This window comes from Cupressus sempervirens, chromosome 11 (assembly GCF_028749045.1).
Source record: "Cupressus sempervirens isolate cs-2001-9-10 chromosome 11, ASM2874904v1, whole genome shotgun sequence".
Taxonomy (NCBI): Eukaryota; Viridiplantae; Streptophyta; class Pinopsida; order Cupressales; family Cupressaceae; genus Cupressus; species Cupressus sempervirens.
In genome coordinates this window covers 224,462,217-224,606,395 of record NC_143128.1, presented here as the reverse complement: position 1 = coordinate 224,606,395, position 144,179 = coordinate 224,462,217, and the positions used below count along the sequence as shown (strand labels likewise).

General features: G+C 35.9%; 3 protein-coding genes across 4 annotated transcripts; 2 read left to right on the top strand and 1 right to left on the bottom strand.

Moving 5' to 3' along the window:
• Positions 1-28,861: 28,861 nt before the first annotated feature.
• Positions 28,862-137,630, bottom strand: CCC1 (cation-chloride co-transporter 1). 2 transcript variants are annotated; one of them, XM_089811526.1, is made up of 13 exons: positions 137,099-137,630; positions 127,617-127,769; positions 127,413-127,491; positions 87,109-87,200; positions 78,723-78,837; positions 67,208-67,308; positions 49,015-49,076; positions 48,458-48,709; positions 48,249-48,363; positions 32,190-32,384; positions 31,532-31,932; positions 31,082-31,243; positions 28,862-30,130 (listed from the first exon to the last, which is right to left on the bottom strand). In XM_089811526.1, exons 1-13 carry the CDS (start codon positions 137,254-137,256, stop codon positions 29,052-29,054), a joined length of 2,964 nt encoding a protein of 987 aa, XP_089667652.1. In that variant the 5' UTR covers positions 137,257-137,630; the 3' UTR covers positions 28,862-29,051. The 2 variants fall into 2 exon arrangements, with proteins under 2 accessions (XP_089667652.1, XP_089667651.1); XM_089811525.1 differs by having other exon boundaries at positions 127,617-127,772; positions 137,099-137,614.
• Positions 98,285-99,976, top strand: LOC149528973 (uncharacterized). Its single transcript, XM_089810961.1, has 3 exons — positions 98,285-98,471; positions 98,727-99,489; positions 99,635-99,976. The coding sequence occupies exons 2-3, from the start codon at positions 98,750-98,752 to the stop codon at positions 99,972-99,974; spliced, it is 1,080 nt and encodes a 359-aa protein (XP_089667087.1). The 5' UTR covers positions 98,285-98,471; positions 98,727-98,749; the 3' UTR covers positions 99,975-99,976.
• On the top strand, positions 100,047-102,640 carry LOC149528972 (uncharacterized). The gene is made up of 5 exons (XM_089811136.1): positions 100,047-100,473; positions 100,571-100,794; positions 100,905-101,092; positions 101,189-101,516; positions 102,478-102,640. The coding sequence occupies exons 1-5, from the start codon at positions 100,246-100,248 to the stop codon at positions 102,638-102,640; spliced, it is 1,131 nt and encodes a 376-aa protein (XP_089667262.1). The 5' UTR covers positions 100,047-100,245.
• Positions 137,631-144,179: the final 6,549 nt, after the last annotated feature.

Below are 144,179 nucleotides of genomic sequence, written 5' to 3'. Positions count from 1 at the left end.
ATCTAAAGGATATTTGTCGCTCTCACTTAATAGGTGTTGTATACTTGTCGCACTTGTGACAGCTTGTTCAGATAGATAATCGCTACTCCCATGGCATAGTTGTCACATAACCATTGCACTTTCAATGCAAGACTAGAAGTTAAGGTCATCGTAAGTGTGACAGTCTACTATCATAGTTGGGACGACGTGAAGATGAACTCTTTCCCTTGACTTCTTCAAAGTTATGATAGTTCTATCCATCACAATTACAATGGAAGCCCTTGCCATTGCAATTTGCAACAACAAAAGCCCTAACCAATTTGTGGTATTATCACTTGGGCAATGGATGGCCATCGCAATTTGGGCCCAAATGTAGTAGTGAAAGATTATCAATGAAACTCATACTAAGTGTTTTATCATTAGGTTAAATAGTCATATCATCATCCTCTTGTACAAAATGATTCTTGTCAAGAAGAGACATTGTAGATAAGATAAGATAAGATAATTTTATTAATGTCCAACAAAAGACCACAATGTGGGTCTATGGGACTGGAAGCTTACACCAAGAAGAAAGAAGACAAACGGAGCACCAAACAGTGTCCAAAAAAATAACAAGTACAACAAAAGAAGAAGAAATTAGGAGACATCACAAAAAAGATTAGGTATCTGTCCTCATAGGGAAAAAGTTCAACGAGACTAATCTGTGTGGCTACCAAAGGCCCTATGATGAAGTTAAGTGCTACGAGAGGAGTGTCTCTTGTGAAGAGATCCCCTATGGGGTCTCACAGATCTAGAATAGAATGTGTTAGAGAAATTGTATGGTCTCTTCACACCCTAAACCAAAGCTAAGGGCAAGAAGAAGGTTGTAATAAGATGTGCCTACATTTGACTCTTGGGAAATGATAGCTATAAAGTATGGTCATGAAGCTGTAAGGACTCATGAAGATAGAGCACAATGCAATGCTAATTTGTGTACCTAAAAAAATTCGAGAGGGATCTACAATCTCTAAATAGACAATAAAATCTCCCTCTAATCTTGTAGTATATGGGGAATCTAAAAAGGAAATGGATCTCAGATTCTACCTCTGCTAAGGTACAAAGTCTACACACCCAATCCTATCTAGCAATATGGTGATTGACTTGTATCCGAAGTTTGTGCAAGCCCACCTTGAAGGAGCCAAGGGAGATATGCAAGGCGTGTGTCCAGTATCTGTGTTAGAAGAAAGATTATTAATTTTTTTGAAGGCCTCTTTGGTAAGAGAGATACAAGGAAAAGTCATATTTGTACAATTAGAGCTATGTAAAGAAACAAAGTCTTCAAGGTTGGGATCAATTTAGGGAGGGTGAACATTATGATAGGTAATAAAAGAAAGAACTAAATCATCATCATATTATAAAATGGAACATCTTGACGATCTTGAAGAAAAAATGAAATTTAACAAGATAAAGAAGATAATATTTGATTAAAAATGAAATGCAACAAATATGGATCAATGTTTTTTTTTCTTGATTATATAAACAAAATGCAATGTAATGCAACATTAAAATAAACTAGATTTATGAAACAAGATGTTATTTTTTTCTTGCGAAAATGCAATATTATTGAATGCAACAATACAATTGATGTAAAGAGAATCTAAACACCAAATGGGATACAACATATAGATTTATATGCATATAATGTAACAAAATAGTGATCAACACAATACATTCAAAATAGATCTAAATACAAAAGGGGTTCTAACACCAAAATCAAAATAGAAATTTTATCAGTCAGGTTCACTAAGATGTTATATAGACAATGGTGATCAATCGCAGATCACCATATTCTTCATACATTGAGAAATACAAAAATCTCAACAAGGTGAACCTAATTAGCACAACCTAAGAGAATAAGGGTGCAAATTCATGACTAGCACAATGTGTGGTTTTGTGGCTTCCTTTCACTTATGGAAGGAGAATGAGAATGATATGTAAATCCAAGCTATGAGAGTAAGTAAAAGATAATAGTGGAAAGAAAAAGATCATCTTGAAGCTAGGAAAGGAGATATGCACGTTAGATATGGATTTGATTGTTACAAAATTGTCAAAAATAAAAATAGTTCTAGATCTAAAACTCTGACACTTGTAGTTCTCTAGATGCAATTTTTCATATTATCAAGATAATGTAGACCAAAGTTGGCCTTGTACAAGAAAGTTCACCTTATCTTGAGACCTAAAAGCTAGTGAAATTTGTAGAGGATCAATCACTAGTTCTAAAAATGTGAAAATGTGAATCCAAAACTTCATCACTTATTCTTGCACACAGAAAGAAGGGGAAATTATTGTAGGGAGGGGCTTTCCTTGGTTAATACCTTATACAAAAATGAACCTTGAGTTTAAATAAATGAAATTATGACAAGTTTTTCATGCAGTAGAGATTAGATCTAAAAAAATAAAGTATATCAATACCTTTTGACGCAATTTTACTATGAGTGTGATCAAATATGTTGATGCAATAACCTTGATTCAACATGAAAACCAAAAGGTAGTTATGTAAGACAAAACGTTATGTAGTAGATAATGTAAATTCGCCGAAATGTTGAATTCAGGAAAATGAAGAAGACTTAAATGGATGAATGTAGATATACTTCCTTGATTTCTTTTCCTAACATCTAATATCGTGAAAAGAGCTATATTTGTGGAAGGAAATGTCTTGCATGCATGATGGAATGTAGCCCTGAAATGCTTGGATGGGTTCCTTCAATGAATGCTTTCATACTTTTTTTGAATGCACAATAGATTGCTTTCATGTGGAATGTGGATAATGGATGTGAAAATAAGAGGAAGAGGTTTCATTTTATACACATTTCAAGGCTCAAATTTTGCAATCTCGGCCTCATTTAAGCACCTAGGAGAAGGAACTTTACATCAGACCTAAAGTCAACTTATAATTAAACTCCTAGGAGAAGGTTGACCTAGGTCAGCCTAGTCTAGGACAAGGTCAACCTAAGTCAGCCTTCTACAAGAAAACTTTTTGAAAGCTAGACCAAAACTCGAAGTTGTGTGCTTGGAAATGAACTAGTCTGTCAAGAAATCAGGACAAATTCTATAATTTGAAAGTGTATGTAATTGCTCTAAATAGGAAACGAGTTTATGTAAATAAGTGAAAATTTGGAAAATTTTGCATAAAAATTAGAGCCAACCTTTATGTTTAACAAGATTAAAAGACAAAGCATATGTTTTCTGATAACATGTCATCTCATCTATATTTGTGCATGCTAGGCTAGGGAAGGACATGTTTTCTAATAAGTTTAAATGGGTTGATGCCCCACAACATAATAGAAGAAAGCATTTTTGGGTTCAAAGCTTTTGGATCTTCCAAAAAAATTAGAACCCTCCAATGGAATAGATGAGACAAGGAGAGATATGCTCTCTAGTATTGTGACTATCACGACTCAAGATGATCAGATTCCATTTGACCATGTGGATCTTACCATTCCTCGTACTACCATTCCTCGTATTGATCCCACATATTCCCATATTGATCCTTACATATGAGCAAAGATATCATCTCTTTTTGTGATTGCACAATTACATGAGAATCATTTGTATGTCGTGAACACATGTTTATCGACTGGTCTCCTAGATGCATATCAGTACATAAAAATACTACATGGGTTCCTTCTCCATGACATATAAACATTTATTGGGTGACTTCTTTTTTGACCATACACTCCTAATAGCCATGGTGGAGTTTGAGATACTCAAGAAACATCAAGATTGAAGGATACTTTTTTTACCATCCTAAAACTCCATAGTGCACTACAATTCACCATAGTACATCTCCTAGTCAAACATATGTTGATCCTACACCTCAGCTAATAGGATTTTGGAGAGCTTATTCTAATCTACTTATGGATGTTGTTGCTCTAGGTACAATATCCTCACATTCTTTAGACTTCAGTATGACTGAACAAGCATTAGATGTTGCAAAAACGGTAAAATTTCAATTTTTTTATTTTAATTTAAGAGCATAGCTTGTTATAATTTTTAAATTTGGATTGTTATATAAATTTAACTTGTACATATTTTTTGAATTTTATATATTTTAAGGTATTATGATGGGTATGGCACATGGAAATTTGAAGACAGGTGATAATCCTTTTCATTACAATACACAAGTAAATTTAAAAATATTAGACTAAATATTATACATGTATTAATTTTTCTTAAGTACTTCAATAATTACATACACATGTATCCATATACAATTATTTTAACACTATTTATTTACAATATAGGATCCCTCAAGTAGGTTATAAACTAGGATTTGGTCATGGATCAATAAGGGCAAAAGCTCACCTAGAGATATTTGCATATATCTTTGATATTTTATACATACATTACAAACTTATTTTATGCATACATGCATACATATTTTCTAGAGTTATTCTATGCATTCTATGCATTTCATGTGTTGCACATATTTATAGACATTTTATGTGTTACATGTATATTTTAGATATTTTCTATGTTACATACATATATTTTAGAAATTTCACATGTTTGTTATGTGTGTTTTACAATAGATCTCATTTATGTTATTTATGATTGCTTTTTGCTTATGTTTGTGTATGCAGGATATTTATATATTATTTGCACTTGTGTATCTTTTATAAAACTTTAAACACAAAAAGTTTAGTTAGGATTTGTTGAATCCAATTATTAAGCTTACAAAATAAATTTAAATGAGATGAATTTAACTTTTAGAATCTAATTTGAAGAACGATGTTAATGTTGTCTACTATTGACTCATCAATATATAAAAATGATGCCATATGTGTGGTATATATATATATATATATATATATATATATATATATATATATGAACATGAATGAACTACTAACATGAGCAATTTTAATCCAATGATATCATTAACCCTTGAATGTAAATTAAAATATACATTGTAAATAAAGTAGGATTAAATGTACAATATAAACGACATCTCCAATAAATCTAACAAATGAGATGAAAAAATAGTTTAATTTTCCTATTTACATATATTTCATGTTGTGTGTAGAGTTATGATTAGTGTGAAGATGCAATAATGTCCTCATATTATACTAGTCAAATCTATTTCTATTTAAGTATTATTTTATGCAAGCTTCATTCTTGCATTTAATGACAATTATGAATTAGAAAGGTGTGTTGTGAGAGGGTTTTTTCATTGGCACAAATTTTATCTATGTGCAAGGTCCAATGAGGCCAATATGTAGAAGACAATGCCACCTAGGAGGGATTATGACAAGTTTTGTCATTTGTACAATATCTTTATTAACTAAAAACTATTCTAAATTTTGTGCTTCAAAACTTATAGTTTTTAGCATTTATGTTGATACTCTAATAATCTAGGATGATGATTCTTATGGGAGATGTATTAAACCCTCCTAATGACATTATCAAAACTTCTACTTGCATAGAAATATTATGATGAATTTTCATATATGGATATGGTTTATAATCTATGAATGACTTTCACAACCTTCTATGAATGAAATTTCATCTATAAATGATCATTGTTATGTTCTCATTATTACATTTTTAATGTATTAACAGTGATCCTATGTTACGAACTATAGTTTTCTAAGGATCATTGTAAATGTACTAAGCATTGTCATTGTATCTGGTACGTGTTTTTCAAATGGTAACGACCTCTTATTTAAATTGAGAATAAGACATGAAGAGGCATGTCCCATGAATGGGACATGTCTATTCGTTTATTAGATAATTAATATATTAAATATTTAATCATTGTTGTGTGTGTGTGTGTGTGTGTGTGTGTGTGTGTGTGTGTGTGTGTGTGTGTGTGTGTGTGTGTGTGTGTGTGTGTGTGTTTGTGTTTTCTCTCATATAACAATATATATATATATATATATATATATATATATATATATATATATATATATATATATATATATATATATATATATATATATATATATATATATATATATATATATATATATATATATATATATATATATTATATCTCATAAATAATTATATATATGTTTATCCGAAAGAAGCTACCAAGCATCAACACTCCCTCTTAGCTAGGAAGGATAAACACACATATTCCAATATCAAGTTAGCAAGATTAATAATATTTAATCTAAAGATATCCATCATTTTGATATCAAGAGTATTGGTCTCCTACTAGAATATCAACATATAATATTCACCAAATACTCAATAAGGTTTGATATCACATCTGATATCATGAGTATTAGTCTCCCAAAATAATTGATCTTCACCAATTACTCAAAAATGTTTGATATCACATCTGATATCATGATTATTGGCCTCCCAGAATATTAATGATATTCACCAAATACTCTTTGAACAATGGCCTTGTAAAATGTTGAGATGCAAGATATTCACCAAATACTATGAGTAATGGTCTTCCAGAACATCAAGACGCGTGATATTCACCAAGTACACTATGCAATGGCCTTCTAGAATATCAATATGCATAACATTCACCATGTACTCAAAAAAAATTTATAAGGTATGTGCATACACATTCTCATATAAGCATTTGTCATGCAAAGTATAATGTATTATGATCTACATAGACATCGTAAGATATCCATCATAATAGAAAATTAAGTTATTGTAAGATCATCACATTTGAATAACTTTTGCAAATATAAGTGACATCATTTGAAAGTTGTTACTTCCTCATGATGTACACAAGGGGTAGGCCCATTAAAATCACATAGTCATGAGGTATATTCCTTAACCACAGTCCTCATGTCTGCTACAATATATTGATTACCGAAGAACCCATCACAACATGGTTTACTCCCTCTAAATCAATATGATCGAGATTACTGAAGGTTGATTGAAACATATCCTCTATATGCTCCCTCTCTTTCAAGGTTGCCTGAAATGTTAGCCTCCCTCTGAATTTCAATCTGCATCTTTTATTCTACAAGAAAATTCTTGAAGGAAAAGATCAAGGTATATAGTTCATATAGAAATAAGAAAGATGCTACTATAATACCCAAGGATAATAATTCCATAATCTTGCTAACTTGATATTACTTTGAGGTAATGTGTCTTTAACCTTCCTAGCTAAGAGGGAGTGTTGATGTTTGGTAGCTTCTGTTAGATAAACTTATATAAATTATATATGAGATATAATTTATATGTATAAGTATATTCGACAGAAGCTACCAAACATCAACACGAACTAACTACAAACATGTTATAAGATGGATGTAGGACGAACACCTTGCCCTACGAAGAAAGAGAGGAAGAGAACAATTCAACACGTGATCAATTAGGTTAAGTGGTCTTTGTCATGTTTGGATTGTCCATTGATGCACTCTTACGGGTAAGTATGTCATTAGATTATGCCTATGTCTAGCTCATTACTCTGTGGTCAAGATCAAAATTATAATATATGAACTAGAAGCAAGACTAATAACTAAAATCAATTTAAACAAAGAGGAGGACAATTAGGACACTTGAGTCTCGTAGTTTCAATGAATAGAAAAATATAATAAACATTAGATGTTAACCACAATCACGTTAATTAACACCATTGTTTTTCTTTCCTTCTTTGCATTGAATTTTGTTAATCCCTTGTAAAAGCTTGGTGGCATATTAATAAGCCAACTTTAACACTTATATTCTTGGCAAGCTTTGGACTATAGCATTGGCATTTAACATTTGAACTAGTTAGAGGAATGGACTTAGAGAAATGTATCAAGTTGGGTTCAAAAACATTAATATAACAGGACCATGTCATTACCTTTTCTATAGATATTTTAGGATGGATGGCTGGATATAAATCTACATTTATTTTTCTGTAGCATCACATAAATGGTGTACAAAGTTCATAAACTTCAGCCACCAAAAGACAACATGGGATTAAATTCTCTAGTTTTTTTCAGCATAGATCCTCAAAGTTAGCATTTGATCTGTTAGCCTAAAGTGTCTACTCCATTCTCAATGCACTTTTGATCCTGGAATCTCAAGCAAATTAAATGTTTAGAACTCCCTAGTAACTTTCAATCAGAATGGCATAATTTAAGTCGACATGAAATGATATAGACTGCCTAGCATTCATTATTAGCACAAATATATGGTCTATTTTAGTATAGGCATCAATCCAATATTACAAGAAAGAGAACCTAGAAAATTGGTCACAGTGGGCTAAAAGAGATAGAAGACAACACATCATGATGAGCAATAATTTTGGTCTTAGAAAATTAAATGAAATTCATTTCATCTATCCATACCATCAAAGGGTAGCATGTACACACTAAAGCTAACACACATAATTTTAAGTTTTATATATGAATTCAATTTCATTCATTCCAGCCTATTGGATCTTACCTTTAACAAGGTTTACCAAACATCTCACAATTATACAAATTATCATTTGCATTTAAAAAACCATTCCCAAAGAGACATGCATATAATAGGTTAATAACAATTTGGCAACTTCCAGATGGCCAAAACTCATATTCCATTTAAATGTATGGTAAAGTTTTATTGTAAATACCATGGGTTAAGCCTCGTGTCTGCTAATAAAATGTTAATACTTTATACATTTGACAATAGTTTTGTCAAAGGGACTTTAATCTCCTATAATGTCCCCATCTTTGGAGTTCTTAGCCTTTACATTTCCCAAAGGCTAAGTGGAGAAATAATCAAAAATTGATTAAATTAATTTCTTATAAAGTTATTAAATAAATTAAAATTAAAAGATGACTTTATATTTAATTAATTTAATTTTTTAGAAGTGCGACTAATTATTGCCTTGAAAAGGGGGAAGCTTCTAGAGAGTGAAATTAAATAATATTTTATTCTCTTCTAGAAGGGTGAAGGAAAAGAATAAATAGACGGAACAGCTTCATTGTTAAGCATTTGATTATTGTGAATTGCATTTGATATAAACTTGGGAGAAGAAACTAAGGGTTTCTGATTTCAGCTAGCCATTAGAGAGTGTCAACTCTTCAATGTTGCAACCATTTGAGGAGGTGAAATATCCACTGAATTTGGCATTCAGGAGAGCTTCATTCCAGAGTTCTATTTGTGCTTAAAGTAAGAAATAACTTAAGGGTATGAACAATATTGAAGGACTATCGAGTGAAAATCTGAAGATTCATCTTTGGCAGCCATTAGTAATTGTTTTTTCCCTTGTTGCTATAGTGTGCATGAACAGTGCCATGCTACAATACCCGTGCTACAATAATTATGCTTGATTCCAATTGCAACTTTCATCTCCATCCATTGGGCATCACTATTATTAGGTTCTGCTTACAACCATTAGTAGTTAGCATTGTAATCTTAGGCATACAATTTTACTTTGTTGTAAGTGATAACTTAGAATCAGATTTGGCGTTGCCATAGTCATTATTGTAAGCCCATTTTTCTTGGCAAATTCATAGCAAGATTGTACACGGTAATGAATTCAATAAAGGAGATATATGTTGCATATTATTTGTTTGACGAAATGTCCATCTAATAGCATATATGATCAGCATAATAGGTGTATCCCAATTGTTTGTCAAAATGTTAGTTGGTTGTAGGTATGCATTTCATATCTAATTTCCATGTATATGGATTGAAAATACTAAAAAGTACTGCACTTGCATGTTAGTTCATTGTAAGAGGTATTGTAATATTATTTGTGAACATTTTGAATTTCTTAGTATCATTCAAACTATATCAAACAATCTGAAACACAAAAAATTAGAAAAGAGAAAGGCATCATACAAGTGTTAGACAATATTCATTGAGCTAAAATCAATCAATTTGGTCATGAGATATTATATTGGTATTAGAGCTTGCTTGCAAAGTGTTTGACAAAATGTCAAACAAATAAATTTGAGAAGGATTGTGTTTGACAAAGTTAAAACTGGTTGGGGTTATTACATTGGTATTAGAGCTTTGATCATGCCATCTTGGACGGTTGAAGTTTCATATGCAGCCACAACAGCGAGGTCACCTTAGGGTTTTCACTCGTAGGAGATCAGAACAAAAGCATAATTAGTTTGAGAATATACTCGTAGAAGAAATGGGTGATAAGGGAGAAGAGATGGCAAGAAACAAAGGAAAAGATGGTGGAGACAATGAAGAAAGAGAAGAACGAGAGTTCTTTAGAAATTTGGCAGCGAAGCAGCAACAGAAAGTTGAAGCTTTACGAAAATTTATTACAACAATACAGGAAATGAACCCATGGATCAAACAAAACCAAGTCCTAGATGTCGGCAAGAGTATAGTACAAAGAGCTTCCTCTTGGGCCATTCATAGGCCTATACACCCTACCTTTCTCATAAATAAAGATGGATATGATAATGTTGAAGGAGAGGCAACATTTTCATATCATCTTATGGTAGCGAAAGTTGAATAGGTATTGTTGACACCACAAGTTAGGGAACACCTAAGTTTTGGCAGATTTCTAAGTCAAAGGATATATCATTACAAGGCAAGGCAAGATTGAAGGCCAAGAGACCAAAACAAAGATCAGAAGCATGTAACCAATAGTATCACATTATCTATGCTTGATGGAAGTGGGAAAGTTAGAGCTCAGTCTTGGATTCATAAGAACCTTCGACCCATGATAAAGGGGAATGACTTTATGTCTACTAGTTCCAATAAGGTATGTAAAAATTTGTATGATGAATTTGATAGACATGCAAATTTGAATCAAGAAAATAGTCTGATAGCCTTGGGCAATGATTTTTCATTGTCCTTACAAGGGGTTTCATAAGAGGTTATGGAAGTGATTGTGGGTGTTGACACTCAAGATACTGGTACCAGGAATGGAGATTTCATAAACACTTCTAATTTTTATGACATCAATTATGAAACCTTGCATCCACAAGGGTCAAATGTTATCCTTGAGATGTCACTTGGTAGTACTCAAGAAAGGGGTATTAATGACACAATGTATGATGTAGATTCATGCACTGATGAGTCTAATTCTTCAAATCAGACCTTAGCAAATGAGTTTGAAGATTCAGTTGTTGGCATGGAGCCCCAGGATTGTAAGCTAGAGGAACATGTAGTTAAGTTATCTCTTGAAGGACATAGCAGCAGTACCTTGGATATTGATGTGTGCATGGACGATAGCACACAACATAATGCATCTAAGTCAGATTTATTTCAGTTAGGGAGCTTAATGGGTAGTTAGAAAGACCTCATCATTTGATTGAGCCACTTAAGGTGGATATGAAAGTTGATCCTCTACATAATGGAGCAGCCTCTAGTATTTTGATTACACATGCTAAAGCTAAATCTTTACAATGGCATGATATCATTAATGATTTGTTTGAGGAAAATTGTGCTATGCACCACCATTCTCCATATAATGAAAATGTCAACATTATGATAACATCCATTGATGGAAGCCTTATACCTATTGGTAAACTGAAAGATATCAATTATACAAGAGCTAGTTTAATATGCTTTGGCATTAAAGAGGTGAAGAAGTTTTTTAAAATGAATGATGAATGGTTGCAAAAAGCTAAAAATGCCAAATCGTTGGCTACCAATGAGAGACAACATCTTCAAGAAGCCAAAGGAAAGGTCAATCTCCTCAACATAGCAAGGAAACAGAGGATGGATAACATTAGAAGACTCTTATTTCAAACAGAGAATGAATCTAAAAATGTACTTGGATCCGATGACAATGAGGTTGATGAGTCTGGTCAATTAAAGGATTTGGTAAAGATTCCAAACATGAAGGAACAAGAATAGTTTGAGGGTTCTTCATGTGCGGTTGAGTTTCTTATAGCTTAAAGACTCAGTTGAAGGTGAAGAAGGATGAGATTATTGTAGCATTATCTCATCATGACATGATGCACAAAAAAATTGAGGATCATATTTGGGCAGTTCAAAAAAAGTCAGATCAAAAGGGGGAATCAGCAACACCCCTAGATAGAGAAACGCTTAATGATTTGAGTAGAAAATGGTTTAGTTTTTATTGCAAAGGGGCGCATGATGAAAACCATGATTTTCCATTAAGGCGTAAGGGGAAGATTGACTATGTTATGTGGGCATATAATGAGAATTCTGAATTTGAAAATTTAGATCATAAATTTTATCAAGAAGGGTCTGAGCTAGCAGGATCAGAACATGAGGAAGAAAGGGCTTAAAGGGAAGAGTCAGTTCAGCTATAGGAAGCATGTCTCGCTAACATACATCGTGAGGGATCCTTTAGGATGCATGGAGTTTTAGTTGGGCAGAAGATCATTACCTTTCTTTATACAGGAGTCACACATAACTTTATTGATGCTTGGTTGGTTGAAAGACACAACATACAGACACAGGTCTTTGAGGGTATAAGAGTAAAGGTTACAAATGGCTACAGTCTTAGGTGTGACAGGAATATTTTAGATCTGTCCATGCATTTGAATAACTTTGAGTTTAATGCAAATTATTATGTTTTAAACATGAGAGATTCTGATATGCTATTGTTGATGACATGGCTCCATGACATAGAATGTCCTTTGATGCCAATACATGAGAAGCAAAAAAAACATGTTTATTATCTTGACACACAACAGTTGAGGCGATTTGTGTTAGTTTTTGTGTACAACAAATTGTGGAGGGATTATATTCTACATCTTGATACAAGTTTGGGTATTCTTGGCAAAGAGACCTTGCATGTCAAGGAATTCAAGTGTAAGTTAGGCTCTAGAGAGCTGTTGTACTTAGGAGACATCATTAGCACACTGGGAGTATGCATGGATCTAAACAAGGCCAAGACAATCATTAAGTGGCCTACACCTGAAAGTCTCATACAACTTAGAGGAATTTTGGACTCATGTGGTTTTTACTGCAAATTTGTTAATGGATATTCACAACATTCAACACCACTTTCTGATTAACCAAGAAGGGATATCTCAGGAATTATATTGCAGGGCAACAAAAGGGATGGGTTAAGTGGATATGTCTTTGTGAATATTGCTATAATACTACCTACCATCTTTCTATTCAGATGACACCATGTATGGTCTTGTATGGTTATGAGGCACCCAACTTTCTTGATTTATTGTTTAGTGATAGTAGAGTGCTTAGTGTTGGAGCTTTGCTGCAGGAAAATCAAGATATCATGAGGGCTCTTAAGGAGAATATTCAGAGAGCACAAATCTAGTAGAAGCAATATGCAGATCAAGAAAGAGTTGAAGATTCATTGTAGGTACGATATATGGTGAACTTGATGCTACAACCTTATAAACATTCTACACTAAAGAAGAATGGTACAGTGAAGCTCAAACCATGATACTATGGACCCTTCAGAATCATTAGGTGTGTGGGTGAGGTAGCTTATGAATTAAAGTTACCAGCTAACAGTAAGGTCCATAATGTTTTTAATGTGTCACGTCTCAAGAAGGCGTTAAGACATAGTGTGGTGATGCAAAAAAAGGATGAATAACTAGGGCCAAAGGCTCAGCCAGCTATCCAAACCACCCTACAAGAGTTAACACAATAGAAGAAAACACAAGGAACAGCAACCAAAGGAGGAGGAAGAGTGAAATACTTTTATTGATTCATCAAAATATCTTCATACATGCCCAGCTGTAAAGCCTTATGGGTTATAGCCAAATACAAATATATTCAGATTCAAAAATCCAACTGCAAATTCGCACTTTCAGTTCTGCTCTCCAAACTCTAAGCCTAAACACTATATTTATACTTTCAAAAATGGCGTATAGATCATTCTAGAACATTACATAAGAGCATGGCCGACCCAACAACGGTTTGGACTCATCCCAAAAAAAGATCTTAACATAAATGTCGCGAATGAAATAAATCTCGCAAGTCGGCCCACAGAAATCACGTCCAATTACTAGAACTCGGCATACACTGGATGACTCAGCACATGAAGGAATACTACAGTAACTCGACACATGAAGAGTGCTACAATAACTCAACACATGAAGGAATGCTACAGTAACTCGGCACATGAAGAGTACTACAGTAACTCGGCACCAACTAAGTGCTACAGTAACTCGGCACATGAAGAGTGCTATAGTAAATCAGCACCAACTTGTAAAATGCACAAAATTGAGCAGGATAACAAGACAACCCAGGATGCTCCTGCATCAAACAACCAGGGTTGAAAGAAATGATTCTCCTGAATCATTGAGATGTCCCAACCTGAGCTGAATCCGAATCAATTTGAGAAATTCATGAAGCATGTTCAATAGGTCTATTCTTCCACTTTACCAAATATTCATAGTATTCTTTTCCTCTTGTGCTCTTGCCAACTCTCTGATCTAATATCTGTTCAACTTCTTCAATCTACTTCTTAGGATAATCATCTGATACAACAACTTCATCCTCTGACTCATGATACTTATACAAATCAACAATACTGAATATAGGAGATATATCCATGTCATCAGGTAACTCAACTTCATAAGCATTACCATTGTCAAACTTCTTCAAAATTGTACAAGGTCCAAAAATTTTCATCTTCAACTTACTGTATGTTCCAATTGGGAATCTTCCTTTCTTCAAATGAACCGTCACCTCATCACCAACTTGAAAATCATGGTGTCTTCTAGACTAATCAGCATTCTCCTTATACTTATGATTACTTTGTTCCAACCTCAACTTCACTTCCTTATGCATAGACTCCATAAAATCAGCAAATTCTTCTCCTGCAGTGCTTTTCTTTTCTTCACCAGCAACATCTCTCAAATCTGATATACCTCTAGGATGCATTCCAGTAACAATCTCAAAAGGTGTCTTCCCTGTACTCCTATTCACAGAATTATTATATGCAAATTCAGCTTGTGCCAATACCATCTCCCAATTACTTGGCTTATTCCCAACTAAACATCTTAGCAAATTTCCTAAGCTTCTATTCACCACCTCTGTTTTTCCATCTTTTTGTGGATGGAATGTAGAACTAAACTTCAATTCAGTACACATCTTCTTCCACAAAGTCTTCCAAAAGTAACCAAAAAACTTAGCGTCTTTGTCTAAAATAATACTTCTTGGTAATCTATGCAATCTCACAATCTCTTCAAAGAAAATTTCACCTCAGCATCTGATGTCTTCTTACATGGTACAAAATGAGCCATCTTAAAAAATCTATCCACTACAACAAATATGGAATCATACCCTTTCACTGTCTTAGGAAATCCAAGAACAAAATCCATACTAATGTCAGTCCAAGGTTTCTCAAGAACAGCAATAGGTGTATACAAACTAGTATTTTGACTCGCCCCTTTTGCAACTTGAAAAACTCCACAACTCTTTATAAATTTCTGAACATCCTTATACATTTGTGGCCAATAATACTTCTCTTTCAGTAAACTCAATATCTTATCAATTCCAAAATGTCTAGCTAATCCACCACTATGTTTTTCCTTAATCAGATTCAACCTCATAGGACTTCTAGGAATACACAACTGAATACCTTTGAACAAAATACCTTCTTGAACGAAATAGTCATCGTACTTACTTATGTGATATGTCATGGTACTCTGCACTCTCTCCACGCCTCAGAAAAATTAGGATCAACATCATATAACTCTTTCATCTAATCAAAACCAAGAACTTCAACCTTCATTTCAGTCAACAAAGAATGTCTTATACTCAATGCATCAGCAACTCTGTTAATAGCTCCACTCTTATGCTTGATCACAAATGTAAAACTCTGCAAGTACTCAACCCACTTCATATGTCTCTGATTCAATTTATGTTGACTTTCCAATTATTGTAAAGCTTTATGATCAATATACAGCACAAACTCATTAGGTAACAAAATAATGTCTCCACTTCTTCAGTGCTTGAATAATAGCATAAAACTCTTGATCATACATAGAATATTTCCTTTTACCATCATTCAACTTTTCACAAAAGAAAGCAACAGGCTTACCTTCTTGACTTAATATAGCTCCTATTGCATTACCACTTGCATCTCATTCAACTTGAAATACTTTGTTGAAATTAGGCAAAGCCAATATAGGTAATTTAGCAACCTTTTGTTTCAAAGTCTCAAAACTCTTATCAGCTCCATGTGTCCACTTGAATTCTTTTTTATCTCCCCTCATTGTTTTAGTCATAGTATTACAAACAGCACTGAAATTCTTTATAAACTTTCTGTAAAAACTAGCCAAACCATGAAATGATCTTACCTCACTCACATTCTCAAGTGTAGGCCATTCCAAAATTGTTTTAACCTTTTCAAGATCCATCTTCAAACCATCAGCTGAAATCACAAATCCCAGATACACAATCTCCTCTTGCATAAAAGAACACTTTTTTAGATTAATCAACAACTTTTCCTCTTTCAACCTTTGTAATACTTGTCTAATATGCTCAAGGTGTTCTTCCTTAGTTTTACTGAATATCATAATATCATTCAAATAAACAATCACAAACTTACCCAAGATCTTTTCAAAACTTCATTCATCAACCTCATGAAAGTACTAGGTGCATTAGTCAAACCAAAAGGCATAACAGCCCATTCATACAAACCATCTTTTGTCTTAAAAGCAATCTTCCATTCATCACCTTCTCTAATTTTGATCTAATGATAGCCAGTCTTAAAATCAATCTTGGTAAAATACTTTGCTCCACTCAAACAATCCATTATGTCATCCATCCTCGACATAGGAAACCTATATTTCACTGTTATCTTGTTAATGGCTCTGAAATCAATACACATTCTTCATTCTCCATTATTTTTGGGCACTAATACAGCAAGTACAGCACATGGACTCAAACTTTCTCTGATCAAACCTTTCTGCAACAACTCATGTACTTGTCTATTAAGGTCTTCATTCTCTGTAGGTGTCAATCTATATGGTGCTTTGTTTGGCAAACTAGCTCCAGGAATCAGATCCATATAATGACTTATACTTCTTACTGGAGGTAAACCATCAGGAATATCATCAGCAATAATGACTTTATACTCATTCAACAATTCTGTAATTTTTACTGGTACTTTGCTATCACTATTTGTTGTCACTCGATCATTACTAGCTTCTGCTACTCATCCATTACTACCAACACTCGGTCCTCTAGGAACTATGGCAAAACATACTTGATTCTTTTTCATTTCCTTTTCAAATTGTTTCCCATTAACCATGCAAATTTTTACAACAGTACAATTAACCTCATCTGGACTTTCAATCAAAGGCAGCAATGTTTGTTTCTTCCCATTTACTCAAAGAGTATATTGATTCAATCTTCCATCATGTACAACATGTCTATCATATTGCCAAGGTCTACCCAACAAAATATGACAACAATCCATGGGCATAATATCACACAAAACTTCATCAAAGTAATGTCCAATTTTGAACTTCACAAGGCATTGCTCACTTACCAATATCTTATGCTCATCTTTGATCCATGAAACATGATAGGGTTTGGGATGTTTCAGCCTCTGCAACTGCAACTTTGTAACCAACTCCTCTGATGCCAGATTTGTAGAACTTCTACTATCAATGATCACTTTGCAGCATTTTCTAGCCATCTTACATCTTGTCTTGAAAAGACTTCTCCTTAAAACAGGTTCCTCATCACTTCTTTTATTACATAAGATTCTTCTCACCATCAAATTTTCTCCAGCCTCAGGTCCATTTTGGTGAACTCTCAATGTCTTCTTGAATCACAACATTTCTATTATTCTACCTGCTTTCAAAGGACCTACATTCAAAAGATCTATGCTCTTCTCTACCACATCTAAAACAATTACCATGAAATCCACCTCTAGAGTAAGAATTACCTCTTCCTCGGTAAGAATTAGTGCCTCCTCGATAAGAATTACCACTTTTCCATTCGGTCTTGCCTTTTTCATCATTCTTCCATTCGAATTTGTCTTTATCCTACACAGAACTTTCAGATCTGCCACCTTCACCGTAAGATCTACCTCTACCTCTCTGGAGTCTGCCACCTCTACCTCTTTGTCTTTGTTCATGCTTCTTTGTCAAGATCTCCTCAACCTTAAATGCATATTGGTATGCTTCTTTCACACTCTCCAACTTCACAAAACTTATTTCATTTTGTGTTCCAAATCTCAATCCATTTATGTACCTTGCAATTTTCTCAACATCATCATCCACATGTCCAGATCTAATGTCCAGTCTATAGAATTCTTCAGTATACTCTTTCACAGTAATGTCTTTTAGCTTCAAATTTTGCATCTTTCTCAACAAACTAACTTGGTAATCAGCAGGAAGGAATTTGATCTTTACCTTGTTCACCATCTTTGGAAAAGTTCTGATCTTCTCCTTTCCTCTCCTTTATCTATCATTTTGCAAGTGCTCCCACCATAGTGATGCATGACCTTTCAGCCTAGTGACTGCAATCTTCACCTTTCTGTTATCAGGAGTGTTTTCATACTCAAAGAACTTCTCCATATCAGAGATCCAATCCAACACAGCATTGGTGTCCAATTTTCCATCATAAGGAACAACTTCTACAATGGGCTTTCAATTTTTCCTAGACAACAATCGCAACAATCTTTCCTCATCCTGATCTTCTTCAGGTTCTGGATTATGGTTTGTTGCTACTGCTTCATCATCACTTACATCATCAAGATGTGCTGCTCTCCTCTAGATTGTCTCCATAGCATATAATTTGGCTACAATTTGTCTCAACTGATCTATTATAGCATTATCAACATTATTTCCTCTACCATGAACCATCTTTATAAATCAAGTTCCTGCAAGATCGTAACCCTCTGCAAGTTATAGGTCAAATCTGCAGATCTTCCATCCTACAACCAAATCCAAATCAGGGTTCTACACAATCCAATCTCCACAAGGATGAATCTCAAGCTCTGATACCAACTGATGCAGGCAAAGAACGAATAACTAGGGCCAAAGGCTCACCCAGCTATCCAAACTACCCTACAAGAGTTAACACAATGGAAGCAAACACACGGAATAACAACCAAAGGAGGAAGAAGAGTGAAATATTTTTATTGATTCATCAAAATATCTTCATACATGCCCAGTTGTAAGGCCTTTTGGGTTACAACCAAATACAAATATATTCAGATTCAAAGATCCAACTGCAAATTCGCACTTTCAGTTCTGCTCTCCAATCTACTCTTCCAAAAACTTGTCTAACTGTAAGCCTAAACACTCTATTTATACTTGCCAAAACGGCTTACTAATCATTCTAGAACATTACATAAGAGGAAGGCTAACCCAAAAATGGTCTGGACTCATCCCAAGAAAAGATCTTGACATAAATGTTGCGAACGAAATAAATCTCGCAAGTCAACCTGCAGAAATCACGTCCAATTACTCGCACTCGACATACACTGGATAACTTGGCACATGGAGGAATGCTACAGGAACTCGACACATGAAGGAATGCTATAGTAACTCGACACATGAAGAGTGCTACAGTAACTCAGCACATGAAGGAATGATACAGTAACTCGGCACATGAAGAGTGCTACAGTAACTCGGCACCAACTAAGTGCTACAGTAACTCGGCACTAACTTGCAAAATGAACAAAATTGAGCAAGACAACAAGGTAACCCACGATGCTCCTGCATCATGTGGTCCATTTTACAATTTTACCACCCTTAGATGATGAGGGTAAGTTGATTCTGGTACCTGAGGCTATATTGGATGTTAGTGAGAAACAATTGAGGAGACAAGTTATCATGGAATATTTTCAAATGGAAGGACTTTCCGGCTGACGATACTACTTGAGAAGGTGAGACGAAGTTGACATTGCTTGAGGACAAGCAATTTTAGGAGGGGTGAACTGTAATGTCCCCATCTTTTTAGCCTCTCAATGGAGTTCTTAGCGTTTACATTCTCTGAAGGCTAAGTGGAGAAATAGGGAGAAATTGATTAAATTAATGTCTTATAAAGTCACAATGGATTAAATAAGGAGAAATTGATTAAATTAATGCCTACTGGTCACAATGGAGGTTTAATTTTATATTTTTTAGAACTTTATTGAAGTGTGCAAAATAGAGTCACTTTATGTTATAAAGTTATTTTCTTTATAAAGTGGCTTTAAATACAGGACGAAAATGGTGTTTTTATCCCACATTCCTTGTTCCTTGTGTTTTTCCCTCACTTCGAGGTTATAAAAGAAGAGCTTGCATTGGGATTTGAACATACAAGAATTTTATAAACTTAATATCCGGAATATTGGTTACTTAAATGTGACTGAGTTATCTCAAGGATGAAATCCCTTGGGAACTAGAAGCTAGACGTAGCCCCAATCTTCTTACTTGGAGCCTAAACATCTCGAGCTTTCAAAATTTATTTGGGAGCATCAAGTTTATGGTAAAATCTCAATCTTATCAGATAATAAAAGTTGGACGTTATACACACACACACACACACACACACACACACACACATATTACTGTTAATTCCCCAGCCATAGGAAGTGGTTCAGATTGGAAATCTGGGCATTGGGCCTAATAAGGCAATTACCATATTGTTCTTAGCTTTGGAGTTGGGATGTCCTCGACAGCACAGTGACTAAACAACAGTATAAGGAAGAACTTTAGTCGGGTTATGTAACAGTTGCAGGTTCGTTTGTTTATTAGCGTAGATTGTTCACACCTTGAGCAGACCGGGTGTAACTTATAGCTCTATCTCCCATTTTTGGGGGGCATGTTGCACGTGGAGGGCAAGGTATCAGACTAACCGAGCCACGCTAGATAGAAGCTTCAACATTGTTTATTGTCACCGCAAACTAGAAGAAGTTCGTGTAAGCAAAGGGCCACATGATTGGAATTAACACCCATTCAAACAGGCACCCAACCAGTTAAAGAGATCATTCATATATTTGGGTTCTTTAGACAAGCAGTAGGAAGATTATCCTAGTGAGCATATCATGGGAAGCTCCAGTAGTGGTATCGGGTTTGCTTTCCAGTCCACATTCTCCCTCTGTCTCTAGTGAACACAAGTTTGTAGGCTACTCTCCATGGATTTATGTGGCAAATATGAGGTCAAATTATAAATTACATTGTTTGCTGAATAATGTGAAGGCTGGAGGCTATGGTGTTTAATGTATTTTGCATTCGTAACGTTAAATCATAGTTGTTGTCATAGTGTTTGATTTAAATGTTAACCCATTCCCTTATTACTGTGATATATAGAGGAAAGTGAATTTAAATAGATTATTTAGTTTGTATTTATCTTCTGAGGCATTGGAAGTTGTATGACAATTATTTGACAAAATGCTACAGTGATAGTTCTGAATACAGTGACTGGAAAACTTATTGAGATTATTACAGTGGTATTAGAGCCACAAGACCTGCTATCTTGTAGGAAATAATAAAAATTTTGCAGAACATGATCGCCCAAAAATGATAGCCAGGAATGAGTAGAAGACAACATAAATTCAGTCACCTACAACTGGAACAAACAGACTCTTCAGAACATATTGACATTGAAGATAGTTTTTCTGTTGATGAGGAAATAACTTTTGGAACAGGTGAACAAGCTGATATTACTCAACAAGTTGATCATTTGGAACAGGCTGAACCAAAAAACAACATTCAAATGGCACTTAATGAAGATGAACAGGACAGGGAAGTCTGAGAAACATTACAGGCTATCAAAGATGGGCAGAACAACATTACAAATGCTCTTGAGCAATTAGCAGGTACTATGCAGCAATTGCTTCCGATCCATAGAAGGGCTCCTAGCCATCACAGTGGAGGTGGTAATGTAGTTGGATTTCCCTGAGCAGCTAGAGCTCCTACACATAACACGAACAGGCCCTTGATGTCAGTTTTTAATGTAGAAGAAGAAGTTGTACCACCAACAGCTCCGAACTTATTACCAGACAATGTTATGGCAACATTTGATGAGTGGGATTTGTTTATGGATCTAGTTAAACAAAATATGACCTTCGTCCAGTATCTAAATTAAAAAAGAGAGGCTAATAGGAAGCAGTAGGATCGAAGACTGAGAGCACCTAATAGGGGTCTAAAACATTTTATGAACAAACTTACTCTTCCCACCTTCAATGGCAGCGATCAGACATCCGCTAGAGCCTGGATTCACAAGCTAGATACCCATTTGACACTTAAGCCCATGGCTGAAGCAGAAGCCATTAGATTTGCGACCGTGCACCTAGAAGGAGCCACGTACGATAAGTGGCATCATGGATGAGTCACCCAGAATCATGGCTTCATAACTTCATACGAGATTTTCAGCTCCAAGTTGATTACCCGCTTTGACAGGAAAGATGTTGAAGTCTATTATAGGGATTTGGCTCAATTACGTCAAAGTGGATCTTTATATAAGTTCATTGATGAGTTTCAGCATATATTAGTTATGGTGTTAGATATGTCAGAGTAGTAGAAGGTGATGTTATTCACAGAGGGGTTACAAGATAGGTTTAGGGGTTTGGTTAAGGTCCTTAAACCAAACTCCTTGGATGACGTGATCAAGATAGCTCATGATTTGGATTCACCTTCATCAATATTATAGCCTCCAAAGAAACCTTACAGGGGATCTACATCGAGCCAAGGAAACAAAAACCAGCAAAAACTAAATTCTCCCAGATTGGATTTTGAAAAGCAGAATGAACTTAGGAGGAAGAAATTGTGTTTTACTTGCAGGGAGCCTTGGACTCCCGATCACAGATGCCTTGGAAAAGGAAAGATACATTATGTTGAGGTTCTCTCTGAGGATGAAGGGGAGCAACAGGAAGGTGAAGATGTTGAGGGCATCGTGGAAGAAGAAGTTGAAGAGCAGCCCCTTAAAGATAAGAAGAAGAAAAATGTCACGGAACAACCTCCAATTATAGCCACTCTTTCTAGTGACCCGGCATGTCATCCTTTTAGAGTGAGGAGTGCGGTTAAGGGGCAGCGCATTGTGTGCCTAGTGGATACGGGAGCCTCTCATAATTTCATTAGTACACGGATGGTATCTAGGAGAGGTTCGCAGATAGTTGACATTCCTGAGTTTGAGGTGAAGGTAACAGGTGGTGAAGTGTTGAGGTGTACAAAGAAAGTAGCAGGACTTCAGATACAGTTTGACAATTATCTTTTGTAGACTGATTTCTTCATTGTTGATTTGGATGGTTTGGATGCCATTCTGGGTAGACAGTGGTTAAGGACTCTTTGCAGGTACACTTTTGATCACGAGACCATGCAGTTGGAATTCTCACAAGATGATCGGTTAGTAGTCATAAATGTCATACCAGATAGTGGACCCAGATTGATTACAGCTCACAGGATGGAGGCCATTTTGAGACATGATGATATAGAGTGGGCAAGAAAGTGTTTCATCTCTTCAAAGACGGCATAGGATACAGGGCAGCAGTATCATTATGACATTCAAACAGTTGTAGATAAGCACATGAGAGTGTTTGAGGATATACCCCCGAGGATCCCACCAGATGGAGGGTTTGAGCATATTATTGAACTAGAAGAGGGTGCCAAACCTATCATTACTACCCCTTATCATCACCTCGGGCACTACAAGGAAGAGATAGAGAAGACTATCAAGGAGCTTTTAGATATGGTACATATTAGACCCAACTCTAGACCCTTCGCCTCTTCAGTGGTGTTGGTGAAGAAGAAGGACGACACCCTTTAGATGTATATAAACTACCACGCCCTGAACAAAAGAACCATTAAAAACAGGTATCTGATTCCTTGCATTGACGAGTTACTGGATGAGCTCCATGAGGCAGTTTATTTTTCGAAGATAGATCTTCGATTAGGATACCACCAAATTCGAGTCCAAGAGGAGGATGTGCATAAGACAATTTTTAGATGCCACTATGGACACTATGAGTTCTTGGTGATGCCATTTGGGCTCACTAATGCACCTACCACTTTCCAGTTGTGCATGAACCATATTTTCAAAAAACAACTAAGGAAGAGTGTATTGGTTTTCTTTAATGACATTTTAATCTTCAACAAGACTTGGGAAGAACATTTGCAGCATTTGGATGAGGTCCTTGGTCTCATGGAAAAACATTTCTTATTTGCAAAAGAGTCTAAGTGTGAATTTGGGCTAACCAAGATTCTCTACCTGGGGCATGTGATTGGTGTCGAGAGGGTTAAGGTGCATCAAGAGAAGATACAGGCAATTCTGGATTGGCCACCACTGAGAGATGTATCTGAGTTGCGCAATTTTCTTGGTCTTTGTTCCTATTATTGGCGGTTCGCCAAAGGTTTTTCCTAGGTAGCACCACCCTTTACCGATTTGACATCGAAAGGGGCATTTAGTTGGACGGAGGATTCTGAGGCAATGTTTGACAAACTGAAACAGGTGATGAGTACATGTCCAGTGCTAGCACTTCCTAATTTTTCTAAACGCTTCGTTTTAGAGTGTGATGCTTCAGGAAACAGAATAGGGGCAATATTGATGTAGGATCGTCATCCCATTGCTTTTGAGAGCAGAAAACTTAGGGGTAGTGAGTTACTATACTCCACTTATGATAAGGAGATGTTGGCTATAATGCATGCCTTAGCCAAATTTAGACAGTACTTGATGGAAAGCAAATTTATAGTAAAGACCGCTCATAATAGCTTACGCTACTTCCTAGAACAGGAGTTGAATGAAAGGCAACAGAAATGGGTTAGCAAGATACAAGCTTACGATTTTGACATTGAGTATGTCAAGGGAAAAAATAATATAATTGTTGATGCTCTTTCCCGAAGACCCCCAGCACTAGAATGTTACGCCATTTCTAAGATTTCAGTAGATTGGAGGTCCCAGCTATTAGTGGAGTATTCCAAAAATGTTCATGCTTGTTAGGTTATGGATGGTATACTTCAGGACGAGTAGTACAAGGTAATGAATGATGTCATATATTACAAAAATAGAATCTACCTAGTACCTGAATCTAAACTAAAAGGGGATATCATGCGCACCATACACGATGCACCATCAGCAGGGCACCCAGGGTTTTTTAAAACCTACAGGAAAATCAAGGAGAGATTTTCTTGGAAGGGGCTAAAGGAAGATGTATTGCAGCATGTTAGAGAGTGTCAGACTTGTAAGCAGAACAAGTCTGAATAGGGCTTTCCTGCAGGTTTACTATAGCCTCTCCCTATTCCAATTCAAAGGTGGGAGAGTATCTCCATGGATTTTATTACCGGGTTGCTTAGGGTCTAGGGCATGGACTGCATCTTTGTAGTGGTAGACAAATTGACCAAGTACGTGCACCTCTTCGCAATCACCGCAGATTGGTCAACCTCTCAAGTAGCAGAGTTGTTATTGCGAGAGGTTTTCTATCTCCATGGATTACCCAAGACTATTGTGAGTGACAGGGATAGTAAGTTTCTCAGCACCTTTTGGCAGGAGATTTTCACATTGACAGGTACAAAATTGACTCCCCGCACTAGCTATCACCCACAGACAGATGGTGAGACCGAAATAGTGAATAAGTGGGTGGAAGGGTACTTGAGGAACTATATTGCAGGTCAGCAGAGAGCTTGGGTTAAGTGGTTGTATTTGGAGGAGTATTGTTATAACACCACTTATCATATGTCCATTCGGATGACTCATTTCCGTGCCCTTTATGGTTACGAGTCCCTTTCTTTTATTGATTTGGTCTTACAGGATAGCAGGGCACCACTGGCCAAAGATTGGATTATGAACAATTAGGACATCCTCTGAGCTCTCAGGGATAATATTCAATAAGCACAGAACCAACAAAAGTTATACGCTAATTGACATCGTACTGAGTGGAGTTTTGAGGTGGGTGACAGAGTTTTTCTTCATCTATAGCCATATAGATAGAGCTTCTTGAAGAAAAGTGGGTCGGAGAAACTTAAGCCCAGATTTTACAAACCTTACTCTATCACCAAGAGGGTAGGAGAGGTTGCTTGTGAGCTAGATTTGCCAGGTGACAGACAAATCCACAATGTTTTTCATGTTTCATGCCTCAAGAAGGTTGTGGGCCAGCAGACTGTACCCTCAAGAGAGTTTGCCCCCGCTTGATGAAGTGGTTAAGCTTATTTTGGTGCCAGAGGAAGTGATTGAAACCCAAGAGAGGAAGTTGTGTAACAGAACGGTCAGGGAATATTTAGTCCGATGGAAAGACTTACCATATGAGGATGCCACTTGGGAAGGTGAGTCTATACTACAACATCCAACATTGAAACTGCTTGAGGGAAAGCAATCCCAGGAGGGGAGGACTGTCATGTCCCCTTCTCAGTGCTACTGTTTTGGTGCCAGGTTAATCTATCTCCACATCCGGATAGATTAACGACATTATCTAACAACATGCCTACCGGTCACAATGGAGGTTTAATTTTATATTTTTCGAAACTTTATTAAAGTGTGCGGAATAAAGTCACTTTATGTTATAAAGTTATTTGCTTTATAAAGTGGTTTTAAATTACTACAGGACGAAAATGGTGTTTTTATCCCACATTCCTTGCTCCTTGTGTTTTTCCCTCACTTTGAGGTTATAAACAAAGAACTTGCATTGGGATTTGAACACACAAGAATTTTATAAACTTAATATCTAGAATATTGGTTGCTTAAATGTGACTAAGTTATCTCAAGGACGAAACCCCTTAGGAACTAGAAGTCGGATGTAGCCCCAGTCTTCTTACTTGGAGCCTAAACATCTCAAGCTTTCAAAAGTTGTTTGGGAGCATCAGGTTGGGGGATTTATACACACACACACACAGATTACTGTTAATTCCCCAGCTTTAGGAAGTGGTTCTGATTGGAAATCTAGGCGTTGGGCCTGATAAGGCAATTACCAAATTGTTCTTAGCTTTGGAGTTGGGATGTCCTCCATAGCACAATGACTAAACAGCAGTATAAGGAAGGACTTCAGTCGAGTTACATAATAGTTGCGGGCTGGTTTGTATATAGGCATAGATTGTTCTCACCTTGAGCAGACTGGACGTAACTTATAGCTTCATATCCCATTTTCGAGCCAGCATGTTGCATGTGGAGGGCAAGGTATCAGACAAACCGAGCCACGTTAGATAGAAGCTTCAACATTGTTTATTGTCACCGCAAACTAGAAGAAGTACGTGGGAGGAAAGGGCCACGCAATTGGAATTAGCACCCATCCAAACAAGCACCCAACCAATTAAAGAGGTCATTCATATTTTCGGGTTCTTTAGACAAGCAATAGGAAGATCATCCTAGTGAGCATATCATGGGAAGCTCCAATAGTGGTATCGGGTTTGCTTTCCAATCCACATTCTCCCTCTATCTCCAACGAACATGGGTTTGTAGGCTACTTTCCACGGATTTACGTGGCAAATACGAGGTCAAATTATAAGTTACACTGTTTGCTGAATATGTAGGTTGGATGCTATGGTGTTTAATGTATTTTGCATACATAACTTTAAATCATAGTTGTTGTCTTAGTGTTTGTTTTAAATGTTAAACCATTCCCTTATTGCTGCGATATATAGAGGAAAGCGAATTTAAATAGATTATTTGGTTTGTATTTATGTTCTGAGGCATTGGAAGTTGTATGACAATTATTTGATGAAATGCTACAGCAATAAATCTGAATACAGTGACTGGAAAACTTATTGAGATTATTACAGATATAAACTTGGGAGAAGAGACTAAAGGTTTCTGATTTCAATTAGTCATTGGAGAGCATCAGTTCTTCAGTGTTGCAACCATTTGAGGTGGTGAAATATCCACTGAATTTGGCATTTTTGGCATTCAAGAGAGCTTCATTTTGAAGTTCTATTTGTGCTTAAAGTAAGGAATAACCAAAGGGTTTGAAGAATACTGAAGGACTATCGAGTTAAAATCTGAAGATTCATTTTTGGTAGCCATTAGTAATTGTTTTTTCCCTTGCTACTATAGTATGCGTGAACAATGTCACGCTACAATATTTATGCTTAATTCTAATTGCAACTTTCATCTCCATCCATTGGGCATCACTATTATCAGGTTCCTTTGCAACTATTAGTAGTTAGCATTGTAATCTTAGGCATAGAATTTTGTTGTTGTGAGTGATAACTCAGAATCAGATTTGGCATTGTTGTAGTCATTATTGTAAGCCCATTTGTCTTGGCAAATTCATAGCAAGATCGTACATGGGAATGAATTCAATAAAGGAGATATATGTTGCATACTATTTGTTTGACGAAATGTCCATTTATTAGCATATATGATCAGCATACTAGTTGTATGTCAATTGTTTGTCAAAATGTCAGTTGTAGGTATGCATTCCATATCTAGTTTCTATTTATATGCATTGAAAACACTCAAAAGTAAAACACTTGCATGTTAGTTCATTGTAAGAGGTATTGTAATATCATTTGCGAACATTCTGAATTTCTTAATATTATTCAAACTATATCAAACAATCTGAAACACAAAAAATCAAAAAAGAGAAAAGCAGCATACAAATGTTTGACAATATTCCTTGAGCTAAAATCAGTCAGTTTGGGCAAGGGATATTATATTGGTATCAGAGCTTGCTTGCAAAGTGTTTGACAAAATGTCAAACAAATGAATTTGAGAAGGATTTCATATTTAACAAAGTTATAACTGGTTGGGGTTATTACATCCCCAACTATCTAATAACATGTTTTATTGTGATAAGATAGGGTGTCAGCAAGGAGATTCCTTAAGTATTGCAAAGTTACAGTAACTTATTCTAAACTGTTAAAATATGAGATGGCTCTTTTGGCCATATGTGTAGAATTTCTTGTCTCTTCCTCTAATGAACCACATTAGATGGATTTACTACAAGGTGAGGTACAGATAATTCCATTCCCAGTCTTTGCCACATACGACTTGTCATGGGGAAGAAAATACATACAGATGATTTCTACAGTAGCAATACATAAGCAACCAGAAATATTTATAATTACATCAGTCTATACTAGTCAACATGGCTAAAAGAAAATAATAGTAATGTTGGAAAGAATTCCAAAACATCATATGATTATGGACACAATGGCTCAAAACACAAAATCCTTAATTTGACTATGGAACTCTGCATGATTACACCTCTCCATTTGAGCATTCTTCCAATATTACACTCTATTAATAACAACTATTTTCCCTTGCCAAAAGAATTGACACATACCAGTAAAAGAATGGATGACATGAAAAACTCAAATCATGGATCAGTATGAGACAAAGTTCTATGTAAAAAGAGTAACAACATCTTTCCGATATCCACGGACCATAAGGAGCCTAGGGATGTTCTCCACCAAAAGATCCATGTACTCCATGTAAAAGTATGGAGGATGGTTTGGCGGTGGGGGTGGCAAACTAACAAGCACAACTGCTGCCATTCTTGAATATCGCAAGATAGTGGCATTTAGCTTCAAAGTAGTATAGAGAAATTTATTCACTTGTTGCTCAGTTACAGATTCTGAAACACCTCCATCTTTCATTTTCCTCTTAATGTCCTCTGCCTGTAAAGCTATTCGTTTCCGTGCTTTTGAAAACGACTCCATGGCATCTTCACGTTCAGTTTCTAGGCCTTGATCCTCTCTGTGTTCTTCCCATGATTTCATTGTAATGACAATTACTTCAGCTTGCATACGGAGTTCATATATAAATTTTTTGACATCTGCTTTCAACTCTTCTGCTTCAGTGTCCTCTTCAGCTATGCAATAGAGCTGAATCTTGCAACTCTCAAAGCTTTCCTTTGTGAGTAAAAGCTGAGAGAGAAGTAGCATGAGGCCACCATCACGTACAATCCAGTAAAGGTCAATTGTTCCATACTGCTTCTGGTATTCTCCGGGCCATTCGTCCAAACCCTTCACTATGACGACTGCTTTATTAGCAACAATACAGTCATTTATTATGCTGACAAATGTCCCTGTTATTTCTTTCAAATTTTCTTGCCTCCATATTTCTGGGTATCGCATGACAACAATGTTCGGTTTTAGATTTCCAAGGCCCATCGTTTGGACAATGCCACGAAAGCCTTGTTGCATGTTCTCAGCGACAATGATTTCTGCAACTCCCTCACAATTTTTGTAATCAATATATGCATCCAATTGTCGCCTCGCAGCAATTGCTTCTTCAGCCTTTTCATTGTAGTCACCATCCAGAATTGAAACAAAGATTGACATTCCTCGACCCTTTTTCTTCATGCAATTTGCAAAATCAGCAAGCTTTGGATGGCATGGTACGTTCTCAGGTAGCTTGCCCCATGGCCTGCAGAAGATCAGGGGTATTGGGTACCAATTCTTTGGATGGACTTGATTGGCTGCATTCAAAAAAGGTATATAAGACAGTCTACTAATGAAAGAAACTAAAAAGTAAGTGTCCATCATTGAACTAAAATATTATGGGGTAAAGAAAAAACAGAACAGCTCTGAGAAGGGAATGCCAAATAGCATTAGGTCATGCATTTATAAAATCTGATGTTTTCTGCATGGAAATTTAAACAATTTTAACTACCCAGTAAATACAGAACCAATTTTTAATTAGTCTGCAATGATAAATTGCCCCCACTTGTTTTTTCATTTTTGAAGATTTTTTGGTGCTTGGAGTTTTTTACTTCTTTCAAAACTTGAGCTCAGCTGATTGGGAGGGAAAGGCGAATTCCCAAACATCCTTCAGAGGTTTTACCAATTAAACTATCTCCTAAATAAATATAAAATCCATCACTTACGTTTCCCATCCAACTTCCTGCAATTGACTTAAATATTTGCTGAATGAATGGTCTTCCAGGTGATTTTAGACTACAATTGAAAATATAGAACAAAACTAAAATATGGGACAAAACAAGGACAGAATCATTACAAGGCATCTAATATGACAGGGCACACAAGTTATGTCTTAACTCACAAGACTGAATACTTTAAGGATGTAGCTCAAGCAAGCTATCTGTAAATTTGTAATTATATTATTATATGGAAAAGTTGCTGTAAAACAAAAAACTCTAATGAAAACAAGTCTTTTAAGTATTTCTCCTGATTTGATGATCTTTAACTACTAACATAAATTGTTGAGTCCTATACACATACTAAAATATACATTATGGCTTTAAATTAAACCTGAATCAATTTACTACTTGTGAGAAATCAAGATGAGGAGATCAAACCTAATTAGTTAACTGTTTGCTAAGGACTGTGGAAAACATGCACTACTGTAGATGATGACAAAAGCAAATGCAAACAGTTGTATTTTGAAGATTAAAATATAGGAATATCACCTCCCAAGGAGCGAAGACTTCGTAAAGCCAATTGAAAATATGCACTTTTGAAGCCATCTCCCCAGTCACCAGCCTTCCCCTTGATACTCACATAGTAGTATAATAGGCTTGCAAGTGCTAATGAAATAATGGTGAATGGCCAAGATATCAAGAACATGATAACTGCAGAACAGAAGCCATCATCAAAACAGTGATAAGACAGAATATGCCCTGCTCAAATGCATAAAATTCCAATAATTCAACAGAATTCACTATTGAAATCCAATTAATAGACATTTGATACCAATAATTCATTTCCTCAAAAACATAGGACTTGGGCTTTCCAGATAGTTAAATTAGAAAGTCTAATAGCACTGATTTATTCCATTTTCCACCAGTAAGCAATCATGGAAATTGCATCTATGACATTCTGCAACTGTATTGAAATCAAAGGAGAGATGGAAGATGTACCGATACAGAGCGCAGCACCAACAAGGGAAACACTCCAGTGGTGGAATTTCCATCTGGGACGCCAGCTTGGTGCATCCAGAAGGTCCAAGAGGAAACATGATAAGTTCACACCAGCATAACATAGAAGATAGAACATGGTTATCACTGGTGTGATGAGATCAAGATTCCCAAGCACAACACAGAAAATACAGATAAATGCGGTAAACAGCGTTGCAAGATGTGGTTCAATGCTGTCAGCAGCCTTGAAATACTTCAAAACTGGAATAATGTCATCATTAGCAATTGCTGCAAGCAAACGTGGAGCACCTGAGAGAGACTGAAGAGCTGCTCCAAGAGTAGATAATATAATACCAATATAGATAATTGCTGGTACTGGCCAAGCTACTGTTGCTGTCAAAAGCCTGAACAAGCATATAAATGCACAAATTACTGTCTTGCGTAGGCATAATTTATTAAATTTTTTATTTTTTATTTTCAAGGCACTTTATATGCAATATAGGCAGTTTTCAAAATGCATTGCAACTGGCATGCCAATCTTCCTTTCAAATAAGGCCTAGGAGAACATTACAATTACATTAATTTTATAAAATATGCAAATGAACTATAGAAAAAATAAACTCTGATTATCAGAAAGTGACAGAATATTAGGAGTGAATACCTGTCCGTTAGAAGTCCCTCTCTTGTGGCTATAGCTCCAAACAACAATACAGAGATCAAATACATAACAGTAGTAGTAGCAATCGCCCATAATGTTCCAACTGGTATTGAGCGCTGAGTATCTCTCAAAGATGCAGACCGATTTGAACCAGCCATAATTCCAGTCACAGCAGGAAAAAAAAGTCCTAGTAACGCTCTGAGGAAAACAAAGACTTTAGGAAAAAAGTTCACGTTTACTAGAGGGAGCATCCAAATTTAGATATTAGTCATGCATTAAATCATTAGCACTAACGCCCTCAACACCAGACATTTTTTTCACAAATTCAAGAAATGGAGTAAAGAATCTCCGATCAGAAAAATATTTGTGAGGGGGTTAAAGGGGAAGACAATTTTGGACTCTTGCAAAACCTGGTCTGCCAAGCCCTGGCCTTAGCAACCCACATGGTACCCAAAATGGTTTGTAAGGTTCCCCTTGCAAGCAGGTTGCTGTAGTTCTAAAGTAGATAACAAATCAAGTGGATATCGCCACGAATATGTGTGGCTTGAGTTAATCATCACCTAAACTAAGACTTAAGTTGCTGGTTCTAATTCAGAGCCTGGGTCAAATTTTGGGATCTAGCAATTGTTTTGAGAGATTGGGTGCATATCAGGTTCATTCATATAAAAAAACGTGTAAAAATAATAAATATATACATATATTTGCAGCCTTGAAGTAAGAAAATTAAGTTTAGAATACTACAGCATAATCTAACAAACAAAACCACCATAGAGTCCAAGGAAAACTGGAGATGCACCCCAAGCTTTTTTTGATGCGTCCCCATTTCCAGCACATTTTGAGGATGGGGGGGCATGTCAGGAACATCCCCAAAGAACCACAAATCTCCAGAAACCTCTCCAAAACACAGAGATGGGGATGAAACGTAAAGGGGAAGGCCTGTCGTCCCCTTTGTTTTCTAAAAGAAACAAAACACTTTAAAAAGACATTAATTTTTATTCATTTTTGGTGGACCCCAACACCCCAAGTCAATCTAAATGGGAAAAAAATCTTTCATTTGAATGCATTTTGATTTCATTTTATGATTGTCAAAACGCTTGTGGGCTGTAATAAAGTTTAGAGTTTAAGGAGAAATAGTTTTTTTCTTTTTGATTGGTAAGAAATATTTTATTTTTTAGCATGGATTGAAGCAGTTGTAGATTTATTTTGACATTTTTTTGAACAGTATGAAATGTCTGATTTTGTTTTTTTAATTTTTCAGTTCTGACTTTAAAGTTTAATTAAACCTCACAAAACTAACATGGGCAGAAGTGATAATGAAGTAGAAGAAACTCAAAAATGATGCAAGAGTTTAAGCCTCCTCGGATTGTGGAAGCGTTGAGGGTGGATGTGAACAAATTCCAAATCAGTTTGAATGCCCTTCAGTGTCATCTTGCAACCTTATGCAAATGGACCTTTAAACCGAAAATACCTTTTTCTACAACTTGTAACAGCCCTAAATGCTGAAAATAAAAATAAAAATTCAATGGAGAGTAAGGTGTGGTTGTCATTTGCAAGAAAGAATTTAGAGGGAGCTACACAAGGGTGTAGTCTCATTTCTTGGCTGTCATAGACTGTAGAGGCAACGATTGTAAAAACATAAAAGAGAATGATAAGGTAGAGGCTCATAGATTGGCATGGAAGCAGAAATGAGGTCTAAAGTTGTCACATTGCCAACACATTCTTCTAGAAGTGGACAAATCATCTATGCCCATGCCATCCCTAGTTAGTAGTAGTAGTGATATTGCCACAAGGGAAGAGGAAGCAAGTTTTAATAGAATAGTATAATGTTCTTTTGATGGTCATCTTAGTTAGTCTTTAGTTTACTAGGTAGTTTCTATTAATGTGTTTAATTCACAACTGTTTCTTTAAGAAACATCATTTTGGTAAAATCTAAACAAGGAGCTTTTGTCTCCTCTATTTAATAACAACATTGATTTACCATAACATTGTATCAGAGTGGGTCGATGGGATTTCATAAAATTTGGCGACTTTTAAAAGAAAATTTTGAACCTCGTTTGTTATGGAATTTTTTCTAGAAATTTGTTTTTCAATTTTTTGAAATAAAAAATGTTGGAGGTGTTTTATGAAACTTTTGCAGTGCGTATTCGGAGATTGTTGTTGAAAATCACAAGCATGGTTGAGGGTTCTTGGTCATTAATATTTTGCAAATCCAAGGAGGGTCTCGACAGCAGCAAAATGTTTTGCAGAATTTCTAAGCAAAGGACAACAATTAGACAATGACCATTAAGGGAGGATATTAAAAAATTACAATGTTTCATTAATAGCCATCTTACTTAGTCTTTAGTTTAATAGGTAGTTTCTATTAATGTCTTTAGTTCGCGATTGTTTCTTTTAGAAACATTGTATTTGTAAATCTATATAAGGAGCTTTTGTCTCCTTTGTTAAATAATAAAAACATCGATTTACCATAACATGTTTAATGCACAATCACAAGATGCAAAAAAAGTCTTCCATAGCCAAATTTTGTTATGCCAGTGACATCTCATTTCATGTGGCTCATATGAGAGTTAAATCTCTCTATTTTTTTTCCTCTCTTTCGTATATTTAATTCTATTTCTAAGGGTCAATCCTCTTCTATATTTTCATATTCTCTCTCTGTTCAATATGGAAACTTTCTCTCTCTTCAAAATGTTAATATTTCTCTCTGTTCATTATAGAAACATTCTTCTGTACCTCTATTTAATAACACATTCATTACTTTACCCTAATATTATCAAAGCTTTTTTTTTGAAAAATAATAGTTTCATTATTAAAATTCCCTGAGTTATTTTTTGAAATTGGTTTTGAAAATCTTTAGTTTCTTCATGAAAATTTAGACTCGAGATTTTCGACATCCTTTGCTTGGATGTGTTCAAATTTGTTTTTTTTTAGCAGGAATCACCTGTTTTTCTTCAAACCCGTCTAGGGTTTCTGTATTTTTTTTGGAGGCCAATTTCTCTACAAATCGTGTTTGTTTTCCTTTGTAGTGGGTTTCTCAGCATTTTTTGTTTTTTGCAGATTTGTTTGATGCAAATCACGTAGCTTCTATAGCCCACATTTTTTTGCTCTCTACTATCCACATACACCCATTTTTTGGTAACTTGCATTCATTTTCTTGGCAAGATCATGGCCAATTTCATGTGACCTTCAACTCTATTTTGAACGTGTTTTTCCCAGATGTGATTTTGATTTTTTTTGGCCTGTTTTCTGCCATTTTTCCTTCCTATAGTGGTCAATTTCTTCTACTCCAGCATCATCTAGTTTACAACCAAAAGGTGCTGATTCCACTATTTTTTTCAGTCAAACCTGCAATTTTTTTAGTTTTCTCAAAAATGGCATAGAGTTTGTGCCTTTTCAGATATTCATATTTTTTGCATCAAAAATGTGTCATGGCATCTCTCACCAATCTTCTCTTGCATGGCAATCTGCTACAACACCTGGAAGTAGAGAATGATGACAATCTTCAAGTACTGTCGCCTTGAGGCACTTGTTATGGGTACCGAGACTCATCCTACCATAGTCAATGCTACTCGAGAGAAGTTTGATGAGCATAATCGTGAAGTGGTTATGCTCATTAAGCTTTCAGTTAGTGATGATCATCTGCCTCAAGTGTCGTCCGACAAGATTGCTACAGAGATCTAGTATTATAAATGAGCACGTGTCCTTATAGGAACATCTTCTAAAGATTAAGGACATCAGAGATCAACTTGAAGGCATTCATCGTACAATGGAGGAAGAGGATATGGTGGTCATTACTTTGAAAAGCCTATCACCATCCTATGAGCACTTTATTGAGACACTCAACATAACTGCAACTAATTTTGACCTCAAATTTCTAGATTTGTGCACCAAACTTCTACCCTACAGCAAGACTATTGGAAACAACAGTTTGGTAGCAGTGCTCCTTCATCCTCCTTTGAACAAGCATTTTCAGCCCAATGCTTTCACAAGGATAAAGGCCCGTCTCAATCATCTTCTTGGTCTCAAGATAGCTCCAACAAGAAGCAAATCCAGTGCAACTATTGCCACAAATTTGGTCATGTGGTCCAAGAATGTAGGACTCGCATTGCTTTTGAACAACAGAAGTAGGGAGGGTCTCAACCACAGGCCAATATTGCATAACATGCAGAGGTCACAGATCAAGCTAAGTCTGCCTTTTACGCCTTTTGAGGATTCGCCATCAAATTTTTTGTTTCAAAGTTAAATTGATCATTAAGGGAGGGTATTAGAGTTAAATCTCTTTTTTTTTGTTTCGAGGGTATTAGAGTTAAATCTCTTTTTTTTTGTTTCTCTATCTTCCGTAGATTTACTTCTATTTCTAATGGTCACTCCTCTTCTACGTTTCCATATTCTCTCTCCGTTCAATATGGAAACTCTCTTTCTCTCTTCAGAATGTTTCTATTTCTCTCTCTTTGGTCATTATATCAACATTCTTGTGTATACTTGTATATATAGCTCATTTAAGATCTCTGTTTAATAACACATTCATTATTTTACCATAATAGCTCATTCCTCTTAATTAAAACAAACGCTCAAAGATCTAGCCTTTATTTGTTCCTTACTAGTACCCCATGCATATCATTAACTATGCACTGCTCTCCTAGACAAAGAGTACTCTAATGTTCACAATGTAAACCTTGGGGTTGCCTTATTTGACCACTCATTATCGCATTGTTTAGAATCTGAGGTTTCCTTGTTAAGAGAGGATAGAATACTTGGTATTTGATTTTGTGTTGAGAAGTGTTGCAAAACACACATCAACAATTACGATATCACCTTAGTAACTAATTAATCACTTAGGTCCTATTGTGATCTTTTCAAACATCATCCCATTACAAATGGGAACCCCTACATGTTTTGCCTACTTCGTCATTTTCTCTTGTCCTTGGTAGTTTTGGCTCAATTCCCCAAAGTTCCTTGTGTTTTGAGTAAGCATTGAATTGTTTGTGCTAATCTAGATTGAATTGTTTGTGCTAATCTAGAATAGAATACCATCTGTCTTTAGTTCTAAAAAGGGTAATTTTGTGAAAAATAGTAAATTCGCTAAAGTATGAAAAGGGAATTGATCTTTTGAAGGAAATGCTAATGAAATTTTGAGCATTTTGATGAAATTATTACTTTTGAAATTTTCTATTTTAGCAGGTCTAATTTTAGAAGTCCTAGATTGGCATAATTTTGAGTTTTGAATAGCTTACAATTTTTAGTATGTATGTTTTCTATAGGTCTATTTCTAGCAAATGATGAGCACTCACAAAGGAAGAAACAAAGAGGTTTCCACTTCTAAATCTCGAAAATGTGCAAATGAGCTAAATGATACAAAAAATGACCACGTTTAAGAACATTGAAAATGTCCAAAAGAGGAAGAAGCGGGGAAAATGTTGAGATTTCACTAGGTATGGAGGAAAGTCCTTGATTACATTCCAATGAATTCTCAAAGTGGAGAATCATGAAAGATGTTAAGTGTTGGAAAATTCCATGAATCCTCATATGCGCCTGTTTCGAGAAAGTGAGAAACAATCAAAATGGCTACTTGTTGATTAAAAGGGAGCAAAAATGACAAAAACTATGAAAAAGGTTCATTCACTAAGTCTAAAATGTGCTTATGGACACTAATCCTACGTATGCAAGCAATTATTTCCTCAACATTTGAATTTCCACTTCACATGATAAAACACGTTCAAGGGTGCTAATTTTCTAGTGTCATGTAATTTCTCCAAAAGTCTAAAATCTACAACCATGTCTAGAATGCACTCATGAGCACTAAGTTACTAAGTGCAAGGAATTCTCAGAAGGTGCAAAATCCTTAGTCATGCCTCAAGTGTGCTCTACAACACAAATCTCTATAGGAATGGAATCTTTTCAAAATCATAAAATCGGCATGGATTCACCTATGCCGAGGAACATATTTCAAATTTTCAAATCCACCACCCCATCTAATTAGGGGTGAAGGACATGGATTTCATATTGCTAAGGAATTTGTTTCAAATTTTAAACCCCTTACCTTGTCTACTGTGCATCTAAGGGAGGAGTTGCAAAGAATGGGTAAAATTGGCAACCCGTAGAAAATCTAGGATCAAGATCGCAATAGATGTTGGAATATTGGAATTCACCCTAGTTTTGGAAAATTCACATCCCTATCTAATATGTGGCCTTAATTGAACAAAGCATTGGAAATATTAAAATTTTCTGGTGTTAATTCACATCCATAACACCCATCAATTAAAGTGGTGTGAAGATGAAGTTAAATGCTAAAACATATTTTTTCAAAAAACAATTAAGATGGCATGACACATAGTATTAAATGCAAGAGATTTTTAGGCAACTTGCAAGATGACAAGAGAGAATCTCTCCCAAAATAGAAACTTGAAGTGTTTTTTGGAGAGTATTTAATGTAATAGCTAAAAAGAAAACATTGCCAACTTAGCAAGCTGGTGGGAGAATTTTCCATATAATAGAGGCTTCATTTCATTTCCACACATCAAGCTGAAGAATCAAACTCACAGGGGCGTGAGATTTGAGAAAGAAGAAGCAAGTTTGTGGTAAAAATAAAGAGCTTTTCTTCCTGAAAAAATTTCCAAGTCTAGAATGCAAAGTGTAGAAATGCTTTTTATATATTATTTTTATTACTGGATGCCATACTCACTTAGTCTCGTCTTGTAGGAGGAAGATGGCGGAATCTAGATGAGGCCTATCAAGGCAGGCTTTAATCAAGAATGAGCTGAAGGGATTTCTTCTAGGGTCAAAGAATATGTCAAAATGGAAGGAGGTTGGAGACACAAACCTAGGAGGCCTCAATATGAATGAGTTCAATAGAAGGATGTTCGATTGCAAGGAAAAAAACTCCAATGTTCCTAGACAAGAAAATAACTAGAACCAAAACTGTGGCAGCAGTTGGCTTCCTTCCTACCATCCAGTGTCCAAATCTTATTGTAGAATGTGTAAAGCATTTAAAGTCAAAGAAGAGGGTAATTTGAACTCTATATGGAAAGTAGTTGGAAAATCTAACTCAACCAATAATTGTTGAGGCTTTTAGAACCCCAACATATCAGTTCATGGAAGAATGAAAGAGAGGGCACTAAGGGTTTACAATTTTAGAACTGTCACTTGTTATGAAGTTATCAATCGTAACTGGTCGTAGAAGCCCAAGGCTCATCATTCCAAATTTCCCAAGTAGATTGTCTGGTTTAACTCAAGCGGGAGCATAGGGACCTGGTGATGTCACTCAACAAAATAAAGGTATACCCACAATCCTACATTTTCAAGCCATGGATGTAGTATTATATTTTGAAGTAACACATGGAATCAAGGCTTTGGGCTAGTCAAAGAGTGATCACTAACAATTTGGATAAGCAATTCAAGAATTTGAAGTAATCCAAGACTTTTTTTATGAACTCCTATGTTGTATACATGTTGGAAGAATAGCCAAATATGGATTAAGATATAGAGCACCCATGGGATGTGGTCCAAACCAATTGGAAGTGCACAAATGTTATCCTCAATTACACTTGTATAGCGTGTCTAATTACCTAAGAGTGAATGACACCTTTTCCATGCATATTGTCAAATCCCACCAAGGCTGCTTTCCCATGCAATTGTCATGGTAAATAATGAAGTTGCTGGAAAATAAGGCTCGTGGTTCATCCAATTCTCAAAATTCTCTTATATCTAGATTTAAGGATTCCCTTCCCATCCTTGCAGACTTCCGAATTACCCATAGATAAAATGGTGGTGTTGGATGTCACGAGGCAGTTGACGGCATGTGGCTAAATCTAGAAGAAGCATGGAGGAATTGCAATACTATCATATATCAATTCATACAGCAAAGCCGACTTTTGATCCTTAAAATAAAATTAGAGTGGTGTCTAGCAGAAAATATAGGCATAAAATGCATCTTGATAAGATGAGAGAAGATAAGATAATAATACTAATGTCCAACGAAAAAGCCACAAGGGTTTTTGAGACTGAGCATACAAACAAAAGAGTCAACCAAAGCAGGAGCACCAAACGGTGACTAAGAAGAAACAAAACAAGACACAAAACCATAGAAAAACCAAGGTAAGCATTAAGGATCCTTCCTTGGTACAAAGAAATCAGCTATAGAGGGATATAGCCGTGGACAATTCAGAGTCTTAGATCGTCACGGAGAACTGTTGTATCAGTGTCATTGCCTAGAAAGACTGGTGCAATGTCTGACCGATCTAGGATGAGTTATACTGCTAGGCCTTTTCAATCCCCGTAGAGGAGACAAGGGGGATAAAAGGGTGGTGATAAGTTGGTCTGAGATATGGCCCTAACGTATGAATGACTACAAGGTATGCTCACGAAGCTGGGTGGCCTCCCAAAGATAAAGTGTAAGACACTACTAGTCAATATAGTTGAAGAACGTTGAAAGAGAAAAACAATCACTAAATAGGGAGTGAAATCTCCCTTTGATCTCATAGTAGATAGGACAACGAAATAGAAAGTGAGTCTCAATACCGATCAAACCCAACAGAGAGGGCTTGGGCATACCAACAACGAGATCTAGTACAAGTGTTGGATCTCATAATCGCCATAGAAGAACAGTATGCTAGATGAGGGTATCTGTGTCGGTCAACCTCAGACTCCATAAAGCCACGAAAGAAATAGAGAGACCAAATCAAGTCAAAAATGGGTGCGAGTTTGAAAGGATGAGCTCCAAACTCGGCCAAGACAGTGTTGTGGGAGGTGAATCTGTGACATCTAATGATACGTCGTAAAAAGAATATGAAGTAGAGAAAAGAATGTGTTCCAAGTTACCACTCAAAATGATTTGAACATGTAGAATTCAACCAATGCCAAATCAGGGGGAAGGAACATTAAAATGTGATTCAGCCTAAGTTTGAGGAGAGAAACAAAACCATACAACCACCAAATGCGATTGGACCTAGAGAAATAGATATTGATATATTATCCAAGCTAGTCACAAAAAACCACAAGGTGGTGAATTGAACATCAAGGCAAATAAATAGAAGACAAAGGATGTCCCCTTGACCTATGACCTGATGGGAGATCTAAAGTTGCAAGATAGTAAAGATGGGCAATCATGAAAAGTTGGAGCAAATGAAGAAGAAAATCCACCACCAAAACAAGAGCATGGATAAGGGAAAAGCATCGTCTAAGATGAGTGGCCAAATAAAAAATCAGATGAGCCAAGTGAAAGGCCCCCACAAAAAAGGTGAAGGCCACAGATAAAACCATCATCACCCACCAATACTTCATCTATACGAGAGTTCGATATTTTCACACGAGAAGATTGTTGTCGGTAAAGTTATAAAATAGCCGAAGAGTAGATTATCATGTTGTCGGTAATTATTATGTAGCTGACGAGTAGAATTAATTATTTCTGAATGGGCGCGACGGTTGAGTCACCCCTTCGAAATGGTATATGTACACCATCCGAAATGGACTTTGGATGATTATTGTATTCATCATTGGAAGCACTATGTAATCTCTTCAGCATATATGTGAATAATAAAAGGAGTATTGTTGTGTTACATGGTCTTGTCTATTGTCTGTATGCATTAAACTATTTACCCCATATGGTAAACATTTGGCATCGTTGCCCCATGGACCTGAAACAAAGGCAGAGGAATGAAGACTAATGCCGAATCAGCTAAACAAAAATAAGAATAAGCTAAAGGAAAAAGATGAAATACGCACCGCACAAGGGAATTTAATTTTGGTACAACAGGCCGAACACAGACAAAGGTTTCAATAGATTGCCGAGAAACACCGAAGCACCAAAGAATTGTTGGAAGAGACTCGACAACGGTTGGATTTGGTGGAAGAAGCAAGGGGGGAATTTCTTAACCTGTGTACGCCAAGGGAAAAGAATCCAGACGGAAGGGAATTAACTCGCACGACTCGAAGTGCCGAGGAAGCACGAGCGTGGAGTGAACTCTTTGTCTGCAATACACTTCCAAAACGAACGACTTCGCTTAACGAAGACCCTTTCTCACCAAGTAATGTGGTTGTTGGAAATAAGACGATTGTTCGAAATAGCACATGTGTGCAGAACAGCGCGGCTGAGCAAAACAGCGTGGGTGTGCAGAACAGTGTGGGAGTGCGAAACAGCGCAACCACACAAGTACCTCCAACTTGAATAGTAATGGCTAGACCAAAGTAAAAATTGTCAAAGTTTGATGATGATGGAACGGCCGATCCAATCAGACACTCTAAGACATGTGAAACAATTTGGAAAGCGAATGGCATTACTGATACAAATGAATGGGTCCGACAATTTCCAGCAACCCTAAGGGGTGTAGCAATTGATTGGTTTGCAGATGCGGATCCCCAAAAATTAACTTCCTGGGCAACAGTTAAAAAGGAGTTTATCACCAAGTTTCAATTGTTACAAGACGACAATGAGATTGTAGCAGAAATCTACACCACAAAGCAAGGGAAAAATGAAACAGTCCATGTATATGCCAGAAAACTAAAAGAATTAATAAATAAAATGGAAAGTAAGAAGGCAGATGGGTTGAAAAAGAGATGGTTCATTGAAGGACTATGCCCAGAGTTAAGGAAGAAAATGAAGATTGTGTCGCCATCATCATATACCGAAGCATACAATCGGGCGATGGAGTTAGAGTGAACAGAACAAAGGGAAAATACAGTACATTGTACAGCAACTCCAGACACCAATGACCGGACTGTACAGACGCCCAGACTTCTTACATACATCGTACGGCAAGTCAGAGACACCAATTGTGGCCACCATACGGACACATAAGATAGTGTATGGTACAGGAGAAAGGAGGAGTGCATAAGAATCTAACATAGTGTGCAGACATCCTAGAAACCGTATAAGTTGGGCACCATACGTACAACAAGCACATTGTCGCCGTACAGTCACACAGAGCAGGAGATGAAAAGCAATACCGTGGTACGGGCAGGTGGTACCATGCAGAGTAGAGAAGAGTTATATGATTTTGGGCTACTTCAAACACTGTGTGGTATAGGAGAAAGGGGAAGTATATAATTTATTCTGCCAAACACAGATGCATTGCCGTCGTACGAGCATGAGGCAAAGGTCAATTCTGGGTTGGGTTTTGCAAACATTTTCTGAGTGATCAAAGAGAAAAGGAAGATGTAGTCGTACAACAGAAAGAAATAAAGGAGCAAAAAAAAAAAAAAACGACGACAAATAAAAAATGTTTAGAATAAATAACACATGATGCCCAAGGGAAGGGAAAGACATAAACAAGTAGTAAAACATAAGCAGTTGCCAAAAAGAGTGTGGGATCGGAAGAAAATCTCAAAAAATAGTGTGTTCCATGGACTTCTGTGTGAGTTTGAGGGTGTTGATTTGGTCTTGGCAGCGGGGGCGCTACCCCTCGACCCCGCCCTGTATCGCGACAAGGAATGCACTTGGGGCCCCAGGACCCCGCTGAGGCACTACCCCTCGACCCCGCTAGGGGCAATGCCCCCTAGACCCCTAGTCGGTGCAGTTATCAATTGTGGGAAGTGTGACCAATTGATGAGACCTGGAGCTGCTGCAGGCATAGAGTGTCTCTGTATCAAAGGTAGAGAGAGCACTAGAGCAAGCCTTTCAAGAAGGGTGATACGCTTTGAGGCACTTGGAGTAGGTGTTGGACGTGAAGCTGTCTTGGTGCATGCATAGAGAACTCGGGAGGTGCTGATCATCCAGTTGAAGGCAATTCAACGACACTTGGCTCAGTGTACCCAGGAGTTGGAAGCAGAGAAAGCGGCACATGTGAATATTTTGTAATTGTCGTCTGGAGACGACTTTTCTTTTTGGGGGGGATGATGTTGTCGGTAAAGTTATAAAATAGCCAATGGTTAGATTAGCATGTTGTCGGTAATTATTATTTAGCCGACGAGTAGAATTAATTATTTTTGAATGGGCGCGACGATTGAGTCACCCCTTCATAATGGTTTATGTACACCGTTTGAAATGGACTTTGGATGATTATTGTAATCATCATTGGAAGCACTATGTAATCTCTTTGGCATATATGCGAATAATAAAAGGAGTACTGCTGTGTTACATGATCTTGTCTATTGTCTGTATGCATTAAACTATTTACCCCATACGGTAAACAAAGATCGGAACTAACAAAAGATGGTCACAAGACCAAATAACTCTACCAGTGCATTATAGGCAAAGTATCAATGCTTTCCAAGAAGTTAGCCAATACAAGAATGAAGAACAAGGACCTCTTGCAAAATCAGATTTCTAATTTTAGGAATCTCTAGGCAATCATAGCTGAAGAGTTAGTAGAGCCAAAGATTCTCATCCCAGAGGAATGTTACAAAGAGACAATGCCAAAGCAAGGGCAGATACAAGCATATGATCAACATTCAACTGTTGCAAAATGGTTGAAGGAGAGGATACAAAAGGATCCTAAAAACTGATCCTGCATTAGAATTACATGAATTATTAAGCTAAATTAACAAACTAGTAGAGAAAGGCAAGGCAGAGAAATTCTCCAAGATCACCAGGGATGAGTCAAGATCCAGAACTCTACATGTATCAATGCCAAAGGTTGATAGGGCCAAAGATAAAATTACTCCAAAAGAGTATGGTGTGACAAAAATTGACTTAAAGCATGCAACCAAGGCATAGGTGATGAAGGAATCTAGTGATTCCGACTAGGTACTGAAGGAACAAATATAGAAGATGAAGGAGAAATTAAAGAAATAAAAAAGTGAGAACAAGTATTTGTGTGAGTATTAGCAGTGTCTAGTGAACCCTATTAGACAAGAAGATCAGGTGTTTGTTCCTCCAACTCTTCCAAAAGAATTAGTGGATGGCACTGAGAAATTGAGGAAAGACACCCAAGGCACCAAAAAAAGGATGAAGAATGTTAGCATGTTGCATATAAGTTTGTTGAAGATTTGATTCACATGTGTGGAAGAAACCTAGTTGTACTTGGTAGGATATGGTGCATAGATCAAGCATAGAAAGACACACATATCTACTAGAATGAGACTATCCCACACTTGGAGGCTTTAATGAAGCTTCTCAGGTAGGCATTGATGGATGAAGTTATCAGAGAAAATGAAGCATGTGATTTTTCCTGACGCTATGGTGCAATGGTCATAGGGAAGGAACTATTAGAAAAATCAAATAAGGAGTCAACTTGATTGATGAAGATGATTGGGAACATCCATGAAAGAATCCCCAATAGTTGAAGCATTCTTCGCAAAGAGGATGATTGATGAAGAGATGACCGCAGATAACCTTCTTTAGCATGAATGCCTTCTCAAAAGAAGACTTGGGGAAGAATTTTGGAATCTCAAACATTATTTACCAAATTTGGGAGTCAACACCAAAATGGGAGAACTTCGATGAGTGTGAAAAGACTATTGCCATTATGGAGTTCGAGCGTGAAATGTTGCCAAGCATTTGCCTAGATGAGCTAGAAATGACAATTTCCAAATTCTCATTGTTTAAAGAAACCAATCAAGCATAGTTTATTTTCGGTAAAGGGGCATTTAATGTTGAGCGGTAATCTTTTCCATTAAGGGTCAATTTGACCCACTCTCCTGCTAGTGGGTGACCTATCCTCCTATTGGCCCATATGCATCCACCACCATTTATGACAGAGAATCTCCTTGGTAGGACCCTAATTAGGGCTGTGTTTGCAAAACTTGAGGCCTTAATTCAGTTTTGATTTGGTTTGTTACTTGTACTATTTTGGAAGTTTTAATAGTTTCTTGTTCCTCACATAGATTAAATTAGTTTTCAAGTTGTTAGATGGAGATTCATAACATTGTTATGGTGAAATTGTTCGCTCATATCGCTTGCAATTAGATGATTTCTATGCACATTATAGGCTTGGTCTCATCTATTATGTAGATGCTTAGTTTCAATCACTGATTGTGCATTGTTCTATGATGATGTTCATTTTTTATATGAAAATTCCTTTTAACTTTTGAAGATTGGACCTCCTTTGTATAGTTGATTTAGCAAAGTGAAGTGTGGCAGATCTCACCTAGGCAATCGTTATACTTCAAGTTCTTAGGATTAGAATACAATATCTCAACCCTTATCTCTATTTACTTTTAGCATATCTTGTGAAATACTTTTAACATACTCTTCATTGCCCAATCATTCAAATAGCTCCCAAAACCAATATTTTCAAAGTCATCTTGAAATAAATTACATAAGTCCCCTTGGATTATAAACATACATCAAGCCAAACAAGCTCATATCCATCATAAAGTTGCATGTTGATAGTCGAAAACTTGGAGTCACCTCTTTAGTCTTTGCAATCTTAGCATACAAGAGGCTAGAGTGTCCATTAGCACTTTATTCTGTGTTGGTGTGTTCATAAATACCTATAAACAAGTCCCTTATTACTTCATTACCCTTAAGCTAAAATCAGGAATGCTCTTCTATTATTAGGTTAAGTGTAGGTTAAATTGTCTCTAAGTCATATGATTAAGACACTTGTCATGCTGTAATTAATCCTCTCCTAGGGTTTGCCTCTAGGGATTTATATTTATCCTTTTAAAAGCATTCATCATATTCATCGTAATTTTTTCAGATATAGGTTAATCTAGATATTAGATTCCTCTTTGGATCAATCTATCTTAAGGTTTCATATCAACAATCATGACTTTTTCTCTCTAGATGTGATATGCAAATTGTTTTTGGGAGTTGTGGTGTTAGCCATCAACTCCAAAACCTAACATTATCCCATTTTTTGAGTCTTTGACTGCCAATCTTGCAAAAAACAAAACAGCCATTATTCCAAACCACGTGTCCAACGACATATTATAAATAACCCCCAATAAACAATTTCTCTATATCATAGTATGTTATATATATTATTTGTAAGATTATATATTATATTTTACATGATATTATATTAATAGAATCTTTAAAAATTATATATTTATTAATATAAAATTTCTATTTAAATATTTTTATTGTTCAGAGATATCAGATTTCTGCAATCCATTGCCATTACAGTAATTGATGGTAAAAAATGTTAGCACAACCTACTCCAAAAGCTAAGCACTGTAATTTTTAATGTTTGTATATATTGTGCATCACTCCCAATTATACCATACATGAGGGAAAATGTTTGTTATACTAGTCAACAAAGCCCTTGCCTAACTCTCTACCTGAATTGGCAACATGGATATATAGCCATAACCAGATTCGTATATGAGCCTCTTTTATGCTTGCATGTATGAAAATCTTGAATTAGAATATCATCCATTACCCAAGTACTGGATTTATCCATTTGACAAAATAAAATAAAAACATTAATTAATTAATTAAAAGAGGCACAAACATGAGGTAAGTTTAATTATGAAGAAATGCTGTGTTTATACATGATATTAGGCATGTAAACTGTTGGTTATATTATACTAATTGAGCTTTCACTTGACTAGTAAAACTCACTTTATTAACAATCTCACCATTCTGAATATTATAAAGCTATAATATATTAAAAAGATATACGAGCACTAATATTCTGGTACACTACCTTACATGTCTATTTAAATAGCCTCACAATGCATATATTTTGAATCTAAAACAAAAAGAACACTGTGTCATGTCTTTCAAGAGCATGGATAGCCTGTTCATCCGTCTCACTGTGTCCAGATTTTAAAAAAGAAAAATTATTTCTCAGCCTTTTCAGAGTTGGGGGATATGGCCATGGAAAGAGACTTGTGTTGTTTGTTGTTTGATATTGTCTCGGGATTGTATCGAATACTTGGAAGGTTAAATAATTATGGTACTTTCCTTAAAGGGCGACTACCAGTTAGCTCACAGAAAGAAAGATTAAAAGGGAATACTTATTCAATTTCTCTGCAATGAAATGGAAATAAATATCATGGTCTAATCCATTATACTAGTGATGCAGGATGTGAACCATCATCCATAGCAAAAACAATAGATGTGATTCTTTCAAGAGTGAGGGATTAGCATTAGTTGTAGATAAATCCATTAATTTGAATTTCAAAAATGTGTATAGCTACACGTCTATCACAACATTTGATCTGAAGAAATTTACTCACTCAAAATCCCAATAGATTATTCCATCTGGAGCAGGAATACCAGCTCTGTTGGTACGCTGATACTCTGAATTCCAGTTATTTTTGAATGTGTGCCATCGCAATCCTGTAATTTTTGCTGTGAATAATATATGCATTAATTCATTAAAGAGTACAAAACTGTCCAAGAAGCAGTACAAAAGAACATAATGATGGTAATGTGTTATACTTACATTTATCATGATGCCTGGATGAGGCAAATACACCAATAAAAATGCAAAATAGCGACAACAGAACAGGAACAAGGAATGCTGGTGCAACCTTGTTGATTATTTTCACCCCACCAAATACAACAAAACACAGAAGTATAGTTACAACTATTCCATAAAGTTGTAAATCATGCAAGCTTGGGCTCAGAATAGTTGCTGCAGGAGCTCCAGTAGGTGCCCCTGCTATAGAACTCGTATTCAAGCTTGTTGCACTCTCTGCGTGAAGATTGAGAAACAAATCGTCTCAACTTTGACTTATAGCATACAAAAACAAAATTGTGTAAAGATTATGGAATAGAAACTAGTCAAGAATATGAGTGAAATTGTTTGCCATACACAATTGACCAAAGGAATAAAGGAAAATCCCTACTAAGACTGGGACCAGTGGTGCAATATAAAGAATTTGGCTTCTATTTGCATTGCTTCATTCCCGCCTACTATTATCTTGACACACCATAAACCCAATCAATGCTCTACTATCTACTGTGATAAAAAAAAAATGAAAAACTTTGCTACATTACCTTGAAAAATTCCAGCACCAGGTACAGCATCAAGAAAGGTCTCAACTGCTCCAAGAATATATCTGAAAATGATACCCAATATTTAAAAGCTCATAAAAACTGACTAAAATATACAGTACATAAAGCATTCCACTTTCCATACAAAAAAAAATATTGTTGAAAGAAGACTTATATTAATCAGAATAGATTGTTGACGAATGCCTCTAAATGTTTCTTAAAAAGGCAAAATGACTTCAAACAAACAACAAAAAATAAGTTGCTAATCCTAATGAGAACGGGTATGGGTTCAATATAAATTTATTTATAAAAGTTATATCATTATATTAATTATATATCAAAATTGACTAATTATAAAATTGATGAATTTACAATTGAAAATGACATTAAATTTAATTTTTTAAAGATTAAAAAAATATATAATCAATTATATATTACATTAAACAACTTTTTTTTAATGCAACTTTTAAACATTCATTTATATATAAATAAACAACAATTATATTTTATTAAAAACAATATAAAAATGTTTTGATTATTCAACAATAGATTTATTATATACATCATATTGTCACTATACATGTCTCGATTTTTTTATTTCACCACCAATGCATTTCGGATACTTGGCATGAACCACTGAAACTAGCACCTGTAATGTACCAAGGAACAAAAACACAAAAGAATAAGTGCCATCACAAATATAGGAGTGATCAATCTTTCCAAGGACTTGGGGACACGAGAGCAAATCTCAAAAACATCTTCCAACATTTCGATTTTGTTTCCTAGCAATACCTATCCAAAATGGAAGCATTCCTGCATTTGTATTTGGTCCGTCTTCTTCCCAAGGGGAAAATTGTTGTTTGTAGGCAGTGGACTATGTTTTGCCTTCAAGCACTTGCCATACTTGCAACACATTCGTCATTATAGGGGGGCTATGCTATCTCCTTTCTTCCTTCTTATGAGAAGATATTTGTTTGTAAATGCATGATGTATGTAGTCCTCAGGGGGAGCGATTGAGTCCTCCATCCATGCAACTTGTTTAGATTTTCCCTTCTGGAGAGGAGTTTTTTGCCATGTGGTTTTCTCCTTTTCTCCTCTTTATGAGAGGTTTTTGTTTCTCATTGCATTTGCTTTATACATGGGTACCTATATGGTTTTGTAGTCATGACCTGCTGATGCAAGTTTTCTTACCACTCCAACATGCAGGATAAAACGACCAGTATTCCAAGATAGAACACCGAATATCAAATCATGTCTCGAATAAGGAAGTTTAGATGCTAAACAATGTATATGATTGTGTAATCAACAAAGACAACCCAAAAGTTCCTTCTAGTCATGGGCATAGCTCAGTATTGTGATGTGAAATACTGTTGATGTGAGTTTTGTTCCACTACAACATACAAAACTGAATACTTAGTATTCCAAGATGAAATACCAAATCTTCAACTCTCTCCTCAATAGTGATGCCCATATACTAAACAATGTAGAGGAATTATGTATTCAAATGAGTTACTTGTTAGTTGTTGACTTTGACTCGGTTTATGATGTGATAAGTTGGTTATCACAAAGGGACTTACGTTGTCCATTCAATTGATGGCAACTTGACTTTAACTTTTTTTAATCTCTTCCACAACCAAACAACTTGCAAAGAGATATGGGTTTAGAAATTCTATGTAACTCTAAGAATGTAATATAATGTTGATGATGGTGTGAACCTCTACACAATCCTTGCTTCATAATGTCAACTAGGCATAGGAGGGTGTTATCTTCTACAAATGCAGGTTTAATTTTCACACAATCAATATTCATCCAAATACCCTATGAAGGTGCTATCTAACTGAAAATCTCCAATAAAAGCTAAACACTTGCAATTTAGGCCCAGATTAACCTTGCACTGTTACTCACAATTAGCAAGTACCAAAAGCTATGGACACTAGCTCTACCATTAATCACCCTTCAACAATATCTTTCATCCATCTACTTCTACTTGACATGAAATAAAATCCTAAATGACGAATTGAAGAAACCATACAATACTCCAAAGCAACACAAGTAATCCACCATGAAGACCAACAATTAATCAACAATTACTTTGATAACATTATGGAAACAATTGCTACAAGTCTCCTCCTACTCTACCCTAATCCTAATCTTCTCTCTAACAAATCTGATTTCTAATCCCTTACAAATGAGAAGGCCATGGCGTGCTCCATTACAATGAGGGGCCAAGATCAAGGGCCAGGATTTACCCATTACAAACCCTAATTAGGGTTGCCACACTATCATCCAATTACATTAAGGCACCACCACATGGTCTAATAAGAAAACTACAATGCTTTTAAGAGCCAATGAGGAAACTATACACTCGACAAAATATGATTGAATGTGTCTAAACACATGTAACTAGAATTTTCTGATTGGTAGAAGACAAGAGGGTATTATCTCAACAACCTTATCTTGCAAAGTTGATCAATTTCTTGATGCTAAGAAAATATCTCTTGATACTCAACATTATCAAGCCTTCAATTGTGATGGCATATTCCCAAATTGCTTCATCTTCTCATACTTTCTCCATCTTCCCTCTTGAAACTTTCACATTTCCATGATCTTGAACTTGTACTTGCAAACTTGAATCTTGAACTTTTTGAAGTGATGAAGTCTTGATGTAGCTGGGCTTTCAAAGTGAACTTGGATATCTAGTGGAAATTCAAGTTGGTGATAATTTTCTCTAATTTTTCTTTATCCTCCTCTGCTTTCTTGAACTCCATCTTGATCTTGCCTTGAATTTGCACTTTGATAATCTGATTTCGAACATCCTTCTCATTTGAAGTCCTTGAACATTGTCGTGTCACCTCCACTTGCTTTTCGAACATCTCCTTGCTCCATATTTACCTTGCAAAAGCAAAAGAGAGAAATGCATTAAGCTCATGAAATGGTGAAATGAAGGAAATATAAAACTTTTTCATGAAATAAAATTGCATCAACCCTCGCTTCTATATCAAAACCACAAGAGGCATTTGAGCATGGATTTTCTTTGGTTCAAGAGCAAATTTCTCTTTATTCAATTTTGATATTCTCTAGGTTTTGATTTGTTAAGGCTTGGTATTTGTATATCTGCCCAGATTTTATCTTTTCTCCAGCACTTTATTGTTTACCATATGGGGTAAATAGTTTAATGCATACAAACAACAGACAAGAATATGTAACACAACAGTACTCCTTTTATTATTCGCATATATGCCAAAGAGATTACATAGTGCTTCCAATGATGATTACAACAATGATCCAAAGTCCATTCCGGACAATGTACATATACCATTCCGAAGGGGTGACTCAACCGTCGCTCCCATTCGGATACTAATCTACCCGTTGGCTATTTTATAACTTCACCGACAACATGCTAATCTACCCGTCGGCTATTTTATAATTTTACCGACAACATTTATCTCTAATTACTTGGAAAATAGTGATGTTTCCTCCCCAACTCCCCAAGATTGTTCTCTAAATCATGAAATTGCTGCTAAGAAAGGGAGTCACTACATTTTGTTTGCCAATCTGCTGCTGAAAGTGGTAAGTCTTGTCTTCTTGTGGTGAGGAAATGTTTATCCTTCAGCATTCGTATATAGGTATCTTGATACTTGAAGAGATATGTCTATATTTGGGCCAACTTGCACTTTTATTGGCTAATAAAATCAATTTTAACTCAATCTTTTGCTCTCCCATACTGGCTGGCCTGATTGAAGGTGGTGAAGGCAAGTTTTGATCCTTAACTCATCATGTAATTGCACCCTTACTTCTGATTTAAAGGGAATTTACGAGTGGACAGAATTTGAAGGCCTGCTAGGATTGTGAATCCCAGCTAGGGGGCCAATTCTGCCCCTTACCCAGGATTGACTCTAACATTTCTAATTGAATTTCCATCTCCTTCATAACAATCTTATTTTGTTTTCTTTTTCATCACCTAGCTCGGTTGACGAGATCAGCCAATTTCGGAATATCTCAAGGCCAAACTGATTTGGTTTTCATCTCTTCTTCCCACAACATTACTCACACAAAATCCTTCGTATTCTCTTTTCCTCATGCAAGCTGAATGTTTAGTTATGTATTAAATAACATGAAGCCTATGGCATAAGACACTAATGGGCTAGCATTGAGCCTCAATTATGGGTGGAATTCTCAGCCTTCCTAGGATTAGGAATCCTAAGAGTGCAGCGGATTCCACCATCACTCTTAAGATTTTCTATTTTGTTCACTTTGTTTTCACTCTTGTGATTATGTTTCTCCCTTTTTCTTGCTTAATCTAGGCCTTGATTAGAGTCGACAACTGCATTGTTTGATTGCAATCATCTCAAGTCCATCCTTAACTTCCCATGCCCGTTGTCGGTAGATATTGTGTAGCCAACGGGTAGATTAGCATGTAGATGGTAATTATTTATTATGTAGCCGACAGAACCCTTCGGGAAGGTTCTTTGGAACAGTATATGTACACCGTGGGAAATTATTGTAAATCATCATAAGCTTTATGTAATCTCTTGGCATATGCAAATAATAAAAGGAGTTATGTGTTCTTGTTCATTGTCTTCGCATTCTTACCATAAGAAGGGTTGTTCATCATGTAACCCACACAAACTGCCCACTATCAACTGAAGAACCTTGTTCAATATGTTATCACTATAAGGTGGAGTAGGAGTTGTCATTTGGATGGATTCACTAAGACAAGAAGCAATCGTTAGTCTTATACCTTCACTTGGATGCTCCATCAACTTTGGTTGCACTAAGGAAAATGTGGAAGATTGTAAGGCCCAATTTAAGCCTCCAATCAGACTAATTTACTTTGGTTAAACAAGAATCCAGCTCTTCAATTTTAAGAGAAAACTATCCATACATTTTATAGACTCTAAATGCCACCCAATGATATACAATCCATTCCCTATCTCAATTTCTTTCTTCAAGTCCCTTGATCGCTCACCATTTAATGTCTCATTGAAATCTTTTAAATATACTGTGTTTCAGATTTTTCATTGTCTTATGTTGTCAGTATATAAATCCCCTATACTGAAAATTATTGTTGCCTTGTAAAATTTGCAGGATTTTCTAATTATAGCAATTCAAATGATTCTTTGTTTTCCACCAAACAAGAAGCTATAAATAACATGTTTTTGGGGTAGTTCCTCTATTTGTTGTCCCATTCTGGTATCAAGAAATAAGCACTGAAATCACCTCTTGATTAATCACTTCAAGTGTTGCAAGAAACATGCCACAACACCTGTAAGTAGCCTTTCTGTTGTTATGATAATTACAAACATTTAACTATAGCACATTACATACAATGATTATTTTACCTGCCCATGTTCGAACATTTGTTACTGCAGGCGTATTTAATGCAAAGAATTTTGTCTGGAAGCAGACTGGTAATGACTTTTTCTTCACAGAGACCTTCCAGTAATGTCAAAAGTTGGTTCAGGCACAAAAGGTGCTTCACCCAAGCAATTTGCTCTATGATTTGCAAGAAGGTGGTAGAGAATACCTTGGAGCTGGAGTCACAACAAGAAGGAAACTTTTCGTAAATTATCAAAGCAACTTCAGAATAAAGTTCTTTGGTTGGAATACAATCTGTTTCACATTGTCAAGAATGTTTATGGCGTTGAACACAATGATCACTGTTTCTATCCGCTGCCCCACTCATCCAACAGCTGAACCTTTTCAAAAGTTTACCACAATGGTAAATAAGTTCATTGACAACCCTCAACCCATACCAAAAATTGTCTTAGATAAATTGTTTGAATCTTTAATAATCAACCCAGACGGTTACTGTCGATAGTGAAAGTACCAAATGTTATGTCCAACCAAATGCTCTGCCAAAATAGCTCCAATCTTAGTAAGTCTTCACAATTGTTTTCTTAGCACAATATTTCCTGATGACATTTTACATTCCTCAGTTGTTGAGACTTACACAAATGTTGTCGCTTTAAATGTGCCAAAGATGTTACACTCCAAAGCGTTAAACCCAAAAACTCTAAAATGCTGAAGGAAATAACAATACTGCACTTTAAGATGTAAAATACAGCTTTGAATCCAACAACCTTAATAATATTAATGTCAAGTATTGTTCACACAGTTAAATCCTGATAGCAATATCACAATTTGACTTACTGTGGAAAATATCTCCTACTTATCTTGATGAGCTTAAGGGGCTTTCTAATGAATGGTTCATAAGGCACAACACTTTGTGAAGGTTTTGCAAATGGGGTTCCAAGCAGAGTGGATTTAACCATAGAGGAAACTCCATAGTTAAGCGTGCTCGAGCTGGAGTAGTACTAGGATGGGTGACCTCACCTCTGTGAGCATCACCTAGATCCAATACATGCTGAGTGTTCCATTCATTCTCATGAGAGATGGGTTCGATGAACCACTACTAATAAAAAAAGGGTCAATGAGTTTGACTCAAAAAACACAGTTAAATCCTGATAGCAATATCACGACAATAATCATGTCAAATATTTGGGCTCATTTTCTAATATTTTCCTTTGCAGATAATTTGTGGCAAGGAAAAACATTTTTTTTTTGTCGTTGACCCTTACATTGAGGATTAATATTTCTCAGCAGTACTCCACTAACTCTGACACCTAAATCTCTCATAGTGTGACAAATAGTTGACTCCTATTATTGCTCAAGGCATCACTTGATTGTTCAACAAACGTCTACTGATGAAAGGAATATGAAACAGCTACCATCGTGTCTTCCCCGTTGCATAGAAATGATAGTATCCACACCCAAGGTATTTGGCAGAATTAAATCACATTTGGAATGGTTCCACAACATTTATCCTTCCAATATAACTCTACATATAAAGGATTCGACTGCATGACACCTAGGAATAGACCAGGCACCCCTAACTTGTTAATTTATAGGATTGATTTAGTGGAGATAGAAACTAACTAATATTGAATGAAATACTGTCCCGATTTCTTTCTTGAAACTCTGATAATTACTTTCCTTTCAATTCAACAATGTGATCAAATGCTGAACATTAAACTTCTCTTGAGAGCAGATCAACTTCAGATGATTGAATATTTTGCAGAATTAAATCACATTTGGAATGGTTCCACAACATTTATCCTTCCAATATAACTCTGCGTATAAGGGATTCGACTGCATGACACCTAGGAATAGACCAGGCACCCCTAACTTGTTAATTTATAGGATTGATTTAGTGGAGATAGAAACTAACTAATATTGAATGAAATACTGTCCCGATTTCTTTCTTGAAACTCTGATAATTACTTTCCTTTCAATTCAACGATGTGATCAAATGCTGAACATTAAACTTCTCTTGAGAGCAGATCAACTTCAGATGATTGAATATATATGTATATGTATATATACATATACATATACATATACGTATACGTATATGTATATGTATACGTATATGTATATATACATATATGTATATGTATATATATGATTGAATAGATAGGTATATGTTTATGTATACATATATACATATACATATATATGTATATATATATACATATATATGTATATGTATACATATAATATATATATATATATATATATATATATATATATATATATATATATATATGTATATGTATACATATATACATACATACATACATATATATATATATATATATATATATATATATATATATATATATATATATATATCACTAATAAACTACTAAATAACATGAATCATATATACATCTTGTATACTAAGTCACAAGGTTCGAAATTGAGTTCGAGTTCGACATGCATGAAATTTGGATTAAGTTTGACAAGAGTAAAAATTCGGGAAAAAGTTTGAATTAAATTTGCTTTATATAATTTTATTTATTTTTCAACAAAAGTAATATCTTCAATATATTATCAAAATAGTTAACATTGCTAAATAAAATAAAATAGAAACAATAATTTGTAAACAATAATTTCATAAACATCTATTATTAAACATATTTTATATATGTTTATAATATTTAATTAATAAAATTATAATATAATATACATTTATTTAATTTAAATTAGTATGACAATTTTTTAAATCGACCATATCTGTAAATAACTAGATATAAGTTTTTTAGTTTATCTTATTATAATTTTAATATCAATATATTATCTGATTTTTTATATATAAATTTTATAAAAAATATTTATAAACTATATACAATTGTGAAAAATCTCAAATAAAAATAAATTAAAGCTCTCATTGCGGACTGCTCATAACTCACAACACAGTGCAGATAGACTTGGAAATGAATTAGTCAAGACAAAACGCAAAGAGATTTGTGACACAACTGCTGCAGATTCTTTCTCACTCCGTCACAGCATAGGCAAACGGAATCAATCTTCAGATCGGAAATGGCCATATCAACCTTCAAATTTTGCCTTCACTTGAGACTGACATGTGTGTTTTAAGGTTCAGAAATGGCTTCTTATAAATAAAAATGGATGGTAAACCCGAAAAAATAGAAGTTTCTTGAGTGTTTAGTTTGATAGAAATAAATTGCTAGTTTTCACATACGAACTTAAATCGAATTTTATCAAATTTTTAAAAGAAATTTGAAATTCGGCAAAATCCAAATTTCATGGCTGATATTCGCCGAATGTTGTGACTAAGCTTGTATATATATCAAAGAACCAAAAATCTGAATCGGATCGAAATCAGCAACATGTACTCAAATTGGTGAATTGCCTATAAATCGGCTATGAATTGGCAAGGCGAAAAAAGCCTTGAAATTCAAAGATTTTAAAATTGGTGATTTTTGGCGATATTTTACCAACTTGCCAATTTTTGAGGCCGATTTTTCCAATTTTTGGCAATTTTTAACAAAAAATTGCCAATTTGGGCGATTCAAGCAATTTTTGGCACAACAATCGGTGAGTCGATTCACCGACTCACCATGAATCACATGCCTTAAGTCAGATTGCAAAATTGCACAAATCACCTGAATCACGATGATTCACATTACTCTGATATATATATATGCACAAAACTTACTAATCAAATGGGAGCGGATGGCAGACTGAAATGTATTGATGGTTGTGTATTACATTGCCTTGTATTGATGTTTTTCATCAATCATTGAGAGGTATTACATAGAGTGGGAAACATGCCCACATAGGGTCATGACCCTACATTGGCACTATCCATTATATGATGGTCTATACTTGATTGATTCGTTAACAAACCGACTTGACAATAATTTAAATGATATATTAATATGTGTTGATAATAATTATTTATATATATAAACATATATATGTGTGTGTGTGTGTGTGTGTGTGTGTGTGTGTGTGTGTGTGTGTGTGTGTGTGTGTGTGTGTGCATATTATATCAAACTTTGATTTCTATCAACACACACACACACACACACACACACATATAATCATGTATTAATTATGGAATTTGCTTCAATTCACTATGAGGCTAATTTCTCAACACTCCCTCTTTAGCAAAGAGGGAATTGAAGCAGTTATAATACAAGAGTAAACACCACCTTAAGTGTGATCTATGATAGATTTATGTCATGGTGTCCGGAAAGACCCGGCCAAAAGAACCATATCATTTATACATTTTCATGGTATCTGACAAAATCCGGCCTGAAGAGCGCCATGATGAGTTGGTTATCAAGATGTCCAACAAAATCCGACCCGAAGAACCATGATAACACTTGCTCCAACACATTTTGGTGTTAGGAGATAGATCAACTATTGATAAGGTCATCACCTTACAATACTGACCTCACACATATGAAAGATTGTCGCCTTTCATAACACACAAATTGCAAACAATCTATTTTTCAATTATTCATGAATATATTAAATTACAAATATACTTACAAACTTGTCATCCCAAGACCTCTGAAGTACTCTATTTTCAACCTTGCAAGAGGCTTGGTGAAAATGTCAACATTTTGCTCATTAGTGCTGATATAAATTAGTTTGATGACATTTATGTCAACCATGTCTCTTATGTAATGGTATGGAGTCTCGATGTGCTTTGATCAATTGTAGAAGACGGGATTAGCAAAAAGTTTGATGCAGCTCTGGTTATCACAATGAATCACTATGGGACTTAGTTGCTTTCCAAAAAGTCCAAATAATAGCGTTCTCAACCATACTGCTTCGCGAGCTCCAGGCAACTGTTGGTTTTTTTTTACTGACCCAAGATATCATTGTTGATCCAAGACTGAGGCAACACCCTGCAGTACTCTTGCGGTTTAAGGAACAACAAGCCCAATCAGAATTAGAATATCCTTCAAATTTAATCTCAACATTTTTGTACTTCAAACCAAGACCAATAGTACATGTAGATATCTCAAGATACGTTTAGCAGCCATCAAATGAATCTTCTTTGGTTCACACATGAAATGACTTAAAAGTTAAAACATTGGTGGCATAGCAGATATCAAGCCTAGTGTTTACAAAATACATAAGTGATCCAATGATCTGTCAGTAGAGAGTAGGGTCAATAGATTCTGAATTCATAGCTTCTTCTTTTAGCTTATGTAGATTTGTTTCCATCAGAGTTGCTAGAGGTTTATAGTCTATCAAACCAAATCTAGTTAATATGTCATGGGTGTACTTCCCTTGATTTAAAAAAATATGATCTTTCTTTTGGCATACTTCTAGACCCAAAAAGTAGTGTAGTAGGCCTAAATCCTTCATTTCAAATTCAGCTACAAGATCTTGTTTGCATCTTTCAATTAAATGATCTTCACCTGTTATTAATAAGTCGTCAACATATAAAACAAGTATTAACATGTAACCATTAGATATTTTGAGATATATGTTAGGATCAGCTTCATTTTTAGAGTATCCTAGTTTAGAGAGGTAGTTATCTATCCTTTCATACCAAGCTCGTGGTGCTTGTTTGAGGCCATAAAGAGCTCTCTTTAGTTGACATACATATAGGTTCTTATCTTTTATAAAAAAACCTTTAGGTTGTTTGATATATACTTCATTAATGACATCATTCAGAAATGTGGTCTTGACATCCATTTGATGTATCTTCTATCCTTTGGATGTTGCAATTGCAATAATTGTTCTTACTGAAGTGTATCAAGCAACTGGAGCAAATGTTTTCTCATAATCAATACCTTCTTTTTGAGAGAAACCTCAAGCAACAAATCTTGCTTTATGTTTTTCAATACTACCATCTGAAGCATACTTGATTTTGTATAACCACTTTGATGAAACAACCAATTTGTCTTTTGGCCTAGGTAAAATATCCCAAACACCATTTTGTAATATGGATTGATATTCTTCAACCATAGCATCTTTCCATGCTTGGCAAGATAGGGCTTCTTCAACAGTTGATGATTCAAATTTTGTAAACTCAATTACTAGTGTAGTGTAACACGATTTATTTCTGGTCTTCTTGCTCTCTCTAGAGATTTCATCTAGTTCAACATTATTTTCTTCAATCATTTTCCTTGCCCATAATGGCCTTTTCTTGATATTAGAGATGGCTCTATTTTATGTGTCCGGTAATAGTTCATTCTCTTCTAATATGTTCTCCCTCTAATTTTTAATTTGTAGATTTTCATCTAATATTGTGATGGGCTCATCTTTTGTACTAGAGGATAGTTTTAAGGCAGTGTTTTCTTCAAATTTGACATCTTTGTTGATTTCAACTGATCATTGCTCAAGTATATAGACTCTATACCCTTTTCTATTTTCACTATACCCAACAAATATTCCTTTCTTCCTGGATGGTGCTAACTTGGTTCTCTTTTCTTTAGGTATGTTAATGTAAACAGGGCAACCAAATATTCTGAGATGAAGTAGGTCAGGTATAATTCCTGTAAAGGCTTCTTCAGGGGTTATGTTTTCTAGGATTCAGTGCAGGCATCTGTTTTGAATATATACAGTAGTATTAGTGACCTCAGCCCAGAATGAGAAGTGTAAATTTTGATCATGTTGCATGGCTTTTGCTGCTTCAACAATGGTTTTGTTTTTCCTTTCTGCCACCCCATTCTCTTGAGGATTATAAGGTAGAGTAAACTCCCTCTTAATCCCAACAGAGGTGCAGAAGTCTTTGAAATTTTCAAAGGTGTATTCACCCCCATTGTCTAATCTTAGAGTTTTTATTCTTTTTGACGAATGCTTTTCCACAATTGCTTTGAACTCTTTAAATTCTAATAGAACTCCATTTGATTCTTTGACCTTTAGAAAGTAAGTCGAGGTTTTCCTAGAGAAATCATCAATAAAGATTATGTAGGTATGAGCATCCTCCTAGAGAAAGTGTTGGCATAGGTCCACACAAATCTGTGTGGACTAGTTCTTGAATTGACTTAAATTTGTGTTCACTTGGAGGAAAAGATCTTTTTACATTCTTTCCTAGAGCACATCCTTTACAAATGCCTATATGGTTTGAATTTAAGTTAGGTGTTCCAGTGGTGATTTTTTGGTAGTGTACTGAATCCAATATGTCTGAGCCTTCTATGCCATATTTCATTAGGGTTTGTTCCTTCTAAGCCATTTTTGTTACTTAATTATTTAGAGCTTTCTTTTGGATGTTACACAATTTATAAAGGGTTTCATCTCTAGACCCTAGGTGATAGCATTCTTAAGGTTGAGTTTTTAGGCCAGTACAAAACTTTGTATTCATTAAAGGTGACTTGAGACCCTTCATCTGCAAGTCCAAAGATGGATACTAGATTCATTTTTATGCCAAGTATGAAAAGAACATCTTTTAATTTTAGAGTAATCCCAGTTCTTAGTTGTGTAGAACAGGTCCCAATTTCTTTTACTGAATAGGTGGAGTTATCTCCAATGGTGACTCCTTTAGTGAGATAATTTCTAAAAGTTTCAAACTTGTCTCTGAATCATAATATGTGACAAAAAATTCCGTTGGATTTCATCTTACTTGATAGAGCTGAGTAGAATAATAGATTTTCTTCCTTTTCTGTTTTGACTAAGGAGGCTAGAAATTTTTCCCTTTTTGGACAAAGTCTGAAGATATGTCCAAATTTCTCACACTTGTAACATTGAACTTTGGAGAAGTCTTTTCTATTGTGATTATTGTTTCCTTTTCATTGATCATTTTTCTTCCTTTTATGTTTAAATTTTCTCTTCTTCCCTATGTTATAAGAGATTGAGAAAAGACCTTGATTTTCTCCCTCTTGATTTGAAATTATCCCTCTAGAAATTAGTCTTGATTCTTCTAAGGTGCAATCATTTTTAAGCTGATCAAAAGCTGGTATTGAAGGTCTACTGACGACTTGGATGAATGCTTCCCAAGATATAGGTAGTCCTCTAAGTACTATTATGGACATTTCTTGCTCTTCTACTTTGTTTCCAATAGAAGATAGTTAATTCTTTATTTCAGAAGTTCTTCCAAAGTAGGATGAGATTGACTCTCCTTTATTCATTTTTATATTCATAAGTTGATTTTTTTATGTAAGCAATCTACTTGAGTTGTTGACCTCAAATGTATCCTTAATTGTTTTAAATACTTCAAATGCTTTCTTGAGATTTGATATGTAAGGAAGAATATGATCTTTTATTGAATCAACAATGATTTTCCTGGCTTTATTATTTCACCTTTCAAAGTGGCCTTTTCTGCCTCGTCTTCAAGTATTGAATTGTTTGTTTCAATGAATGATTCTAATTCCAATTCTTCGAGGATTGTTGTAATTTGAATTTTCCATGAAAAGAAATTTGTTGCTCCTGCAAGCCTATCCTCGACTCTTCGCCATGATGTTTATTTTAAAAAATTAGTTTAGCAATCTCTCTACCAATTTGGCTCTGATACCATGTTAATTTATAAGATCGATTTGGTGGAGATAGAAACTAATTAATATTGTCCTGATTTCTTTCTTGAAACTTTGATAATTACGTTCCTTTCAATTCAATGATGTGATCGAATGGTGAACATTAAATTTCTCTTGAGAGCAGATCAACTTCAGATGATCGAATATGTATGGCACTGATAAACTACTGAATAATATGAATCATATATGTGTGTGTGTGCACAAAACTTATTGATCGAATGGGAGCGGATGGCAAACTGAAATGTATCGATCGTTGTGTATTATTACATTGCCTTGTATTGATGTTTTCCATCAGTCGTCAAGAGGTATTAAATAGAGTGGGAAACATGCCCATTATATGATAGTCGATACTTGATCGATTTTTTAAACAAACTGACTTGACCATTATTTTAAATGATATATTAATATATGTTGACGATAAATATTTATATGTATATGTATATGTATATGTATATGTATATGTGTGTGTGTGTGTGTGTGTGTGTATTATCATATATTTCTTATGGAATTTTCTTCAATTCACTATGAAGCTAATTTATCAACATAACTTAGCAATAACAATCAATATAATCATAAAATATTCCCTTCAAGTGAAATGGTTCCGCTACCAGCAACCTTAGTCACAATAATCACTCTTGACATTTTCCAGAATTGCACAGATGGTTTCTCTGATTACATCCCTTTGATTAACCCCTGATATTGATGTTTCTCCAGCAAAAATTGAAACAATCCCTATTGTTACTACATCCGATACACTTCACGATAACACTTCAGATTGTGTACTTGAATCCTACGCAACTGCTTCTCTAGCCACAATGTAATCACACCAGTGCATCTGGGCATCAAATTTTATTAATGTCGCATGTTACCAATAGCATATTATTTCTGTGTTGTGTTCTCTACACATAGAACCGATTCAACACAATGCATACTGCATTTATAATAAAATAGCGACCACCAAATACATAATCGCCACTTCTAATTGAGTGAAAATCAAACACTTAAATACCAACCAAAAAAACTTTAAAAAGCTCGACCATAGGATAGTCAAACTATATAAAATATCAGCACCAAAGAAATATGATTCCGCCAAAGGCATACGAAGTCACAGGCAGAGATGGAAATCTCAATGCAGAGGACAATCTTCACGGAACTCAAACGCAGAGTTTAATTTCAAAAAGAGATATTAGCAACCACAATCAAGTGTTAGTTCAATCACTGCAAGTCTACTACAAATATCAAACTGCAGCTGCCAAAGCCTTTATTGTATTAACTCTCCACAAAGAGGATGGAAGGGAAATTTTATAGTATTTTTAGTTTCAAACGATGGCCCATAAGAAATGCTTGAAATTTAAAAATATTTCACTCAGATAAACTCTTTTCAAACAAGCAGTAGAAACACCTTAAAATTGTTCTTTAGGAATTGCATATACCTATTATTCCATCTAAATATTTGTAACTCAGTTCTGTTGAAACCTCTAACTATACCAAACAGGATGGCAGGTTCGATGCTCTAATACTATTGTAATATCTTACTAGATATTTTTCCAAACCTTTTCTCACAAACAATTTCAGAATACAGGAGATGATTTATGCAATTTAATATTAGCAAATAACCAATAAAATACTCATGCAGAATACCTCAGAATTCATTATTACATTATAAAAAAGCAATACAATAGCATGCATAGAAATCCAATCTTACAAATAACAATAACAGCCAGATTGGAAACACAGAGAAGAATATGCAACTCCAATGTGAATACTGATGTGAATCCACCACCAATGTTGAACTGGGTTAGCATCCGATCCGGCAAGAAGACCCTAAAGGTTTCTGTCCTCACATTCTAGAAACTGAAAGCTAAAGCTTCCCTTTGCTCAAAGAAAAATCTGAAACAATCTCTGAAAATCCAAGCATACCCAAAATGAATTAGCTTCCTTCTTTTTATGCTCAATACAGTGACCCTTCAGCTTCCTTCTCTTGTCCTTCATCTTTTTCTTCTTTGTCACTTTTAACCCACTTTATAATATTAAATTGACCCATTTAATAAATTTGCATTAAGCTCCCATAAGCCAAATTTAATATTTTATGAAATTGACTATTAGGGATTAGAGACATTACACACATTATAGATGTTCTCTGACTAATATCTATTAATAAGAATTTGGATCCTCATTTCTCAATGCCACAATAATAATATATAATTAATTTCTTAATATTGCAATAACAATATATCATGTTTAGAAATTCAAACATGTAAAGAGTTTGTGGGAAGAGTGAGAGAACAACAAGAAGGTAGGCTGAAAGTATAAACTATGAATATGCCCTACCACCACCACCTCTCTCAACATTCCCATGTCCATCTCCGCTATTTTTTCATTCAACTTTTTGTTCATTTCATACATCTTCAAAGTTTCATCTATGCATTTCAGCTGATGGGACTACCATTCAGAATCACAGTAACTCTCCCTTAACGAAGCTGTCTCCAACAGGAAATTCAATATGCAACCAAGATTGGATATGTAAAAAACAGGATCTCTGATAGAGACAACAAATGATATTATAGACTAAACAGTCTTGACTCAGAATTACTTACAATCTGATGTACTAAATCTGATAGTATGTGTTATGTCGCTCTTCCTGTGCAGATCTTTGTAACAGGACAGCAATGGAGAAGGAGCAATTATGATCTGATCAATACCTTTGTCTGCTGAAGAGAGAGATCGCTGTGACTGAGTATGCCGTGTGATTGATATCAGTCTACACCAATGTCTCCATATTAAATATGTAAAGCATCATGTCCTCGTAGAAACATGACTCTACGTGGCCAATGCCCACAAAGGGTCATGTCCCTACATGGACATAATCTTTGATCAAAACATAACCGATAACCATTTGCTGTACTAATAAACACATTCAGATTGTCTCTTCTTATTATAAGAGCCCGATTAGTTAAGGAATGTCATTTATGAATATATATATATATATATAATTCTTATCAAGAATATAAGACATAAAACAAATGTTCATGTAGAATCATGAATACATATACTCAATTTGATGTGTACTTCACTTCTACTGAAGCTACACTTTAACAGGATATTCTCCATCTGCATTGGCAATTAGCAGGTACAGTTTTGAATCTGCAAGGCTTGCAATACCAGTTAATAAAAGAATCATGGACTTCTGCCCAAGGCACTTTCTTCAGAAACTTTGCTATTGTTGTAAGGGACAAAGTTGTGTTTGAGTGGATGGTGGGGCAGTGTACAATCTTCATGCTCAGGCAACCATGGATAATACTTGGTAAATCTTGTCCCTCTCTAAAGAAAATTTGCACAACCCCATTCATGGGGAATTTATAGATGTCAATCTAAAGCTGGATGTTGTCAGCCAGATTCTCAATGACCCGTAAAATTTCAGTCATGATTAAAATACCATTATACAGGAGTCAAACGCCACTTTATGCTGTCCCTATCTCATTTATTCTTAAAAAAAATAAAACTACTAATAAAACAATTGAAGGAAAACGATCTTGCCTGATGAATCTACTGGAAAGAAAATTGTGAATATGAGAAATTTAAAAAAAATTATGCTGCAAAATATTTCAAATGCTTGATCTCCTTCACTTCTGTCCAATATGGATGTAAAGATCATAGAAAAGTTTTACCAGAAACTTTCCTGCAGAAGAAAATATAAACATTAAAAACTGTTTGCTTCTTTAATCTTTTTTTTACTGCCCAAGATCTTATCTCAAGAGAAAATTACAAACTTTATAAGGCTATGTTGTGTGCTGCTCTTGGTTGCCAAGCTGCTTTGGCCTCGTGGATGTTCTTAAAAAAAAATTCAGTTCGCTTCTCTTCAATAGAGGATAGAAAGAAAACAGGAAGCAACCCATGAGCAGGTCGAGCACCTCCACAGCTGGAGGGCACACCTGGTGCTAAGCCAGGCTTGATTTCTCATGTTTCAGTTCATGGTCTTCTTGGTAGAACTAGGTACGATTGTTGTAATATCTAGCTAGCATAGGATTACATCTCCACCTTTCCATTGCAATAAGTATACAAGTTTCCTTATAATCCTTGCTTGTGGCAAGATCAAAACTCTGTGATACATTAATTGCCAAATGTTTGTTTAAACTTTAAACTAAGTTTCTGTTATAATTGTTTGAATATCAATAGGTCCGTTTCATCTAACAAAAAAAGAAAAAAGACAATGGCCACTTCAAGGATGTAACAATAAGGATCACCTACTCTGTCTCGGGACCCTTCAACTATCACAGGGAACAGATTTTATGCATTGCGAATTTAGATTAGCCCAGTGGGGTTACTTGAATTAAATGGACAATTATAATTGCTATTAGAAGAAAGGAAATAAATGGATATAAATTGCTTACAGTGCACCCGCGATTGCATTGCCAAGGAAGAAACATAAGCCTATGCTTACTCCAACCTCTGGACCCAGTGCTCTGCCAATAAGGTAATAAGGTCCACCACCCTGAATTTACAGAAGACATAAAAACTTCAATGACAAGTAAATGGTTAAAAACCGTTGATATTAAATGACTAGAATGCAGTATTGTAATCCTGTTCTCTCAAGATCATCCAATACAAAAACATACCCAAGGTTTGATATATTCAATGTGATTTAGAGCACACACAAATACACAACATTCACTAAATCTAATGCCTGCAACATATTGTCTTGCTGATAAACTTCAGCGAAGGTCTGTTATCAATAAATAACAAATTCCCAATAGACCCAATGTGTTAAAAGCAGAATTGCAAGGAAACAGATACAAACTACTGTTTTTCAAGACCTAAAATGAATATTGCTGGGGTCCGGACACAAAAGTCATATAATCTGTAACAGAAGACTTTCATTACTTGGAAGTTTAGAATTAATATAAATTCATTGATGCTATTCCAAAATGTGTGTGTGTGTGTGTGTGTGTGTGTAGTGTGTATAAAAGGAATACACTATCATTAATAATTATATTTAGAAATTGACTAGAAACTAAGAACTTATATAAACTAGATCTAACATAAGCCTAAAAAGCAAACTAAATTTGATTTAATTTCAATCTAGCTTAAAAGAAAAGAAAAATAAACAGAGGACGTCTAACTTTTCTTTTTGCTAGAAAATGTGCTGAGGCAGTAGATATAAATATTGGAAAATTACAGTGAGATGTCTCGGCCAATCTATAGTGGACCATAGCTACCACTATTGAAAGTCATTACTACCTGTCTTTTTAGTTGTAAACAAAAAGGGCTTTCTGCCATTATATGCTTATCCATCGTAATTACATTACACGCCATGCAGACTTACAAGGAAAAACCACACTTGCATGCTCCCAGCCAGACTACAGAGAAACTAACAAACAGAGTGAAATATCGAGTAAGAACCAAAGGAGCCATCAGAAGGAACAGTTATCAGCAACTATTAGCCAAAAACTGCCCAACCCTATATCCACATACCTTCATAGAATTATATCTCCATACTTTACCAATTCCATTACCCCGACTGATACTCTCACGTGCAACCTCTTCTATAGAGTCCTCACAATGCACATTGCAAAGGCATCATTAACACTATCATAATCATTCTTGACATATAAATGCAACTGAGGATAGAATTCATGCACCTTTAAGCATTGAGCACTGCTCCCAATCGTTCCTTTGAGGCTCAATCCGATATACTTTGTATTTCAAGGTAGTAGGTGGAAGACATAGGAGCTCATATATAACTTTCTTAACTGCTCCAGATACATCAGTTGCTCATTCAGGTTGTTGCTAATTAGTCCAACCCAATCCACATCATTGAATCCCCTGACTACCTATTCAATGAAGTACCACATCCATGCCTCGAACTCATAGGACTGTAGAATCCCAAATATCTTGATCAACATCATGACTAAACTGCTATACTCACACTGAAGATTGAGCCAGACTAGCTCCTTAGACAACTTGGAATGGTGGGCTCTATTCTTCTGCAACCATTTACTATTTATGATGCTTTCGCAATGTTGAATCCCAACAGCGAATACTCTAACTGCTTGCTCTTTTGATATCAGTGTCATCTCCTGAAATGTAGGAATTCTGAATGTTTCGGAAATGGCCCATGGAGAAAAGTTTGCTATAACTTTTCCATCTAAATCCCTGATTGTTATGTCATTTGCATTGTAGTATCTTAATTATTCCAAGATTAGTTATGCATGTTGAAAAGCTAGAAGAAAACCTATTACAGCCACAATTTTATTGTTTACAATCTGGGTTGCCAAGTGGGTTGGTTCGTAATCATTGTTTCCAAACATCCTCTTGTTGAACTCGCTCATGTCCAGACATTCGAGGTTTTTGACACCAACATCTGCCCATTTCGACACTATCTTGGATTCAAGATAAAACCCCCTTTGCTTGTTCTTGATCAGTTGCTTTCCAGTCACACTTGTTTCTTTGGGTAAGAATTGAAAAAGAAAACCCATATCTCTTCTTCACAAAACTTGTCCATGGAGGGAAAAAAATTGAATTTTATTAAAAACTTTGCATTCTCTCTCTAGGAGATTCTTTTCCTCCAAATATTCATGTCTTTTAACTAACTTCCAAACTTACTGCAAATTTTTTCCTTTTCTGGATGTCACAGCCTCTCCTAACTTTTTCCAACTGAAAGTGACTTCACACAAATCAAGGAACAACTTTCTCTCTCCAATATTCTTCCCTCTCTCTTGTCAAGATCTTTCACACTGCTTCAAAATTTTGTCAGAAATTTACTAGAATCCTCAAATATTCCTCTCAAACTCGTTTTTCAATCTCTGTGGGTGAGAATGTAAAAGGGACTCTCTCTTATATAGACTTTAAACCTTTAAAAAATTACTTTAATGGTTGTGGAATAAATTAAGAAAGTGGCTTCGTTTTTCTTACAGGGTTCCATTTTCAAAGAGATTCATCGATGAAGAAAATATCTCTTGAAACTCAAAATTCCCAATTGTGACGGCATATTCCCAAATTGCTTCATCTTCTCAAATTTTCTTCAACTCCTTTCATTTGGAAATCTCCTAATTGTTGTGGTTTTGAACTTGCTTTTGTTTTCCATTTTGATATTCTTGAAGTGATGAAGGCTTTATACACTTGGATCCTTCAAAGTGAACTTGGGTTTCTTGTGATCAACCCTACTACTTCAGCCTCTATCAAACCTATGGCTATCTGTGTTTTAATTTGTTTTTGCATTGTATATTTTTTGTATTTCTTTGAAAATATATTTTTTTTGGATTTTATGCAGATAATTAGAAAATATACAGATATGCTTGCATAAAAGGGAAAAAATTAAACTAATTTTCAGTGCATTGCGTTGGAGTGCTATCTTACTAACTAAAAGATAGATACAAGCATGAGAAATTGATTTATTAAATTCTGGAAATATAATTGCAGCTGAAAGACAACCTGGAGTACAAATGCAGCGCATGAAAATTTTCCAAGACCCCTTCAAATTCAGTAAGCAATGCACTTTTATTACTAGATGCCCAATACTGGATGATGAGAGCAAAAACTCAAGGCATTTTTGTCTAGAAGCAAAACGCCTTGGCTTTGGGACTCACATGGGACCTAGAATGTTGTATGGCCTCCCTTGAGATACAAGAATTTCAGTCACAAAATGTTGCAAACAGCTGCTATATGTCGGCTATGGACTCACTCTTGATCTAGCATTCAAATCTTGCAAAAACTTCAAGCAATTTGCACAAATTGGACCTCTGAATTAAGCCCACAGTCGAGCAATGATTTCAGCTGGTCTTTCACAGCCTCAAGATTGCAAACCACCTCAGTGGTCGTTCAGATTCGGGTTTGAGATTTGGGTTTGAAATTCATTCAAAAAAATTCCAGGGGGGGTTCAAGTTTATTTGGGGTTCGTCTGTACAAAAACATGTTTTTTTTAAATATATGTGTGTGCCTATATGCAGCAGCAAATAAGTTCATACACCACCATGATAATAGTAAAGCAACATAGCAAAGTACACCACCATATTTATGTTTCAATTCAATAGGATATTAATTGCATCATTTAGCCATACCTACAACATGATACACTTGCTAAGTCACATGCATGGAACAAATTTCCAAATGAAGGTTTAATATCCCCGTCATAAAATAAATAATATGTAAAAACTTTATATATGGGACCACTTGATTTATTATATCTTGGACTCACATCAATTTAGTTATTTCCTATGTTACCCGGAAACACGTTTCCACCTCTAAGACTCAGGTTTCAAAAACAGGGACGGTTTCGGGGACAGGGGGACGGCAGGAAACGTTTCCAAGCCGTCCCCACCTAGATAGGAAAATCGGAAACACATCCCCGAAACACAAGAATCAGTCAACGAGTTTCGGAAACTTGTTGACTGTCCCGAGGACTGCATTTTCGTTTCCTAGAGGTTTCCGGGACTTCTAAAAAAATTTCCGATTTTTACCACAAAAATTAAATAAGCCACCTGCGGACCCCGCAGCTTCAAATATATTAAAAAATAAAACTTTTAATATTTTTTATATAGACTTAGGTTTGTTAATATAATAATAACTCAATGTTTTCATTTCCTATCTTAATGTTTTATTATATATAATCATAACCTTGCATCCATTAATAATAATAATAACTATATACTTCTGCTGTTACATGATCCATTATCACCACAAATATCATACAGATCTCTTTATCTTTTATGGTTTAATTTATATTACAGATCTAGTTTAATTTAAAAGTTTAATTGTTTAAGTCTTAACTTTTCAATGTTTTCATTTTGCTGAAAGTTGATATTTTTCATTGTCTCATTTGATTCATTTCATGACTTACTAATGGTATTGTAAGTACTTAGATGATGATTGAAAGTGATTATTTGAATTTTCTTAGATAATTGAAAATGATGCTATTTAGAATTTTGATTTTCTATGACGACTCAATTAGATGTTGATTGCTATGCCCTATGATCATTGATGAATCAATATTTGATGAATGGAATTGATAATTTTTAACTATGTTGCTGTGATGAATGTAGAATTGATGAATATTTTTAAAAATTCAGATATATATATATAGCCATCCCCTGCTGTCTCCTATTCCTACAAGAAAAAAACCGTCCCGAAAACTCGTTTCCCTGTCCCCCTGTCCCCTCGTCCCGGAAACTTGGGGTAACATAGGTTATTTCCAGAGGTGTTTGTCGTTTCTTGTGTCAACACTTAGTTTCTCTCTCGACAGTGTATATATGTTTGTCAGGTTAAATTGTTTAGATATTTGAGTTGGATTATTTTATTATGTTGCAAATTCATGTTGGGTCTCACTATTGTTCGCCATTTCAAAAGTGGAAGATCTTGCCTACTTCGCTATTGTGTTTTCGGTGGGATTCAACCCTTACCCGATTCCATTATCCATAATACTTTGCTTCAGGTGTAGCACATCTGGAGCACCATCTTTGTCTACTAAGATAAATTCTATGTTCAATGACAATTTGCATACATTCCTTTTCTCTAGCGAATATCTTTGTTGGTGAATATGTTGTTTCATGGCATCCAATTAATAGTGTGCATTTGTTTTGGCATCTCAACCATTTTCAAGAACTTCAATCATTTTTCCTAACCATACGACCACCTAGCCATATGGCTTGCATGCCCTAAAGGTCATATACAAACTCCATACCCTTCAACTTTGGTCCAGACATCCAACCACCATTGTACGACATTGACTTGGTTGGTCGTACAACCTAGCTCTACTTGTCCCTATAGCCTACGCGATTCATACCATGTATCTTCATTACTGTATGAAGCTACACCGTACATCCCACTAGGTATACCTCAACCACTCCCTCATCGCCATACATGCCAACATCCCACCATACGCACATATACGCAACCGTACGGATTTGAGTCTACCACTATCATACGGAACAACCTTAGAAGAAGTTCAAGAATGGTTATGAGAAGATTGGAGGAATGCAAACATGGAAGGGAATATATAATACAAAGATTACATGGAATTAAGAATGAGGTTTTCTGGTGGCAACAACTATTGGTATTTCAATGATGATCTCAAAAGAAAATTAAGTAAAGTGAATCTATCACCATTTGATGGATCTAGATCAATAGTGGCACAAGTATGGTTAATGATGGTGGATACCTACTTCTAGCTCAACCTAATACTAGATGAGAAAGCTATTAAATTTTCTACACTCCATCTAGAGGAAGTGGCACCATGGCATGGTTACTCTCGGACATGACTGATAGATTAGATCACTAGAAAAGATCCAAAAGTCAATTTTAAAGAATTCGCACATCTAAGGAAAATTGGGTTGGTGGACATTTACATCACGGAGTTTCAGAGACTTTCCATACTCGTTACAAACTTATTAGAGAGACCGCGAACCGTGCTATTCATGGATGGCTTAACAAACCGTTGAAAGGATGGGTAAAAGGTTTCAATCATGTCACCCTCTCAGAAGCTATAAAGGAGGCTCGAAGCATGGCATTATCTTCAACCTCATCATCTTGGAGTTACTCGCACAACAAACCACCATTGGCTCCAAAGGAAAAAGACAACAAACCCACCTAGAAGAAGTCTACGTTGGATGAAGCCACTAGACAAGAACTTAGGAGGAGAAAATTATGTTTCAACTATAACGAAGAGTGGGAACTAGGACAAAGATGTCAAGGAAAAGGAGAAACACACTACATTGAGGTCATGTCGGATGGTAAAGAAGAAATGGATGATCAATCACCCAAATGGGATAACAAACAAGAAGTAAACCTAACCGCACAGAGAGCAGAGCCACGCTCTTACGACATGTGGGAACTATCGCTCTCACAGGTACTCTGAGGTGCACAGTCTTCAAGGTACTGGGAACCCTCCAGGGATGGAGGATCATTGTGACATTGGACAACAAAGCTACTCTAAATTTCATAAACTTGTCACTTGTAAAGAAAAGGGGTTTACTTATAGAAGCACATGCGGGTTTCAAAGTCAAGGTAGATCAAGGAACACTTTTATCATGCACAAACCTAGTTCCCCGATTGAGTATTACCGTGGGCAACTACACGGTGACTGAAAACTTTTTTATAGTGGATTTGGATGACATGGAGGTTATACTCTGTATCCAGTGGATGATAACTCTGGACGAGTACAAACAGAGCTGCAAATAGATGGAATTCACTTTCGTAATTGATGGAAAGGTGGTCCTTAGGGGGGTGGCAAATGAGGATCTGAAGAAGGTTTTAGCTTGTTGGATAGAGGTCATCTTCAAGTATGACAAGGCATGAAGGACACATAGTGACCCCATCGTACATATCCAAAAAGTGCTCTACATAGTAGGCAATCCATGGACGGGGCCCCCCCAGAGGGTTGATCTATAGGTCGTACGAATATACTGCCTATAAATGAACATCCTAATGTGTCTATTCAACTCTTGTTGGGAAGGAAGGAGATGAGAGGGGGCATCCAAAGAGAACTGGAAGGGGGGAGGTGTTCAATCTCAATACACACTGAGCGGAACAGGGTAGAAACCTGAACATACCAACAATAGGCCCAACCAATGGGGTCGGTATCCACAATCTCCTCTGAGAAGCATTAGGTGCCCCTCAGCTGAGTTTGTAAAGCAACAAAGTCGATGGAGGAACCAAACTAAATCAAAGATGGCTCTAAGTCTGAGAGGATGGGCCCCAAACTCAGCCAAATCAATACTAGGAGGGATAGACTAGTGACACCTGATGATGCGTTGAAGAAGAAGGGTTTGAACTGTCTCAATCAAAGCCCAGTTTGACTAGATGAGAGATGGCCCCCAAACCATTGCACCATAAAGCATCATTGGCCCAATCAAGGAGTTAAACATATGAATCAAGGAAATAACAAAATAGAATAATTTCTCAAGCTAAATGGAAGTCGAATCTCCTTTGAAAAATGGCATATCAAGGCAAGGCTTAAATCAATGGTGATTAACCCAATAGCAATAAGACTTGATAGTTAATTGATTCAACAGAATAGATGGTCACAACAAATTTGAATTTTTTTATCACAAGCATTTTTTTAAAGGAATTGTATATAACACTATCGATTTTGATCCGTTAATGATTTTGAAAAGTATACAGTTAATAATTTCTAATGTTACGCTATACTTAATTATATCATACCAAAATATTGAATTTTTACTAGCAAATATTGAGTTTATTAAATGTAAGCATTGATAAAAATACTAAATACATGTAAAGATCAAATAAATAATAAACGATAGTAAACTTAATAAATAATAAACTTATAAAATAAATGAATTTCCAAATATAATAAATAATAGATATAGATAAGAGATAAAATAATGATGAATAATATTGAATTTAATGAAAAATAAACATATTAGTAATGAACATAGTTTATAAATGTTGATATTGGAATAGTGTGATGGTTAGGTTGTAAGTTGTCCTTGCCATCAAAGATTAAACCATAAACATATTAGTGATGAACATAGTTTATAAATATTGATATTGGAATAGTATGATGGTTAGGTTGTGAATTGTCCTTGCTATCAAAGTTTAAACCACACTCAAGGATGAGGTCCCCCATTTGTGACTTTGTTGGTTCATAGCTCCAGTCAAAAGTATTCACCTCTTTAAAAAATAAAGAATTATAAATAGTTTATATAAGATTTAATTATTTTTTACTTGATAGATAGATGAAATTCATGGACTAGGGGCCTAGCTTGACTGATTGGGAAGAGCTTCTTGTAGTAGACACAAGGTCACAAGATCTAGTCTCTCCCTTAAAAACATAGTACTATAGGGTGTGTTACGCCAATGTCACTAATCACGTTAAAATTTTTACCAAGCACACGTCAACTTATGGGGGACCAATCAATTCCTGCAATCTAAAAAAAACTTCATAGATTTTTTAATAGTACTGAAATTAACAATAAATAATCATAGCAAGGAAATGCCAAGACTTTCCAAATGCATTTGGTAGATTAGCAATGATTCCAGTCACAAATCATTGCTTTAATGAAATATCTTTAATATGAGATGTCATAGACTTGTTAGAAGATGAAACCAACTTGGCTCTGCAAGTTTCCCCAATACAAGTAATTTGAGATCCAACTTATCAATATTATTTCCCAATAATGATAGCATAGGCAATCAAAATATATGAGGCAATGAAGCCATAAAAAGAAGCTCTGAGCTAACTCCATTATTTTTTCTATTCCTAATTGATAATTAAATCTCAATTAAGAAGAGTGTCATATCTACACATTCCAAACGTAGCTAAGAATCTATTGTAAAATCGGGAATAAATAGGTATGGTACCCAACCCCTATGTCACAAGGTTTGAGATTATGTTTAAATTTGGATGAATATTGACATGAGGAAACAATTCAACAAAAATTTTGATTATATTTGCCATGTACAAATTTTAACATTTTTAAAACATAAGCAATAAATTCATAGAAATAAAGCAATGATATGTTAAATTTGAATACATTCTAAAAATTGAAAAACATTATAGCATAAATATGTTGAAATTTTTAATTTTAATATTATTTTTATTGATTAGCGACATTCTAGGATTGCAAAATGATATTAATATGACGCAAAAATTAAAAATTGTTATCTATTCAAAACAAACCATACTAATCCTAGAACACCCTAGCCATACTTCTATACTATTTCCCCATATATCATATAGTTACAAAATCCCACCTTACACAAGTTTTATACATGGTGTTTTACAAAAATGCCCTTTTCGACTACAAACTATGATCCACTACTCTCCTCCCTATGCACCAGCTCACCAAGCTCATGCATCCATTAAACATTATGAATGGTCTCTAACCCCATGTTCCCATGCGGTTGCAATTTGTGCTTAAATTTAAATAGCCTAAGTGTTCCCAAGCCATTTTTAATCACGGGAAAAGGATAATCTGTAACATCCCTACTTTTGTGGAGTGGCCACCACTTAAAATTTTTAAGTAAGCTTTTAAAAAAGGGGGGGCTGGAATAAAAGGGCACTTCTTATTGAGAGAGATGGCTCCACAAAATATTTGCCTTCTCTTTTATTTCCTCCTATTTTTTCTCAAAACATTTATTTACAAGATTTATTATTAAAATTCCATTTAAACATTCTATTTTTGATAGATGCTAAGAAATAAGTACTAAAAGTCAATAATTGGAGCAATATTATTTCATTTTTTCACACCCAGAACTAGCTACTATATCTGAGAAATTTCTCATTTATGTAAAATTTGAAATTTCAAAATCCTCTATTGTCATGTCTGCTCTCTAGAGTGGACATCAGAAATGATAGAGTTAGCCTATTAGGGAATCTCGTAGGCTGGCAGTGGTGTTTAGAGACTTAGTCAAGGTATACAGTGTTCAGATCTGGAGTTTCAGACAATAGGAGGCAGTTGAGAGTAGTTCCTTAATTGTAGGAGGAGTTTCCTACATTTTAGGAGGTGGAGATGGGTTATAATCTTGAGTCTCTACGAGATCATTCTATGGTTTCAATTTCGGGAGATTTGGAGAAGTTCCATTTTTTAGGAGTATCCCTAATTTTGAGGGATGAGACTGTCAGTTATTTCAAATTATCCGGCATCAATCACAGGAGGTGACGAGTTCAGTTTCACATTGTAGAGGTGTTTTGGCTATCAGTTTGCTATTTGGGAAATATTTTACTATATTTAAATATTCTCCTAAGTTAGCATTTTAATAATTTAAATAAGGCTAAGTTATAGCCATTTTGGTGTAATACATGGTTTTTTGGCCTCATCTAGATGAGTATCCCTTGGTGTAATAGCTCGTTGGAAAGCTCTTGAACTTTTCTAAATATTTCTCTTTTGACTCAGAGCATTTCGGTGAACGGATTTCTTTCTATTGGGAAAAAGGTCAATTTCTAGATACTTGACCACTTTAAAAATGAGAAATATATTATTTTATAATCCAACACCACATGGAAACATTTTTAGGGTTCGAGCTAAGTATGGTGGGTTATAAGGAGGTAAAGAGAAAGTTCTAATTCATTATTGCCATATTACATCTTGGATTTGCGATTTGGGCTCTGATTGAGCTTTCAGCACTTGGGACGCCAACCCCACTTGCTTTGCCTGTTTGGGACGTAGCCCCCAAAACAGTGGTTTGGATTTGTTGCAGTCAAAGTCGTCTTGGAGATTGTGCATTGTTTCTTCTTGGGAACGCAGTATTCAATCAGAGTTTCAGCTGGGATTTGGGCATTCTATCCACGTGTGGGCACTTTGCAGCTGTACGGTAACACCTAGCAGCCATATTCTTTCCCACGTGCAGCATTGGAGAGCTGGAATCCGGCCGTATCTTCTTTTTGGGTTCATATTTCTTCTTCACGCCTTCGGGTTGGGTTTATCCTTGGTTGTAATCATCTGGATATTATTGTAAATCTTCATCCGATTACAAACTAGGTTTTATATTTAAAAATCTGCTTGAAGCGAAATTACTTTGGCTGTATTTGAAATATATTTTCAGAACTGGTTCAGGTTATTGTACTTTTGTTATTACTCATTGCAAAACCATCAAAAACATAAAACACTCAAACCCTTCTGCAACTTCTGTCTAGCTCTGCAAGAAAATATTATTAAACAAGGAAAACAAATTTAAAAATAATAAAATTACAGCAGATCAGCAAAAGAGATCCATCAGGGATCTTTCATCTATATTAAGAGCTAATCTCATGTCAAATTACCAATACAAAATGAAATTTTTTGAGCCCAATGCATAATCATAAAGATGTTGGCAGCCCACTTTAAGGTAAGAAAATAAGAATTGTGCAAGATTTATGGATTTGCATTGGTCCCATGCACCATTCTAGTCTCTAGAATTCTAGAACATAACTTTATTAAACTCACAAAGGACAAGTTGTGCTTAACCTACCTTCATGGCTCCATTAGTTGCTATGGCACTTAATGATATTCCAGTTAAAAAAGTGCACAGGCAACACATGGATACAAGAATAAGGCTCCCTCCAATGCCTGCAATACCAATAATCCTGCAGAAATAATCTCTTTGGCATTAGTAACAGAATCCTCCCAACAAATACAACAATAAACTCTTGGAAAATGAAGGTATATTAAATGATCCATGCAGAAATTTCAGTACAATTATTCTTTCAATACATTAAAAGTTTTACAACTGTTTCAGAATTTAATTTATCTTTTTTTCCTATGTTTTTTCCTATATTAAGTTGTACATACAGAGCACAAATAGGGAAGACATACCTGCTCTACCCATCGTATGCAACAAAAGACAGATTTGACGCTACACAAAACCTGATTTTCAACCCCCTTTCCATTATCTAGCTGGCAAATAGATCAATAAGACAAAATGCAGTCGATTTCATGGCAGAGATGTTTCTACAAGATCCTAGTTGTGGGCACTAGCACTTACAGTCTAAAAGTGACCACTTGTACTTTTTAATAGTCTAAAACTACTTTTCTATCCAGATTTTTCATAACAGACTTACATTCCTGAATCTACCTTTTTATAATTTGTTCTTATGTTTTCATTTATAGATTTTCATTTTTTACTTATGGTACATACTCTTGGCTAGAAGAAGATAACCTGTAAATAATTACTTGTTGAGAAAATTCGCTTTATAACAATGGCAAATATCAATGCATATATGCATTCATAAGCCCTAGCCCTTTTCCTAGGGAAGAATCAAGCATGATCATACTGCAGGAATAGCAGTGATGGGTGTTGTGCATGCACTCATGATTAAGAGAATTATGTTCATATTGTAACAGCTGTTACATCCCTTCCTTGTGACCATTTTATTTTACAACTGTAATTACTATTTCATGTAAAGTATGACAATAACAGTTTATTGGTTTTCAGTAAATTTCAGTTAAGTAGATTGCTAATGAGAATAGATAAGTATATATCGTTCTGTTACTGGAAATGATAGTAGAAGGATTTGAATATTTCTTATGTGGAATATTTGGAAATGAATTGCAACAAAAACACTTTGGAAAACTGACCCATATTTATATTGAGTTTTCGGTAACATGAGATTATTAATATGGCATGAATATCTAACCCTTCCATATCAGTGGATGCAGGAGGAGAAACCACCCACGAGCAGGGAAAGAGTATCATCAGTGTAGGGGTGCAGAAGCAGATGGCCGAAGTCAGAAATGCCATCTGAACTAGAACTTCGACCTTTGTCAGTAAAGTTTGGGTGGTGGAATTTTGATGCCTAGTTAGTCTAGCTAATATTCCAGGCATAAATAATCTTCATTGATTTAATAAAGCAACTTTGGTGATCATTAATTGATCGTATTTTTTGTATGTTTTGCATTTAGTTCTTCGTATATTGTTTGTTTGATCCTTTGATAAATATATTTAATATTTATATGCATACAAATATATATATGTGTGTGTCTGTGTGTATAAATATACAAACAAGTGTATGTGTGTGTGTGTACACATAAATATGCATACACAAATATATTTTTATACACTCAATTAATCATTTATTATGCATTCTTTTAGCAGGTACTTTTCTTAATGTAAATGTGTGTGTGTATAGATAATATATGAGATGTATGATACTGGGTGTGTGTGTGTGTACATATGTGCATATAGCATACATATGGAAAATTAATTCCAACCATTATAATGTCCGATGCATGTCATATTCGTATGTTTTGACCCTTTGTTTTGTGAGCTGCTCTTGCTGGGATAGCAAGAGTAACTCCCTCTTTCCACAGCGGCAAGGAGTTACTTCTTGCCGCTCATGCCATAAAGCTTTGGTGTGGGCAAGAGAGGATGCATTCTTATTGTGATTGAGCAGCATAGTTTTTGGAAAAAGTTTTTTTTAATTTGTTTTGGGGTTTGGCTCAGTGCACCATTTTGATTTTGCCAGCTGCGTAGAGTGGTTTCCTTCTTAAATCATTGCCTTTTGTGGAGTCTGGCACTGTGTTAATTGTTACTACCTGCAATTTGTTCCATTTTTCCCTTGACCATGCAATTTTTGGCAGGCGTATCTCTCTTTTGCTAATTCTAAATTGAATGACTTGGCTTGTTGTTATTGTTAATTGTAGTTTCAGTGGGATAAAATATATATCTATATGTGTGTGTGTGTGTGTGTATATGTATATATATGTATATATAGATATATATACCTATGTTCCCCCGAGTTTCAAGGACAGGAACGGCAGGGAATAGTGCGATGGGTTTCCGAGACGGCAAAAAATTTGTCAATTTTGAGGACGGGGGGTCGACTATATAAATATAGGGAAATTTTTTAATATACACTGAAATTTGCAAATATACATGTCATTCATATGAAACTAAGCACAAAGCATGTCATTTAAACATTACAGAACCTTAACATACACCATTTGAATGCCATATAGGAAGTAATAATCAACTCATTACTCAATATGTATTAAAATTCAACTCTAGTCTATTATGCATTCATAAAACATTTTCAATTGTCAATATGCATATTAATATGTGAACAAAAATATAAGTTCAGCAATGAACAATATCAGAGAAATCTGAAACTCTGTCTTAAAAACCAGTCTGGACTCTGATCCTAAGACTTGTTCCCCATTATCAGGCCTCACAATACATGTTTAGGGTAATATTTAACAAATTGTGCATTGATTTCTAAGTTTCTGACATGTTGCAAGTCGGTCCTCAGTAAAATCAGATCTGATCTGATTGGGAGAAAATGCAGGGTTAAGACTATATTAGAGAAAAATGTAGGTTTATGCACTGGTAAGGGGATCTGAGCTGTGCATTTGGGAGTTCACATAAGTCAATTTAATCATGCTCTTGATGTCCAAACAGTCTGATTGCACCTATTTGCAGACCATATCTTTAAACTTTGCCTTCAGACATATGTCCTCAAGTAATTTCTCAGATTTCATGACTTCAAAATTCTGATTTTTTAAAGTGTGTAGCAGCGAAAGGACTATTTAACGCTCTAAAATTAGGGTTCAACATTATTTTTTTTTACTTTTTATGTGCTTTAACGTTGGCGACAGTTGGTCACCCCTGGTACAATCAAGGGACATCTGTGATGTCCCCAGCCATACCGAGAATGGTCAGTCGTCTCCCATTATTCCCTATGACGTCCCCCCGTTTCTGTGATGTCTACCTCATTTTTTGGGATTTTGGGGATGGCTAGGGGACATCCCATACCCGTCCCCGCTTCCGAAACTCTGTATTTTTGGGTGGGGACACATCCCCAGGGAATGAAGGTATATACTTAACACATCCCCAGGGAATGAAGGTATATACTTAACTCATATATATATATATATATATATATATATATATATATATAAAATCATAAGCAAATGTTATCGATAACTAATGAGAGTTAAAGAAACATGTCTCTGTGGAGACATGCCTCTTAATATCATATGCATATGCATTGAGAAGGTAATTTGGAAAAAACAGTAATCTATAAGTGCTATTACAAATTATAGCAAATGACAAATCTATTAAAACTTAAAATTGTATCACAGCAAAGCGTAGGAAGAGATTTGTCATTCCCTAAAATAATTGAACACGGAGTACAAACATATGCAGTGGAAGTGAAGGTCAATCATGGTTGCCAAGTCTGACAAAATACATGACACGTAGAAAATAGAGAGCATAGACACTCAGAAAAGGTTGTGATTGATTTACAATGTTTAATGCCTTTGCGTGTCTACAAGGTCGATGTGGCTAGCTCGATGGCTTTTAGAAAAAATCAAAATGCTCATACCACCAACTAAAATGTGTATGCCTTACTAATCAAGTTAGACTGATGATTCACTGCTAGCTAGGAGTTGATGCCAAATCAGATCTGCTGATTGGATATATTGGGCAAGGTTGGGTGGAAGTCTATCAAGTCGTCGACTTACTATTTGGCTTGATCAGGCTCCAATGTTGCAAGTCAATCTCAAGAATGTTGACAATGTGTTCGTCGTCCAATTGGATTGTGTAGCTACTCGGTGTCCCGCGAACAGGGGTTGAAGTCAAATTTACTGCCATGATGACCGCTTGGAAAAGTTGCGATCTGAGGCAATGTAAAGATCTAATACTGTGATCTGAAGTCGCAACTCATAATTGTCACTCAACTACCCAATCTGGACAATGTAATTTTGGGATTGTTGCAGCTAATGCAATGTCAAGGAAAACAAATTTGCAGAGGAGCTCAAGGCTTTATTGTTCCTGGTGCCCAGATTGGATGTAAGTGCGCAATGAGAAGAGTGACTCCAATGTGTTGGTGGACCCATAAACCCATCACAAGAAATAACAGCTTGAACACATCATCACAAAAGGAAGGACATACGGTAAAAATAAGTTCGTCCAACTGCAGACGTAACGGACAGCTAGACAAGAAGATTTAATATAAGAGGGGGCCATCCAACGTGAACAAGTAACAAAAGACCTTCCTTGGTTAATTCCCACACCATGCAAATAAAATGGACCCACCACAAGCGTCAAGCAGTAATAAAGGTGGATTAAAATAATAAATGTATTAAGATAAATTATGAAGGGTCATTGCAAGGGATATAAAGGGTCCCACCAACAAGGTAGGTATGAATATGTTAACAATGGTTGTGCAGCGCTGATTGTCATCATTAGAGGCTTTTCTCATAGCCTTGAGTAAGGACTGGTCTTATGTTGTTGTAAGAACGAACCAAGGGTCAAGCTGGTAGTTTGCTTCTGAATAATGAGACAAGTATTTTTATTACCTTTGAGTATTACATTTATCTACTCGTTGTAGACTCTCTTATTTGTATTTCTATGCGTACTATAATAGTTATTTTTCTTGATCTTTTCCTTTCTCTCCGGGGATATTCTTATAGGAAAAGGAAGATTGATATCCAACTCAAAGGGAGTCTAACACTTCATCAAAGACAACATTGGATGAGGAGCTCAAAAGATTGATATTCAAAGGGTGTCTAACAATCCATGTGTGTGACTGCATGAATTTTAATGGGCTTGACCCCTATGTACATCATTAGGAAGTGATGACTTCCAAGTGATTATCACTTGTATTTGTAGAAGTTATTAATAGGTGGCGATCTTACAATAACTTCATCTTATATTATGATGGATATCTTATGATGTCTAAGCAGATCATGATAGATTATATCTTGCATGGTGGATTAAGTTCCTTAAACAAACCATGAATGATCATATGGTAAATATTATTGAGGTAACTTGTGTACATACCTTATTAACATTTTGAGTATGTGGTGAATGTCATGCAACTTGTATCTTCAAGAGGCCTTTACTCAGAGTACTTAGTGAATATCATGTGACTTGATGTTCAAGAGGCTATTACTCAAAGTACTTGATGAATATCTTGCAAAATGACATTCAGGAAGCCTTTACTCAGAGTACTTGGTGAATATCATGTGACGATATTTTGAGGCTATTACTCTTGATATCATGAGATGGTATCTAAATGGTGAATATCTTCTAATCAAAGAAATCCTTAAAACTGTCATTCCTAATATTATGTTGAGGTAATATCTGTTCTTGTGCTTATCCTCCCTAACTAAGAGGGAGTGTTAATGTTAGCATAGTTCCAGTCGGATAAAACTCATTGAAGCTAAAACATATACATATTCCGTAAATATATAAGATATATACTTAACTCATACATACATACATATACATGTATGTGTATATAAAAGTTATTATCACATTCTTAACCATAAGCAAATGTTATTGACAACTAATGAGAGTTAAAGAGACATGTCTCTACAAAGGCATGCCTCTTAATATCATATACATATGCATTGAGAAGGTAATTTGGAAAACACAGAAAGCTATAAATGCTATTACAATTACAGCAAATGACAAATCTACTAAAACTAGACAGTTATGCAGAAGAATTACAGCAAATGACAAATCTACTAAAACTAAACAGTTATGCAGAAGAAGTTCATTTAGTTTTCTTGCATTACATATTATGAAATGTTTAAGTGTCGATGTATTGTTAAGCAAAAAGAATTTGTGGTTTCTCTTTGGATGATTGCATTTATTGAGTCTTGTTTGAATCTGATTGAGAAGATATCTAAGTGTTATTCAGTTCAATATTATAACGTAAGCTGAATTCATAGGTTTAGCATCTATGTCAATAATGAAAACCTCAACTCTGACTGAAGATGTTCGAATATCATGCAATTAAATATGTTTAACACCTATATAAATACGGAAACATCATCTTTAATCCACAGCATTGGAGTTTAAGTATAGATTAGATCTCACTCCTTGAAAATACTCGATCATGTAGTCTCATATTAGGCCAGCATGCTCATAGTTGAAGCTAGTTGTATTTTTATATTTATATCTGCATTTCATATTAATGGCAGTTTCATGTTACACCTGCATACTGAATGATTAGGAGTCTGTTTACTCTTAGCATTGTATATGAGAACTCTAATGAAATGGTGTGAGTGATGCGGATGTATTCTTGTATTCTGTCGTGGAAGAACCAGTAGGGCCAGAGTATCTTTAATTTGATTTCATTTAAGATTTAACCAGTTTGGGACTGTTAATTTTGGTATGACATCTCATTTAACAGTCAATCCGAATTTCATGATTAGCAACCTGTGTCTATGCCTTGAGTTATCAGAACCAAGTGGTTTTGAGCTTAGAGCCTGTTTAGAACTCAACCTCCCTAACACCAATTTTAGAAAAATAAATCTGTCATGGTTATAGATATAGCCCTGGGATGCGGGATAGGTTGGATGTTTCTATAACATGTGATACTTGGGAAAGTTAATGCCATCAGGATGGGTATATCCAATTTATCAGGGCAAGAGGTCCATGGAATAAGTTTGATGGTGACATTGATGGCACAAGATATGTGCTACGGGTAGTATATATCAGTCACTAGAACCATTAGAGCAGAATCTAGCTAGGAAGGTCAACTGGTAGGCGAATATGTCCTTAAGATGACTCACTATGACGATTGCAGGTTCTACACTAAGTCTTAGGTGGCAAGAAAATGGAAAAAACCATGCTCGTGTGCTTGGTGGGTGGTAAAAACCCCTGATGATACTCTCCGTTTCGTGGTGGACGAATTCCAAGGAACAATTGAAAAGAGCAGCATGTACAGGTTCAGATAGTCAAATGATTTCTGTCAAAGCAATCTCTATATTCTTTAACATTTTATTTCCTTGAAAATAATTGGAAGAGTTATCACATGAAAAGAAGCTAGTAACTTAATTGGGATAGTTAATTATAATTTCTATTTTATGTTCATAGCAAATTGTAAGTTAGTTACATCAGTTACTTCTACCGCACACAAAAAAATTATTTTATTCATGATTATGTTAGAAGGGTTTGGCTGTCACAACAGCCCAGTAGTAAGAAACTGTTTGATCTTGCTGACTGTACATTTCTCTTTTGGTGATAGGTGCAAATTGTGTCACCGGCCATCCTTACAATTCTGGAAGAGTGGGTGGCAAGTATGCCTTCTGTATCATTGTTTCAGGATCCATTTTACGCATCATCTTATTCCACAAACTGGCATTTTTCTTGCATTTACTCTCAGACATATCTGCCACAATTTTCTATATCAATGGTTCTTTTCTGTGAGCCAGCACTAAAGGGATGTATAGAAGATAGCCTAAACAAGGAATTCTATTCAAAGTTATTTTGAGGTTGAAAGTGCAACCATCTTGTGCTGATAAGGCACATGATGCCAGTATGAGCCACTCACAATGAGAGGTACGAATAATTGTCTACTGATACTAACAATAGGAGTGCTCTCTTATGGAAAATTCAGCGATGTTCAGAATGACTTTTTTAGTGTGATTTATATAGAAACCATCACATATTGTAACCTGATCACTGCAAGCCCTTGGTGGTAAGATTGCTCTGGTGTAGCTTATTGTATTATATAAGCCAGCTTATTTTAATGCTTGTTGGTTTCAATACCACTAATCACCCTGTGCTCATATGCTGCCCCACCTTTAGTCTATTTATTGTACATTTTAAATTTGATACCATTTATTTGCTAGCTTTCAAGCCATGAAAATGACATACGCTCCTGCTATTGGCATGGAAATAATCTGATAGTGAACGCCTCCATCCAGTTGACCATAATGTAATTATTCTTCCAGACCAACAAAAGTATTTCAATATTCTTCGAGGGCGAGAATCGAAGGCACAAAATCCATAGGAATTGTTATGCATTATCAACTTTTTGGTTTCCAATGCTTCAAATCTATTATGCAAAAAGTTTAAAACCCAAAGAGATCAAACATATTATGCACACTAAAGAAATACTTACCAAGTAAAACGAATATAGAATATAATTCCTAAAATATTTTGCAGACATGGTACAAACACCCCCATGAGCGTCCCCAGTTTAACATCTTTTTCCTGCATGTAGATAATATTTTGGTTAGATTCAAAACAGCTAAATTCGTTAAAATACTACTGCTGATATAGTCTATACAGGTGTGCCTGAATCTTGACTTAAGAGGGAAACAAATTGTTTAGAGATTGAAACTGGAGAAAAATATGGTATTAGAATAAAAAAATTCTAAATCGTTCTACCTAGGACAATGTCCATTTGGACTGTAACAAGATCCCTCTTAAATCATATAATTGTCCAGAATAGAATATTAGTAAAAAGCCTTGGAATAAAACTTTCTGGCCAGCTATATTTACAAGAAATGAGAGACAAAATAAGTTGCCTAAAAATCAGTGGATGCCAACATGTTACTTAAACGGGCAATATCTTATAAGGCTATGGCATTGAACATGGCACCCTATTATTGTTAAAGAAGGTGCCTCAACCTTACATTCTAATGTTCACAGCAAAACAAAAAATGTAATGGTGTTATGGATGTCGATTTTAGCACTGAAAAAAAAATCAAAATGAACCTCATCCAGACAGCAAGCTGGTTATGGTGACACGGAGCTCTCCAAGACTTCCAATTTAAAATTAGAATAAAAGCTCAATCAACATCCCAGATCAGAAGTTACGACTGACATTAAAACATAAGGCCATCTATGACGCAAAAGATTGCTGTGTAAAAGAGCTAGAATTATTGACAAACTTACCTTGCATTTTACGACACATCATAAGGCATCTTTGAATGAAGATAATGAAGTCAAAATGGATAACAACAAGCTGAATTACAAGAAGCTGATGACAGGTGCAAGGAATATGCAATTTCAGTGTATGGACTCATCATTAGATTTGGGTACCACATTTTGGTGTAATTTACTTTTAGCTCATGTTTTCCTGATTACGGTTTGATGCTTTCACGTAATGCTTCTCAATTCATTCAGTCCTTGAATAGAGTTTTTATAGTTCAATTTTGTGTTACCTGTTCAGCCTCTACTATGCTCAAATTCAGGTTCCAGTCCGTACCTGGTCCAGATTCAGGGTGAAATTGTCAAAGATTTCGCGCCAGCATGTACAAAAACAAGTTTGGGCTCATCCCCAGAAAATCTGGGGAAACCTAGGAGAACCTAACAAATAATTTGCCTGCCCTAACAAATTCTCCGTTAAGTCATTTCATAATTTTCTCAAAATTTCTAATTTGTTTCTTAACAGACCCTAGACAAAGATGCACTACTTGAAGAGGCGGATATACAAATAAAATCCATGAGTTATAGGATATTGTAGACAAACAATCTGTTAAGTTTTATGGATCTCTGATAGATAAAACTGTTACAATAAATATGGAAACAAAGGAACTCTTACTTGTATTACTGGAGAGCAGTGTTGCCCTCCAAATACTAATGATATCTGATTTTGTATGCAGAATCTACTTCTTCCAATATTGCTGATAATGTGAGATGTATGCTGTATGTAACAATGACCTTGCAGATTAGATAATAAAGAAAAGTGCTGATGATTATTTGAATGCAGATCGCTGAGTACAAGATGCCATGTATTGATGTTATACTACAGCGATCTGATTGCTTGGATATATATATTGCAGCGAAGGGTCATGACCCCCGTAGAGTCATGGCTCTACGTGGCCTTTGGCCACGAAGAGTCATGCCTCTATGATGGCATGACCAATAACTGCCTTGTTAACGTAATCTTAACACAAAGCAGTCGGCAATCAGAAGTAATACTGCCGCTACTTGCAAATAACATAACCTCCGCTGATATATAATGCAATCAGTCGGTGTTCTCTCAGCCGATAATGATTATTGATTTAATCCAAACAATATACATATATATGTATGTGTGTGTGTGTATACATATATATATATATACACACACATACATACATACATATATATAACTACAATGAACATTTATTAGAGAACATAAATACAGATCAATACATCAATCAAGCATCATTTACTTTTACTGATGCTAAAACATTAACACTCCCTCTTTAGCAAGGGAGAAGTAATACACCATTTGGATTTCAGAGTAGAATGCCTGATCACTTTATCTGATCTTAACACCATGAAACAACGACTAGTCAAATAACAAAAAATCACCAAGTTATGAACACTATCATAACATACATTATGATCTCTAATTGTACAAAACAATAAATAAACATAATGAAAATGTTATCTATGATCTCTAATTGCCCGAAGCAATGTCTAGAGATGTCCATAGTAATAACATAAAAATTTGTTACTCATGATCTCTAATTGCCCGAAGCAATGCCTAGAGATGTCCATGATAATAACCTAAGTTCGTTATCTATGATCTCTAATTGTCCGAAGCAATGTGTAGGGATGTCCATGATAACAAGCCTATTATTTACAAGATCGTCACCTTGCAAATAATTACCTTCTAAATAAATATGTCCATGAAAGATTGTCACCTTTTATTACATATCCGATGCAACTAAACAACAACAATAGAAGCATAAACTCACATGAATTAAAAATTTTAATTTAATATTCAATATTACAAATTAATCATACCAAGTTTTTCTCTAAAGTATTTCAACTTCACTTTAGCAAGAGGCTTGGTAAAGATATCAGTTGTTTGCTCATTAGTGCAGATGTATTCCAGTTGAATGATTCCTTGATTCACCATATCTCGAATGTAATGATAAGGAATTTCAATATGTTTGAAGTGATTCTGGAAAACTGGATTGGTTGAAAGCTTGATGCAACTTTGATTATCACAATGAATCACAGTGGGCTTCAAAGGTCTTTTGAACAAATCTGCTAACAACTTTCGTGGCCACACCGCTTCTCTAGCACCCAAAGAAGATGCAATGTATTCTACTTCGATGGAACCTAATGCAACTGAAGTCTATTTTCTGCTAGACCAAGAAACCATTCCAAATCCTAGACTGAAGCAAGATTCAGAAGTACTCTTGCGTTCAATAGAACTGCCTGCCCAATTAGAAACTGAATATTCATAAAGTTCAATGTTGACTTTATCATATTTGATTCTCATTCCAATAGTACCCTTTAGATATCTCAAAATGTATTTAGCTGCATGTAGATGTATCTTCTTTGGTGCACACATAAACTGACTCAGGGTGTGAGTAGCATAGCATATGTCAGGACGAGTATTAACCAAATACATTAAAGATCCAATAATCTGCCTATAGTAAGTAGAATCTGCAGGTTCTAATTTGATCATATCATCCTTTAACTTGTGTAGGTTTACTTCCATAGGAGTAGCTGCTGGTTTACATTCCAAATTTTGTTAGAATGTCGACTGTATATTTTCCTTGATTCAGAAGAATGTAGTTATCCTGTTGCCAAACTTCTAATCCAAGAAAGTAGTGAAATAAACCTAAGTCTTTCATTTCAAACTCTATTGTGAGTTCTTGTTAGCATTTCTTTATGAGATATTCCTCACCTATTATCAACAAATCATCAACATATAACACAAGAATAATCATATCATCGCCATCTATTTTGAAATATAAGTTGGGAACAGCTTATTTTTAGAATATCCTAACTTCATTAGATAGTTGTCTATCCTTTCATACCACTTTGAGACCATAAAGTGTTTTCTTTAATTTACAAATATGAGTTTTGTTGTCGTGAGTATTAAATCCTTCTGGTTGCTCAATACAAACTTCTTCTTCAATCTTGCCATTAAGAAATGTTGTTTTGACATCCATTTGATGAACCTTCCATCCCTTGGATGCTGCGATAGCCAAGATGGTTCTGACTGAAGTATATCTAGCAACTGGAGCAAATGTTTCTTCATAATCAATGTCTTCTTTCTGTGAGAAACCTTGTGCTACAAACCTAGCTTTGTATTTTTCAATGCTACCATCAAATGCATGTTTAATTTTAAACAGCCATTTGGAAGAGACAACTGATTTGTTTTTAGGTCTTGGTACAACATCCCATACATCATTTTTTTATATAGAGTTATATTCTTCAATCATTGCTTCTTTCCAAGACTGATTTGAAAGTGTTTCTTTAACACTGGAAGGTTTTGTTTTTATAAGTTCAGTTAACAACGCAACATAACACAATTGATTTCTTGTTCTTTTGCTCTCTCAAATCACTTCATTAAGTTCAACCTGATTTTCTTCTATCATTTTCCTAGCCCAAAGTGGCCTCTTTTTATTATTGACATTTTCAGAATCTTCATGATTAGACATAGTGGAAGAGGATGGTTCAATATCATTCTCCCTCTCAATTTCTACTTGTTGATTTTCATCTACTTCGGGAATAGATTCAATAATGGATTCATCACTATTTCTAGAAACATTAAAGGCAATATTTTCGTCAAATTTCACATCTCTGCTAATCTCAATTGTTCTTTGACCTAGAATGAAGACCCTATATCCTTTTGTATAGTTTCACTATATCAAATAAATATCTCCTTCTTTCCAAAAGGTTCTAGTTTTGTTCTTTTCTTTTTAGGAATGTGGATATAAACTGGACATCCAAATATTCTTAGATGGCTTAGATCAAGTTAAATGCCTGTGAATACTTCTTCTGGAGTGATGTTCTCTAATATTGAATGTGGACATCTGTTTTGAATGTAAATTGCAGTGTTAGATGCTTCAGCCCAAAAGGAAGTATGAAGGTTTTGATCGTGCATCATTGCTTTGGCAGATTCAACAATTGATTTATTTTTACATTCAGCAATTCCATTCTGTTGAGGATTATAAGGTACAAAAATTCTCTCTTAATCCCAACAGCAATGCAGAAATTCTAAAAAGTACCAAAGATGTATTCACCTCCATTGTCTGACCTTAGTGTTTTAATTTTCTGTCCTGACTGATTTTCAAATAAGGCTTTGAACTCTTTGAATTTTGATAAAACTTCAGCTGATTCTTTTTGTTTCAGAAAATAGATCTAGGTTCTTCTAGAATAATCATCAATAAAAACTACATAGAAGAAGCACCCATTAAGAGAAGGTACAAACATAGGACAGCAAAGATTAGTGTGGATTAGTTCAAGAATGGATTTAGATTTGCAAATACTTTTAAGAAATGATTGTTTAGTATTTTTACCTAAAGCACATCCTTTGCAAATATTTAAATGATCAGTTTTGAGACTACGTAAACCTTTTACAATTTTTCCTATGGATGACAATGCACGATAGTGAAGGTGACCTAGCCTCCTATGCCAAATTTCTATGGAATTATAGACTAAGAGCTAGGTTTTGATTATTACAAAGTTTATAAAGACTTCCATCTCTATAACCGATGGAAATGGCTTTCTTAATATTAGAGTTCTTGGGCCAAGATAGAACTTTGTCCTCTTGAAATGTGATTATGAAACCTTGATCAGCAAGACCAGAAATAGAGACTAGGTTTCTCTTTATTCCTGGTACATATAAGACATTTTTGAGTTGTAGTGTAATTCCTGAATTTAAGTGAATTGAAAAAGAACCAATTCCTTTAATAGGATGAGTAGAGTTATCTCCAATGGTAACTTCTTTTGAGACTTGTTCAGAGAAGATTTCAAATTTGTCTTTAAAACCGGTGATGTGCCGAGATGCTCCACTGTCTATGATCCAAGTGCTATGGTTAGAGTTTAATTCACTCGAAAGGGCTAAGTAAAAAGCATAGTTTTTTTTTTCTTCTTTCTCTACACCCTCTCCTTTGATTTCTACTAAGGCTGTTTGAATTTTCTTCTTTTCGGGGAAGAAGCTATGGGAGTGACCAATTTTATCACATTTAAAACATCTAACTTTGGACCAATCACGTTGCTTGTATGATTTGTTAGATTCCTTTTTGTTGTGTTTGAATTTTCTTTTCTTGTTTGTTAACTAAGCATAATCTTAACACAAAGCAATGGGCAATCACAAGTAATACTGCCACTACTTGCAAATAACATAACCTCTGCTGATATATAATGCAATCAATCGGTGTTCTCTCAACCGATAATGTTTATTGATTTAATGCAAACAATTTGTATGTGTGTGTATGTTTGTGCGTGTGTCTGTCTGTTTGTGTGTCTGTTTGTGTGTGTGTGTGTGTGCCCATGTTTCTCTAGTGATAAGAGAAGGTGGATTCATTCTACACAGTGTTCTTTATTGGAATGTTATTCATTGTGATTTCTTATGCCCTTCAAAAAACACATTCATGGGAAAAGAATTGTTCATAATAGTAAAATTACTTAAATACTCTTTAAATCTAATATTTCTTGTTGATAATATTAAAACTAGTTCTTTAGGATAATTATTTTTAAGTTAATTGATTAGAATCAGAATAAGAAAATAAATTTGAAGTTGAAGTGGGATGGGAGAAAGGAGTCATTGGAAAGGAGTTGCAAGTGGAAGACAAGGTATTCGAACATGGGGGGATCCGGAAGCTTTTCCTTTTTGATTGAGGTCGATGATGAACCCTTGGTGTCTACCTAGAAATGCCCAAGGTTTTGATGTGTCCTCTAAAAGTAGGAGGGTTGGTTTTGAGCCTTGGTGCCGGAGGAGTTTTGTCCTATACGGAGCGAAAAGTTGTGGGTTAAGACCATAGAACAGGATTGGTTATGGCAAAAACCAAGAGCATGATACATCAGATTGGAATAAGATTACCAAAAAAATTGCACAACAATGGGGGCTAGGCAAAAGAATACATCAGGAATATGGAAAAGGTGTGCGGTACTTCTGAAAGGTCGGCTTTGTCTTTGTTAATGTTAGTACTGAGTCTTGAAATGTCGTTGTATCTTGGCTTAAAAAGAACGGTTTATTTTTCAAATGGTTTGGGAAATAGCCAGCTATCTAGAAGGTGAAGGGATGGTGTGTTGAGTCATGGCCTTTGAAGGTTGAGGAAATCCTAGTTTGGCTTGGATTGGGAGCTTGAAATTCTAAAGAACACTAGGAACTCAGTTGTGAGGTTTTCGAAAATGGGGGAAGGAGTAGAGAAGAAAGATTTCACTATGTATGGAAGAATATGTATTAGCTTGAGTCCAACATCTCCCATCCCCGAACAGATTGAGCTGGTCTTAGATGCAGGGATATGGAAGTAGAGGGTTAAGGTAGAAGACAATGTAGAATGCTACTGTTTAATTTCTACCATCGTTTCTGCAAATGTAGAATCATAGCCATTGTTATTGATGATTTCCAAATGCAGATTTGGATCTCATATAATATGAGAGGAGACATGCCTCATGAAGACATATGTCTCTATGGTTTAATCATCATTTAAATAATATTATATTAACATGAATAATAATAATATGTATAACAATATATATATATATATAAAAGTCTTATATATAATAATACATAATATTAACATGGATAAGTATATATAGGAAATGATGATTACCAACAACAATAATGTTTATCAGATCGAATCAATCTAACTAAAGCTACAACTTTAACTCTCCCTCTTAGTTAGGGAACACATTATGCTCTCAAGTATATGAAGAGATATCATCTCACCTTTTATAACACAATTGAACTAAATTCCATAACTTTAATATAAGCTTAAACACCACCTTAAGTGTGGTATATAATAGTAACTATGTCATGGTCTCCGACAAGATCTGGCCCAAAGAACCATAACAAGTTGGTTATCATGGTGTCCGGCAAAATCCGGCCCAAAGAACCATTATGAGTTGGTTCTCATAGTGTCTGGCAAAATCCAGCCCAAAGAACCATGATAACAAGTCTACCATTTATAAGATCGCCATCTTACAATGGTTACCTTCTATCTATTTGTTATCATGACTTCCAACACTTTGGGACAACAATTTAATTAAGTTTGTCATGATAACAGGTCTACCATTTATAAGATCATCATCTTACAATGATAACCTTCTGTTTATATATGTCAATGAAAAATCATCACCTTTGATTACATATCATATGTGAAATAGTAACCACCATGAACCCAGTCAGAGAGTGGTACAAAGGAGTTTCACTTAGAACATCTCCTTAATTTTCTCTCACACAGAAGAATGCACTACAAGGAGTTTCACTTAGAACTTCTCCTCATAGAAAAGAAATCATTCACAAAGGATTGCACCTCAAAAAATTCTCCCTCTGAACAATGATCCTAGGAAGTCAAGTCCAATAGTTACTCCCTTAGAGACTCTCTTCCCCAAGGATTCTTGTCAAACTCACTCTGAATTTGATATCTAATTTTCTAGTGATAAGTCATCACTTCCTCATGATATACATAGGAGTGGGCCCATCAAAATCATGCAGTTACACACGTGTATTTCTAGACTCCCTCTGAGTATCAATCTTTTAAGCTCCTGAGTTGCCTTAGAAGAAGTGTCATACTCCCTCTTAATGTAGAAGAATCTCATACTCTTGATCATCAAAGATGTTTGCTTCAAAAGCCTCATTTTATCCATCTTGATCATCAGGGTCTTTGGAGCTACTATCATTAGATTGAGTCTACACAAGATTAGGTAGCATTATGTAAAGTACCAACCCTCCTGCAAGAACATCCTCAGACATAAAGGAGAATATCAAGGCAAATAACTCTTTTAGTATGTATAGAATTATAATTAAGAGAGGGACTACAATGAGTAGATAATGTAAAAGATAAGAATACTTATCTACACATGAGGCTCCATTAACAAAACATCTCCTTTCTAAAGATGATTCAAGTGGGAATTGATCATTGATTATTATTATTCCCCCCACAGTGTAAAATTTCCACTTATTTCTTTCAATTTTCTTTAGGAAGTGAGCGTATAATCTATCTGTGATTCCAATGTATATTTGCATGGACATGATTGTTGTCATCCAGATTGGAAAAACACTATTCGACCAGATCACATATTGCCTATCTCAGTTATGATTTATTCATTAATTTCTTCCCTGTTGTGTTATTATAGTATTACTTCATACAGTTGTCCAGCAATAAGTTTCTTTTGTCTTCAACAAGCAACATACACGAACGACCAGAACATACAAGGTCATATGTACCACAATCTCCTCTACACAATGCAGTAGCAAAACAATGAGCTAGTAGAAGTCCAATATGGGGAACTTGTTACGGAAGTAACCTGCATGTCTGTTAGACATTGGAAATAAAGATTTTTCATCAAATAATACATAGTATAGTATCGTATCGCAAGACAAATATGATTCGATAATGATTTGTTGTTTGTATCTATTGTGTATATTCACAAAGGTTTTCCTTTTGACTTCATAGCGGTCAATTTGGAGTGATGAGTTTGCATGGGAACTAGCTACTTTTGCTTCCTCACTTCCTATCTATCTTCCTCGATTCAGTTTCAATAAAGGATCCTCCTATTGTGTGTGGATATGTAATTACAAACTGATTGTGACTAGGAGAAGCAGTGGTGATCCTAAAATTATGGATAAGATCTTGAATAGTCTTTGTATGCAAATCATGCCAATCTCTGTAAAATCAACACTTAACTGAGGGTCACCATAGTGAGTTGGAATTATCAGCCAAGAATGGACAGAGATAATGCTAGGCATTCGGGTAAGGTTATAGAAGTCTTTATTTTTATTTTTATTTTTTATTTATATGGTAAACATTTCTGGAAAGAGCATAAATCAAGTAACTACATGATTAAGAGAGGAACGTGGTACGGCTTAATGATGTTGTAATGTACCCTCTATTAGGGTTAGTTTAGGACAAATAATACCTGCAAAATAATTGTTAGACTCACAATAATAAAAAAAACTCACTATATTATTTTGCCCTCAAATTTAACCCCAATCTTAAGGACGTCTCTAGATAGAGATTTCTAGCTCATAGCTAGCTTGTCGTCTTCCCTAGAGCACACCCCTTAAGATTCTTTTTGGACAGGACATCCTCTATCCAAGGCCAATCACATATGCATATGTTGGAAATCATTAGAATATTCTGGCAGATGGAGATTATATATTAATTCTCAGTCATGGTAGTCAAATGGAGATCTTAACATCTCACATACTCCATGCTACCAGTCTTATTAATCTTCATGGTGCCAGTCCAATGCACTAACTGTGGGGCCTCGCCCCAATCCATCATATCACATCTGATACATTATATTTTGACACATTAAGACTCGATATGTTTACACATTATTTGATGGACTGGACATTATCTATTTTATTATGTCGTGTGATGTTTTACTTTTAAAAAGATTAATCAAGTTATTAAGTGTTTAATGTTAGGATGAGTTAGTTGTGATTTAGTGTTAGTTTATAGTTTTGTTTTATAAGTCTTGTTTTATGAGATTGTGTTAGAAATAGGTGTTGAGCAAAATGGTTGTTTTTATTTTAAATATTTAATTATATTAAAATGATAGTGTTAGGTGTTAGATAGGTTTAGTTAGTAGTTAAATGGTTTTTACTTAGCAGTAATGTGGGTTAACATGTAAATAATAAAGTTGGTTATGTTATTGAAAAGGTTATTAAAAGAGAGATTATATTAAAGTGTTTTGTTTATAGGATTATTTAGGTTTTAGATTTATTTTCTCATGTTAGACTATTAGGTAAGTCATTTTATCAAGAAAGGTATATTATGTTAATTAGGTAAATAATCCTAGTATATTATTGTATTTAATATTTCATAATATTTAATTATGGTTTATTTATCTCAAATGGCTAAGATCTTAGGAATCAAATGCAAATGAAGGGGTCTTAGGTAGTCGACCCGATAGTGAAATAGGGAGATTTCGTAGAGATAAAATGAATGTTGAAGGTAACTAAATAATGAATACTAATGATGTAATTAGTTAGATTAAAGTATGAATCTAAACAAGATCAAATATTAAAGTACCAAATCACTTCCTAAGAGATGCAGATTTAGTTAACCTAGGAAATTGAACCGACATAACGAAAAGAAATATGGAACCATAGCAAACCTAAAGTGTCTTATGTGTCTAAGTCAAACATATTAATTCAATTTTAAGGAACTATGGAACCATAGATGGAAAACTCGCCGAGTACTCGGTGAGTTTTTAAAACTCGCCGAGTTTCCTAGCTCGGCGAGTTTTTAACCAGTTAACTCGCCGATTTAAAAACTCGGCAATCTGGTAAAAAGTCGCCGAGTAATCGGCGAGTAGTCAGCAAAAACTCGGCGAGTTTTTCCTAAAAACTCGCGATTTACTGGTGAACACGGCCTGTGACGGATTTAAGCGGCAGTGAGTGTGTTTTTTCTCATTCTTTCTTGTATTTGCATTGTTTAGAACCTTGAGGAGTGAAGAGAAGAAGGTTTGGAGGCATTCTTGGCTGATTGCAAGTGATTCAAGGCGGATTTGAGTGGATTGTAGAGGATTCTAACCGATTTTAGAAGACAAATTTCTTTCCAGGTATGTTCATCTTATCATAGTTTGAAAACTTTTTATAGTTTTATAACAAATGTTCTTTTGTTTTTGTTGTTTTTTGTAAATGTTTTCAAATCATTTAAAATCATTTTGAATCATTTGAAACCCTAGCTTCTAAGGATATGGTTGAAGTTTGTTGTTTGCTAAGGATATGGTTCAAGTTTGAAGTTTGAATCATTTGAAACCCTAGCTTCTAAGTTCTAACTTTGTTTATTCATTTCTCTATATATTTATGTGTAGGGCAGCGGTCAACCATTAAAAAAATGACAAACCCACAAGAAGAGTGGCCACAAACACCATGCCCATCTGGATATATAGGCACTCGGCCTAAAAATGCAAGAGATAAGGCATGGCGGTATGCCTATGAAGCTCCAAATCCAAATGATATTGGGAAGGTGATATGCATTCCCTGTGAGAGAATTATTTCTGGAGGCATAAACCGCCTCAAATACCACCTTGCAGGCATAAAGAAACATGACTCAAATCCTTGTCTCAAGGTAACTAATGAAGAAAAAAGATTCATCCATGCCCTACTTGCAGCTGCTGAAGAGAAAAAATTGAATAGGGAGAGGGCAAAAATAGCTATGAGGGCAGCCATAGCTGAATCTGAAGGAGCTCCTTTTGATATGCAAGAGGAAGAAGAAGCACTTGAGAACATACCAAGATCTCTTCGTGGCCCACAGATCCGCAAACAAAATTTCTCTTTTACCGGTTCCACTTCTTCTACATCTCCTACTTCTTCATCATCACCATCCAGATCCCCATCAAGGATAGGTGGTTATTTTGTGCCCAGGAACACACCTGGAGCACAGCCATCATTAGAGGGCACTGCATGGTTTAAGGAGGTGCATGAGCAAACTGATATTGCAGCAGCTGATTTTTGGTTTTTCAACAATATCTCAATGAATGCCGCTGATAGTCCCTATTGGGTCAATATGGTGAATGCAATGACAATATCAGGCAAAGGGTACAAGCCGCCTAATCGCAAGGATATGAGTGGAAGGTTAGTATTTTATTATTTAGTAATTGTAAATAATTGAGATTCACTTTAGTTCATTGTTATATTTTAAATCTTAATTGTTATAACTTATTTCCTAATTTTTTACTAACACTTACACTTTATTTAATATTACACTTAAATTTTGTAGGTTGCTTGACAAAGCGGTTGGTAGGGCAAGATTGTTGATAGAAGACCAAAAGAAAGAGTGGAAGAAGTATGGCTGCACCATTTTATCTGATGGGTGGACAGATGGAAGAAGTAGAACCATTATTAACTTCTTGATTGCTTGCAAAGATGATGTGGTGTTTTGGAAATCTGTCGATGCCTCCAACAAAGTGAAAAATGCAGCCACATTGGCTTTAATGTTGGAGAATGTTGTCACGGAGGTGGGAATAGAGAATGTGGTGCAAATAATCACAGATAATGCAGCAGCATATGTGGCAGCAGGTAGATTTAATTTTTTATATTTGAATCAATATGAATCATGAATGTAATGCTATGGTATTATTCAATTTAGATTTGATGTAATTTGTAAATACTAAATATGGAAAGTTTGTTACTGATTATTGATTTTTTGCTAATCTTTTAAGTAGAATCCTCCAAGAGAGGCATCCCACACTTTTTTGGTCACCTTGTGCAGCACATGTCCTTGACCTTCTTTTGGAGGACATAGGAAAACTTGATTGGGTGAGTCCAGTTGTGGAAGATGCTAGGCGAGTCACGAAATATATCTATAATCACCCATGGGTTCTCAGTTTGATGAGAAAAGCCACTAAAGGCAAAGATTTGATGAGACCTGCTATGACAAGGTTTGCAGCGGTCTTCTTAACGTTGCAAAGTATTCTTGACCACATATTGGCTTTGAAGCAAATGTTTGTGTGTGCTGATTGGGTTGCTTCACCTTACTCAAAGAAGCCCGAAGGAGAAGCTGTGGCACGAATAGTCTTTGATGATAGCTTTTTTGCAAAGGCTAAGGAGATTGTGGAGGTAACTTCATTATATTTTTAGTTTATTCAAGTTTCATTTTCAATTCATAACTTACTATGTTATTAACTAATTTGTATTTTTCAAATTTCAAATGTAGATGTCTCTGCCCCTGGTTCTAGTCTTGCGCACATGTGATGGGCAGCAATCCCCAATGGGAGGTCTTTATGAGGCCATGGATAGGGCGAAAGAGGCTGTTAGAAGTTACTATCACGGGGACAGTCTCAGATTTGACCCCATTTGGGAAATAATTGATAGGAGGTGGAACAATATGCTCCACCAACCTATTCATGCAGCAGGCTACTTCCTCAATCCCAAATTCAGGTACTATGATAATTGATTGTCCTTGAAGTTGGGATTTTAATAAGTCTCTATTTTACTTTACTTTTTAAGGTTGTCTAGTAAGACTTGATATCATTTTCTATTTGTTTTAGGGCTGATGATTCCTACTCATATCCTAATGGAGAGGTCATGGAAGGTCTCTCTAAATGCATTGAGAGAATGATATCAAGTGAAGAGGAGAGAAACCTTATTGTGACCGAACAACAAATCTATGTGGAATCAAGGGGTCCTTTGTTCTCTTCTATGCTAGCAAAGAGAGCAAGATCTACTCAAGCACCAGGTAAAGCGTCAAACTTTAAAACTTTTGCTAATTGATAAGTTGTGCTTCTGATTTTGTTTTTTATTGCTTTATAACTTTTTAAATTTTGTTTTGCAGATGCTTGGTGGGCAAGTTGGGGTGGCAATACCCCCAATTTAAGGAAATTTGCTCTCAGAGTCCTATCCCAACCTTGTAGCTCATCCCATTGTGAGCGCAATTGGAGCTTATTTGAGTCCATCCATACAAAGAAAAGAAACAGAATGACTCAAAAACGGCTTAATGACCTTGTTTATGTGCACTATAATCTTAAGTTGCGCATAAAAAAGTCACAACTCTTAGAACTACCTGGTCCGCTTGATCTAGATGAGATAGATCCTTATTCTGATTGGACAGCACAGGAGCCAAGTCCATTTTTTACACCAAATGAGATCGCTGATTTGGAGAGGCAGGTCATGGAGGGGGAGGTTGACACTGATTTTCAGTTCACTATGGATGACATTGAGGATGAGGACGAGGATGATGATGATTCAAGCGAGGATCAGACATTACCATTAGGAGGAGATGCATCCTCTTCTAGGACGCCGAGCCAGTCAGTAGGGACGTCGAGCGAGGGGGCACAGCCACAGAGTTCACAGTCACGCAGCTCACGCCCTATCCCAGTGCGGGGCACTTCTTCTAGGACTAGACCCCCTCGCTTTCCTGCTAGTGCAAGTGGAAAGAGGAAGATGTGATTGGCATTGTCACATTGTATTGATGTATTTAGACTTTTAGTATTTACTTCTAGTTTGACAGATTGAAACTATTTAGTAATTTACTATTTTGCTTCCTACCATGAGCATTTTGCATGAGAATGCAATTTTGTACGCATTATGCATTTATATATATCTAAACTTTGTTTCTTTCTTTTGTATTGTCTTTAATTAACTTATTAAATGCATCTTCTCATTAAATTTTGCAAAATAAATGTATTTTTAATTAAATTTCAGTGGTTTTTTAGGTTCCCGATTTTTTCCCGAGTTTTTTTTTTAAATCGCCGAGTTTTTCCCGATTAAACTTTTGGGGGGCTTGGCGAGTTTTTGCATTTGGCGAGTTTTCCAACTATGTATGGAACCCTAATGCTTTGCTCGAATGTACGATGTCACTCTCTAACTGAGATGTCGACACTACATCATTTTGAATCACAACTAGAACTCACTTCTATTCCTTTTAAACTCTTCGTAACTTATTTCAAATTAGAATATGTTAAACATAGTGTTATTTAACTTTTTTTTTAATAATAAAAAAATCCATGTGTTTTTGACCCGATATTTTGTGCATGACATTTTGGTATCAGAGTGTCAGTTTCAACACTAGGAACCTAAACCCATTATATTTTAAACTTATTCAAAAATTTAGCTATTGTGTAGGATGCCTCCAATCACACAAAATGTCAGACAAAACAAAGGTCGTAGAGCTGCAAGTGTTGGGGCAGAACAGGAGGATGGACCACCACCTCCACCACCACCACCACAGAACCCTAATCACAATATTTTGGATGCCCTCCAAATCCTGATTGGAACAGTCCAATAGAGGCTACCACCCATAGTACAGCCCGAGCAACAGATTCCCAAAAGGGGAAGCATAGGTACCCAGAGGAGGCAAGGCAAATGAAAGAGAGAGGAGTAGGAGTCCCCCACCGAAGCAGGTTAAGGGACAGGGGGATCACGAGGGTGAGTTGGTGCATCAATTAGAGCCACCACCCAATAGACCTCCTAGATATGTAGGAGATGAGATCAGGCAATTGATATAACTCCAACTCCCATTGTTTCTAAGTTCCACAAAAGGGGCAGTACCGAGGACGTTACAAAGTCTACAGTGGTGCTTTGGATTACGTCCTTATGGGAGTAATCTAAAGGCACGACTAGCAGTCCATTCGCTACGAGAGAATGCTTTTAAGTGGTAGCAACAAGAAGAATCTATAGGAGTGAGGATTGACACCCTCACATGGGAGACATTTTTGGCCAAATTTCGAGAGAGGTGTCTTTCTAAGCACTTTAAACAGAAGCAAATAGAGCAGAGAGGTCTCACAGTAGCCCAATTTGAGAGCCAGTTTCTCGAGCTCCTTCCTTTTGTTGAATACATGAAGGATGAGAAACTGCGGATCCACTATTTCATCATGGGCCTTAATTTCTCTCTCCAGGGTATAGTCCGCTTGGCTTTCCCTACTACTTTCAAACGGGTAGTTGAGATAGCACTAGTTGCTAAGGATACTCAAGGTAGATAGGAGTCTCGGGATCAATCTCAAAATTGAAATTCTACTCGGCAGTCAGGTTGGCAGAAGCCCCTTTGGAAAGGGAATCAAACCTACTCAACAGGGTCCTCTAAGGGCCAACACTCCCAGCAGCAGAAACCATAACAGGACTCTAGGCAAAAACCATCACAGGGGTATCAAGCCTCTAAGCCCAAGCAGTGGCAATCACAGGGTCCTAAACAGGATCAGAAGGCACAAGCCCCACAGTCACAGCCAGCGAGGACTCAGCAGTCCTCTAGGGGTGGTTACAGTGGATCTAATAGGTCTGGAGGTCCACAGCAATCTAGATCACAGGGTGTACAAGCTTATACCTGGGGACCATGCTACACTTGTGGTGGCATGGGTCACCTAGCTAGAGAGTGTCTGCAGGGACAATTAGCCGGTGGTCAGAGAGGGGCTACCTTAGAGCCTACAGTTGGTGATATGGGTAGATCCCATAAAGTGTTTGTAACGGTTGATAACCACTAGGCTAAGCATCAAGCCACAATTATCGAGGCAACAGGTATAATACAAGGTAGTATGGTTGTTATTTTATTTGTATCTATAGTGAAGTGTTGCGGGCTAGTGCCAGTTAGACAGGATGTCAGTAGGGAAGTACAGTTAGCCTCAAGAGCCAGGGTGTGTGTAAGTTCCATGGTACAGAATTGTCAACTTCAGATTGGAGACATGACCATGATGTCTGATCTACGCATTACCCCTCTAGGTTCATATGATGTTGTCCTTGGCATGGATTGGCTTTATGCCCACAGCGCCAAGATGGATTGTTGACAAAAGAAGGTAGAGTGTGTGGATGAAGATGGGATTTCTAGAGTGATCTTCAGAGTGAAGAGACCAGTATCTTTTCGTATGATTTCTACTATGCAACTTAGACGGTGCATGCGATAAGGATGCCAATTTTTTTCTATCGCCATTACTGACAAAGGAGGATTTAGAGGGAGAGTCATCCCTCGATGATTTTCCTATTCTATAGCAGTTTGCAGATGTATTTCCTCCAGAGTTCCCTGGTATGCCTCGACCAAGAGCAGTGGATTTTCACATAGATCTTGTGCCAAGAGTCGAGCCAATATTGAGAGCACCATATAGGATGACCACTCATGAGTTTGGTGAGCTAAAGACCCAATTCGAGGAACTCTCAGAGAAAGGGCATATTCGACCTAGTGTGTCACCTTGGGGTGCACCAGTGCTCTTCGTAAAGAAGGATGGATCACTTAGGTTGTGCATTATTTATCGGTAGTTGAACAAAGTAACCATTAAGAACCGATACCCACTTCCCACGATTGATGATCTCTTCAATCAGTTACAGGGTGCCCGAGTATTCTTGAAGATAGATCTGAAGTCAGGTTATCATCAATTGAGGATTGTGGATAGTGATATCCACAAGACTACATTCCGTACAAAGTATGTTACTACGAGTTCACTGTGGTACCATTTGGCCTAATGAATGCTCCAGCTGTATTCATGAGCCTCATGAATGAAGTATTTCGTACCTTTTTGGATAAGTTTGTAGTTGTATTCCTGGATGATATTTTGATATATTCTCATGATGAGAAGGAGCATGAGGAGCACTTGAGACAAGTGTTACAGAAGTTGAGAGAAAACCAGTTGTATGGCAGCCTGTCGAAGTGTGCATTCTATAGACCTAAGATACATTATTCGGGTCATCTTATAGCAGGTGATGAAGTCTCAATAGATCCATCGAGGATTAGGGCCATCATGGGTTGACCAGCACCCACTAGTGTCACAGAGGTGAGGAGTTTTATGGGACTAGCAGGATACTACAGACGCTTCATTGCGAGATTCTCTAGATTAGCACAGTCGATCACATCTCTTCAAAGAAAGGGAAGAAGTATGAATGGACAGAGAAGTGTGAGAGCTTTCCAAGAGCTCAAGAGAGCCCTCACGAGTGCACCGATCCTTGCAGTGCCAGATCCTTCTATAGATTTTGTGGTGTGCACGAATGCATCTTTGAATGGTATAGGAGCAATCCTTATGTAGGATGGGCGACCTATTTGCTACAAGTCTAGGAAGTTGAAGACTCATGAACTTAATTACCCTATTCACGACCTAGAGCTTGCACTAGTTGTACATGCTTTAGTGAGGTAGCGACACTTCCTTCTAAGTCATAGATTCGAGCTTCATTCCGACCATCAAAGCTTGCAGTACATATTTACACAACCAAACCTTAATGCTAGGCAAAGAAGGTGGATGGAGTTTCTTTATGAATACAATATTGATGTTCATTACATCAAGGGAAAGGAGAATGTGGTTGTAGATGCCTTAAGTAAAAGGCGTCATGAGCTTTCATCTGTGACTACTTGCACAGATTTGAGAGAGCGTATCCTACATCATTTGTCTAAAGATGAGTTTTATGCAAAAGTTAGTCAGTTGGTGCGTTCTCAGAGACCCTTAGAAGGAAAGTAATCAGAGTATTCATTGGAATCCAATGGACTTTTGCGTCATAGAGGACGTATCTATGTACCTTCCATTAGGGGTTTGTGCGAGCTCATTGTACTTGAGGCCCATAAAGCACCTTATGTAGCACAACCTGATGTTAAGAAGTTGCATATAGATCTAAAGCAGTTATATCATTGGCCAGGCATGAGAGTGCAAATTGTTGGCACTGTTGCGAGATGCCTCAAGTGTCAGAGGGTGAAGGCAAAACACCGTCATCCCGGTGGGCTTCTTTAGCCTCATGAGATTCCAGAGTGGAAGTGGGATACCATTTCTATGGATTTTATTGTTGGTCTCCCCATGTCTTCATGCTGCCATGATGCTACTTTGGTGACAGTTGACACTTTGACCAAGGTTGTCCACTTCTCACCTGTGCATACTACTTTCACAGCACGAGACAAAGCTTAGGTGTTTATGCGAGATATTGTAAAGCTTCATGGCATTCCCTGTAAGATCATCTCAGATAGAGACTCACTGTTCACATCATCCTTTTGGAGAGAGCTACAGGCAACATTGGGTACTATGCTCAATTTTAGTATAGCGCACCATCCTCAGATAGACGGTCAAACTGAGAGAGTGAACCAGGTGTTGGAGGATATGTTGCACATGAATGTGATGGACCATCGTGTCAAATGGGAGGAATACTTACATCTTGTCAAGTTTTCCTATAACAATGGGCACCATTCCTCTATAGGTATGCCACCTTATCAAGCCTCGTATGGAAGACCTTGCAAAACACCCTTGAGTTGGGACAAGATCGAGGATAGAGCATCTATTGGTCCTCAAATAGTCAGAGAGATGGAGCAGCAGGTGACTTTGATTAGCCAATGCCTTAGAGAGGCCCAAGTTAGGTAGAAGAAGTATGATGATGCTAAGAGGATTGATCGATAATATAGAGTCGAAGACAGAGTTTGCTTGAGAATGCGATTGCACAGGAGTCCAATTCGATTCGGAAAGGGAATATGGAACCATAGCAAACCTAGAGTGTCTTATGTGTCTTATTTAAACATATCAATTCAATTTTAAGGAACTATGGAACCCTAATGCTTTGCTCGAATATATGATGTCACTCTCGAATTGAGATGTCAACTCTGCATCATTTTGAATCACAATTGGAACTCACTTCTATTCCTTTTAAACTCTCAGTAACTTATTTGAAATTAGTATGTGTTAAACATGGTGTTATTTAACCTTTTTTTAATATATAAAAATCCGTGCGTTTTTGCCCCGATATTTTGGGCATGACACTAACACTATTATTCAAGATAAAATGTTTCTCATGTAAGGAACTATGTTGATCATTATTACAAATAAAAGATTGTCACATTATCCAAATGAGAAATAAAAATCATATATATCTATATTCAAATTATTAATAAAATTCCATTATAATATTATTGAATGGATTTCATATCTAATGACAACATTGTCCTAATAAATATATACGCATCATACCTTACATTATAATAATTCAATATAAATACACTTTTTTATATTATAACAATACATTGATATTTACTACATTTTATCATACCTTGTACCTATCGTGTGGGTCCATGCTTTCCTAGGCTTCTGCTCGAGTTCCACGTCACCATTATATCCCTTATCTGTTGACTATGGTGGACCCCTTCGATTGGTGTAGTCTACCATTTTCTTATCATACCATTTATTCACTACTCCCCCCATTTTATGATTCTTGACATGGATAGTTATATTTGGATAAATCTTATGGGGCATACCCGATCCTTGAATTTCATTGTTTCCTATGCAAGCATGTGGTGTCGTCCTTTCTTAGGTGGTGGGTGAGTTTAGGATTGTTCCTTCCGTCTCCTTTTATATTCCTTCCACGTGACTAGAAAATAGTGAATGAAGTTGGTGCAATTATCTTTCATTGATTCCTTGTTCTTCTCCTATGAATGTACAGATCGTGATTGTCATTTCTTCCCTTGATCGTACTAGTTTGTCACCAATTCTTATTACTAACAACTCTTCTTAGTGCCATTGTGTTTTCCCAGTAGCTTGGGCTCTTTTGTAGTTGTCACTTACTATTTAAGGTGTGTATGTGTACCTTTTATCTTGCCCCTTTAATTTCCGCCGATTACTTTACTGGTTCAATTACCTCAAAGGTTTGTTTCTTCTCGCTGACGCTTTACCTGCTTGGGATTCCTTCACGTGGCAAGTATTTGATTCTAAACTATCTTTGCAAACTGTGCACACTCTTTAATTTAGATTTGCGCATTACATCTCATCATAAATATTTCATATTCTCACATCGGCAGACGTATGTATTGATGGTTTAAGGTTTTGCTATATTATCTTACATCATGGTCACTCATGCATGTCCTTAAACACATAGATTAAATAGATGATGTGATTCTTATTACATTTGTTGGTAAAATGGTCTAATCTGACATTAAGTCTTCACCATGCACGTGCCAATGTCATCAATCCTTAAGTAGATTCAATAGAGATATCGAACTATGTAGATATTAACTGATGAGTACGTATGTCTATTATGTTGTCTCACAATGATCTTCATTTCTGACACTGATATAGTTCTTCACCAATCATGCCCTTATTCTAATTTCATGTCTGATATTTCTATCTAGACCTACTATTATATCGTTGCTTTCTTGCAGATTACCAATTAGAGTTGACTTTTATTTCTGTTTGATCAGGACTGAATACCGAATACAAATAAATACTTCTCAAATAAAAATGTTAGATACTTGCTTCAGTTATCACTGACTTGGACATTTGTAATTTACTAAGTAATCAAATGAGTGTTGTCTCCTTATTATTTAGTCCATGGTTCATTGATGCATTTGCAGCATGCTATGATACCATGTTTAATTTCTAGGATCGTTTCTGCAAATGAAGAGAAAGTTCTGGAATAGATTGAGGATACAATGCATGTTAACCTTGATTGGGGAATTTATAAATAATCCCCTTTCAGGACAGCCCTAGGTGGGCTTTTTGTGGTCATATGGAATTTCAGTTCATAAGAAGATATTCAAGAGAAAGGGACAATCAGTCAAACTTGGACCAAGTCTAAGAAGGCCAAGGCATTGCTCATTGTAAACTTAGTGAGCAATTTTTCAACATCAAATCTTCATCTACAAGGACATTTGCAAATCATTGTCAATTCAATTATAAATGTGGAATCTCAAATACAAATTTATGTATAGACTCAAACTTCAAATGTTTAAAAATTTCATAATAACCCAGACCTACAAGAATGGCAATGGAGTGGTGAATGTGCTATTGAAATGGGCAGTTGCATTAAAAAATAATGATTGTGATGAAGTTTGATATGACTTTCAAAAGGTTCCCATTGATGATGAGTGGGTATGTCCCATAGCCAAGTGCTAATTTGGCCAAGGTGTTAAATTTGGTGAGTGCATTGTGAGTGCATTATGAGAATTGAAGCATATGAATGGTACTCATCAGAGAACGCAAAGGCAACGGTGATTACTTCTCATTTTTATTGCAAAAACAACTGGTGGGTGAGTGACTAGCAAAGGCAATGGAGATGAATGTTAGCTCGAGAACAAAGAAGCAGCAAATGGCTTTCTTTGGGAAATTTTCAAATGATAAACTACAACACATCTTTTCCATCGAGGACCCCATGTTTCCACAAATTGTCAAAATGTTTTTGGGAGATGCGTTTATGGCTGGAAAGTATTATTAAAATAATATTGTTAAATTTAGTATAATGGACAACAATGTTTGTTAGCATTTAGAAACTTTCTTCGTTTCTTTTAGTTTTTGAGAGTGCATCCCTGATGTCGTGGCCGTTGGTGGTGATGGGATTGTCGCTAGGCAAGCTCGCAACTTGTGCATGCACCTATTGTGTTCTAAGTTACAAGTCTCAATCTGCCACCAACTTCCGCTCCATCCTCTAGTAACTTCTTCTCCTTAGAATCCACTTCCTCCATCGAACTTTCCAAACGTGACTCCAACACAACCTTATCTGCCCTGTCCTCCTCCTGCAGAGCCAAAAAAGTATCTCTCTGACTGCATAACTGCCCTCTTTGCAGCCCATGCCTCCCTATCTCGAATCATCTCTCCCTTCACCATCGACAACTCAATTGCCAACTACATCCTAGTTTACTCATGTGTGTCCAAGACATGCTCTAAGCATTGTAACATGTAGCAGCCTTCCCTGAAGGCCTACTCAATCTCCTTGACCAACACAACCACTCAAGTCTCTCTTAGTCTCTCCCAAAGTGCCCAGTCCTCCATCATGGCAAGGGACTCCGTCGTAGACAACCCCCTAGACTCAGAGAAAACTCTGAACTCCTATGTGCATCCCACTCGTACAAATGTCAAGAGCCTCTCTAACTCCTCTATCACCTCCTCCTGAGCACATAATTGAGCAAAAGCTATCACCCTCCTCGCTCATGCGGCCATCTCATGCAAGTACTGCTCTCAGTTGCCCTCTATAGACTTCATCCTACTAGGCTCCTGTGTGAGGCCCTGCACCACACTCACTATCATAGGCATTTCCTAAGTAGACTGAGAGACTAACTCCAATAAAGTCTTTGGCTGTTTGGTGGGCTCAAAGTTTATCTGCTCCAACTCCATGGGCATCAACCGCATTAGTAAACTCTCAACCTCCAAATTGATTATCTCCTAAGTGGCAGGTGGTTACCCTCGTGGAGAGGTGACAATGTCTCCAACTAGCCTCATCATTGCCATATTATATGCACTTAGCCACAAATTTACCTCTATTGTCTCCTCCCCTAGCATCTCACCACCCCTAACATCTTCACTACTCCATGTAGCTCTCTCTCCTTTATCTCTATTTGTCAGGGTTCGCCCCCTTGTGACTCAGCACTTGATAACTCCATCTCAGGTCTACTCATGCTAATGTTTTGTGTTATCGTAGGTAGAGCCATCTCTATCGAAGGTGGTGACAGTGCAGCTAAAACTAACTCCGTCGCCAAAGGTACTAAAACTATCTCTATGGAAAGTGTTGAAACTAACTCAACTGGTGGTACTAATGTCATTGGAGTCATACTCACCAACATACAAATCCGGTCAAATGCTGCAATTGTTGCAGAGGTCGCCACTCCTATCAAGTCTAATGGAGTCAAGTGTGTAGTGTCTAGCAATACAAGTTGGGAAAACAGAACCTAAGTGGATGCAATTATCGGCATCAAGGCAACTATAGCAACTGCTAGCTCAATGGGGTTGTCCTCGGTTACCTGACTGTCCTCCTCTCCTAAGGCACTAAAGCTCTTTGAGGTCTCTTCCCACCCACTATCCACATCCTCTGACTCCAACTCAAATACAACTTGCCTTCGCCACTTCTACCCTAGAAGTACCTTTGACTTGTTGGTGTCCTGCTGATGTCTAAGTGTCTCCAGTGCATAATGGGCAGCTTGTCATGCGTCAAGGGGCCAAGATGCACCTCCAATTGGTCAAGTGAAATCTACATGCTTGTGGCATACAAGAATAGCCCTATGGCATAGTATGGCATGTAAAATGTTTTGTGTTGCAAGGTCATGAACTCGAACATTCTCTCTACCAACAGTGTTGCCCAATCATAAACAGTGCCATTCATAAGTCTTTTCATCAATACTATCTGAGGGAGTGTAATATCAGAGGCGCAGCTAGATCATGTTAGCCTACTCTTCAATACATCCATGATACATTGCTATGCTCTTTCTGCAAAAAAGGACTTCATCCCTCGCCCTTTCGATTCCTTCACCATGGATTCCAACTCTACATGTGTAAGGCCCTGAAATACCAGCTTTATCCAAAACTACTTGGCCTCCCTTGTCATCTTGCATGCCTTGACATCAATCTTTTTCTCATTGCGTCTGAGTATGCTAAACACTCATGTCAACTCCACAGCAATGAATGAAACCTTCAAGTTCCGCCCAAGATATGGAAATGTGCTTGTCCGTCAATAACTGTCAAAGGTGTCGATTATGACTCTAAGCGTGCCCTCATAATCTTTAATACAAAACACAAGCATCTGTATTGCCCATTGTATTTGCGCCCTCTTCAAACTTTGTTTTATCAGGTCATCCTCCAACATGTCTTGCCACCATTTCCTACATTCGAGCCCATTCAAGGGCTCGAATGTCACAGTTTGTACTATGTCTGCATTCCTCAGGGAAGCAACTGTGTGTACTCATGGCCTGATTTTCTTCTTTCCACTGCACTACTCATCCCCACATCCACATTGCCTACCACTTTCACCCTAGAGAGTAACGCATGCAATTTTATCCATGTTGTCGGAACTACTTGTTTATGACTGCAACTTAGCTTTCCAATTCCTTTTGCCTGCTGAATCCATAATCGTTACTTGTCATTTTGTGCAGCAGAAAACGGTTAGGTATGCACACCACCTTGTCCTTGTCCACCCTTTCAGATTGACTCAGCCAATGCGACTCTCCCTGCCTCCCTATGCGAGATTATTCCTCCACCCACTATTGCCTATGGTGATACCCTTATGTTGTTTTGAGCAATGTCATTGGTGGATTGCAAAACAACTTGTTAAATTTCTCTGTTATTGCTGCCCATACAACCTCTTGCGCTCTTCCATTATGGTCTTCAATATATCTACAACGGCTTTTGTTAGATGCCAAATTTTTTATCTTTTAAAATAATATTATAGCCGTTATAATGGTTAGTTAAAACTCTCGAATGTCATGATCTTGTGAAATGGAAGTTATGGTTAATTGTTTTGATTCATGTGAAAATGACTTGTTAGTTGTTCGTTACTATTTTAACTAAAAACGAATGCTTATATCTTAAGATAAACGTTAGTGGTAATGGTGGTTAGTCGTTGTGACACTTATGAGTTGTTGTTTTTAGCTAACTTGATTTAAAAGGAAGGAATATGTTATTATCGTGGAAATATTCTTTTGGCTGCAGGAGCAAATGAAGGGGGGAAGCATTGCTAAACAGGATTTGAATGGGGCACCCAAAAAAAAGGTCCATCAACAAATTATTAGGTATGAGCTCTAACCACCTTGATGAAGGATTTAATGACTAGGCAATACGAAATGTACCTTGGACAATCATGAGCTACCCAGTCAGTTCTTAAAACAAGTAAACAATTAAATAATTATTGGGAGGGGAGATGTTATCTTGTTTTAATTTTGTTGTGGCATTAAGTTATCATCAGTATATGAATCTCTATATTGACACCAAGATATTTTAAGACCTATAATTGCCCCTATATGTATGGCCATACATACGTACATGTGTGTGTATAAATAATATATCGAAAGGAAAAAAAGAGACCCACATGATTTTAAATTACACACGCATATGTATATATACATAGGCCATAGGTGTACGTACAATCATAGCTGACATCAAATAACATGATGCCAATATATAATTATATTGTGTATATATATCAACCTTAAGTAATTATAATTATATGTCTCTCATTAGTTCCATGACGTTGAGATATTGCGTCCTCCATATTGACTATAATCTTCTTTTAAAAATTCATTTAAAGATTTATGAGGATTTATTAATGATTGATGGACAACCATGCTACACGACTCCCTTTCTTGTTACAGAGGGAGTGAGCAGTGTAATATGTGAGCATTCTGCTACCAATGTGAGCTTCCTCTTTCGCGCATCTATTTCATTTCATAATCATAAGAACTCTGAAAACTAATCAAAGAAATATATGTGGCATTGATATATCACCATTTTTGTTGCATTACAGCATCCCAAACTGCAAAATAATTAGCGATTGCTCATAGTTCAAAAAGCAAGTTTGTGACTAAAGCTCTTGGTGACGTCAACGATCACCAACGTGAATATCAATTCTCAGGTCATGCTACCATCCACCATGTTTCACTTTTACATGCATTTAGCCTTTTCTTTCAAACATACCATTGTAAATGAATGATCATACTAATGTCTTGCATTCACGATTCATAGATTAGAAACACTAGTATTATTTAAAGGCCTTGAATGATGAATTAGAGAGCATGGAAGCTACTCTATTTTTCTTTTCATATTCTTTTTGTGCATATCGGGTGATGGATGTCATCCAGAGTGTACAGACCCAATCAATTGTCACTCTTCACTTATATTATTTTTGCTTAGTAATCATAGCCAAATATGTACTGTGAACAACAAATAAGTATACAGCGCTTGTTCTGATATTACTTATGAGATCTAGATTATATAGTGGTATAGTCTATATAGCATGAAGATAAGAACTAGACTCAAGAAGAGAATTCTGATTACTATACTGAAATGCATTGTATTCTTTAAAACCTCCCAAGATACACCCTAGACCAGGAAAGGTCAAGTAGGTGAGGAGAAGTACCCCTGCACGAATAATTTTAAATGTCAGTATGGGAACAAATAAACAATTTAAAACTGTATATGTCGGGTCAGCTCATGATTGTCCAAATGTATAAATATTTCAGTTGCAATGTCGAGCAGTAGGTGATCGGGCTTATACACTGCCCATCTAAATCCTTGGCCAGAGTAGGTAGAGGCATGCTTGTCACATTTGATCACCAAAGGTCTGGGTGCTAGTTGAAAGAGGGGAAGGTTGGTGGAGGATATACAATGCCTTATCTATTGCTTAGCCGACACTCTAACACTTAGATGCTCGGATGGCAGGACCATGATGTCCCAAGCCTAAACCCAGGGTAGGAGGGTCCTTCTCGTAAGAGATTGTGTGGGGATAAGTTAAGGTCCGCGGTTGAGAGGTTAAGCCTATGTCAATGCGTCTCCTCTTCACCAAATGTTGAGGCTTGCACAACACAGTTTCAGATTCTAACAATTGTATGATTGATAAGTAGGAGATAATACACAGCAAGTCAAATTGTGATATTGCTATCACACAGTTAAATCCTGATAGCAATATCACAATTGTATGATTCTTGAACTTGTGCATGTTTCTCATCTTATTTTCGTGTTATTCCTTGAAGTGTAATTAGTGATGATCATCATAGTATCAAATGGTTATGTTAGAAAGTAGTTATGGAAGTTATATTAGTTTCTTTTCATGTAACTAGGAAAAGGATCGTTTCTTAATTGTTGTTTACATTTCTTGTACATTAAAATCAGTTGTTAGCTTTTCTTTTAAAAGAAGTAACAAATATAACTGCCTTATGTCATTTAGTTATGAAGAATGGGTTAATCTCTAGAATTAATCTCTTTTTCCAATATATGAAAAATGGAATGTTACAGCTTTCACAAGTTCTGTTCTCGTTGCGCTTTGCTTTCAATAATATTGTAAAATAATGAATGTGTTATTAAGTAGAGACCATAAATGATCTATATATACAAGTATACACAAGAATGTTTCTATAACGAACAAAGAGAGAGAAATAGAAACGTTCGAAAGAGAGAAAGAGAAAGTTTCCATATTGAACAGAGAGAGAATATGGAAACATAGAAGATGAGTGACCATTAGAAACAGAAGTAAATCTACGGAAAAGAGAGATTTAACTCTAATACCCTCCCTTAATGGTCAATCTAACTTCAAAACAAAAAAATTGTAGGGGATCTGCCATGTATGTTCTACAATAATGGTTTGTGGCCACATAGATTGTGGTAGGATGAATGTCAGTACCCAGAACACACGCCTCAAGGCAACGGTACTCGAAGATTCAGATGTTTGATGTTTCTTCAAACACTTTGCATGCAAGCTTAATCTCGCTGTACTTTATTTTCAGATTGTGCTCTTTAAGTTTAGAGGCTGCAAATGAGGCTATTGAACACTTCTAGCAATGCAAGGTTGTTATAAAAATGATACAATAGTTGTTTCAGACCTTTGGTAAACAATTACATGACTGAAATTACCTATTACAGCTAATAGACATAAAGACAAACACTCGCCACGCAACTCAATATGCACCTACAGCCACTAGACATTTCTACAAACACTTGGCATGAATAATAAGGACTGAAATACATAACTTCAACTTGATATTTCATCAAACAATTGTTATGCAACCTTGTAACCCCAAACCATTTACAATGACAATTAATAATAATTGCAACCTTGAATTCAACTATAATATAAACCAAATTACAATTTGCACCTGCAACCATCAATGGCGTTCGATAGAAACTTACAGCAGTACAATGCCCACATAGGTCAAACTTTGCGTGCCAATTAAATCCTCTCTCGATGATATTTGCAGGCCTTAAACAGAGTAGTAACTGCCCTTGAAGTCCCACACAGATATGGAAAAACAAACACCAATATGCAGCCACCTTAGCCTGGAAAACTCTTAATTGCAAACGCTAGTATGCAGCACACTCAGGCATTCAATTTCAGGTATTATGGATGCCTGATTTCCTTGCACTTACATGCCCTATATTGCAGATATCTCACAGTACCAAGAAACAACAGCTTGGGCACTGGGAATGCAATGACGATTCACAATTAGAACTATGATGCTTGATGCCAAACTCAGAAATAACCAACAACAAATACCAGATGAAAAAAATATGTGACAACCCCAACAATTACAAAGTCTTCCCAGTCAAAGAAACCAGAATGGAAGACACAAACAATTACTCTTCTCAGCCACAGTAGCAACAGTGGAGAAGATGCTTGGAAAATCAGACTAGAAATCTCAGTACAAAACCACTATACTTCAGCAGTGGAATTGAAAATCAGAAATTCAGAAACCCGCACCAAGACAAATAAAATCAAAGAGACAAGAATGATTTCTTTTTCTCCATGAAGTCTCTTTTATAATGCAACTTGGCTTCTTCATCACACTTTTCACTTAAATGCAAACTTTACTTTTGGTTGCATATTTGAATTTGTAATAATATAAAATGATAATCATTTCCTCCCAAAACTTTAATAAATTCCTTGGCATAGGCTTCCATGAATTAATTAAATAAATGGCCCCTTCCAATGATGACTCAACCCTCAACTTAAGTGAAATTATTAAGTTAAATTATAACTTTATGATAAGTCATTTAATGATTTAATAATAATTTGGCCACTAAAATAATAATAACTCCCAGAATACTTATCCTTTAAATATGTCGTCTGAAACAAGCTTCACTCTTATTATTTCCCCAAGTGACCAAATGCACTTTCCGAAAATAGAAAGGGTCCCTTTCAATCATCACCTGACTTGCCATAAATAGCAAGTGCATGAAACTAAACCCAAACAAAATCCAATCTAAGTCAAACAAACACCAAACAGGAACATACTGAATTTTGAAGAAGACAAGACCCTCTCATAGCCAAGCCTCTGCCTCAGAAGACCCTCTATCCACAATAATTAGCCAACGAGGATCACAATAATAGGCTAATCCCTCAAACTCTGATGGTGGCAAAAAATGGGGACATTACATCCAAGTGTAGTAATTCTTTCCGTTGAATCAGTAATTGCCTTCCAAGAGAAGATTAGTGAGAGATGCCATGATGCGTTTTTTATGCAAAAAAAGTGAATATCTGAAAAGGCACAAACTTTGAGGCAAGTTGATGGAAGACCAAACAAAATAAAATGATACCCAAAAGAGAGCATGAAAACCCAAAAAGAGTCTGAAATTAGATTCTGGATAAGCTGGCTTGAAAATCAAGGCAAAGAAGACTATCAACCTAGAAAAATGGAGATCAACCCAAAAGAGATTTCGAAAAATCTGCAAAAAAATTTTCAAAACGACGAATAAATTGATTTTCACAGAAAACTCTAGCTGTTTTTGAGAAACACAAAAAAAATAAACAATTTGACTGTAAAAAAAAGTTGTGTAAAACAAAACTGTTGGACAAAAATCAAGGACAAAGGGTTTAAAACACCCTAAACGCCACCCTATGCAGAAGATGTGGAGAAAAAGATAGGTCAAAATGCCCAAAAATGCCACAAATTTTGCAAAAAAAAGGCTTAAAAAAATCAAATACAAGCCCAAAAACACCAAAAAATCAGTTGTTTTTCAAAGGAAGCTGGTCGCGCAGGGAGGGGAAAGGTAGATGACGCAGGAGTTGCATAAAAAAAAGTTGCCCAAAGAAAAGAAATACAAAAACCCTAGACGGATTTTAGGAAAATTATCCCTCTGAACAAATTTTTGAACACACCCAGGCAAAGAATGTTGAAAATCTTGAGTCTAAAATTTCATGAAGAAATTAAAGATTTTCAAAACCTATTTCAAAAAATAACTCGGCAAATTTCAATAATGAAATTACTACTTTTCAAAAAAAATAGATCTGATATGACTTTATGGTGGAATAATGAATGTCTTATTAAACAGAGATCATAAATGATCTATATATACAAGTATACACAAGAATGTTTCTAAAATGAATGAACAGATAGAAATAGAAACATTTTGAAGAGAGAGAAAGTTTCCATATTGAACTGAGAAAGAATATGGATGCATAGAAGATGAGTGACCATTAGAAATATAAGTAAATCTACCAAAGAGAAACAAAAATAGAGAGATTTAACTCTAATATTCAACATATATATCCCCTAGTGTACTTTAGCGTGTGTTGCCGTTGTATGGCTTTGCATATCTTTCTTTGATGGCCTCTCAATTTCTCCTACGAGCGTTATTAATCAACATTTTCCTTCCTTCTCCTTGTGAGGTTTTTTGTGTACTAGTGATGTTGTCAACACTCCACACCGTATCCCTGTGTTGTGTTCCCAACACCATAGCCTTATTCTTATCTGTGCGGCGGATCGTATCTTTGATCGCTAGCAATCTTTGCAATTTCTCGACAGTTTGCAGGTTTCATAAATGGGGTTTTCTTTTTCATTGCCTAAAATCGTACGCCCTCATCCTTTTTAATGTTTGGTTGTGCATAATTTCTTTGCCTTCTAATCATGTTATGACCCCTTTGTCTTCTTATATTGCCACGAGCTTATTGTAGTGTTTGATGTCATAGGGTTTTTGTCAAGATTTTGTTTTTTAGCAGTCATCGTACATGGTGCGTCATTCTTAAGCAAGTCATGCAGTATTCCACCCATATAATGGGGTTTCGTACGATGTGTACATTGTATACACTACAGCGTGGCATTCCTCTGTCTCTTTCATTTTTTATTTTTAGTTCTTTTATTCCACTAAATTGAGTTTCGAGTTTGACTAATCAAGCTCTTTTTCCTTCAACTCTCAAAATATGGCATCAACTTTGACCCATTGACGATCAAGAATCTCCCTTTTGTCCAACATCCATAATTTGATGGCCCCGTTCTCCAACACCTCCCGCACCTTGTTTACCGCATGGAGTAAATGAATTAATGCACACAGACAATGAACGAGAACAGCAGTACTCCTTTTATTATTCACATATGCCAAGAGATTACATACAGCTTATGATGATTTACAATGATCCCAGATGGGGTATACATACTTCCAGCCAAACCTTCTCAAAGGGGTCCGTCGGCTACATGACAATGCTAATCTATCCATCGGCTACACAATATTTACCGACAACATGCACCTGTTGGTTACACAATATCTACCAACGACATCATCCCCCCCAAAAGAGAAGTTGTCTCTTAGCGACTTCAAAACTAACAAAAATAGTAGACCACAAAATACAATATAGAAGGAATATATGCTAGAGAGGAGACTGTGATCCTGAAGAATGTTGTTGTCGACGCAATTCATATACTTGATCCGTCTGGATGCTTAGATCCTTCTGAATCCGTGTATTAACCTCTATGGCTTCCTTCAAAAGAAGCGTTGCGTCCATAGCCTGGTTCTTCGCTGACTGTAATTCCTGCTCAGCCGCTTCCTTATCTCGTAACAATGTTGCACGCTCAGTTGCCCACGCTGCTTGTTGGCTGGCCAAATCCGCATTTACCTTTTCTCGAGCCTCCCTCTCTGCCGCCAAAGACCTCACAACTATGACCCTGTCTGCTGCCCTGTCCACCTCTGCATGCCTACAAGCATAATAGACTTCTTTGTACAATCCTACTATCTCGTGCGCCAACTTCTCCATTGGAGTGGTGCATGGCCCCAACTCAGGCTCAGTGGCCCAATCCGCCAACATCTCAGGTGTCTCGACTACTGGCCAACCCCAATCCTCAAAGCACGAACAGAACTGCTCCGGACAAATCCCCCTGATATAAGCCCAAATCAAATGTAACTCTTTCCGCCGAGTCAAAACCTACAAAGCAATGGTGTGTCCCTTCTTCAATGCAACTCGCATGGCTCTAAGGTAGTCCCTGCATCTGTCCTCATCTAACCCATAATCCTCCTTCCCCACATCGTCCATGGTCCAGTCCCCATCACTACTCGTCTCTGCCATTCCTTTGGTAACCATGTCCACATCTAGTGCCGCCTCCTCCTTCCTGGACACATCCTCAGACTATGGAACTGCCCCCTCCTATGGCTCTGATACGGCTACTGGTCCTGGGAAGACTCCATGCCTCGGAGACTAAATGGATGGTCCAACCTTTGCAAGAATGAGTCGGAACTGCTGCCGCAGAAATGCGCTCGCTCTATCTATCACCTCCATTCTCTCGGGTTGCTCTGTCTGTGCTGGCTCGATGCTCTCCTTTTGCTGTGTTGGCTGTGCTGACTATGCCTCCGTCAACAAGGAGGACGAAATAGTGACCACAGCATCTAAGCCAATCACATCCACCGAACCTGGGGTTCAAACTCTAGCACTGGCAACTCTATCAACTCTGGCTTTGCTAGTGCAACAAAGTCTAGCATACAATCCTGGGAAGGCATGCCCTTGATCGTGGCCATAGGAGAAACAACATCGGCCACGGCCGTCGAGAAAGCAACATCTAACAATGAATGAGAACAGCAGTACTCCTTTTATTATTCGCATATGCCAAGAGATTACATACAGCTTATGATGATTTACAATGATCCCAGATGGAGTATATATACTTTCCACCAAACCTTCCCAAAGGGGTCTGTCGGCTACATGACAATGCTAATCTACCCGTTGGCTACACAATATTTACCGACGACATGCACCCATCGGCTACACAATATCTACCGATGACACACCTTGTATGGACCCAACCATTTGACCTTAAACTTCCATGGCTTTATCTAGTTTCACCCGTTGTATTTCAACACAAGTTGCCTTGGTGTAAACCTCATTTGTCTAAGGTATCTTTCATGTCATACCTTTATGTTGTTGGGCTACATCCATTGCTCATTGTGCCATCATTCATCATTCACCATTCATCCAAGAGCGTACAATCTCTCCCTTAAACTCTTGATGTCTCCAAGTTGGTTCTCTATTGCTATTCGTAGAATTGGCACCATGAACTCAACAGGTACTATAGCCTACTGCCCAAACATCAGCTAAAAGGGTGTTTGACTTGTGTATTGCTATCAGGATTTAACTGTGTGATTTTTGAGTCAAACTCATTGACCTTCAACTCTCAAAATATGGCTTCAACTTTGAACCATTGACGATTGAGAATCTCCCTTTTGTCCAACATCCATAATTTGATGGCCCCATTCTCCAACACCTCCCGCACCTTGTATGGACCCAACCATTTGACCTTAAACTTTCATGGCTTTATCTCGTTTCACTCGTTGTATTTCAACACAAGTTGCCTTGGTGTAAACCTCATTTGTCTAAGGTATCTTTCGTGTCATGCCTTTATGTTGTTGGCCTACATCCATTGCTCATTGTGCCATCATTCATCATTCATCATTCATCCAAGAGCGTACAATCTCTCCCTTAAACTCTTGATGTCTCCAAGTCAATTCTCTATTGCTTTCGTAGAATTGGCACCATGAACTCAACGGGTACTATAGCCTACTGCCCAAACATCAGCGGAAAGGGAGTTTGACTTGTGATATTGCTATCAGGATTTAACTATGTGATTTTTGAGTCAAACTCATTGACTTGTCGTTACTTTGTATGTTGTTCAGTGGGCCCATAACACTAACGGTAACCTTTCTTCCAAGTCTTCTCCTTCAATTCCGTAGGACTTGTAAATTACAAATACCAATTTTTTATTAGTTGCTTTTGGTTAGCCATTGCTCTTGGATAGTACAGGCTCAAGAAAGAGTTGAAAATCTTGAATTCGATGGTGAGCAACTTATTACCATAGTTTACAAAGTGTCCCCCTCTATCACTGATTATTTGGATGGGGATATTGTACCTTGTGATTATATGTTTGTAGATGAACTTCGTTGGGTGTAGGACTTGTACCTCCACTCACTTGGTTAGGTATTCCATCGCCACAATGATGTACATAGACCTCAGTGCTTTATTGGCCTTAAGTGGCCCTACAAAGTCCAATACCCATCGTTCAAACAATTCTTGTGCACAAGTGGGTTTCAATGGCATAAAGTCCCTCTTCAACATCTTCTAGCTCTCTAGCAAGTGCACAGCTTACCACCCATTCTCGTGCATCATTGTATAGTGTTGGCCATCATAAACCTACAAGTAGGACTTTGCATCTCGTTATGTCCGGCCCCATGTGCCCTCCAACCGGACCCTCGTGAGCCTCCCTAACACACTCGAGACCTCGTCCATCACACTCCATCGAAGCACCTAGGCTTGTCCCATCTTGTACAGTAACCCATTGATAAGTTGGAAGATTCTACTTCTCAAGACAAGTTTCCTTCTCTCACCCTATGGCATCCCTCTTGCAAATTGGGTCGTCGAAAGATATTCTCCGATACTCCTATACCAAGCCAACAGAGCTGCAATTTGAAAAGATGGGCATCAAGGATATCTTCATTCACTCCTCCTGGCAGCACCCTAGATTCGATGCACGAAAGGTGATCAGCACTCATGTGGCTTTTTCCGGGCCGTACCACAATAGTAAATGTAAACTCTTGTAACAAGAGTAACCATCTACTTACTATTCTCTTGATGATCGATTTATTCACCAGGTACATTAATGCCTGATGGTCTACATAAAAAGTGAATGGAGCAGCCAACAAGTAGTGCCTAAATTTCTATACAACTCTCAATCGTGCTAGAGTTCTTCTCTAACTTCGACAGAAGTCTGTTGACAAAGTAGATCCGGTGGTCCAACCCATGGTCACTCATCTATGCCACTATAGCTCGAATTGTGAAATTGGATGCATCGACATAAACATGGAACTCTTTATCCCAATTGTGGTATGCCAGAATGGGTACACCTACTAAGCTCGTCTATAATTCTCCAAATGCCTACCCTTGTTATGTTCCTCACATGTAGGACTCCCTCTTTAGAGTTAGGACTCCCCCTTCCAAGTTAGTTCATCCATTGGATACGACAGATGGGCAAATGTTTAATGAACCTTCGATAGCATCAGATGTGTCTGAGGAATGATTTAACTCCCATGACATCCATGGGTGGCCCCATCTCAATGATCACCATTATTTTGTAAGGATTTGTCTTGTGTTTGGCCTTTCAAACAATGTGTCTGAGTAACTTCCACTGAGGTACCATGAACCTGCACTTCTTAGGGTTTTGAGTGGAAGTCCTGCCCATCTACACCTCTACATGCATTCTCGAAGGGCTAAAAGGTGTGTGTCCTCTACACTAAAAAATGGACCAATCATCTAAGAAAGCCTTGAAATTTCCAACGGACATTTTGTTGAAGTTATGTAAAATTATCCTCTGGAATGTTGTGAGAGCATTACAGAGTCTGAACGGCATCCAATTGTAGGCATACACCCCATACAGCACTTAGTGTAGTTTTCCTACAGCACTTATACAATTTTAGTGAATAGTTTTCAATAAGATGGTGGGTCCATGTTCACTTAAGTGTGTCCCTATTTTTCAGCCATTGGGTTGAAGCCATTTACACTCAGATTTATTATTTTTTAAGTGATTATTTCTCCTTATTACTGGACGCTGATGAAATTTTCTTAGAATTTTGACTGATTGATAGACTTTTTGATGGAAGGTAAGCTTTAGGGTTGTTGGGTGATATTTATTGGGAATTTGGAGAAAGGCATGTTATGATTATTATAATTTTCTTATGTCTTGTTGCTGCCTTCAGTTCAAAGGCTCAGGATGAAACCCCTGGTAGCAAGCAACCCTGTACACCTACCCAGAGTTAATCACCAACAGCTTTCCAAATGTTTCCAAATGTTTCAGTAAGGTATGATTCCAAACCAGAGAAAAATGCATTAAATTATAAGGCTTAGCCATAGATTCAGCGATAATGAAATGAAGGAGAACAACCACTCACCAATGCATGCATGTCAGCTGTGATTTCTCTTTTCAAATCAGTAATAATAGTGTGTGCATTCTACAGATAGTCCTGTGTTCATTGATATTGTCTTAAGAAATTGTTAATGGTATTTTAGTACTTTCAGTAGAAGTTCAGGACCAATAATCATGTTCAGAAATTTGTAAGGAATAATTCTGTGTTCAGTTCTAAATAAGGGTTTTGCTTTTTCTATTTTCTTTCAAGAGTTCTTTCAATTCAATACCCAAGCTGGGCTATTTCAAAATTGGAATCACAAAAAGTATTCCATGAATACTATCTGGAATTACATAATAGTTCCCTCCACTTTCGAACTTATGGAAGCCCGTAGAATAGTAGGGTCCATTTGCATCTATTCATAACTCCATAGAAATATAGAAGGGGGGAGGGGGCACCCAGCCTGGGTCTGGGTTAAAGTGAGTGTTAATGGGGAAATAATCAAAAAGAAGGGTCAACTGAAGCCATCTCTTGACTGCCAGAATATCTTGAACTTAATATGTTTGTGTAATTTCATGCAAATACTCAGCATAGATTTGTATTGTGGCCCTCTTTACATTGCTAATAATACAATTGTTCCAATATTTCAAGTCCAAATCTTTCCCAAAAGGGTAATGTCAAGGTATATGCTTTGTTATGTTTGAGTAATCAGTTTTCAGTGTTGAAAACTATATATCATTTTTAATTACACCTCTCCTTATATTACTGTTTCCATCTTCCTTTCAATTTGTATGTAAGTCTGATTACCTTTAGAATCAGAATACATCAGTAGAGACATTACTTGTTTTGAAGCATTTGGAGTATTGTGTGGACTCTTGTGGCCACCCAGATTCGAATGCATATGACAAAATTGAAGAATCTTCCATCAAGTTTGTTAAATGTTCATTTGTTGAGTACTTGTGTGCTTGCGGCCTTATGTTGCATCTCTAAAGAATGTCTTTCTTGATTGGATTTCGCATTCCTGTAATAATATAACACTATCCTATGGCTAATGAAATTTTGTTTGGAGCCTTACTCTCTGATGATGCATGGTTGTAGCTATGGTTTTATGAACAACTTATGAGCCATCTTTCATTTAAGGCATTTTCAGTTATGCCAATTAAAGACATTGAACCATTCTGACCACATCTTTTTCGTCATGTAATAGAACTCAAGTTGTATCCTCACAATTTTTATCAATACATTAAATATTAAAAATGTTTTTGAGGTTGTCAAATCTTGATCTTTCTTGGCAATTATAAGACATGAATGTGTGCATGGAAGTCTTTACAAAATTATACTAGTCACACAGATGTGCCACATAGTTGGGCATATTTATCATCTATGCATGCTCAAATCACAAGATAACCAGTTGCCTCATTTGTCTGTCATAGATTAAAGGAGTTAAATTACTTCCACACTTTAATTTTTGGATGCATTCCATCATTTAGAATCCTTCTCTCCTGGATGTTTTTAGACCTTGTGTTATAAAGTGCTGTAGGCTATCTGAAGTCCTGAACACTTCCCAGTACTCTACTCTGAGAATGGAAGAGACTAAACTTGGAGTTTACCCTGTTTGTGGCAATACAGCCCAAAGTAAATCAAGATCATTCAAACTTAATCAATAACACCAGATCGTGTTGTCACAAAGGTAGCAGTTTTGTTTAGAAAAGCGTAATGTAACAAATATTACACTTCTTTTATGTCTGACTGCAGTTTGGGTGATCAGCTTGCTGATGTTTTTGATAGCATTTATCTGAATATTTATCTTATGTTATTTATTTCAAGACTTTTAGGACAGCATTTTGGACCTAGTGGAGTAGAATAGCAAAACTATAATGTGGCTTTTGTCAGTTTTCAGCTACAATGAAAATATTCAAGAATTTGGCAGAATAAGCAATCACCCAGTTTTCAGAATCCATTTTTCAGCCAAGCACACCTTTCTCAAGATTGATCAATGGATTTATTTCCTATGGTAGTTAACACGCCTAGATGTTTATGATAATAAAAATCATTAAAATATGTTGAACTCGTTGAAGCATTGTGGACTGGTGGCTTAACAGCCTTAACTTTATCAATTAGATGATGGCATCATTCAAGACCTTCTTCACCTACTCATAGTTCTGTAAATGTCCTATGGGAGAAACTGCCCTTGGCCATACCATTGTATTGAATTGCCTCTTCTATCTTCTACCTCCTTGTGCAATTATGGTGTCACATTAGAACCATTAGTTCAAGTTTTGATTTACCCTATGACTTCTTGGTAATTTAGAACCATTTTTGCAACAACAAAAAAAAATCTAAAAGAAAGCCTTCATTTCAGCTCATGTTTGCTACCATTTGAATCAACAGAATCAATGTAATGACAACATGTCCACAGAGGCATATCATTCAATTGCACTATCACTACACTCTTGCTGTTATTTGCATCCTAATGTTTTCACAACTCTAACAGCTCTTTCTTCCTAGCGTGCTAATGGAATTGTAAGGACCTTGGGTTTGGCTCTGCCTTATAACATGTTTGGACCAATTCTGTTCAAATAATGTCTGTGTATAATGAAACTAACCATTTGTATAATGACATTACAATTAGTAAAGAGGAAACTAACAAAGTCACCAAACCCATCTTACAATTATAATTCAACATCAAACATTGAAGTAAATAAAATACCATGTACTTCATGTAGCTTTAATTGTCAATTTGGGTATACAATCTTATCTTCCCCTGGAAACTTCATCAGAGTTTTACACTAGTAAGAAGAAGTTCTGTGGAATCACTATCAGCAATTGATTTAAAATTTTCTTCTCTTGTTCTATAAACATTAGCAACCATTGTATTATCTATCAGAAAAGTAAATTATGTAGCTGCAAAAATCTTTTTGAATATAGATTAGTGAAGAATTTCTCTGTAAGGTTTGAAATATGTTAATTGTTGGGACATACTCAAAAGAACCTACCAGCTGCGCAAATGCTTGTGTTCAAGGATCCATCATATCTGATTCTATTTATTTTTGTCTGAGTTCTATATAAGATTAAAGTTAAATGGCAATTGAATTATGATGGATTTCAGATTCACTGTAAGCTGTTATAATCTGCACAGCCTGCAAATTATGCATACCTACACTAAAATTAGGGTAGGGTTGGACTAACTCAAACTTGAGATTGCTTGATCTTCCTCATTTTCTACCTTGTTAAATGAACAGGTGTAAAACCAATGCAAACACTTATAAGAGCCTTTTGTGATTAATCATTTAGGTAATACTGGGGAAGGATTGATAAACAGTTTTCAGCACACTCAATATATGTTGAAGATGATTTGTGGATGAAGAGAACAAAACCTCAACCATTTTTCATATTTCATAGTGGTTGCCAATCAAATAACCTAAAAATACACTACTTGGACTCGAAGGCTTATAATAGTTAGATTTAACATGATGATGTTGATAAATAAATTTGCAGTCATTTAAATCTTGTGGGCCAGCAGAACAAGTACAACAAAAACTAAAAAACTTAACTCACCTTTGGTTGTCCAAGAGTAATTGAGACATTCTCACCCTCCATAGAATTTGCTCTTGCTGGTGCCTGTTGCCCTGCCATACTGCATAATGCATGCCATTCAACTTTCATTATAGATCTTAGCATTGAGATGCATTTTCTGAGCTCTTTTAAGAGTTCAAAAAAACAAATTCATGACTTCAAGTGCATATGCAATTATATCCCTACCTTCTAAGTCCCAGAATGTCAACAAGAGAATCAAAACCAAACAACTCCAGTTTAGAATCCCTCCCGGTACGATCAAAAATTTCCCTAGTAGGAGAAGAAGGCCCTTCATCTCTTCCATTTTTTCCTTCTGACGCGCCTGGAATCTTTATTCTCCTGCTATAAATGTTTACAACTGCATTGTATTAGAGAATGCTTCATAAAAATATCAAGCATTTTAAAGGCACACAATTAATAACAAAATTTAAAATACAATAAAAGGTATGCCAGAAGATACGCATAGATACAGATATACAGAAAGAGACAGAATATTACAATTACTCTAAGACAACAAAAATCAAATCTGGAAGATTTCCATTGTCTAATAAGTATCAATGGAAGTCACTATTTCACACATCTGTTTATCCACATAGCTATCATTGATGAAATTATATATGTTCATGCTGCTAGTTTTGGCAGACGGAATGTTTGTTGGATCTGGTAATGTCTCATGCCTGGTGCATTTTTCTGGCTGATTGCCTCAGGTATTTTTGGACATCACACATTACACATTTATACTTTCTTTGCCTAGCCTCAGCTCAATATAATGTTTCCTGTTTTCTAAAATGAATTAGCTCACTAGTGGCACCTGTTCGGAATTTAACCCAGAAATTATGATGATAAACAGCAATAAGGAATACTCGAGATTGCTACAAGAGACACACAAAAATACCCTTCCACTTGAAAGGAAAAACCCAACCATACAATACAAGATCACTTTAATTAATCATAAAATATTCAAGTGTACAATGTCTTTCGCTTGATGTGATATATCTATATATAACACATAGAGAGACTCTTCACATTACAACCGAAGGTCTCTTCAATTTCCCAATACATGACTCTTTATATTCATATACAACTCTTTGTATTTCATGCCTCAAAACATAGGTTGTATGACACAGGTCTTTATATTTACAAATTTATCATAAATGTCCTTTCTCAATTAAATCTGACCATAATGATAATAACGCCCAGAGATAAAGATCTCTATCGCAGCTACGATTTCCAACACTCCCTTCTTAGCAAGAGAGACATCTTTAGCTGAATGGTTACACAAGGCTGCAATCAAAATGTCAATGATAAAATCTAATCATATAGAACCTATAAATTCATGGAATAACTCAACATAAAAACCCTACAAGAAACACAACCAACTTTCATCACAAACTCTCTCAATGTGATGTTGTCATGAAATCTCTCAGCATGACAAACCTGCAAAATCACAATCGCCTTTCATTACGGACTCACTCAACGTGATGTCATGGAATCTCTCAACATGACAAGTGAGTAAGGTTTACAAACAACATTTTATCACAAACTCTCTCAACGTGATACAATCATGGACTCTCTCAACATGACTTTGAACTCCTATCACGGAAGACTGCAATCAAAATGTCAATGATAAAATCTAATCCTATAGACCCTATAAAATTCATGGAATCACTCAACATGATAACCCTGCAAGAAACACAATCAGCTTTCATCACAAATTCTCTCAATGTGATGTTGTCGTGAAATCTCTCAACATGACAAACCTACAAAATCACAATCACTTTTCATCACGGACTCACTCAACGTGATGTTGTCATGGAATCTCTCAACATGGTAAGTTAGTAAGGTTTACAAACAGCATTTTATCACGGACTCTCTCGACATGACTTTCAATTCCTATCACGAAATCTCTCAATGTGATAACATCATGGACTCTCTCTAAATGGTGCTCATAAGTGAAAGAGTTATCAAGTTGACCTTACAACTTTAATTCCCATAATTAAAAAGAAGGAAAATTACAACTAAGACCCATTTCCATCAAGAGTCTCAATATCCTACTATACAGATAAGGAAACTCATTAACATGTATGGAATAATTGAAATACCCTTTCAACAAAGACTCCCTCTCAGCAAGGATAGCTTTGATCGACACAAACGATAGTGATAGTACCTCCCTCTGAGGCTGAGCATCTCCCTCTAAAGATTATTGTTGTTGCATTTTGCAACCAATACAGATTATATTAACATTAACTTATCACATAGCATAGTTGCAAAACTCTCACTCAGCAATAACTCGCCAAGCCCCCAAAAATAAATTAGGAAAAACTCAGCCAATTTTTCAAAAGAACTCAAGAGAAACTCAAGAACCTAAAAACCCGCTTAAATTTAATTTAAAATACATTTTTTTTGTAAACTTCAATGAGAAGATGCATGTAATGAGTTGATTGAAGAGAACACAAAAGAAAGAAACAGAGTTTAGATATATATAAATGCATAGCGGATACAAAATCGCATTCTCATGTGGAGTGTTGATGGAGGGAAGCAAAATAGTAAATACTTTGTGTCAAACTAGAAGCAAATACATCATTACAATCACATCTTCCTCTTCCCAGCTCTACTAGCATACTATAATTCTCTATTTTATATAATATATATAGGCTTTTTGCTTTTCGTTTTTAACAAAAAAAAAGTTCTAAAAAAATTTTAAAATATTTCTTTTTTTTAAAGAATTTTCCTGAAAAATTCAATGAGTTTTTTTGTAAAGAATCGACGAGTACGCAGCGAGTTTTCCAACTATGTCATATAGATCAATCAAGGATTACTTTGATTAATGCAATGAGATCATGATTATATTCTCCCGCTGAAGTTAAACATTTCACTACTTCTTGTTGCATCCTGATTCTGCAACCAAGAGAGATAAACCTATCATCAATATCAAAGATATACTATTTCTAGTTATCAAATTCATGAGCTATACAAAACTAGAATACTTATCTCCTTGAAGATGTACTTATCTCCAAGATCGAGTCACAAACTCCCCTTTTCTTAAAAGAATATATATATAAGAGTAAAGGCCATAGGTGATTTATCCATATTTCCAAATTTTCTATAAAAAAAATACAGAATTCCCGACCAAAATTTTTTTTTTCTGAGAAAATGTTGAATACAGCCAGTCTCTATATATAACCAAATCCCCAAACATTCAGGGTTTTGATATGAACACTATAATCAATTGAACACAACCACAACTGATATGAAATCCTCAGAAATCTGATCGACAATCATCAAAATCTCTACTTCAGATCAAGCATAAAATAATCCTATCGACAAAAGTTCAGGTCGTAATATCTTAACAAGAATAATAACTTCATATAAGAGAGAACTCCAGATGACATACTCCCTGCAGATGGAGAAAATGAATACGCCATTTGGAGAGCATCCAGACTTTTCCATCACATGATGTATGCAATAACATAACTGACCCGATACCTTCCATTTCCAAGAACATGCAGCTAAAAATACACTAAGTGCCCTACACAACACACAAAATTCAGAGAAGAAATATAGATGTATATGCCCAACACTTCAAAGCTAAGCAGAATATTGTCTTCAATAACTAAAATCAATCACCTAATCACAAAGAATGAATGCTACAAAAAATAGACCACGATTTCCTGATATCCATATTGAATAAATTGCTGAAATAAAATAGAACTGCCCAGACTTTTGTTATATTTTTGTTTCTTCCTCTGCTAACTCTGCCCCCACAACATGAAAAATGAGACCACTAATAATAGCAGCTTCTAGAGGTCTAGCCAATTCAACAGAAACCAAAAGCGGAAAACACTAAATGAAAAACACTAGGGGTTAAATATTTTATTGAATTGAAAGCGCAGAAAGGCTTCAAAACCAGAAACTCAAAGCAGATGGTATCGAAGATGACTGGTTTATAAAAATTGCAGAAATATATATGGATCACCAAAATTCACAAATATACCATCAATTGCAATCTTGGGAGCTGCAGAATTTATGAAAAATATGCTCTGCAATTACATCTACACACGATAATAATGACCAAACAAGAAATATATATATATATATATATATATATATGAATGTCGAAGGTGAATCAGCACAAGACCACCAATGGCAGTAAAACTATAACTGATGACAATAAAGAGCCAACAAGATACATAAAGATGGTAAACGGTACAAGAAAACGATAAGCTGTAAACAAAATAAAATTTCATTAGAAGATGTTCCACAATAAGGGAAACACAAAGGAGAGGTGCCAACATAGCAACAGGAGGAGATGAATAAAGGAGAAGACAGAAGCCAGAAAAGAAATACGACATCAAATAGAAAGTCTATGAGGACTCTGCAAAAATGAACGCCGCCTAATCACATCCAAGGAGCACAATGGGATAAATAATATGTAATAGAATCCACAAGATTATGCCGCACGAAGCTAAAAAAAATGCTCAGAAAATCACAAAAGAGGCTCCTCAAACATACAAAAAGTAACTTAGAAAGTAAAACATGCAGAAAATGCAACAAACACAGACAAAATAAGCCTTCAAAAAGACGACTTTCAAGTTTCATAGATCCTCAAAATCTGACAATCCAAGATAAACATGGACACTTAACCTAGATGAAAACAAAGAGACAAAGAGAAGGCCAATGACATCCTTGCAAAATTGCTTGAATTGCCTTGACCTATGACAGTGAATGTCGAAATAGAAAATTAGAGAGCCCTGAAATGACTAAAATAGCAGAACAGGGAGAGCACCGCATGATGCCAAGAAGGTTGAGATGCCAAATGACACACATAAAATATCAAATCAATGAAATGGAACCATGACTTATTACGCAGCAAAAGTGAGATAAATAAAAGTGGAATCCGATGAGGTACAGAACCGAACACATCAGAAATACCCAACTGAGTGAAAAGAAACTTCAACAGAATGCCTCTTCATCATAGGTAATAAAGAACTCTATTGAAGCTACTCAACTTTAACATTCTGATATTGCTGAAATCTAGCCTGGCTCTAATACCATGTTAGGAATTTAACCCAGAAACTACGATGGTAAACGGCCATAAGGAATAATCAAGATTGATACCAGAGACACGCAGAAAACCCTTCCAGTTGAAGGGAAAAACCCAGTCACACAACAAAAGATCACATTTATTAATCATAAAATATTCCAGCGTACAATGTCTTTCGCTTGATGCGATATATATGACACAGAGAGACTCTTCACATTACAACTGAAGGTCTCTTCAGTTTCCTAAAACATGACTCTTTATATTCAAATACAACTCTTCGTATTTCATGCCCCAAAATGCATGTCGGATGACACGTCTTTATATTTAGCATTACAATTTATAATAAATGTCATTTTCAGCTGAAGGTGACCATAACAATAATAACACCCAGAGATAAAGATCTTTATCCCAGCTACAATCTCGAACAGCACCCATCACCAAACACAATGTAATGACCAGAAGATGATGTTGGAAGTTGTTGACTCCATAATCTTTCAATCATCATTGGCAATTCAGTGCTCCATGTTAGAAAGTACAGAACAAGCTCTACATGGCCACACCCCCAGCCAACCTTTAAGCTTCGCTACCTTCCCACCCATATTTCACTTTTAAGGACCCTATATTTGGTACAGAAAGCTGCCACCAAAATTAGCTGCCTCTCTTTGGGAAGCAAAAATCCCACTTGTGTTAAGTTTGGAGAGTGAAATGGTATAAATTTTCTAATTTCTGAAGCACATAGCAACTAGTTATTATGAAAGTGATTCTCTTTTAAAGAACATCCTAAGTGACCATGCAGGATGCTGTTTAATTATTTGCAAAATATTGTTAAACATTACAAGGCTGAAATTGGGAGGGAAAAAATCCAGATTTCTCAAATCTATTGTCCATCAGATGTGAGGAACAAAACAAGGGACTAATGGCACCCACCACCAAACACAATGTAAGGGATGCAATACTCAGTACGCAAAAGGCAAATCTCCAAAAGCAGATGGTTTGCCCCAAGTTTATTTCAATTATTGTGGGGAAGTATCAAGAGGGAAATCATTCAGGGAGCTAAAGCTTATTTCAATTGTTGTGTGGAAGGTCAAGAAGGAAATCATTCAGGCAGCTAATAAAATATGTGCAAGATTTTGAAAAATTTAGCAGCGCCACCTTTAAAAAAGTAGAAGTGTAACTTCCTTTTAGATTTCCATTAGTTAGAACCAAGTTGCCTTTCAAAAGAAAAAGTTTTGATGAGAATATGTGTCATTTACATATGCATGCAGATCTGTGGAGCCTGTACTAGTTTGAGATGTTCCCTTTGGTATTCCTGAGACCAGTACTCCTGAACCTCATATTCAACCTCAATATAATACAAGGATTCGGAATATGCTGCAGGGGATTAAAATCCCATTTCTCCAGAGAGAGGATAGCCTCATTTGGGTGAGCAATTCCTTTGGAATTTAATCAGTTAATCTGCTATTCATCCAATCTTCATCAACTACCAAGTGACCAATTATTTGGGGTGGAGAAGCACCTCCAAAATGTTGTCCATTTCTGTGGTTAGCAGAAAGCAATAAAAATTTACTTTTGATAACCTCAAGAATTATGGATTCCCCGATCCATCTAAATATATATTTTGGCCAAAAAAATAGTGAAAAGGTTGGTGATTTATTCTTGTATTGTGAGTTCACCAGAGAGACAGCATAAATTACGAGCAAAGTGAACAATGTGTGTGTTCTCTCTCCCAGGTTTAAAAAACCACCCATGCATGTGACCAAATGAATCCATGTGATTAGGATCGCCATGGCTGATTGTTTTGTGTTGCTCCCTTCAAGATCTTTGGACAGAGGAAAACAATCATATCTTTGGTGACACTTTTTCGTCCTGGTAAAATTGTTGGAACAGGATATACACAGCTATACTTCGCTTCTCCAAACCATCTCTGGTGAAAGCAAAGGGCCCATTCTTGGTTAAGGAGAAGCTCGTTCTGAAAAATTGGCAGTTCCTTCTACCTTCCTCTAGTCATACAGGAAGGGAGCACAGATAGATTTTAAATGGCAGCAGCCTCATTTAGTTGTTTTGTTCTAACAGACCTTCGACAGATCTTCAAAAAAAATCCAGAACAGAACAAGCAAGAGCTGCTGTGGCTAGTAGATCCAGCTCAATTTTCTTTGCTTGGGGAGGCTCTTTTTATTTGGCATCAAATCTAAAAGTGAGGCAGAGGCTATTACTCTCGTGGAAGGTTTCAAAATGCAACCTCCAGCACATTTTCTTTTTTCGGAGGTTGCAGAGTAATCATATTAGTTATCTGGGGTATGTATAGAAAATCTTTTTGAATTATTATTTATAAAACCAGTATATATCAGAGATGGCTCTGAAAAAAGCTACAAGCTTAATTTAGACACTGCTATAGAGAGGGAAATCATGTTGCTGACCCTGTGGCCACTGGAGGTATCAACCAGAAACTTTACTCATAAATATAGAGATTTGCCAGAGGATTGGCCCTTTTTGCAGTTTTTAAAGGAGGATTTATCCCCTATTGTTCCTAATGTTGAGCCTAGCATTAGCACTCGCACTAAAAATTAACTAATGGCATGTGTGTCTTGGTCTGTCAATTCACATGTTCATATTTTATGGCATTCTTAGCATTGTCTTCTTGGATGCTTTGTTTTGTAGATCCTTTCTTCTATGGGAGTGAACTCCTATACAAACTACCTCTTATCAATTAAAATAAAAAGTATGGCACTGCAGAAAATTAAGTACCAAACCATTCATAAGAAATCCTACTCAATCCCCTAACCTGAAATAACCTTTTAAAACATGCATAGATAAAAAATAGAAGTGAACAGTATTTATTGAGAGAAATTATGTAAGATGTGATCTTAAGCTGATACAAGAAAAAAGATAAACACATATAGTGAAAAGCTCCACAAAGAAGTCCTGCTTGATTACTACAAAACCTACTGATAAATTGGTTATCCATGAGCCATCAAAATTGCCCCCTGCCTCTGGTGCATATTCTTTACAAGAGTTTCCGTCTGCGGCCTAACAAGAGTAGTTTAGCCTTCTAGTCATGTATCTCAAAGTCCAGAAACCCTGATTTCTACAATCAAATGTTTCCATTTTAAGGTGACTGTATGGAGATATGATCTAGGAACTCTATATGTGGATAGAAACCAATTTAGTAAACTGATAATGTTGTAGAAAGACATCTCTTTTACTGGAAATAAGTGAGCTTCTTCGTTGACATGGAAAAAAAGAGAAGCATGCAATGCTACCAGTATAAGTTCAATCACAGACCCTTATATCAAAACTGTGGGAAAAGTTGCTACTAAAGTTTCCCAGCCGCTGATAAATATCCCCTGAGGGAGAAATTAAGCTATTAACTCGAACATTCTAATTAGAAGGGGTTAGCATTTGGGCTCTCAGCCTCACAGAATCAAAAAATCATACCATTTAGAGTAAAACTGTAAAGTATAAAGTCAAGTTACAAAGATATGATCCAGTGTCAACACTCTCCGATTGCAATCAGGTTTCCTATTCTAGTTTTATATACCTCATTCATGTTTCCTTTAGCACTAGAAATTAATTGAATAACTTCATGTAAATTTGAGTGCCACGGAGCTACCTTGGTACATTTTGGATGCAACCAGAAAACATTGGTTGAAAATGTCAACAAACTTTGATATCAATGACCAACCTCATTTAGCTAAGCTACCAATTTCTGAGGGACAAAATTAAAATCTAATGAACCTGCTGGCCTTGCACCCAACCACATTCCTTTCTAAAAGATCATTAACTTGGCTGGAATCAGTATTTGCAGTTTCGGATCATGTTGCTAATTTTTTTCTAATAAAATCATGCTGTAATCGACATCATCACAACATAATTGACTTTACAATTGCATTTGACAAATTTTTCATTAAACAAAAACGATATGAAATGATGCCCTTAATGTTTCTTCCGTGTATAACATTAAAGCATACAACATGTCAATCTACACTTCAAATACAAAGAAGTGAACTAAACAATTTACAGAAGAATATAGGTTGCTTATTTTTTTGTAAACGGGAAATAAATGAAAAATAGACAACTAAAACAATCAGAGATCTGAATTGCTTCTAGATTAAATATCCAATTATGCAAAAAGAATAGAAAATAGAGAATCGAAGAAAAAGAACAAGAGATAGGACTGTTGAGAAAATCAGGATGTAAGACAATGTTTCAAGAAACCCGAACACGCTCAGCCTGGCAGCTTTGAAGACTTTCAAGGGCCAATTGGCATTCCTTGTAGACATGCAACTCCAGAAAATATCAGCAGAGATGTTAGTTCAATGCCAATACGTAAGCTACTATTTTACTTGAAGAAAGCTCACGTATAAACCATCTTGAAACATTAGCATAACTCAGTTTTTTTTCAAATAGTAACATTTTACGCAAAGTTGTCGCACACAGAGCTAAATCTTGCAACGCGTTACTCTACGGTTGGAATGCAGAGAAACGCGTAATGACTAGAATTCCCGGAAATGGTTGCAAGGACGCAAAATTCAGGCTACTAACCATCGAAAAGATACATAGATCTGACATTTATTCATTCATATACCTATAATTTTATAGAAGGAACCCCAAAAAAACTACTTACTTATTGGTATCCTCAGATTTATTTACAGTTGCAGATCCCAGCGGAAGAGATGATAATTCAACTACAGGCCTGTCATGAGCTGATACAGGCCGATAGCGCCTCCCGCCCCCTGAACCGTACTGATCACTCCCTGTCTCCTCTCCTTCACCATTTTCCATGATTTTATCCTCAAAGTAATTCCCGCTATGAAGTTGACTTTGTAAAGTAAAAAGCCCTATCAGATCATACAGGACTCAAAAATAGTTTTAGATTAAACAACAGAAAATTTATGTGAGCGTAAATTAAATAGCCGTTTTCCTTTTGTTTTTTCAAAACCCCTCAGATCCTCCGTATTGAACCTCTGAAATCACACCTGAAGATCCTACAGAAGTGAATATATCCGTCGAAGAAAGGAACGTCCTCTTTTTTTAAAAAATTCTGTTGAATTTTATGGGTATGAAAATAATTTTCAAATGAGATTATCCTCAATCGCGATTCGACATGGTTTATTCCATTTTTTCTTATTCTTATTATGCTGAGGGATTTTAAGTTTAGTAGAGCTTTACATCTGACAGTTTTCATAAATTAATCAACGAAAAAGAAAACAATTCTACAATCAATTACCCCGAAATTGTATCCTTTTGTTATTCACTTTGTTCGCAGATGTTTTTAAAGGCAAGTTGCAGTTTAATTGTGTCCAACAAGTTAATCTTTTTTTTTTTTTTTTTTTTTTTTTTTTGGCTAAATACGAATATTTTAAACAGAAATTATCAATAGTCCCTTTTTAGTTGTCAAAGGGCATTTGGTCCATTGGGGAAGTTGAAAGGCAAAGAGTCCACACCGTGCCCCAGGGGAATTTGGCAGAATGGATACCACTCAGTCCTTGGAGGCCAAAATTTTCAAAGACGAAATGGGATGAAAATAAAAATTATTTTTTAATAACAAGAGATTTTTGTTTTTTATTTTTTTATTTTAAATTTTTTGGTGGCATTAAATAAAATTGCTATATATTTATTAAGATTCAATTGTGTAGTTTTTTTAGTCAAATTGTTTGATCCAATATTAGGAGTACTAGTCTACATGAACCCCTTTCTTATGATAATGAATGGAACACTTAGCACTCATTGCATCTAGGTGATGTTGAGAGAGATGATGGTCATTGCATATTTTGTAAACTGATTAAAAATTAAGTAGGTTTTGAGTGAAATTTTATATAATTAAATTATGATAAAATATCATAATCATTGTAAAAAAAATTACCTTTATTATTTTAGTTTTACTATAGCATTCAATTGTCTTTGTTAAAACTAAGGTCAAATTAAAAATAAAGTCCATTTTAATGTTGGTTTGTTTCTATATTTTTATAGTATACCCAAAAAATGAGAAAATTGGTAGATTAATTTTTGCCTTAAAAACTTATAATTTATTATAAGTAAGAAAAAGGTATAAATAAATAGCTCAAGATACTCCCAATTAGAAATTGTGGGCCTTTATCGATAGAGCAATGACTCATTTAGGGTTATTTGAGTCCTTGTCTATAATACACGCATATTGAGAAGTTGACAATGTGGAGGTTGATACATTGGCCAACTTTGCAACAAGTGGTACCTAGCTAGGAGTGATCAACTCCTACAAAAACCAAGAGCAAATGGTTGGTTTGTACTAGTTTCAAGAAACTCTAATGTATCATAAGAAAATGGTGACCAATATTAAGGTAAATCACTCATCGTGATTCTTAGATGCATTACAATGCATAATAGCAATACATGGGGAATCCAGAGGGGTCCTTACCTACAAATTAGATCCAGTAAGTACCACCAAAGGTGATAGAATAGAAGCACGAGACCTCAACCTTGTAGGTTTAGAACCTTTGTGTTGATCCTTAATGTATGAAGAGGATGAAATGTAAGTAAGAGAGATATGTAGATCTGATCTAAAGAAGTAATTAGAAAGAATAGAGATAGGATGTGTGTACCTATGAAAACAAGAGGAGGAGAAATGATCAAGTTTTTTTTTCTGATGAAATCCTGAACTGACTTAGTTTCTAAACTAGGCAACCTAAAACTAGCAAATCTAATCTAAACAACTTTCTATTATGGGCTAGGTACATGTTGACCTATACCTTGCAATTCCAAACTTAGAAACTAGAACTAGATTCTATGGATTTACTATCAAGTTTCCCAAATCTACTACTAAAACATGTATTGTTAAAAGTTGAGATATGGGTCAAACTCAACCTATACCTAAGAGTGTCGAGACTCAAAATGAAGACTAGATCTAAGAAGTGTTATTCAAAAGGGTCCTTGGAACTACAACTTAACTTGTACTTCTGAATCATGCAAACCTAAAATGGTATGTGTGTATGGGTGGCTATATAGGGGTTTGCCTCAGCTAAACACCTACTTTGGTGATTTCCACCTCCAAAACTAGTCTTTAAGAAATGTAATGTGTGTAGTGCTCATGAATCTAGAATGTGTGTCTAGAATACAAGGATCTATGTAATGTAAATGTGAAGATCTAACCCTAGAGAGTAAAACCCTAGCATGCAAATGCAATCAATATGTGCTTGATTACATATAAATTTGTAAATGTGAAGCAACAAAGAATAGATCTAAAAATAACATTGAAATCATACAAAGATGGAAAAAGTAATCTTAGTCATCTTCACAATCTATTTGCAACTCCATGAGGTTGTCTTTGAATTCTTGAATAAAATTGTAGGTGCATGATTGAAATGTTGGAGATGAATCTTCAATGATCAATTCGTTTACTTCAATGGATAATTCCAAACTATGGCTTCCACCTTGCAATTGCTCTTTTTCAAATTGAGATGTCCACCAAATCTCATTCCCCTATCCCAACTGCCAAATGAAGCAAAAGAGGTTTCTTCTATAGTAATTTCAATATTAAAATTTGTGTAAGGGTCAACTGCACTAGGCATGAAAATGAATTAATTTGAAGTGGGCCCCAAAAGTTTTCTAAGTTAAAACCTCGGGCATAGGTCAACCTCAACCTATATCGATATAGGTCAACTTGGGCAACCTAGACCTAAGAAGGTCTGGCTATTGGGAAAGGCTCAAGGATCATGGATGTACAATTGGGTCGAAAAGAAAAGAAAAGATAAGTGAGAAAATGCAATTTGAATTTGAAATAGAGATAAAGAGGGAAATGAATTTTGTGATTGGAGGAAAATAAGTGGAGGGTGCATTAGAGATTATATCCTACCTTGGTTTTTTAACAAGTTGGAGAAGAAAATAAAGGAGGATGTATTAGATCCTACCTCAATTTAACCTAAGTGAAAAAGGGAAAATGATTGGAAGTGAATTAAGTTTGTTTACAAAGTGTTAAAATGTAAAAGTATAATGCAAATACACTATGAAGAGTTCTAGAAAATCATTAAATTTATGATCACATTAGTTCTTTCAATATAAGATGGTACATTTAGCCCATACTTTAATTGTATATGCCACTACATGCATATGCAAGCTAAAGTAAAGATAGCACGAGTAAATGAAAAAAGGATATAGTAAAGACCAAAATGCATAGATCCTACAAGAAATTGTTAGTAACCACATCCTCCAAATTCACATTTTAGGAAAAATAAAAAATCACCTAGGACTTTCTAAAGTGTATTGTTTAGTTCACGGGTAGCTATAAGCCCCCATGTTTTGGCTTGTTATTTAGGAAAGGTGAAATAGGGAGTCATGTTTATTGCAACAAACTAAAAATGTGAAGTGACAAAAATTGTGTTTCAAAACCTTTCCAGATGAACTAAAAACATTTCAAAAGACACTTGGACAAAAAGGGCATTGAATCTAATTCCAACGCCTATAACGGGGTAAAATTAAAGCATCCTAGTTCAATTTATGATCAAATGATTGAATATAGATATTAATAACAAATAATGAATATTAATGAAAATACAAAAAGTAACTTAACTCAAAATAGTATATATAAGAGAACTTACCTTGTGAGGAGTCATTTTTAGCTCTTACCTTTTGTTGCATTCTTGGGAAGAAGTAGAAGGAAAAAGGAGAGGTACAAGTGAGGTACCCTTGATTAGAAATATCTTGACTTGTATAGTTGCTAGTGTAGTGATGCCTAATACAAAGGAGGTAGTATTTTCTACACCTTTGGAAAATATAGTATGATGCGTGGAGAGACGTTGATGGTATTTATGTTGGTTAGGAGTATGCTTGCCTACCTCTAGTAAAAGCTTGGGAAGTTCATAAGGTATTAGAGATAGAGTTTGGTAGTATGCACTCTTCTATATTTGTGGATGTTTGAGCACATTACATGCATTAGGCTAGTGGGTACCCTATGGATCTAGACAATGGAATGTTATGAGAATTTTCCCATCATCTAAGTGATATATGAAAGTTTGGAGATATTTTGTACTCTAGGGAACTACCTTAGACCAACTACCAGATACAAAGATCATATAGAGACCATATAGACATATGCAAGCATGAAGATATATAAGTGTGTAGATAAGATTCATGTAGAGATTCAACTTTCTTGATGGCAGACACAAATGCATGACAGTTCCCAACTATTTTGATAGTCATGTGGTAGTTTTTTCTACACAAATTTCCTTGCATACATATACCATGATATTCTCATGGTAAAAAGATATATAGAGATTATTAGGGTTGTGTTATGATGTACGATTGATATATAGTGTGGTAGAGATAGATGTAGAGGGAGTAGGATATCATGGTAGTACTAAGAGTAGAGGATGTTAATGTGTCAAGAGACTACCTTATATATCTGAGTGTGCAGGACATCAAACCCATCTTCCAATGGACTACCCCACCAAAGATTTGATGTCATTTTATAGAGTACAATGTGGATCAACCAAGGATGGAGATGATGATGATGACGATGATGACAATGACGTAATTAATGATGATGATGAAAGATTAGTAGTTATAGATATGGAGTAGGATGAGAAGCCAAGAAACATATCAAAGGAGTCACCAAGGGAAATTGATCATAGTGCATTAGAGGAGTAGATAATATCCACAATGAAGGCTTGTCCTCTATGGTCACAACCACTAAGGGTCTCTTTCTAGATACCTTTTCTGAGAGGAACTACATACTGAGCGTATGGAGATTAAATTTAATCCAAGCCCCCAACAACATCTTAGGGGAAGACCTAGATGTCTTCACCTACTAGTGCTCCTTGTGTGCTAAAATGTTGTCACACTTCTATGAATCATTACATGTAAGAAACTCAAGAATGAGCCCTCACAAATCGATCCATAGCTCTCTACTCATAGAGTGCAAGGGTTTGCAATGGAGGCCCTCAGTTTGACCTATTTTTGTGCCCATGCAAGTACACCATGAGATGAGAGATTCAAAGAGGAAAAGCAAGAATACTAGTCTCCATGATCTTCAAATATGCATGAAAATAAGATCTAATCTATGAAAGCAAAATCTAATCTATAAATGCAAGATCTAAGCTAAAAGCCCATGATGGGTGCAAGAGAGAAAAAGACAAGAAAATAGAAGTTCTCCACAAAAAGCTTTTGTATCCAAACTCCTTCAAAAATTGGTCTTCAAACCTGCAGCATAACGATAGCATAATCATGGGTGTCTAACATGAGGAGAGGGCTCTCCCTTATAAAGGAAATTATGGAGGTGAGAGGCTTCTCACAACCAATATGGGATAATAGAGCTTGATCCATGTGAGACAAAATTCCACCAATGAGAAAAGAGGAGTGGTTGAGAAGAAAGTGGTGATCCATGTGAGACAAGATTCCACCAATTAGAAAAGAGGAGTGGTTGAGGAGAAAGTGGAAAGATAAATCCCACTTAGATCACATTTTTAAGTGTAGAGAAATTAAATAAAAAGAATTTATTTTATTTCCTTCTTTCATCAAAAGAGATATTTAAGTGGGATTTTTATTTAATTAAAAGGGAGCAAGTTTCTTTTTAATTAAATAGAAGATATTTAATTAAATTAAAAGAGAGGTTTTTCTCTTAATTAATTAAATGTGGATGAACTGTTTAATTAAAAGAGAGGTTTTCTTTTAATTAAATGGGGATTTTATTTTATTTAATTAAAAGAGAAGATTTTCTTTTAATTAAATAAGACTTGGAATAAAATGATCACTCTTAGAAATGAAATAAATCGAATTTGATCAAGGAAATTGATTTGAATATATTGCAAACCATTGATTCAGAAAATTTGATAAATTGATAAATTGAATAATGGGGGCCCATAGTCTAGGCGACCATTTTTGGGTGCATACACTCCTAACTACCAAGAGGGAGATCCAAGTATGAATAGATAATTTTTTTATGAATTCAAATATATGAATATGTATTTGAGATATAGTTTAGAGTATGTGTTACAGTTGATGTCTTCCTAAGGGACATGACTATAGCATCAAGGGTACCATCTACCTTACATTTTAGATATGAGGCATTGTGAGATCCCAAAAGACATGGGGATAATATATCATTTTTGGCATTAGATTTATAGTTGAGGAGAGAGAACAAGTAGTGACACAAGAGATGATTGGTAGAGGCTAAGCATGAGCTATAGAATATAGAAGGTAGACTATAGGGTTAATTAGAGAAAATCTCATTGAGGAACCATTCATAATCTATGACATCTCATAGGCCATTTAATACACATCAAATATCTTTCGGTCATTGTAGGCCTGATAAATAATGGAGTCACCACCCTATGGGGGAATATTGGGTAGATGTATAGATATTACATATTTTGATATATAGGGAATATTTATATAGTAGTACCCTTCTACTTAAATATTTGACATATGTATTGTTTAGGCATAAAATAGAAGTGATGTATTTGTTTATGTAAACTAGATGAGATGAATTCATTACTTAAACATCTTCACCCTAATCCATTTAAAAAAAGACAAAGAGGGGCTTTAAACATATTTCTCAATATAACCCAAGTTGGATTAGCACAAACCAAGTTAGGTGAAGGGATGTCAATACCAAATCAACATTATATCAAGAAAGTATGCAAGAAAGTCCTATTTTGTGCATATTAATTAACCTTTAGATTTGTAAGTAAGTAAATTCGATTGATTGATTAAGTGCTAGATGTATTAACTTGCCT

What these genes read in the sequence shown, in the direction of transcription:
- LOC149528973 (XM_089810961.1), top strand. Translation starts at nt 98,750, where the DNA reads ATGACAAACCCACAAGAAGAGTGGCCACAAACACCATGCCCATCTGGA. An exon ending in CGCAAGGATATGAGTGGAAG is followed by an intron (nt 99,490 to 99,634) that starts GTTAGTATTTTA and finishes TAAATTTTGTAG; the next exon opens with GTTGCTTGACAAAGCGGTTG.
- LOC149528972 (XM_089811136.1), top strand. Translation starts at nt 100,246, where the DNA reads ATGAGAAAAGCCACTAAAGGCAAAGATTTGATGAGACCTGCTATGACA. An exon ending in AGGCTAAGGAGATTGTGGAG is followed by an intron (nt 100,474 to 100,570) that starts GTAACTTCATTA and finishes TTTCAAATGTAG; the next exon opens with ATGTCTCTGCCCCTGGTTCT. An exon ending in TTCCTCAATCCCAAATTCAG is followed by an intron (nt 100,795 to 100,904) that starts GTACTATGATAA and finishes TATTTGTTTTAG; the next exon opens with GGCTGATGATTCCTACTCAT.
- CCC1 (XM_089811525.1), bottom strand. Translation starts at nt 137,256, where the DNA reads ATGGAAAATGGTGAAGGAGAGGAGACAGGGAGTGATCAGTACGGTTCA. An exon ending in TTCTATATTCGTTTTACTTG is followed by an intron (nt 78,838 to 87,108) that starts GTAAGTATTTCT and finishes TTATTTCTGCAG; the next exon opens with GATTATTGGTATTGCAGGCA. An exon ending in TGGTGCTGGAATTTTTCAAG is followed by an intron (nt 48,710 to 49,014) that starts GTAATGTAGCAA and finishes ATCTTCACGCAG; the next exon opens with AGAGTGCAACAAGCTTGAAT.